General features: G+C 37.6%; 1 protein-coding gene across 4 annotated transcripts; it reads right to left on the bottom strand.

The window, feature by feature from the left end:
• Positions 1 to 41,487: 41,487 nt before the first annotated feature.
• On the bottom strand, positions 41,488 to 117,936 carry DUSP10 (dual specificity phosphatase 10). 4 transcript variants are annotated; one of them, XM_060692478.2, is made up of 4 exons: positions 117,630 to 117,927; positions 114,208 to 115,048; positions 86,991 to 87,362; positions 41,488 to 42,622 (listed from the first exon to the last, which is right to left on the bottom strand). In XM_060692478.2, the coding sequence occupies exons 2-4, from the start codon at positions 115,004 to 115,006 to the stop codon at positions 42,612 to 42,614; spliced, it is 1,182 nt and encodes a 393-aa protein (XP_060548461.2). In that variant the 5' UTR covers positions 115,007 to 115,048; positions 117,630 to 117,927; the 3' UTR covers positions 41,488 to 42,611. The 4 variants fall into 4 exon arrangements, with proteins under 4 accessions (XP_060548461.2, XP_034283758.2, XP_034283757.2 ...); XM_034427867.3 differs by lacking the exon at positions 41,488 to 42,622 and adding an exon at positions 80,707 to 81,978 and having other exon boundaries at positions 117,744 to 117,936; XM_034427866.3 differs by lacking the exon at positions 41,488 to 42,622 and adding an exon at positions 80,707 to 81,978 and having other exon boundaries at positions 117,630 to 117,924.
• Between the last annotated feature and the right edge of the window lie 26,243 nt (positions 117,937 to 144,179).

The raw sequence follows: 144,179 nt of genomic DNA, 5'->3' as shown, positions 1-144,179 counted from the left end.
AGCTACAGCAGTGGTGGGTTGCCCCCGGTTCGGACCGGTTCTATAGAACCAGTAGTAAAACTGGAGGGAGGCTCCGCCCACCAACCCCGATGTCATTAAAATGTCGAGCATGTGCAGAAGAGCACGCACACGTGTGAGCGAAGCAAGTGCGCGTGCATGGCCCCGTTGCAAACCGGTAGTAAAGGTAAGTAGAACCCACCCCTGACCTACAGCATGTGATCCATCCACAAAAAATAAGTTTAATAAGGAAAGAAAAACAAGAACATAAAAATGGCCATGAATATACCAGGTTGACTCTTAATCAAAACTGAAGCTAATTTTACACTGGTGTAGTGATTAGGTTTGCTTTTACTTATATACTGACAGTGCTTATATGCTTCCCCATTAACTTCCTTTGTGGGAAACTCGCTAGGAGCATCAGAAATCACAATCGTGTTGCAGTGGGGATTCTGGAATGGCAACACCTTTGTGAATAAAATTGATCTGAACATCATGGAAACTTCAATTACACAGTAGTAATGGATTATGGATTTTATTTATTTATTATTATTATTTATTAATTCAATTTGTATGCCGCCCCTCTCTGAAGTCTCAGATTTTGGATGCATTCTTTAAACTTTATTTATTTTATTTAGTTAGTTTGTCAAACATGTATAAGATAACAGATATAAGTATAAGCATTTCCTGAATACAGGAAATGGATACAAATAAATGGACACCAACATGCCTTACAGATCTCTTAGGAATGGGGTGAGGTCAACAGTAGACAGTCTAAGGTTAAAGTTATGGGGGTTAGGAGATGTAACCACAGTCAGGTAGTGCATTCCAGGCATTGACCATTCTGTTGCTGAAGTCAATTTTCTGCATCGAGTTTGGAGCGGTTTACCTTAAGTTTGTATCTATTGTGTGCTCATGTATTATTGCGGTTGAAGCTGAAGTAGTTATTGACAGGTAGGACATTGTAGCAGATAATTTTGTGTACTATGCTTAGGTCAGACTAAAGGCGGTGTAGTTCTAACTTGTTTAAGCCCAAAATTTCAAGCTTGATGGCATAAGGTATTCTGTTGTGAGCAGAGGAGTGGAGTAGTCTTCTTGTGAAATACCCCTGGACTTACTCAATTGTGTTAATGTCTGATATAGAGTGTGGATTCCAGACAGATGAGCTGTATTCGAGAACTGGTCTAGCAAAGGTTTTGTATGCCCTAGTTTGCAGTACAATGTTACCGGAGAAGAAGCTTTGCAAGATTAGGTTAACAACACTTAATGCCCTTTTGGCAACGCTATTACAGTGGGCTCTGGTCCTTAGATCATTTGAGATGAGTACTCCAAGGTCCTTGATAGAGTGAGGGTCATCTACAAGGTCATATCTGCCCAGCTTGTATTTTGTGTTCTGATTTTTTTTTTTTTGCCAATGTGTATGACAGAGCATTTGTTGGTTGAGATTTGGAGTTGCCAATTGTTTGACCATTCTGACACATAGTCAAGGTCTCTTTGTAGGGCAGCAGCATTGTCGGAGGTGTTGAATAGTTTTACGTCATCAGTGAAGAGAACGCAGTTGCTTATAATACGATCACAAAGGTCATTTATGTAAAGTATAAAAAGTGTGGGTCCTAAAATGCTGCCTTGGGGGACACCACTGTTAACAGGTGCAGGGTTTGATAGGGCGCTCCCTATTTTGACTACTTGTTGCCTGTTTGACAGGAATGCAGTTATCCACTTATTCAGGGATCTGGAAATGCCATAAGATTTTAGTTTTAACAGTAGTTTGTTGTGTACCACTGAATCAAAGGCTTTACAGAAGTCTATGTAATTTGTGTCTATTGTTTTACCTTGATTGAGTTGCGTAGTCCATATGTTTTTGAAGTGTAGAAGTTGCAGATTACAGGACAAATTTTTCCTGAAACCAAACTGCTTGTTAGAGAGTAGGTTGTTTGTCTCTAAGTGGAGGGTAATGGATTGGTTTATGATTGCTTCCATGACTTTGCAGCTGATGCAACAGAGTGAGATTGGTCTGTAATTTTCAACTAGGCTGGGTTCACCCTTTTTGAAGATAGGGATGACCGTGGCTAGTGACCATAGGTTGGGCAAGGAACTGGTTCTGAAAGATATTTCATAACTTGCTCATTTGAGATTATTTGATTCAAAAATTGTTGCTCTATGATGCACCATTTCATCCAACTGAAGGTTACAAACCTTCAAGAGAGTTTTAGTAATATATGGATTTATATCAATACTGCAGAAAAGCATTTATTTTGGTCTACCACAATATTTATTACCAGTATACAGCACACAATATTTCATTGCTCATGATATAGTGACATTAAGAACATGGGTAGATTAATGGATGGATGAAAGGATGCTGCCTATCAGCAATAACAGAGAAGCTCAAAATTATTGCTTTCTTATTACATTGGGAAAATTGGGCTTCCAAAGTTTGAAAGGATCCAGAACTGACAAATATCACAAGCAAAAGCAACATGGTCTCTTTGTTTCTGTCTTAGCAGCAAACAGGCCACACTAGTAAAATAGGTTCCAGGGAATTCTTCGCTCAAACCTCTAGCAATGTGAAACACCCTTTTGAAAACCTGCACAATCCTATTATATAAATAATATCACTATACAACTAATCAAATGTCCAATTAAAGAAATAACTTATTCTAATACATTTTTTTCTTAGGGTAGAACCTCTTCTTTCCTTTTAACAGAATAACAGGTTATCTTCGAGACCGCCTTCTACCACATAGCTCCCAGCGACCGGTAAGATCCCACAGAGTTGGTCTCCTCCGGGTCCCGTCAGCTAAACAATGCCGGCTGGCGGGCCCACAGGGGAGGGCCTTCTCTGTGGCTGCCCCAGCTCTCTGGAACCAGTTACCTCCTGAGGTCCGGACCACCCCTACCCTATTAGCCTTCCGAAAAGCGGTGAAGACCTGGCTTTTCCGACAGGCCTGGGGCTGTTGATCTCGCTACTGCGATCTTGTGAGATCCGGCCATGAATGGTGTGAATGGGTTTTAATGTTTTAATTTTTAAATGTTTTTATAATGGTTTTCTAAATGCATTGTAAGCCACCCTGAGTCTCCGGAGAAAGGCGGCATATAAATTGAACTAATAAACAAAGTTGGAAGGGTCCTTCGAGTTCTTCTACTCCAACTCCCTGCTCAAGCAGGGACCCTCTACTATTTCAGACAAATGGTTGTCAAATCTTTTCTTTAAAAACTCTAGTATTGGAGCATACACAACTTCTGGAGCCAAGTCGTTCCACTGATTAATTGTCGTGACTTTTCTTCTTTTCGCCATCACCATTTCCAACAGCCAATTTAGATTCTTTATCTTCCTTATTTTACATTTATTATGGTCAGCCACTGTAAAATGAATGTGAAGAAATCTTAGAATCAGGGATTAAAGAGATGGAATGAATTCTGTTGGGTCACCTGGACCATCTACCCAAAGCCTTAATATTAAGTTGGAACTTTAAATATTAAGCTTAAAAATATATGGCAAAACAAAGAATGTAGGCATCTACTTATACATTTTATGTATTCACAATCTGTAATCTTTATCTTTAATCTTATATATGCTTGACAAAATAAATAGATAAAAATAAATAAATAAAATACTTATGTGTCAAATTACTTCTTTAGAAAATTCCTCTTGACAATATGTTGTGCAGTAAAGAAGATGCTCATTAGCAGGACAGCTGTCAAGAATAGCAAATCAACAACTGAATCTTCTAGATGAGGTTTTCCTTCAAAATCCCTCTCCATTCTTTTGGCCCACTGACTGGGCAATGTGAAAGATGCTCGTAGAGGGAAATGATACAAATCTTTACACAAGTGTGTCATTTTACATACCTGAAAAAAACAGTGAGGAATCTTCTGCTTCCCTGTAGCATGAGATATGAAGCAATAAAATGAAGATGCTGTTTGGTGCACACCTTTCCCAAAGACTAAGAAGCACATTGTCATCAGTCTTTTTAATTAATTTGTTTCTCCACCTGGTTGGGTATTCAACACGTTTGGTTTTTTTTTTCCAATTTTTATTTATAAGTATAAACTAAACAGAACAATGAAACGTACAAAACATAAAAACATATAAACATCCATTTCAATACATGTCCAGTTTGTTGCAACTATAATATACATTTCTCTTTGTATTTTGACTCTTCCTTATTTGGTCATTCCCTTTTATCTATCTAATATTGATCTTTGTTAACCTATGTTTGTTCTTTGTTTCCATCAACATGTATTCAACACGTTTTTATTGTCCTTGCCTTCTGCAATCTCAGACTTCCGGCAGTTGCTTTGAAACTGTGTACTGCTTATTATAGTCAAGTAATCTGGCCCTGGAAAGCAAAACATACTTAAGTGAGTTGCCAGGTTCCAAACAGCATGCTACAAGGCACGTTTCATGATTATCTTTAGATTATTTGACCATTTCAATTCTTCATACAGCTTCCCTTCCTTCTCTACTCATGCCCCCACCTCAAACATCTTAATCAGTAGCGTTGATTCCTTTTCTTTCAACAGTGTTCATCATTAATTTATGTTATTATTCACTAGATCTGATAGAAAAATCCAGATTCTGTTGAATAATTTCTAACTACAGGTTCTCCCAGTATTCCTGCCCATGTATGTATTTATCATATTTCTACACCACCCATGTCATTTAAGAGGCTATTACCCTTATGCTCCCGCTGCTCAAATCTCCCCTGGTGGATCCTATGACTATGGGACCATTCCACTTGCAGGCTGACACCAGGGGATACAACCTACTGAAAGAAGAATTTATTCTTCCAATCCAAGGCCCTTTCTTCATGTTAAATTCCCTGGAAATTTGAAACATTTGGGTATTTAGGCCCTCTTTTTGTGCTAGCCACAGCATAATGGTCATTGGGATCTTAGACTTAATTATGATGAACTTCTAGATCCTAAGGTAGAACGACATCCCTGTAGAGCTTTTTCCAAGAATTCAGTGAAGAACAAGAGTCTAAAACAACAGGGAGGGAAAGTATTCCAATCTTCGTCTGCAAGACAGCTCCTATCCTTTGCCTTTTATGCACTTTTATTTGCCACTTTCTTCCCCTTCCTTTTTCCTCAAACAAACTTTCCAGAAGTTTCTGGAAAGAAAGTTATAAATAAAAAGGTCACAATCATTATAGTAAGCATAACTGACAGAATGCTTCTACCATTAAAAAAAACATTATTTATTGAAATACACTATATTTTCCAAGTTTTTCCTGAGAATACTTGGCAAACTACAATTTTTAAAAATCCCTTATGCTGAGAATATCCTCTTGGCAAATTTTTCCAGATTAATGACAGCATAAGGATAGCTGCTGTCTGAAGGTAAGCTCTGCAGAATGGAAAGAGAGTGGGGCAATTTGGAACAGACTAGCCTTAATTACTAACTGAGCTACCATCCAAAAGGATTTTGACCGAGATTAATAAAAGCTTATTTGAAAAATGGCTACCCAGCTGTTGAAGGGTTCTAAATTAGGTCTTGCTTAGGATGTGTTTCACGCTGAGAGTTAATTCTGTTTTTCCATGGCAAGGCCTGTTTTTTGGAACAAAATTCCACTGGAGTGGAAGAGGTCCCCATCTTATTACCGTTTAGGTGGGGATATTTCAATGCAGTCTTTTTAATGCTTAGTTTGTTTTAATGCTGCTAGATTTCATTGCATTTTTATTTTTATATCATCTGTCAGAACCATTAAGATAATTTAGGTGAGCAGTGATTGTCAGTAAAATTACTCAAAGTATATGATATAGCAGATCTAATTAAAGCAGTCTATTAATTACAAAAACTATCCTTATTAAGTTAAAAAACTATCCTCACCATTAAGGAGGATACCATTAATGTCTCACATAAATTTCATATCATTAAGGTCTCACATAAATTGTGAACTTGTGATAGTGTTAGAAATTAAGAAGTCTGTTCCCAAAATAGGCTACAAAAAAAGACAGGAAGGTATTTATGGAGGAATCACGAAATTGTTTATTGCAATATAGTCTTCCCAACTTGGTATCAAAAGACATGTGACTGGTAATTATGCATTCCCAATAGAGTTGGAGGGTGCAAAGATGGCAAAGATAGTCTTCCACAGAGCAGTTTTTAGTGTTGTGTAATTGGCCTTGTTGAGTCAAATCATTTTACAAGAAAACACTGATTTCTAAGAATGCTAAACATGTTTGCTTTCTAAGACTGGACCTAGGTACCTATGAGGGGCAAAGGCATGATTAGAAATAAATACAATGCTAGAGGCCTTGCAACTGGCAAAGTACAGGTATGTAGAGAGCATTTGAACATAGCAGAGGGTGTCAAACTCAACACATCTAGCCCATGGGGTGCTTAGATCTGGCCCACAGGACCATCCTGGAAACAGTGAGGAACCGGCTTGTGGTGCCTCTGCCAGCGAAAATGGAGCTCCATTTTCACTGACAGAGGGTTACAGGAGGCTGTTGCAGCCAGAAACAGATAGGACCCTGTTTTTGCTGGCAGAGCACTCGGGCCATCACAGGCGCCCCTGACACGAGTAATGTTGAGCTGGCCATGCCCACTCTGGCCACACACACCCCAACCCCCCCAAGTCAAACACAACCCTGATGTGGCCCTCAATGCAATTGAGTTTGACACCCCTGTCCTAGGGGGCTTAATAGAAACTATCTATCTGCAAGAATCTATTGCTTAGCACATTGTAAGCCGCCCTGAGTCTCCGGAGAAGGGCGGCATATAAATCAATTTTTTTTTAAAAAAATCTTCCTTTCCATTCCATTAGAAACAGCCTCTGCTGAATCAGCAATCCTTTCATTCATCCAAAAAGTTTGTTTAAAAAAATTCATAAGCCATTGTGGCCTGAGTCAACCCAAATCAGAGCCAGAATGTCTTTGAGTTTGCAGTAGTATTCTTTTTGGTAAATCACATCAAGACCTGCAGTTGATTTACTATGATTTCTTCATTTGCAGCCCACATTTGTTCCAAGATTCAAGACAGCATATTCAGACTATTCCCCCAATTTTATTCTTATAGCAACAACTTTGTAGGTTAAACTGAGAAGGACTGATGGCTCCAAAATTATCCAGTAAGGTTCCATGGAAGACGGTGGATTTGAATCCAATGGATGAAATCTTTCAAGATGGCAATTGTGCTAATTTTTTGTTTCCTATGTCTTAACAGTGCTGTACAACATATTCATAAAGACTCAGAAAAACATTCTCCCCAGGAAGAAACTGTTAAATGGTGATAGGAAACAATTATTTGTTTTTTTTCTTAACGGCATTGTTAAAGCATTGCTGCTTTTTAATAACAGTCTACAGCTATTGGAGACAAAAGTGTTGGATTTTAAAAACTATTATTGTTCCTCATTGTCTGAACTCTGGAATGACTGTGAATGAATCATCCCTGGTTTATTTGTCCATTCATTACCCAGAGGGAAGTAGCAATCTCATATCTCTATATTTTGTACACAATAAGCTGACACGTAATCAAAATAGAGGATGCTTAAACACTTCAAAGGCAACACTTTCCATAAAAGTGACACCGCCCAAAGTACTTCTGAGGTTTTTGGTATGCACAGTATCCAAATATAACCAGAAAATGACAAATATTGGAAAGGATGTAGAGGCAAATAAGAGAAAAATGAAGTTTTCTGCTTGTTTTTTTTTTTTTAAATAAAATTAATTAGGTTGTTTAACTCCTAGGTAGGATGTTCAGAATTCCAAGTTAAAAGGGTTAACCTTGAGAATATTTAAAATAATGTGCTAATGCTAGTAAGAAGCAATATTTAAATTTAACACATTATTAATAATAATTAGAAGGGTTTTTTTCCCTACAGAGCCACTTAGTAATATTATATATCAATTTAGCAAGCTTTTTGTTTATTGGTTTGCTTTTACAAGGAATGCAAAAATTTAAATAAAATCCTGTCAGTGCTGATCTGCTACCAATAAATATTCTCTATAAAGAGAGAGAGATGGGATCTACACTACATAGAACACAAGTTAATTATAAAATTGTATGATTTTTATTTGTTTTTATTTTCTTGTACAATATTGGTTTTATTTATTAGCAAACAAGCTATAGCTCAGTGCTGAGATAAAACTGAATTTTCTAAATATAACATTAAATTTTAATTAGCGATACAATGTACAGTAGAGGGAAAAGAAACCATCTAACACAAAACCTGGCTAAAACATATAGTTTTTTCTCCAGAAATGTCCTGAAGGTGCTTTCCCCCACCATCTAATCAGAGCTGACAAAGCTTCTTGAAGCAAAGTCTTCAAAGAAAAACCAGAAAGTCCAGTGGCCTTTTGAAAAAGCATTTTGGGACAACCATGACCATGAGAATCTCTATAGACATTTTCCAGAAATAGCAGATTTTTAAAAAGGTTTTCCCCTCCCCACTTCCTTTTACCCGGATTTTCTTTTTTCTTGGAAATTTCAAGAAATCACCCTTTTCTCAGTTCTAATCCAAGGCTTCTCCTTCAGAGCCCTTCTCCTGTTCTGCTCTAGTTTTAAAATAGGAGTACATTTTATATCACAAGCAGAGGGAGAATATGGGAGTCTTTCTACAGTAGCCATTTCTCCTTCATGATATTTATTGGGAATTACTGACTTTCTCTTCATATCTAAGCCTGTTGACTTTTTGTTGCATTCACAACTAAAACTCTTGAAACATATACAATATTCTTTTAAAAATAAAGCTTGGAATATTCAAAACAGCCATTTCAAGGTTAGAATGCTTCAAGGTCAGCATATTAGCTTCCATTATTTGTACATGATGCTTAGTTGGGGTCATTTAAAGATGAAAAAATAAGTCTTAAAGTGCACCTGTGAAGAAGATCAGCAGAAGTGAAATGCAAGCTATTTCTCTCTTCCTGGAAATTAAGTATCTAAGATGATGAAATTAATGCAAAGTTTATCTTGAGAGATGGAAGCAGAAGGTTTGGCAGATATTTATTTATTACCCATTTCATGAAAAGAAGACATAATTTAAATACAGTATTTATAAGTATGGTATTATAAATATGTAATTAAATACAGTATTTCAGTAGGACTTAATCTGCTTGCTTGTTAATGGGTTATTATCGATAGGGGTCCATATGGCAGCTATATAAATTTGTTTAATAAAAAAACACTTAACAGTGGAATCAAATATATATAATTTTCTAAGCTTTGTATAATGTATGGTAATTTAAAAAAAGAAGTTGGTTTGCAGTAATCAATACACTGCAGACTGATCTGTAAATGTCCCACAGAACTGACAGGATTTTAATTCTGCAAAATATAATTAGGACAGCAATATTAATGAGGGAATATTTGGCACAGCCTGAGTGTTTAAAGAAAGATGAGGCCTTGGAGTTAAGAAGTGGGAGCCCTTTCTTAGGATTTATATTATGGTCTGCATTTTGGCCAATGAAATGTTCATCTGTTAACGTTACTTCCTGGCGCATGACATCTGCACATAGATTCCTGCAGAGACCTTAAAAAATTAAAACCTCATATCTGGTTCCATCATGGCAGGGTCTGAGATTTATTATGTTAATAATATCCCAGATTTCTCATAAAGGTAACAGAAGAAATACTCATTTTTATAGCTTTGGATAAGCCACTCGCCTGGTTCATGATTTAGCCAAGTAATAAAATTCTTTTTGAAATTTATTTGGAGGAAAAAAAGCAGATTTTGCATGCATTCAGTAGCTGGTTTCCAAGTTTAATCCCTTTCATTATAGTTCCCTAAACGCTAAAGATTTTGCCAATCTGATTGTCATCTATTTAACTTTCAGGGGGTGTTACGGTGGGAAAAACCTTCACATGCCTGTCTTTAAAGATTTTTGTGATTTTTCTGTGTACAGTATCTCATGACATTGCTCATTTTTAGGTTTTAGGAATTTTTTTAAAAATGGGATCACATCAGTCTTATTTCTCACCTCGGGGCAAATAAGCCTCTCTTCATTTCTGAAATAAGGTGGAAATAAAGAAGTACAGGTTTCATCAAAGTTACTATTCAAAGAAATCTATCCTTTGCCAAGGCTATGGACTTTCTTAAAGTCTGGAAATTCATTAGGCTTTTAAATTTAGAAACCTCCCACAAGAAGAGGTGTCTAAGAACATTATTCAGATGAATGGAAAAACAGCCCAGAACACCAGAAAAAGGAAACAGACTAACATCTTCCAACAAAATGGATACTTACACAGCTTTATCAAAAAAATGCCTAACCACTAAAACCATTACAGCACCAACAGCATAAACTACAAAAAGCACAACACTGCCATACACCAGAAACATGTCAGAAATAACCAACACAATATTACAACCACATAGCATCACCATAGTACACAAACCAAATAAACCTTCCAAACCATTGTAATTAAAACCAAAAGATTGAGTAACTTGAGTTTCAAATTCTTTGTGAGGGCTCAGCACAAGTGTGGCCAAGCGGCTGAGACCAAGAAGAAAGAAGTGGGAGTCATCTATAATATAGTGTAAAGATGGTAACAGTCACTAGGTATGATAGACAGGCAGAAGAATAGCAGAATGCATCCATGAATACCAATTAGCAGTCAAAATACACAACGAAAACTCCTTAATGTCATAGCACATGGACAGACTCAACCATAATTTCAACTAAGAAATTGTCAGCATTCTAGACAAGCTAAATTAAAAAATGGGAGGAAATTTCTGAAAGGGGAAAGCCATTAACAGGCACATAGAGATTAACAACACTTACACATTATTAAAAAGAGACAGTAAAAAAACGTTAGAAGGAAATGAAAAGATCAGAACATCCCTTTGCCAGCAGACAACATTCTGATAAACAGGGATTAACACCAGGATTAATACCAGAAAACAATCAAGCAGTAAACAACACCCTAATAAAGGAACTACCAAGGAGAAATTAACACCTCCACCAACAGGGCAAATTACTATATATAACAGACAGCAAACCCCACTTCCTTCTAGCACTGAAGATGTTACCTAGTTGGGTAACCAAACATTTGCAAGTAAACAATTAGACACAGAGCACCAAGGTCTCCATTTAGAAATTTGAATTAAATAAATGCTCTAGTCTGTCAGAAATATCATTCTTACAATCCAGATTTTGAAAATCTTTCTAAGAAGCAGTGGTGAAATCCAATTTTTTTTACTACCGGTTCTGTGGGCATGGCTTGGTGGGCGTGGTGTGGCTTGGTGGGTGTGGCTTGATGGGTGTGGCAGGGGATCGATACTGCAAAATCTCCATTCCCTCCCCACTCCAGGGGAAGGACACTGCAAAATCTCCATTCCCACCCAACTCCAGGAGAAGGATACTGTAAAATCTCCATTCCCACCCCACTCTGGGGTTAGCCAGAGGTGGTATTTGCCGGTTCTCCGAACTGCTCAAAATTTCCGCCACCAGTTCTCCAGAACCTGTCAGAACCTGCTGGATTTCACCCCTGCTAAGAAGTATATATAAAAAAAAACATCCACAGTGCATGTTATTGAAAAAATCCAATGTGGAATTAGCTAACAAATTTAGGGTAGCTGGGGATAATGAGCTAATGGTTAAATATGTTTGGAGAGAATTGAGTTAGGGAAGTTGATTTAGAATTTTCTATTTTAAAGCAAAAATCAAATTTATCTGATGATTATTAAGAACTTTTGCATGCAACTAAGCTATTATTGAGTAATGGACCTGTAAGGATTTGCAGATCTCATTCAATGTCCCTCACTAATCAGCTATCAAACTCTTTTTCACCCACCAATAACTCCTATTCACATATCCATTTGTAAAGAGCAGGTCTTTTAAATATTTTTAAAAATAATTTTTATGGTAAATTTCTGCTGTCTGTTTTAAAATACTGTTTTTCTTTTGGAAAGATGTTCTATGAGTTGTTTTCTCTGCATTGTGCTATTTTTATTTTTTATTTTCTAAAAATCCAGGCTGTAATTAATACTACTACTAAAATCATATTTACCATTAAAGTTGGTTTACCAGTGACTGAAATATCTAAAATTCTTTCAATCTTTTAATGTCTCAATCAGCCTTTAACAAAACTGTTCTCACTAAACCACTTTCTTTCTAAAAATCATATCTATTCGTGAAATAACTGTTTTTATCAGCATTACTTGCCATTTTAAAAGCCTGGTCCATGTATAAAAATAATTGGCAAAAGAGTGAAGAATATCTTCTTTGGATGGGCTCATCTTTCCACCTGATCTTTGGGCATTCAACAGAAATCTAGAAAAAGCAGTAACAGTTGTTTGCTGGGATTTGGACTCTCACAGGCCATGTGGTGAAGGAGTAAAGGAATTTGTGGAAAGAGAGACCCCTTGTGGCAACAGTGAGGGGTGTATTTGCTACCAAAGTGCCATGGGTCACAAACATCTAAGATTAATTCGTCAAGAGACAGACATTCTCTCTAGTAGAAACCCAACTTTTTCTGTAATGCTTTTTAAAAAAACTGCTGCATGTCCTAGTCTACAAAATGTGGTATAATAACACCATGGGTCAAAAATTAACCATAAGCTACCGTGTTTCCCCAAAAATAAGACCCCGTCTTATATTTTTTGAACCCTGAAATAAGCGCTTGGCCTTATTGCCATGCACTCAAAAGCCCGATTGGGCTTATTATCAGGGGATGTCTTATTTGGGGGGAAACAGGGTAGTCATTTTCTTCAATCTGACACCATATATAATAAAGGTAAAGGTTTCCCAGTTGTGTCCAACTCTAGGAGGGCAGTGCTCATCTCCATTTTTTTGTCAAAGGACCCAGCATTGTCCGAAGACACTTCTGTGGTCATATGGCCAGCATGACTATATGCTGAAGCTGATGGAACACTGTTACCTTCCCATCAAAGTGGTACCTATTTGTCTACTTGCATTTGCATGCTTTTGAACTGCTAGGTGGGCAGAAGCTGGAGCAAGTAATGGGAGCTCACCCTGTAGTGCAGTGCTTAAGTCTCAAACCTGAGCTGTCAGTTTTCCAGCTGACAAGCTCAGAGTCTTTAGCCACTGAGCCATTATGCCCTCTATGACAAGACTATTAATCTAAGTCAGTATGCTGAGTACAAATTTAGGGAACCGTAATTTGAACAGATTCAGAGGGTACCATGCTGGGGAAGGCTGCAGTAGATTATAACCCCCAGGATAAGGCCATCTTGTGGGTCTGATTGTAGAATTATTTCTCCAGTGTGGTTTAGTAGGTACCTGGGGAATAACCTAGGTTACGATCACTTTGGGCTAAAATGGGTGAAGAATTATGTACTCTGGTCTTAATATTGTTCTCTAACCAATAAGAAATGACAAAGGAACTGATGGGTTCATCCCAGTAAATCTCTAAGGGCATTCAAGTAAATTACTTAGGGCATTCAATCTGAAGGGCTCCACATCTTTCCATATTAGTTATTATAGTTATCAAAATACACTGATAGAGTATTCAACTAAGAGCTGAGGTGGTGCAGTGGTTAGAGTGCAGTACTGCAGCTACTTCAGCTGACTGCTAGTTCAGCAGATCAGCAGATCAAATCTCACCGGCTCAAGGTTGACTCAGCCTTCCATCCTTCTGAGGTGGATAAAATGAGGACCCAGATTGTTAGGGGGCAATATGCTATTTAGTATACTGTCTTTGGTGTAAGCTGCCCAGAGTCCTCGGAGAGTGGGTGGCATAGAAATATGACTAATAAAATAAATAAATAAAATAAATAAATAATTATCAAAACTCTCATATTTAAATTCCCAATCAACCATAAAGTTCGTTAAACTACTCACCACTTTCATCCTAAATTACCCCACAAAATGGGGGGGGGGGAAGGTGAGGGAGGGAGGGAAAATAATATGTGTTGATATGATTTTGTTTCAAAGATTTGGGGAGACATTCTGTTATGGACAAACCAGCTTAGATCTTACTTGTATCAGAAACTATAGGACTGAATTGGCAATTGTTTCTGAAGGACTATGCAATAGTGTCTCTCCATAAGGTAAAAGCGTAGCAAAAATATCATGATGTGGTGGTGGCAGTTGATTCTGCCTCTGAAATAGTAGTAGTGTCCTACTTTCTCTTGACTTTTTATTCATCTGAGTTTTGGTGCAACTCCATCCAAAGTTACAATAAGAATACATTTGAAAATCAGATTATTCATAGAAGAAAATATGGGAGAAATCTAAAGAAGCTAGCATGGGCATATGCAGAACTTTCTAAAACACTGATGAGGACACAGAACATACCCAGGACTTGAAAGGGGACAGATATAACCAAAGAAGAATATAAACTTTTCTCCAGAAATGGTAGGAACTGGATCAAAAGAAAGCTAAATCCCAGAATAACATAAGGTTTGCAAGAGATATCAAAAGCCGCAAAAAGGGTTATTTGGATGTACCAGTAACAAAAAATAAAGTCAAAGATGGTGTTGGTCCATTGTTAGGGGGGGGGAAATGGAATTGATACTGAGAAGAGATAATGTCTTAATTTATATTATGTGCCTGTCTTTTCTCAGAAGGAACCTAGAGCTGGTCATTATTATTCCACGAGGGAAGGAGAACTGCAGCTTAGGATAGACAAGGAGAGAGCAAGTGAAAACTTAGCTAATTTAAACAAATTTGGATCTCCAGGGCCAAATGAGTTACAACCTACAGAACAGAAGGTACTAGCAGAAATGATAATCACAGAAACCACTCTTGGAAAATGTTGAGAATTGGTAAGAAACCGGAGGACAGCAGATATCCTTAAATTCCCCTCTCCCCCGAGAAAAGAAAGGGAAGGGGGAGAAAGAAAGAGGTGCCTGGAAATCACAACCTTATCAGCTTAACATCTGTACTAGGCAAGGTCTTGAAACAGTGTGAGATTGGCAAGTTACAGTTAACAGCATGGGTTTGTCACAAACAAATCCTAAGATAAGACTAATCTTATCTCCTTCTTTGATACTTACTAGGTTAACATATCTGAGGAATGCCATTAATATAGTGCACATGGGGGGGGGTCAACAAAACCTTTGACAAAATTCCTTATAACTTTCTTTTCAGTAATATGAATTAGATAAATCAACTCTTAGATGGATTCATAGTTGGTTCAGCGACTATACCCAAAGACTGCTCTTTAATGATTCCACTTTGAGTATGGTATCACGGGGGTCTATCCAACTGTTTTATCAGTGATTGGATACCCCTTACAGCTTTGTGTCCTCTGCAACTGTACTAGCATCCCCTCAACTTCCTTGGGGACACTGGTACAGGTGCAGAGGACACAAAGTTGCAAGGGATAGATAATGCTTGAAGGGAAAGAAAGAGACTTTAAAGGATCTAGGCATACCTGGGAAATGCTAAAAAAAAGAATGGAATTTAACAGGGAGAATTATACAATTCTGCATCTGGTACAAAAAAATAAAAGGAAAAAAAATATAGGATGTAGGTAATCTGCTTTAGCAATAATACAGAGAGAAAGTCCCAGTAGTATTATGGTCAGAAGTTAAAAATGAACTAGCAGCGTGATGCAGCTGCTAAAAAGCAGCGCTGTCTTGAGTCACAGGAGCACAGAGTCCAGGATCATGAGAAGTCATTCTAGTATTGCATGATTAAGCCTAATTTGGAATGCTATATACACTCCTGGACATCACAATTAAAAATATAAACTGGAGTGAAGAAACACTAGAAGAGGGCTACCAAGATGGTGAGATTCTGTAACAAGCTAATGTGAAACAGTTAAGGATCCAGCTATGTTTATCCTACAGAAGAGATGAGTAAGGAAAACTATGATAGTAGTCTTCAAAAGATCTGAAGAACTGGTACATAGATTTATTCCCTATCCCAGATTAAAAGTCAGGGAATTAGATTCAGTCTAGTTATTAGAAGAAACTTCCTTACTGAATGGACTGCCAGCCAGTAGAACAGGCTAGCCCACAAAATGGTGACTTTTTCTTTCCTGGAGATCTTCAAGCAGAAGCTGGATGGCCACCTGTTAGAGACTCCCTTGTGGATCTTTTACTGAGTGTGGCACTGGGCTGGTTGACCTCAAATAATTCTCCTAAATCTGATTGTAAGATATTATAATTCTATAAAATGATAGAAGAGGAAGTTTAGTCATAGAACAACAACCACCTGTATCTGTTGAAAAGGTTCATTTCTGTTTTGTGTAAAGTTCTGTTGACTGCAGAATATTTAATGCATAGTCAAGAGCCCTGTATTTAGAAATTGATTTTAGCTTGCCCAGTTTTAAGAACTCTGACACCGAAGGATTTTGCACTGAGATTTTACTGCAAACCAATAAATAAATTGGATTTTTAAGCCAAACAGTGGAAATATAAAGCAACTCACCAGGAATCTTTTTTATATTTGGAGGAATATTACATATTGTTGGCTTGGTGTTGTGATTGAGAAGCATATCCATATTATCATTATTTTTGCACCCAAATAATTTAGACTTTGCATTTTTGTTGGCATGATGTCAACAAAATAAATATCTTATTCAATTTTTATTTTTTTCGGGGGAACTTGGAGTGGGTGTGAATTTCATAATGGCCAAAATCAAAGGAATGCTGACACTGTTAAAAAAAGGTTGATTGATTTGTATAAGTCCTATCATATCTGATCAGCAAAACTCCAAATGATGATAGCAAATGGTGTATACTGCCAGATGTTTGTAGCAGTGGTGAAATCCAATTTTTTTTACTACCGATTCTGTGGGCATGGCTTGGTGAGCATGGCGTGGCTTGGTGGGCATGGCTTGGTGGGCATAGCAGGGGAAGGATACTGCAAAATCTCCATTCTCACCCCACTCCAAGGGAAGGATACTGCAAAATCTCCATTCCCACCCCGCTCTGGGGCCAGCCAGAGGTGTATTTGCCAGTTCTCCGAACGACTCAAAATTTCTGCTACTGGTTCTCCAGAACCTGTCAGAACCTATTGGATTTCACCCCTGGTTTGTAGCCTAGATATGATATGCCTAGTATATTAATATTGGATAAGTACAAAAGCTTTCCAAGCTAGAACCAAGGAAAAGGAAAAGCGAAATTAAGCCTTTTAATTACTCCAGTGAATTACTCCAGTGAAAGAAAAAGAAATCCAGATTTTCTCAATGGCAGTCTTAATTCCCCTCCCTTGTAATAGCAAAAGTATCCCATGGGAAGAGTTTCCTCCAAATGTTTCTAGACTCAGAGGGATTTCCCTGAAGCATGGGAAGAAAGACAGACTGGAGATCACCAGATATTATGCAATGAAAAACAAAAACAAATCTTGATGACTTCATAACTAAATAAATGCAAACAATACATTACAAAATACATCAATATTTTACTGGTGAGATGTTCTCCAAAATCTCTTCTTCTATGAAATAATTTCTGAAATAAATGTTGTTTCACCAAACCCAAGGAGAACTGATGTTTAAAAAGTTTAGGAGAATTGTTGTTCCTATACTATTCCTGTCTACTGGTAACCATTCCTATCCAGCAGTTTCTACATCTAACTTTATTCAGCCAAACCTACATCTGTATGAGAAACATAAATAAAAATGTCCTCATTTAACAGAGACCAGCCTGCTGAGTCCTTCATCTTTCGAATTCCTTTCTCCTTCTTTTGGAAAAATGGCCTTCTTAAGCTTGATCAACTTAATATGGTTTATTTGGGGAGCTAAGACTTATATTGACGTACCTTTTCATCGCCCAAGTCAACCTATCTGCTCTATTTGTTCAGTTCCATCTTTGTGCTTGTGCCACTTTATATTCGAATACTTTTTTTCCGGAAAAATTAATCAGAAAAAGTTAATTGACGCCTTTTCATATCTGAAGGAGAACACAGATCCATAGTACTCCTGGCATGACTATTCAGAGATCACTGTTACTGAGTTATTTCCATTTATTCCCAGTTCAGTAAGTAGCTGCTATACTAGAGTAAAGCAAGATTAGTTGCCTCTTTGATGGATGAGTAGAAATTTACTTTTTGATCCTTTATTGGCTGCATGGAATAGGATTTTTAGTTTTCTTACATTCATTGGAAAAATAAAAGTTTCTGCTTGGAACCAAAAAGACTGGTGAGCAGCATAAGATTAGGGATCAAAGTATTAACTTCCCATTCTTTCTCAACTTTCTCAAGAAAATTGGAAGAGGCTGCTCTTGAATCTGGCTTCAGAGAAACCAAATGCTAACCAACAATGATGGCCTGAACAGATAAAGGAACAAAGCAATATTTTATAGTTGTCATGCTATAAAAATCCCAGTGAATTTATGGTTTACTCACCAGACAAAATTGATATTTTTCAACTAACATGATGGAAATTCTTGTCAATGGTGGTTAATGGATTTGTGTCACTGCTAACTCTTTTGCTTTCTATCTTTTTCCTGGTCCAGGAATAGGCAAAGACACAATAAAATTTCAGCCAATTCCCCCTCCCCCCATCACTTTGGCCTTGGGCCCTGATTTATTTTTTTAAACTGGCAATTATTTCTAAATTGATATTGCAGAATTGTCCATTTGACCCCATTCTTTGCTTTCTGTTTGTCATTGAATTGGCTTTTATAGTCTCATCTTGAAGTGTTTCTTTTCAGCTAAAGCAAGAAATTAGAAGAGCGGTTCAATATGGAAAACCCGCAGCTGCATGTGGTAAATATAAGGTAGCTGTCAGTTATGATATAGAAGAACTCTTGGCACCTAACCTGGGGGGTGGGGGTGGGGAGGATGGAGGAGAAAGAGCAAGATACCTATTTAGCCTTGGTAGGTCAGGCAATGTCCTCTGAATAGGATCTTTAGTTGCTTACTTTAGAACAGGATTTGGCTTATGGAACTCACAGGGGGGTCAAGTAATTAAATAATACAGCAGTTCAATTTGTTTTTAGATTGTTTAGTGATGCATGATGTCTTTTCTCTAAAAGGAGGAGAGTGTTTCTTAAACAAACTGGGTGCTTTTTTTTTATTACCAATGTTTTTGGGAGATTTTTCCATGACTGAAGTATTAGTGATGCATCTTTAGCCTTCTCCCTCAATTAGGAACAGGGGCAGGTTGAATTATATGCTGCTTCCTTTGAATTAAATTGAAACTGTATGTATATACACTCAGCCTCTGTGGTCTCCTATTCAATGAATTCCATTGTAAAGTCCCCAGTATAGCATAAACCTCAATAAAACTCATAAAAATATTGGCTCACAAGACCAGCTGTAATGAATGAGAGCTCTGTCTTTTAATTTTTGCTTAAAAGTCAGGTATTTGGCTTGGAATGCCAACTTCCAATGCAATTTATTAAAAAGACTAGGACCAAGGAAATCTGGTCATGGCATGTTAATTAAAGAAGTTTTTTCCTTCTTTACAGCCAACAGGGGCATTGTAAGGTTGATATATGCATGGTAAATAATTATGAGTCCTTAAATAATGTAGCATATTAAAATGTTTGCTGCTAAGGAATGGAAAGGAATAGCAAGGAAATAACAATACTTCCAGATCTGTCACATAATAGCAGAAGATAGCCTAGAAATGCTCTCCACTGCCTATCCAGAGTGCCAGCTGTGGTGTTTTATGCCTACAAAAACTTAAAATATTCTGGAGCAATCCAGTTTTGACACTTCAGATTGGCCTGAAATGATATTTCCTTAGGACACGTTGCAAAGAACTGGAGAAGTATGGAAAGCCAAGTTATGCATAAAACTGTGTTGAATAAATATTGCAACCATAGTGCTAGTAATATTTGATCACATGTAAAAGCAAATCAACTTTGGACGTAACTTTCAGTTACTTGGTAGGGAATTTACGGTTCAAAAGAAGTGATCACTGCAGTAAGGTAATGTGTTATGTTGAACATGGATTTATGAATGTAAGGAAAACCCTGCTGGATCAAAATAGAGGTCCATTTAGTCCTGTGCCCTGATTCTCACAATGGTTAGTCAGGTGCTTTTAGAAAATAGGACTTGATGACAAGAGACTGGCTGTTGCCATCCTACCATTATATGTTTCTTAATTGGAAGTATTATTTAGCTATTTGGAAAATAGTTGCTGACCTATCTTGGTATTATGCTTTTTACTCTAGAGGAGGCCCACTTGGTTTAGTCTGCCAAATTTTTTAGCCTGCAACGTGGATGTATTGTTTTTCCAATAAGCCTTAAGAATTTTTGGATCTGGAGGTTTCAAACCCGGACTCTCAATTTAGCATAAGGTATTTTTGCCATAGCTACTTTAGAGTTTATTATTGATGTTTCTATACTGTGATTTTAGAACTGTTTTAGATATATCACTCACATTTTAAACATTCTGCTTTAAACTAAATTATTTATCTTGAATCTCCAGCAGATGTTTTATTGGATGATCAGGATTTCTAAGGTAATGGGATCAAAATGTACTTTCATGCATGGTATCCATAACTGATTGTCTTTTTCTAAAAAAGGAGAGATGGGACTGTGGATCCTCCCTATCTGTTTTATTGAAAGATCAATTATTATTTTTTTACTTATTAATCTACTTGCCTACTTCTTTGTTTATGCCCAGCTATGTAGCAGTGCCAACTCCAACTTCGGTTGATCTCAGGAAATTAAGCAGGGCAGGATATGGTTAGTGTTTGGAAATATACTAAGGCTGTAACCTAAACTGGGAAATTAACAAACCCAGAATATCTGGAAATGTCATTGCTAAACCATTTTGATGTTATTGCTAAAAACTCTTACCTGGATGGTCATGAAGTCACTAGGCATGAAGCTCAACTTGAATGAAACTTTATTTCTTATTGTGCCCTTAAGCCTTTTCCACCACAGTCAACCCCTCCCAAAATGAGCCATAATATTGACCTCAGCCAGCTGAAATGGTGATCTAAGTGCTCTGGAGGTGCAGTGAGGGTATTAAAGAGAAAGAAATAGTACTCTCATTTGCAGAAAAGGGGGATCATGCTACATTCAATTCATATGCAACCTGAATATCCCCTAAGGCTGGCTTTTGAGAGGAAGAATTGAGGGCTACAATCAAAAACAAATGGTGGGAAACCCTTATGCCATGAACAGAATATAACCAAGGGTTATATAGATTTTCTCTGTCAGGGGTTTAAGCAGTAATATCCCTCACAGATATCAATGGAGTATTTTTTTAAAAAATCTAAGCATAAAAAAATCTACAATTGGAACAACATACGCTTCCAATCAAATAACTAAGACTAGAACCTAAAAGAAAGTAGCTCTGTATTGCTTGGTTTAAACCATAATGTATTGGATCTACTACACAGTGCCAAGTGGGCATGCTCCAGTTTGATCTTCACCAGTGCAATGAAGGCAAAATGCCCCATTATGCAAAAGGGTGTAGTTGAAAGAAGAAATAATTTTAGTACATGGGCTATGCAAGCACATGAGCAACTTTTGTCAAATTAAATAGCACAGCTGCTGAATCCTTGGAATCAACCTTAGAAGGTTGATTGAAACAATGTGCCCCTTGAAGTGGTAACAACTTCACAACTTAGTGTTCGAAATGGATTACAATTATGTTGTAATTTGTAGTTCTCTGCCATTCCTGAACACAGACTTCAGATTTCAGTTCCATTTGTTTCATTGCCTTCCTTTCTTCTTGCCCTTACATATTTTACCTATCAACATTTTCAATACTTTGTAAAATCTTCAGTCTAAATCACTTCACCAAAATGATAAATTTGAATTTCTCTATTTAGAGAAAACTCCATATAGGATGCCTGGCTTATGTAAGTTGGAAGTGGACAAAATAACAGCATTTTCCAAGGAAGTCTTTAATATCTTTTATTATGAGTTCAGACATGATTATTATTTTATTTAAATGCTCTACAGTATACAAGATGGGAAGATTACTGGATTCTTCATCATATGGACAAAGAACTCAAAGGTTTCTGTGTGTTTGTGTGGTATTTTCTTTAATCAGTATAGAGTGTGATGATGATGCAGTAATAGAACTGAAGAAAAGTGTTAACTGGGTCCTTTCTTATTTGGAAGAGAAGTAGAAAGTTAAGGAAATTTAGAGATAAGGGTGTATCTGCTTTACCCATCACCAATAGGAATCGCTTCCTATTCCCTGAGTGCAGGAGTGGATGATGGTAACCTCCTCCCACGCCCAGCCCATTGCAAAAGTACACCTTTACACCTTTATTTTCCACCTTCAATTCCAAACTGTTGTTTCCAAACATAAGTTGTTATAAGCCCTTCGAAAGAGATGCTCTCTGACATGGGTTTCACCATAAAATGCATTTCTCTTTGGATATATTAGCTGTCAAAGGGTGGATACTTTGGGTAAAAAGTAAAAAGTATTTATGTTGACAAGCTGAGAGCATCAAATTAGTTACAGGCTTGAAGCCTTTTCAGTGTGACAAAACTTCAAAATAGGAGACAGGGAGCAAATTGGGAAAGTTCACATTAGACAATAGCACCAACTGGTTCTCTGGGTTTTGAGCTGACCTTCCAGACTACACAGTAGTATTGTGTGTTTCTTCCTAGGCTGTTTCAAATCCTCAAAACCTAAAATAATCCAGTCTACCAATCTATATCCATCCAAACTGAACATTATATCTTCCTCAGCAAAAAAAAAGTGTATAAGAAGCCTTCGTTTCCTTGCTAATTTATTTGAGACCTGTGTTATTTGTGAAGTGTTCCTGAATAATTTTCTTCCTTCTGGTTATTTTCTAAATTTTGCCTTGTTGCAATATTTTCAGGATCAGACTCAATAATAATAATAAGAGTTAGAGGTTTAAATATATTTCTCTTTAATTATAATAGGCATTCTATATTCACTGAATATTCACAGATAGAAGCAAAGAAAATGGTGAAGGTGGCTCCTTATATATACAAAGGGTGGAGCCAAGAGTGGGAGTGGTGAATTATGAATACATTAAGAGTCAAAGAATAAGTTAACCCCTGATATCCCATATATACATTATTTACACATTAGGGAATAAGGCATTTACATCTGACAAATCCCCCTCTAAATGCCGATTCGCTATACAACACCAATTACATTCAGATTCAGGACAATATAAGACATACAATTTGGAAGTTAAGTATTTGTGCTGTTTAGAAGGTAAAGGCTTCGTCAATATGTCAGCTAATTGTTCAGAGGTATCACAATGCACTGCTTTGATAAATCCATCTTGAGACAATTGTCTCACATGCTTAAATTTTATATCTATATGCCTGGATCTTTGTCCAATGGCATCGGATCTAGATATTTCAATGGCTGCTTTATTGTCTTCATGCATAACAAAAGGCAAAGCAGGTTTTTTCCAAACATCTGAAATTAAATCATTAAACCATACAAGGTTATTTGCAGCTTTGGATAAACAAACATATTCCGCTTCTGTGGTTGAAGTGGCTACCAGTTCTTGTTTACCAGTGTACCAGTAAACTGGACAGTCATTTAACAGAAAAATATAACCAGAAGTACTTTTTCTGCATGATATATCTCCAGCCCAATCCGCATCTGCGTAACATGTAAGTTTTGGTTCTTTATTATCACTAGGTTCTAATACTAGGCAAAAGTCTAATGTACTTTTCAGATATCTTAAAATTCTTTTGACAGCTTCCCAGTGATACATTGTTGGTTTGCTAACGTGCCTTGATAATAAATTGAGTGGTAATGCAATATCTGGCCTAGTCCAATTAGATATATAAAGAAGTGAACCTATGACTGATCTATAAAATGTATTATCCTTGAATTCAGGGGAAGATTCATCAGTATTTCTAAGGAAATCAGTTTGCATAGGAGTGTCACAGGGTTTGGCATTGTTTAAATTGCATTTGTTTAGAAGTTCAATAATCTTATCTTTCTGAGTAAGTTTGAAGCCCCTTCTAGTTTTGTTAATTTGTACACCAAGGTATTTGTTTACTTTACCTAGAGATTTCAACGAGAAATGTTCATTTAGCTTGTTTACAAAGATTTCTCTTCTCTCTTTGTGTTTTCCTATATATAAAATATCATCTACATAAATCAATACAAATTCAATGTAATCATCACTCTTTTTGACAAAGAAACAGTTATCAGCAGTGGTAGCGTTGAAATCCATGGTCTTAAGTACTTTTACCAAGCAATCGTACCATCTTTTGCCAGATTGCTTTAATCCGTATAAACTCTTGTTCAATAGCCAAATTTCATTTTTATTAGTGTATTGACTGTGAGGTGCTCTTACATATATTTCCTTATCTAGTTTTGCGTGTAGATACGCAGTCTGTATGTCATATTGAAATACATCAAGATTGAGTGCGGATGCTACTACTAGAGCTGTTTTAACACTCTCTGTTCTTACTGTGGGGGAGTACGTGTCAGTATAGTCCTCCGGATATTTTTGTGCATAACCTTGTGCAACCAATCTAGCTTTGTACAGGGTATTGCCTCCTTCTAGGTTCTTAATTTTATAAATCCACCTGGTACCAATAATTGTTTTATCTTTAGGTGCAATCGCAGGTGTGAATACATTTAATCCTTGCAAACTTTCCATCTCTTTTTTCATAGCTAGTTCCCATTTTTCCTTTTCTTCACGAGGGAGTTTTAATACTTCCTCATATGTATTAGGTGTTATTTGTTCACCATCCATATGCATTATGTAATCTCTGTATTTATTTGGTATTTGATTTCTGTTGTTCCTAATAGCTCTTTCAGGTTTGCTATGGTAGTCATGCAAATATCTTGCTTCCTTTTTTGTTAATGTGTCTGTCTTTATTTTGTGTTGACTATTTGTCCATGTTTTGGTTTTGTTTTTATTTTTGTTGATATTTTGATTTTCTATTGTCCCTTCCTCACGAGATTTTGTATCTTTGCATTTATTTGGAAATATTTCATTAAGATGTAATTTAGACCAGTTGGCCTGTTCATGGAACACAGCTGTTCTGGAAACTATAAATTTGTTATTATTATCAATGAATCTGTACCCTTTGGTGCCAGTTTCATATCCCATAAATCTTAGTCTTCTGGATACGTTTTCTCCCTTTCTTCTCAACTGTTTAGGTATGTGTACGTCTGCAGTGACCCCAAATATGTGCATGTGTGCTAATTTTGGTTTCCTATTATACATCACCTCATATGGTGTCTTATTCACAATACTGGACCAGGTTCTATTTTGAGTGTAATTTGAATAATGTAAGGTTTCTGACCAAAATTGTTTGCCTAAACCAGCATCCTCTAATGTGCACCTAATCATGGTTTGTAATGTGGAATTCTTTCTCTCTGCAATCCCGTTCTGGAACGCAGAAAATGGACTAGACGTGTAATGTAGCATTCCTCTATCCTTTAACCATTGGGAGAATTCTTTAGACATGAATTCACATCCCCTATCTGTCATAATTTGTTTTATTCTGATATTATGTTGTGTCTCTATGCGTTTGTAAAATTCCTTAAATTTTTGAAAGGTTTCATCCTTGTGTTTTAATGTGTAAACAAAACCATAGCGACTGTAATCGTCTACTATTGTTAGGAAGTAACGTTTTCTATAAGTGATTGATGGAGTTAATGGGCCAACTAAGTCCATGTGTACTAAGTCAAAAATTTTGTTAGTTGATCTGGTGGATTTTTTTGGCCTGGGACTAGTTTTTAGTTTAGTAGATTTACATACTGAGCATTCCAAATAATTTTCACAATTTTTTATTTTGACACCTTCTGCGTGTTCAGTCATTTTTTGTACTACAGGAAAACTTGCATGTCCTAACTTCCTATGTAAGATGTGAGCACACTCGTCATGAATTGGTTTACCTATTTTTGGTTTCTTCTCATTGTGTGTATCTGTGTGATCATGAGATATTTTACATTCATCATTGTCACTGTTACTAATATTTTCATCATCTGCCTCAATACAATCTTCCATATTTGAATCAATGTTATGTAACCATCTTTCTTTTGTTATCAGATAGGGTAGGCCTCCTTTAATCATCACAGTGCCTACATTTGTTCTATTCTTCTCTAAAGTTGCTTTTCCCTTTGAGAAAACTATATTGATGTCAGAATCTCTGCTTAGTTTTATGGCACTTAGTATGTTATGAGGTATTTCTGGTATTAACAATACCCCCTCTATTTTTCCTAGACCAGGCAAGGTCACATTCCCTCTGCCTAATACTTGAACTTTTTCTTGATTAGCTACCTTTATTACAAACTTATCTTCTGTAAATGAAGACAATATATTTTTGTTATTAGTGGTGTGATTAGTTGCCCCAGAATCAATAAGCCAATTATTGTTCTCATTTTGTTGCGTTTTAGTGCTGTCTTGTTTATTTAGTCCATTCAGTGAACCAGATTTTCTCTCTTTTGAATTTTCTCTGCCCCCTCTATTTTCTCTGTAATTTGGTGGGCTTCTATATTTATGTCTATCTGTGGAAGACTGTCTATAATTGTATTTATTCCTATATTCTGACCTATGTCTTTCCTTTGAAATTTTGGGACAATCTCTTCTATTGTGTTCCCTGGACTCACAATTGTGGCATTTAAAAGTTTCATTATATTTTTCTTGGAAAGCTACCTTCCTAAAAGATTTGTGTTCTGTGTGATTGCTATAACGATTTTTTCTTGAATTGTCTTCTGCTATCAATTTGTTAGACAGACTTTCTATTGATAAATATCCTAGATTGATGGTGTCTAAGTGTGACATAAAACTATCCCATGATGAATCAAGTGAATTGATAATAACACTTTTCATTGTTTGATCTGAAATCACCTCCCCCCTCAAATGCAGCTCAGCTCTTATTTTGTTTAAAGATATTAAATGCTCACTTATGGAAACCCCTGGTTTTACTCTGGAAGAAAAGAAGTCCTTAGACATTCTTGTGGTGGTAGCTACACTATCGCTGTGAAACAAATTAAACATGCATTGAATTATTTCTGAAACAGTTAGATTTGGTTTGATGCTATGATACATTGCAGGAGACACGCTAGATATTATTAAGAAAAATGCCTTATGGTGTAAACAATCTATTTTTAAAGTCCAAGGTCTTCTTGGGGGACTAGTGATAAAAAATAGTAAATTTTCTTTCATAAAGACAACCTGGAGCTGTTGATACCATTCTTGCAAATTAATGCCATCAACCCTAAGTTTTGGGAAGTCACTGGGTAAGTTTCCCACATTATTTTGTCCATTACTTACAACCTGAGGTAGTCCGTGGTCTCGCAAGTGTAGGAAATTGCAAAACGGCATGGGGATGCTCGCAACGAGTCTGCGCGGTTCTCTGGCCAGTTCAAGTCTTTCCGGACCGTCTACGTAGTTTCGCACATGCGCGTTGTTCATTTCTTCTTTGGCGTCGTCGTGGAAGGTTCTCTCCATTGTAGCTCGCTCGCTCCGCTCCTCTTCAGACGAGTCGGTCTCTGGCTCGGTCTTAGGAGTTCTGATGGCGGCGACTGTTCTTCTCTTTCTTTTGGGTGCGTTGGCACTTGCTTCGGTCTGCGGTGTAGGGCGGAATTGACATGGCTCTCTGGGCTCGGGCGTCGTCGCTCTCGAAGTCAGGATGGGAGCGTGCATGTCTTGAAGTATCGGCTTGTTCGCTTGCTTCTTCGTTGGCGCTTTGGAAATTTTTAATTTTGGCCCAAATGCAGCAAAAAGCGTCTTCATTGCTGACTTTACTTGGGATTTCGTTAAGTCGTCTTCACTTTCTGATTCTGGCTCTTCCGAAGAGTTTGAATCCTCCTTTTCACTTTCGTTGTCTGATAACGTTTTTCGCGCCAGAAATTTTGAACTGAGCATTTTGATTGGCTCTGCTTCGCTCACTTTGGAGGCTTGTTGAAACCAAGATGGCTGCCATTCAAAATTTCGCGCGGGATCACATTTTTTCTTTTTCATAACGACTTTCTCTGTAGTCATATCACTCACAGTTTTTTGGTCTTTGGGTTTCTCTTTAGCGATGTTTTTCTCTCTCGCTGCTCCGCTGTTCTTCAGCATTTCTTGGAGGTTCGCGATGAGGCTTTCATCATTCTTCTGGCTTTTTAATAACTTCAATATCTCTGACCTGAGTTCGTTATTTTCTATTTCGATTTCCTCCTGGCCATCATTTTCATTTATTAATTCTTCTTCTTCAGTGGTGTATTCTCCGGATTCTCTCGAAATCGCGTTTGTGGATTCGTTGATTATTTCTTGTTCAGTTTCTATTTCTTTGCTGTAGGCCCTGGTGTTGGGCCTATCTTTCTTAGACATTTTTAGGTATTTATTGAGTCAATTAACCATCCTCTGCTACCAGCTTGTTGCAATATTTTCAGGATCAGACTCAATAATAATAATAAGAGTTAGAGGTTTAAATATATTTCTCTTTAATTATAATAGGCATTCTATATTCACTGAATATTCACAGATAGAAGCAAAGAAAATGGTAAAGGTGGCTCCTTATATATACAAAGGGTGGAGCCAAGAGTGGGAGTGGTGAATTATGAATACATTAAGAGTCAAAGAATAAGTTAACCCCTGATATCCCATATATACATTATTTACACATTAGGGAATAAGGCATTTACATCTGACATGCCTGATGGCTTGTTTGGGGAGCATCAAGGTTCATCTTCAAACTGCTTCCTGGTTTGATCTTCAATTCTGGTTTATTTATCATCCCTGGTTGAACTCAGATTGCGGCTCATGGCCTTAAATGTCGAAAGATCCGAGGTTCCATATCTATGACCTGCAAGGATCTGAATTCCTGCTACACAGGAATTGATCTAAGATTTTATCAGTTATTGTCATTCTCATTAATTACTCTGATCATTATGAAGCTTTAACACTTACAAAACCAGAGGTTTCAGTGTGAGACTATTTACTCTAAATGGGAGGTATATCTGCAGTATATGTTTAAGAGTAATTTTTCCTTTACAAAGAATAAGACTTTGTGAGGAAATGGTGTTTGACAGGATTTTCAGCACTCCCATCAGAGTATAATTCTCAGGATTCTTAGGGAAAAACCACAACACTGAATAATTTCACAGTGTGTATATGTATAGGCCATCAGTTTAATGGGACTTACTCAAGAAATTAATTTTGAATTGGCTTTGTGTTGAGAGGTCTGTTACACACAGTTCCAAATAAATGTAAAAGAATTCCACACAAAACCTTTCAATCAGATGGTTTTTATAGGTGCAAATATCAGAGGGATGATTATGGTTATTATTAATTTGCCCTAGCTATCCATTTATAGTTTTATTTTTAAATAGAAAGGATTGGGAAGATTAGGGCATGTACAGTTTTATACTTTTTCTCTATTGAAGCTATCAAAATTAGGCCTATCTTTGTTTCTTTCTGTCATGTTCCTGCTTTTTCATGTGATAGTATAATCAGAAATAAATCATTGTGTTGGTAATAAGCCTTCCTTCCTTCCTTCCTTCCCTCCCTCCCTCCCTCCCTCCCTCCCTCCCTCCCTCCTTCCTTCCTTCCTTCCTTCCTTCCTTCCTTCCTTCCTTCCCCCTTCAGTTTGCTTTTTTTCAGGTTAGCAAATCTTCTTAGTCTCCAAAATAGATTTTTTTCCCCAGAGCAAATAGGATCATCTGAAGAAAAATATACTTTTACTTAAGACTAACATGAATGAGTAAGACAATGGGTAACTTTCTTCTCTCTCTTCCCTTTTTCCTCTCTGTTGATGACCAAGTCAGTTTCTCTATATGGTACACAGAAATAATTATTTTGTTCTTTGCTTTGGACAACTGAATGTCTTGGGTTAGTCATATCATATCATATATCATATCGTAAGTTTATTTGTCAAGCATATATAAGATAACAGGTAAAAGTATAAACATAATTTGAATACATGAAAAGAGTAAGTAAAAAGGAATATTAGGACAGGGACGGTAGGCACGCTGGTGCACTTATGCATGCCCCTTACAGACCTCTTAGGAATGGGGTGTGGTCAACAGTAGACAGTTTAAGGTTAAAGTTTTGGGGATTTGGGGAAGAAACTACAGAGTCAGGTAGTGCATTCCAGGCATTGACCACACTGTTACTGAAGTCATATTTTCTGCAATCGAGTTGGAACGGTTTATGTTGAGTTTGTATCTATTATTTGCTTGTGTATTGTTGTGGTTGAAGCTGAAGTAGTCATTGACAGGAAGGACATTGTGGCAGATAATTTTATGTACTATGCTTAGGTCAGACTGAAGTCGGCGTAGTTCTAAGTTGTCTAAGCCCAAAATTTGGAGTCTGGTGGCATAAGGTATTTTATTGCGGTTAGAGGAATGGAGGACTCTTCTTGTAAAATATCTCTGGACTCGCTCGGTTGTATTTATGTCCGATATGCAGTGCGGGTTCCAGACAGATGAGCTGTATTCAAGAATTGGTCTAGCAAATGTTTTGTGTGCTCTAGTTACAACATTACCAGAGAAAAGCTACGCAAGATTAGGTTAACAACTCTTAATGCCTTTTTGGCAATGTTGTGGGTTCGGGCACTTAGATCTTTAGAAATGAGTACTCCAAAGTCCTTGATAGAGTGAGGGTCATCTACAAGGTCATATCCATCTAATTTGTATTTTATGTTTTGATTTTTTTTGCCAATGTGCAAAACAGAGCATTTGTTGGTTGAGATTTGATGTCCTGTAAACAGACATTTCACAATCTAACATAATGCGTAGTTTGCATCATTATCATAGCTGACTTGGAACTATAGTTTTTTTTTACCTTTTAATAAAGGTAAAAGCCAATAAAGATTAAAACAATTATGATAGTCATTCCAGAAAGTAATATCTTCCCCTTTTTTACCCAAACTAAAAAGATCTGATAATGTTCATTGCATTTTTTGCTACTGTCATAAATTTTTCTGTTTCTCTGCTAAGAAATTATGCAAAAATGACTCTGAGCCCAAGATGCAGGTGATTTAGCCAGTGAGTTGCAGGTGGACCAGCTCTTGTACTTGGTCTCCCAAACCATTTAATTAGGACCCTCCAAAGGTCAACGTTTGGCTAATGAATCCTCTGCACCTGAGGTATCACTTTTGCTAATGAGTGGTAATAAAAAGCAGTTAGTTGACAAATGCAACCCAAACTCTGGCATCATTTCATTGCAACTGCTTAATAAGGCCCCTGTTTGAGATCAAATTCCTGCTTGTTCAGCAAAAGCCTTCAGTTTGCAAGCTCAGGGCTGTATGATGGGAATATCAGGTGGTGTAATATGGAAATCCTCACCTCTTTTTTTTTTTGCAATATTTTGCAATTACTTAATTTGTTTAACTGAGTGAATCTGATCACTCTGCCAACTGTTTCAAAAAATAAACCATGACACCAAGTACTCTGCCCCCTCTCAACCAAAATACTTGGATTACTCAAAACAGTATCATTTTTCCTGGGATGGAGCTATTAACAGTTGCTTTGGGGATTTCAAAGAGCCCTAGATAATGTTACCAGCAGAGATTGCTTTGATATATGTCTCTTGTTTGTCCCATACTATAGTGATGATGAATACGATAGCCAAAGTTCAAAATAAATACCAGTGGTTATAAGAACATGGAAGATAAGTTGATGAAAGCAAGCATACTTTTTTCTCCTCCAAGTAACAAGACAAGCTAAATCCCATACTTGTTCAATAATTACCATAAACCAGCCATTTGTTAAATAAATCAGCCATTTGTCTAGAATGGTATAGGGTCTTCTGCTTGTGCAAAGGGTTGATGTAAAAGATCTCCAAAGTGCCTTGCAACTCTATTATTCTGTTATTCTGTTAATTAGGTGTAATGCTGGACTCTATGTGTTTGGGTTTGGAAACTTGCAGTAGATGTTGAGAAAGAAATCCATAATTGTGATGATATCATATATCAGAGGTCCTCAAATTTGGCAGCTTTAAGACTTGTAGACTTCCACTCCCAGAATTCTCTGTTGAAGTCCACAAGTCTTAAAGCTGCCAAGTTTGAAGACCTCTGTCATATATAGAGTATGTTATCATTTTGATTGCAATATTGTGGTCTACTGTGGATGCCACTATACACAATTTAGGAGGATATATTCCATTGATTTAATCTCCCCAGAGCTGCAAACACAAATTCTCATACAATATGGAATTATCTTATATTTCCTAAACAAAAAGGGCAAGAAAAGTCATTGCACATTGCTAGCATGAGTAAAGAGATCATCTACCATTGGTTTCAAAGAATAATTGGTTTTGTCTAAAGTACAGTAACATGGAAATAATGATACATCCAATTGATGAACCACATCCCCTTTTCTCCTATTTCTCTTCAGGTTATAAAACAATATTTTGCCCCATTACATTTTTTTCAAAAAATTCCAACATGAGCATGAATCATGCGAAAGCTATTATGGAGATTTTACAAACTAAAATCACAATATATATATTTTTGTCCTGGAAGTGACTTTTTTGAAGAGCGTCCAGATTCCTTCCACTTTTTGTTCAACATTTTTGGCTGCTGGAATGTTCCTTAGATATTGCCAGCTTATGGAAAAAGCTGTAGAAGGAATGACCACATTGCAACATATTTTCTCTAAAGGGTTGGATTGTGACCTTAGAGTTCAATAGAGTTTTGAGGGAGAATACAGTCTCCCAGTTTTCTATTCAATTTATCTTAATAATGGAGCTAAAAATGGTGAAGTAAATTGGGTACAAAGAACCATTTCCATAATCACCCCTAGCAGCTATGCAGATTCATTAGAATATCCATTCTTTTGTTGTTCTGCTTCAGTTTCTTTCTTTGCTTTTAGCTACGGTAAGTTATAGAACGTACACCTGGTAAAAATCTATGGTATCTCTTGAACACCTGGCCCTATTATATAAGTTGGCCTGTTTATAAATGCTCTCTAATAATTCCTTTCATAGCAACTTGTTCAGGTTTTAATTCATTGAAAATAATATTTCCTTAGGGTTTAACCATTCTAATATGTACATTGGGGTTCAACTTTGAATAAACGGATAATTAATTTGATGTGATAATTTTTAAAAATTGAAAAATATATTAAACAAAAGCATATAAAAATCTTCAAAAACTGGAAGCACTGGTTTCTATCAATGTATCTTTACTCAGTTCTATTGTAAAAGGCAGACTTGGGTATAACATCAAACTGGTAATGCTTTTGTTTTATATTGCAACTGGTACAGCTGATGTCATCCTTGTAAAAGAGTTATAAGCAAAGGATGAAAATAGGTTTCCATAGAATATTTCATGAAGTTGGATTCTATGCTAAATATTCTACTGAAATTTCTTTCTTTCTGCTTCATTCTTCATTTTGTATTTCATCTTGCATTTGATTGGCTGATTTGTATATTTGATTTATATCCATCTTTTCTGCCCAATCTGTAATGAATGTCTCAGAGACACTTTATTTATAGCTTGATCTACTGATCAACACTTCTCTTTAATTAAACCTTGATTAAGCCTTAGAGTATGGCCTCCAGCCTCATTATCTTTTAGGTCAATGAAAATCTGGCTCTTCCATCAGGCATTGGGTTAAAATGGATGATGAGCTTCTTTTAAGATATTATATATATTCATTGAATGTTTTCTTCTGAGACATAAATAGTTGTTTTTCGCAAATGAAAGGAAATATACATGTCTCAGGATAATGTTTCAAGATCCAATCGGACTTGGTCACTTGGACCAGAGGTTTATTTTTTACAAGCTTTTGGACTCATGGAACTTCTCTCTCTCCAAAATAGTTGGTCTTTTTACTTTGGTTGCTATTGTTTTTAATGTTACACACCATCCAGAGTTTTCTGGAGCTAGGTAGTCCTCTCAGTTTAAACAAACTAAGTTACCAATTGCTGATATTAAGGGCAGAGACGCATAACCTATTCTTCTGGAGCCACAAATATTTCTTTCCAAAATCACTGCTGGAGTATAATTAATAGAATAGAAATGAAAGTTATGATTACAGATGGATTGTATTCACATGACTGGCTTACCCATAATAAATTGAATTGATTTTTTTTTTAGGGGGTACAAGTTGCATTACTTTTTGGACAATAAACTGACCACAAAGGCTGGATTTGCATAACAATATGTGGCTGGAAAATTTATGCTTTGTGTGTCATATGAAAATAGTTAAGAGGTAAACTTTATTATTTCTAATGTATTTAGCTTTATTCGACTTAACACTTTATGAAATTTAAAGTTAGAAGTTAAACCAATCTATACCAATGAAATACCAAGCTTGAAAAGATAAAAAAGATTATGAACTGAGCAAAGCTACTAATGGATCAACAAATAAAAATAAAAATTAAGACATAAAGGTATAACCACCAAATAAGGAAGATTCAAAATAGCTTATATTTAAAAATCAACAAAAACAGTCAGAACATAAAAGGAATAAAATTAAGGAATAAAATTAAGGTGCTGGTTATTACCTATAAAGCCCTATATGGCCTAGGCCTGGGGTACCTGACGGACCATCTGCGGCCAGCGACAGCTCCCCATCGCCCAGTGCGTTCCCACAGGAAGGGCCTCCTTGGAGTGCCATCAGACAGGCAGTGTCGTCTGGCAACTCCTAGGGAACGGGCTTTCTCTGTGGGCGCACCTACCTTATGGAATCAACTCCCCCTAAAGCTCCGGGTGGCCCCTGACCTGCGCTCTTTCCGCCGTGACCTTAAGACATGGTTATTTCGCAGGCCGGATTGGACTGAAGGGGTTTTTAAGGGGAGTTTTAATGGTTTTTAACACTTAATATTGATTTTGTCTGTTTTTGTTGCTGTGAGCCGCCCTGAGTCCTTTCCGGAGAGAGGGCAGCATATAAGCTTAATAAATAAATAAATAAATAAATAAATAAATAAATAAATAATGCTGTGGGGACATATGTAAAATGCATTTTCAGCCAACCTTCATAAGTCACACTCGGTGGGATCACAAAACACCTCAACCGGCTGCCTGTTTGAAAATTTGGCTTTTCAGTCCCTTTCTAAAGCAGAACTGGAGCAGCTTATAGGATCGGGTGGGGGGAGTGTGGGGGTGGGGGGAGAGACCAGTGCTCCTTGCTGGAAACAAAGCAGCATATAAAATGTTTTTCACTGTAAAGCCAAGATGAACTTGTTTTGAGATTTTAGGTTTGGGGGAATAATTTAATGTTAATTGGTATCTCCTTGTGTATTATGAATCTTTGTACCATAAAAAACTGTTTGTTGGCCAAAATATAGTAACAGCTAACCATAACCAGGCTCAAGGTTGACTCAGCCTTCCATCCTTTTGAGGTAGGTAAAATGAGGACCCGGATTGTGGGGGCAATAAGCTGACTTTGTATAAAAAAGAACACCGCTTAGGGGGGTGCTTACTAAGCCCTACTAAGCAGGTATATACAAAAGTATGAAGGCTATTGCTTAATGCATTGTAAGCCGCCCTGAGTCTCCGGAGAAGGGGCAGCATATAAATCGACCCAATAAATAAATAAATAAATAAATAAATAAATAAATAAATAAATAAATAAATAAATAAATAAATAAATAAATAAATAAATAAATAAATAAATAAATAAATAAATAAATAAATAAACAAACAAACAAACAAACAGTAATATCATAGTATGAGAAACTTTCATCTGGCAACAATTATTCTCTTTATAAGAACAATATTATTTTGGGGGAAATCCTTCTGGACATGAAATGTCTAACTTCAGATATAATTTTGTTTCTGTTTCAGAATGTATCTTCTGGATTGAGAGAAATGAATGATCATTTTATTATAAATTATAGCTAAAACCTGTTTTTAGAGTTGGGTATACACTTCAGTCTTTAGGCTGTTGAGAAATATCCTTCAAGAATAAGGCAAATGCAGTTCTACGTATAGATTGAATATTTCTAAATCAGACTAAAAAAAACACTTCTCTCTTCACCTGCATGATCTCTACAGCACCATTGTTCAGTTAGTTGGGCCTTTGTTTTACCTATTAACAGAACACACAATCATTCTCTATTTGCCCTCTCAGGATCGCCACTTAAAAAGCTGCATTATGGCTCCATCTCCTGGCCTCTAAAAACAAGGGAATATATTTTCACATGTTCAGAGCAGGAATTGTACAGGGAAGATCTGGATAAGGTAGGCATGTTTAGGAAAAGCATTTTACCATTAAGAGTTCAATCTAAAAGACCAGGAGAAGGTGAAAATGTTTCTCTGAGAAAGGGATATTTCTTTTTAATACCACCAGTAGAAAAAGAAGAGCATTTTGTTGATAATCTTTGCACCAAAAGGTCCAACATTTTGTTAGGTTTCAAAAATTGTGGTGAATGCAAAATGATCCCTAGCTTAGATATAGATATAGATTAACAAATTTGGAAGTGACCTTGTAGATCATCTAGTCCAATCCCGCGCCCAGCAGACCCTACAACATTTTTGACAGATGGCAGTCCAGGATCTGTGCTATAGCTCATTAAGAGTCCTAACGTGGAGAAAAAGAGGAAATGAAAGTGATGGATATACATGTCCGTACCTTTAGTGCAATTCTTGGCATCCATCAAGGCATCTACAAATGAACATCAATATTGGAAAGCATTTTAGGATACCCCATCAGATAACCACCTACCAACATTTAAAGGAACTCCACTGGGAATTCAATTGGTGTTTTTTTTTTTCCTAGCACCCAGCCGGGGTGGATTTTTTTTATATATTTAATGTTAGATTTGTTGGACATTTGGGTCATTTTTTTCTGTTTTGTAGACAACTTTTTTCGTTACTGTTGGATGTAAGTTTTTCTGTTTTTTTCTGTTTTGCATTTTATTTTTGTTGATAAAATATAGTAAATATTTTTCAAAAAACAAAGGAGCTCCAATGAACAATCAAATTTCAATCGTGGATTTTCTTCAAATCCAAGGATTTGAGTTTGGCTGACAATTCTGGCACTTGGAAGGCTATGGCATTCAACCATACTGATGAGGCAATTGGTGAGAAGGGTGAGAAGAATTTTGCTTCAAATTTTTTTTACATCTTTTCATGAAATGGGCCTCCAATTGTGAATAGCAATAACAATAGCACTTACTTATATACCGCTTCACAGTGCTTTACAGCCCTCTCTAAACTGTTTACAGAGTCAGCATATACCCCCAACAATCTAGGCTGTCATTTTACTGATCTCGGAAGGATGGAAGGCTGAGTCAACCTTGCACCAGTCAGGATCGAAGGAATTGAACTCCTGACAATGTGAGCAGAGTTAACCTGCAATACTGCATTCTAACCACTGTGCCTGCCACTCACAAATAATTATAATTTCATAGGAAACTGTTTATGTCATTCACTTCCCAAAGTATCGTATTTTTCGGAGTATAAGATGCACCTTAGTTTTTGGGGAGGAAAATAAGAAAAAAGTTGATTGGCAGGTTGATCGGCCTCCGGGAATACCCCCAATCAGCTGTTCCCAGAGGTGAATTTTAGCAACAGGTTCCTTGGTTGTGAGCTCTGTGCCTTGCTTTTTTTTTTTTTTTTTTTGCTTTTCTTTCTTCCTCTGAAACTTCTGAAAGTCCGTTTGAGAAAAAACTTTTTTTCCTGTCTCTGAAAGCCTCCGAAACAAAGCTTCAGAAAAAAAGTCTCTGAAGCTCTGTTTTCTTCAGAGCTTTTTTTCTAAAGCTCTGTTTGGAGTCTTCTTTTCTGAAGCTTCGCTTCTGATGCTTTTTTCAGTCTCTGAAACCTCTGTTTGAGAAGCTGGGCAGGGCTATATTTGGAGTATAAGATGCACCCAGATGTTCACCCTCTTTTTGGGGGGGAAAGGTGCGTCTTATACTCCAAAAGATACAGTACATAGTCTTACCTGTGTTGCCCAATGCATGTAGAAATGCATGTAGCAGACAAACAAAAGGATGCTTACTTAGACTCCTCTGTATAAGAAACTCTTCAAATGAATATATTCATATGACCATTAGATGACAGCAAAGAGGCACAGAAGATAGTCATGCAGTGGTCATCCAGATTTGTGCAGCCCAGATGGAACAAGTGTTGCAAGTGCTACTTGGAGACTGTCAGTAAAAATCAGATTTTAGCTGAGAACTAGGTTTATTAGGTTAAAATCTAAATTAGAATTCAATTCTATTCAATGAAAATGTAATTGCGTTTGGACCTTCTTTTCCTACTTTAGAATTAAGGTCACACAGTTATGTAACAATATTATGTAGTATTTATACCTATGTATGGTTTATGCATCATTTGGACTAAATTATACACAATCCTACCACTTTTCATTTTGTAGTATCAATATGAGACAGAGAACAAGACCTTATGCAGCTGATAGCATGGACTTTTGTTCATATGGTCCATAAAATGGTAACCTTAAAAGAAAAACAGGATTGTCATTGTTACTATGAATTTGGACAGCTTTTCCTCTGGAATTTATTACACACGGCACTGTTCCAGTCTGCCCAGCAGGTGGTAATATTTGTCAAAATGTATTCCCGTAGCTGCCAGTCTTGTTCAACAACTGCAAAACCAATGCAATGATCATTGAGTGTTTGTACTCATTTAATTAAAATGACACCCAAATTACTGGTCAAAGGATTGAAGAATGTGAATTGAATTCTGTCAATTAAACCAAAAACTAATTTTTATTACTTTTTTTCCAGTATATTATGAGACATAAACATTAACAGTTCTGCCAACGAGAGCCTCCCACTGGCCAGTACGCTCCCACAGAGAGGGGCTCCTCGGGGTGCCATCGGTCAAACAATGTCGACTGGCTGCCCCCAGGGGGAGAGCTTTCTCTGTGGGAGCACCTGCCCTCTGGAACGAGCTGCCCCCGGAGATAGGGACGATTCCGGATTTAAGTACCTTCCGCCAGGCCCTCAAGACTTTTTTATTTCAACAAGCCGGGCTGGCCTAACTTCTCCAATTGCTTAATTTTAATTTTAATTTTAAATGGGGTATTTTAATTGTTGGGCCAAATTGTTTAATATATTTTAAACTGCTTTTAAATTTCTGTATTCTATGTTTTTTACCTTTGGCTGTTCACCGCCCTGAGTCCTTCGGGAGAAGGGCGGTATATAAATTTAAATATAAACAAACAAACAAACAGACAAACAAACAAATAAATAAATAAATAAATCTTTAGTGTGAAATAGTGCTGCCTTACCTGGCCATATCACCTGTGTGTTTGCTGCCCAGATATAGGAAACCTAGGAAAGATTGCCATGAAATGTACCAACTCAGCCTTCCCCCAAAGCAGAGGTGTCTAAAGGTTTGAGAGTTTAGCATTTTAATAAACTTTTTTTGCTTCCAGACAGACACAATAATGCAAAAATAAGCTTAGAGTGCATTTTAAAAAAAATGTGGGGGTAGATGATGATTTTATTAGAAGAAAGATCAAAACACTGCAAAGAACCATGTTATTGCAATGATCATTGAGTGTCTCCTTCACAGGAGACAGGGACATCGAACAATGGGAAAGCAACATTTTTTGAGGACTACAAGGCAGGAAATCCAAGGGATCTGGTTTGCTGGCTAGTCTGAGGAAATTGGACAGGTCCTCATTAGAAGATCCTTCAGCTCCAGGCCTTCAACATTCTATGGTACCTGTAGAGGCAAAAAATTCTACAACTGATCTTTGCCATTAAATCAATTCAGAAATACCTTTGTTTATATTTAGTTTACCTTAGAAACACCCAGAATTGCCCTTATTTTAGATTTACCTCTTTATACATCCTATGATGAATGTGTTCCTCAGTGTATAAACGTTGTACTGCAATCCAATTCAAAATTATTATTGGAAGAAATCAGTTTATTGATACATGTTTGCCATTTCAGGAACGTTACCTAAATCAGAATGTGAATTTAAGTAACTATAACGTTACTTAACGCTATAACTAAAACATAAAGAAAACTCAATCAAAGCAGTATGGTAGTAAATGAGAAGAGGACTAAAACAAGGCAAGGTTTTAGTCCTCAAGGTGAATAAAAAGAATCACCAGCACCATAAAGAATTCCAATTCATACACTGGATTTTTCAAGTCCTCCTCCAGCCTTCTTCTCTCAAAAACATTCAAACTTTCTGAGCTATTCTAACTTTAGCAATGAACTACTAAAAGCTCCCATTTGAATGTAAAAAAAGGTGCTCAAAATCTTCCATTTCCAGCAAGGAGCAAAGAAAGAAGTGGGAGATGAAAGGCAAAGCTCATGGAATCAAAAAGAAAGAAAGATGAAAGTGACAAAGTATGGTGAATAAACCTATTTCTGTAACACAGAATTAGACCAGAGGTGGACCCTGGAATTTTTGCTCCATCTATACCTGTTTTAACTTTGCAATTTACTATCCTCTTCCATTGGAATGCAGGTCACATTGAGATGCATTTTTCTCCAAAACAAACCAGATAGGTTATGGTTTCACTACCTGCTGTGCAGCTTGATGGCTTTCCTTCGCTTCTTTTATCCTCTCACTAGATGCACTATTACCTGACTTCAGCAAAAGCAATTTGTACAAGAGGCAAATGTTAGAGGCATCCTCCATTTCAATCCAAAATGGCCACCAGTCTTGTTTCCTGAGCAAAATTATTTCTTTTTTTTCTTTTTTTAAATTTGATTTATATGCCGCCCTTCTCCGGAGACTCAGGGCGGCTTACAATGCGTTAAGCATTAGCCTTCATACTTTTGTATATTTATACAAAGTCAGCTTATTGCCCCCACAAACTGGGTCCTCAATTTACCTACCTTAGAAAGGATGGAGGGCTGAGTCAACCTTGAGCCTGTAAGATTCGAACTTACAGTAATTGCAGACAGCTGGTGTTACTCACAATGCTATCAGTCTGCTGAGCCACCAGGCCCTTATACCCCTTATATTTCTTATACCTGGAAGGGTTGGATTAATAACTCTAACAACAACAACAAAATCTCTACATAGTATTGATTCCCATCCCTCTTTTTATCCTTTCCGAAACTCAGTCTACATTTACTGAAAGTGTCTTGGTGGCTCAGTAGAAAATACAACGAATTTTATATTTGAATGTAGATTTCTCTGTGCAACATTTATTATCTATTCCTCAGATAGAGATTACTTTGAATAGCAGCATGGAAGAATTAGCAGATTTTCAAAGAAAAAGACTAACTTTGTCCTCCTCTGTTCACTAGGACTATTTGCTAGGACTGTTTCATTGTTATAGCATTCTTTTGTCTCCAGCATCTACATCTATAGGCATGATGTACATTAAGCAGCCTTTTGAAATTATTTATAAAAGAAGAACAGTCCCACAACTTCCTGGTCCACTGACTTCTGACATCATGGTTGATTTATTTAAACCTGTATATTTGCTAAATTGGGAGTGGATTAATTGCAGACCTGCAATTTCTATTATGTTTTGTTTGGAACTTGTTTCATTGACCTCCTAACTGAGGTTCTTGGCAGAGATATAGATTTAATTTGTCCAGAGCCCAAGAACTGCTTTTGAATACAGAATATACAAAATTCCCAATCTTTCTATAAAAGAAATACCTAGTTACTTACCGTACTCCCTGAAGACAATTTTAAAATGGACAGAAACTGCTTCTTTTAGGCTTTTACCACAATTTGCTTGATTTCATCTTATTTAAATCTCCATTATTAGTGAGTGAAAATATTGGGTTCCATTTTTGCTAAACCATAGTATAATTTCCTTATTTGGGTGAAGCATGAATCCATCTATTGAACATTGTAAAGTGGGGGTTTTTTTTTGTGAGAATGATTAAATGCATATAATTAAGCAAAAAATGAAGAAACGATATCACAAATTTGTTGACAGGATTCATATACCATGTATGGCTTTATTTCTTTTAGTATCACAATTGATAAATTGTGTATATTACATATATTGTATATACAACACTATGCGCTCATGCACACACACACATTGAATATTGTTTGACAGTAAATTAGTGCAATGTCTTTCTTTTCCATTTCTGGCCCCTCCTCTTCCTCTTCCTTCTCTTCCAGGTACTTAAACAGAATGTATATGGGATCTTCCTTCATTTTATCTCCAGAAGGAGGAGGTAGGTTAGGCTGAGAAAACATTGCCCAAAGGCACCCAGTGTACTTTCTCCAGGTCTAGTCCCTCACCTTTACTGCTACTCTCCAATGGGTTGAGTGGTTGCCCTGCCAAGTGGCTGGGTGTGGGTGGCCATGTTCTGTACTAACTGAAGCTTCGAGGCAATCTTCAAAGACAATAGCAAATAGAGCACATTGGCATGATCGAATGTACAGTGCCAAGGACATTGATAATTTTTGCCCAGTCCTCTTTGCAGACTTGTCAACTCAGGACAAAGATTTCCCTAGCTATGGTTCCATATGCTGGTAAAGCAGAAGTGTGAATCCAAGAATACTCTCAATGCCCAGACCTACTTCTTCAAAATGAGTGTGACCGAATCTTGCACCATTATAGGAATCAAAATAAACCACATGTTTTCTGGACAGAATCATTATGTCTTACTGGAATTCAGTTTCAATTTATTTTGTACTAATTAATCTCCCACAGCTTCCAAATACCAAGTGAGGAAGTACATGGCCATCTTCTACTGAGCCTGGGAGGAAATATATATGATTGAAATTGTTCATTGCCATCATCCATACTTCAGTGTACTTTTGGTTGCAAAAGGTTTGATGTATCAGAAATCTTAGTTCATCCCAGCCCATGATATTTGAATAGAACTTGTCAGATTTATGATATTGCAATGTACTATATTAATTAATGATGATAGAAAAGAGGAAAATGGTTTGTTTATAATATTAAGTAAATTCTGTGTAATACTGAAGGCAGAAGTAAAACACCAGGTACACTTTGGATGTTTTTGAATGCATCTGTACATTTGCCATCTGTCTTACATTAGTCAATAAACTAACTCATGTGATCTTCTGGTCTTTAAAGCACATCTGCAATAGAGAAAGAAGGAATAATTTATTTGTTTTCAACCAGAGCAAGAAAAATATACTGAAAAAAAGAGAGTACAGTATATATTAGAGAAAACCATACAAAAATAGTAATGTCTGAACACATATATTTTCTGATATAAGGCCTAATTGCAGAATATATGTACAGTATAAATCAGTGATCTCCATCCTTTGGGCCTTGGCAGCCTGGCTGTGGAGGGGAGAGGGTAAGTGGGCTGCACGAGCGGTGGGCAGGCACACACTCATTTGCAGCCCTTGCACAAGTGGTAGAATGGCACCCACATGTGCAGCTCGACTTGTACAAGTGCCAACCGGCCCACCACTCATGCAAGTTGAGCTGTGCGTGCACTTTGGCCTGCTGCTTCTTGTGGCCCAATTCCAAATAGGTCACATGCTAGTTGTGGGCCGCGGCCCAGGGGTTGGGAACCCTTGTATTAGGCAAACTGCAAACAAAAATATTAGCTCATTGGAGAAATATATTACAAACTAGCTGGATACCCGTGCTCCGCTACGAAACTATGTGATCAGGCTTGATAAATCGACACTTACAGCTTGAAAATTAATGAGTAGTTACAATCAGCCTCTCCTCTCCCCTTCTGTCCCTCAGGCTTGCCCCACAGAGGCCTCTCCTCTCCTATTCCCTTCTCTCCCTCAGGCTGGCCCCACAGAGGCCTCTTCTCTCCTATCCCCTTCTCTCCCTCAGGCTGGCCCCACAGAGGCCTCTTCTCTCCTATCCCCTTCTCTCCCTCAGGCTGGCCCCAGAGAGGCCTCTCCTATCTTATCCCTTCTCTCCCTTTCAAGTGGGGAGTAGAATGTCTAAACTCCCAGCCTGCAGGCCAGATGAGTCATGCGCTAGCCACACCCAAGCCCAAGTGGCAGTTGGAACAGAATTCTTTTCAGGTGGGGAGGGGGAGTAGAACGTCTAACTCCTTAGCATCAGAGTGTGCTAATAATAATATAAGAAATACTAATGATCTGATGGTCATTTCGAAAAAGCCTTTCATAGCGAGCACCTGAAGTTTGTAGGCTTTATGGTTCTGGAGATTTCGTGATGATGTGTGAGTGGTATTTTGCATTTAGATATATAGATTAAAATGCACATTATTTTAAAATACTGAAATTGAATTTTTTTTTCTAATGGAAGAAATATTCAGTAGAAATAGAAACCTGTTTAAATCAGCATTCTGCAATACTGTGTTCTCCAGGTGTCTTCAACTATAAATTCTAAAAATTCTAGCTAGCATGGGTTTTGTAATCCAATAAAACTGGAATACATCCAATTAAAAGAAGCATATCTAAATACTGACATTGCTTGAAGTCACATGGAAGAGTTGGAGGTAAAGATGAATGATAGTTAGCTTGTGCCTATTTTTTATTTCACGCTGTCAAAGAGGAACCAGTCCACACTTCACTCTTACGTTTATGGAAATACACTTCAAACTGAACTCATCCTAGTTTCAATATCTCATTAATTAAGTGCAGCTGGATTTTTGCTCCCCCCCCAAGTATGCTCCTTGTCCAAAAGAAATTACAGTGCTTAAGGATGCTCTCCAGAGAGTACTTCAAGCACTGCAGCTGTATCTTTATTTATTTAGTCAATTTATACAGCTATCCATCTCAGCAAATGACTTCCTGCTTTCTCTATCAAAATGCAGTTGCTAATTACCATGTAGCATCACAAATTCCAATGCAAAACCATACTTTTTTTAAAAGGAAAAGAAATCATCTTTGCAGTCTTGCTACTTCCCTATTCCCCCCATTTCATGCTTTCAAGTTGCTCTGTTTGTACAATTGATTCTGGTGTCTGAATATGGGGAGCTGAATTATTTACTAGCTGACTCAGAGCTTGATGATTAAATTGGTTCTTGGTTTGGCACTTTAGGGAGGGAGAAAGAGCAGGAAATCAAATAGATACAGAACTTTATTGTCCCCTGCCAGTGGTTGCATTACCACAGGGATGGCGAAGATACAGTTAAGTAATAGAGAAATGTGGAATTAAGGTTACAGTAGCGGAGCAGATTTTGCAAGGCATTTCCATAACAAATTCATGAAATGGCAGTGTAAATATGTTTGTAGTTGGCTGAATTCAGCATCTTGAATGATTAATGTCTTATAAATATTTGTTATATTTGTTTATACTTTTAAAAAACAACATATCTCACCCTTCATACTAATATCAAACAGTGATGGTTGCAAATACTCAATCCAACAATCTCAGGGAAAAAACCATAATGATTTAAGAATGGAAATAGAATTATCTATTTTGCAAACCCTAAGCGAACAGAATGAAAGAGGTCAAATAAGAAGAGGCTTTTTAATACCATAGTACATTTTCCTTATGTTTTTAAACCCCTAGAAAAGCAACCTTCATGGAATCCCAAAACAAAACCACACGTTCACAAACATGGGATAAATCAATATATATATGGAGGAGGTGATTCTATTCTGTATTTTGTCCAATAAATATTTACTTGTATGAAATAGTTGCCAGAACATGATATGCTCAAGATGGAAATAAAATGTTACGTATTAACTTTTCTTAACAGGAATACATGAGCTTAAAGGGAGAAGCAAGTAGGTACCCTGGGTGACATGAAAGATTGCATTAATCTTTAAAATAATGCAATCCCTGATGATTGCATTATTTTTGGCAATAGGGCATCCCCTGGGCAATGGTGTTGTCACTGGTAAATCCTTTCAATCCATTAGTTTTATAGATGCTCCCAACAAGAATATAGAAACCAGGTATTCCCATCAATTTCACATAGCAATTTGCAATGGAACAAGTTTCTGCCTCATTTGTAATTTCTCAATCAACAGATTAGTCCTTCTTTTCTAAAACTTTCCTCTTACAAATTTTTTTTTTGCTTTGTTGATAGCTGAATTATGAATGTAATTCAGATACCATCACACTTCCAATGACATTACTGGGTGCACAACAGATCCCTTCAAGCCTATCCTTGAAGCAGTCATACTCAGAAGCACTTCAGCATTGATGTAAGTTATTGTGGAACAGTTACAGTTTTCTAAAAACCTTGGAATGTTTGATTTCACCATTTCTACATTTTAATCTAATTTACAGTTTTCATACTAATGATGTGGATCAGAGTCATTTGAAAATAATTATCCTCTGAAACACAATAATCCTGAATAATCAAACTGAATAATCAAAACTGAATAATCAGTTCTCAATTTCATGATGTAATTCGTAGTGCTCAAAAGACACATTTGAGGAGGATGTGCTTACAAAAAGAAAGATGTACAGCATATATTTTATGGGAAATGCACTCAAGTTGATGTAGAAATGGGAGAGACCAGAAATAGACTGCTTCCATCCATCTCTAGTCCTTGAGGCTTTGGGTACAGACAGAAAAGGAGGGGCCTCTAGCAGTTAATAGTACATGATAGCATGGACAATTATCGAAGATACCTACTGTATACATATAGGCATGCAGTATCTTACAGGAAATGGGAATTCCTCTAAGGAGATTTCCCGGTACTTCTCATTATCTACTGAAAATCTTGTTTCTCTTCTATAATGGCTGTTCAAATATGAAAAGCACATGATGATCACGAGGTTTCAATTTAGTTTGTATTGAAAGTTTGTATCATGCTCCAGTGTCTTGATCTCTATACCATCTCCACTCACATGTAAAATAGGCAAATCTTAGAAATGACTCAGTGTGCAGAATAAAAGACATTTGCCTGAATCATTGCTTTGTTCTTCTGATCTGTTTCCTCCCATCAACCATTTGCCTATCAGCTTTCTTCATAAATTTCTCTCTAGATGTCTTTGATGTTTTTACTGAAATTCAGCAATATCTGAACACCATCTGGATTTAACCTTCCATTATATAACATGTAGACATGACTCAATTTGGTCTAAGCCTTGGCCTCTCTGAAGCCTTGGAAAATGTAAACAAAATTAGCCATGAAGCTTGGAATGTCTCTTCCTCAGCACATCTGCCTTCCCCAGGCCTTCCAGATGTATTGGACTCTCACTCCAACCATTCCCAACCAGCATAATAATTAGCAAACTGCAGCAAGGATGGATGTCTATGCTCTCATGGGTTGGTCTATACAAAATAATATCATTTTCTTGCCATTGCTGATATATATGATGAAACAAAACATGTGTGAGGATAAACAAAATGCTCAACATATGGTTCAACAGTGAGCAAGGAATAAGGCAAGGATGACTGATCCTCTAGGTTGTTTATTAATGGATAAATGAATAAGCAATGCTATGATGAGTTCTATTGGTTAGAGATGTAAATGGGCATGTGGTTTTGTATACAGATTATATGTTGTTGGTTAATCCTGTTTTTTGATACAAGCTCTATCAAAGACCTTCTCTTCCCTTCTGCAAGTTTCTCTGCTTCCCTAATAGTAGCCATTTCTTTTCTTATAAACCAGAAAGGAGAAGTACAAAAAAGGAGAGAGGATTTTTTTTTCTGTCTCCTTTTTTTTTTTTTTTGGTACGCTTAACTTTTTGGTACCATTTAGCACTCTGTAGTTCTATGGTCAGACGATATGAAGAACAGTTGCAGGAATTGGATATGTCTACTTTAATGAAGAGAAAGACTAGGGCTGACATGATAACAGTGTTCCAATATCTGGAATAAGAGCCATGGTGGTGCAGTGGTTAGAGTGCAGTATTGCAGGCTAACTTTGCATTCCCACTGCCAGGAGTTTGATTCTGACTGGCTCAAAATTGACTCAGCCTTCCATCCTTCCGAGGTTGGGAAAATGAAGACCCAGATTGTTGGGAACAATATGCTGACTCTGTAAACCACTTAGAGAGTGCTCTAAAGCACTATGAAGTGGTATATAAGTCTAAGTGCTATTGCTATCTGAGAGACTGCAACAAAGAGGAGCGGGGGTCAACCTATTCTCCAAAGCATTTGAAGGAAGGACAAGAAATAATAGATGGAAACTAATCAAGGAGAGAACCGACTTAGAACTAAGGAAAAATTGTTCTCACTGACAGTGAGAACAATTAATCAGTGGAACGGTTTGTCTTCAGAAGTTGTGGGTGCTCCATCAGCAGTTTCCAGGCAAAGACCCTTCCCACTGAATCCACTAAAACTCAATATGCAGGTTATTAGAAATGGACCTGCAAAGAATACTGAGCATGCAGCTATATTACTTTCATGTGAACATAGCTGTGACTGGGGAGTCTTTTAAGATCTTGCATTTGTCTGTTAGCAATAAAACACATGCACAGCCCTTCTCTGTTCCTTCTCTGTACCATCTGCCTCACACCATGGAGTACTTTTCCTATCAGCAGAACTGAAGACAATTTTTTTTCAGGCCCACTGTCTCTGTCTCTGTATCTTTCCAAACCCTAAACAGCTCAATTGCTGGAGGAATTAATTCATCTCAGATATGAGATTAGTTCAGATTTATCTGACAATAAAGCTGAAGTTTTCAGTCCTTTTCTCTCACTTTGTTGTTTTTCAGTCAAATGATGTTAAGTTTGCCAAGGAACAGGAGGGGGATTAGAATATACAGAGACCAAAAGAATTGAGCCTGATTTATTCTATATACCAATGGATATTTTTTATTGAGGGGTGGGAATACCTGTGAGTACATCCAAACATCTGTTTGCCTTAGCAAAGCCTTGGAATGAACAACAAAAGATTGCTTCAGTGGAGTACTGATGGCTCATTCATATAACCACTGCTGCCTTTTAATACCACTGAATATGCTGGCAGCTGTTGCATATAATGAGTAAAAAAGACTATCATTCTAATAAAGGGCCTGAATCATTCTAGTTAATAATATATCAAGTGGTAATAAAAAGTCAAATAATAATTTGGTGGATCCAGAATCCAGCCAAATCAACAATCCTAGATAAAAAGTTTCATAAAAATCAAATGAAATGGTTTTAAAATGAAACTCAGTTTACATATTCAATATTTAGTGATCAATTTTGCAAGTTATTTTTTGGGGGGGGAAACCCCTCTGTTTTTCAGCTAGCTGATACTGAATCAGGAAGTTTTTAATTACCTGATTTGATAAAGTGGCTTCCTTCTATTTCTGTTTCTTTATAATATCCAAATGGCAATCAATAGACAGGTCATACATCACTCACCTGTCCATTATCAAACAAAAACGACAACATACTGTGATCCCTTCACTTACTTAAGTCTTCAGTTACTCATTTGTCCAGAGCTTTTCACTGCTGATCAGTAACATAAGCACCCCAGACTTTCACTGTAGATTGGAATCAATAAAGCCAGACTAAAAATAATACATTAATGTGATCTGTGAACTATTAAGCATTTTCCTTTCACTACGTTTTAGGATATAGCAGAGATTATCTGAATAATTTTATTTCTTTAAGAAATGTTCTATAGAAAGGCCAAACTTGGTAAGATTCCACAAATAAGTATTCTTCTTTAAAAACATAGTTCGCTTGTATGTGCAGGACAGTTGAGAGTATAGAAGACAATATTCCAGTTTTCAGCCTTACAAGGATCGCGATGAATTGGAGCTGTTTACATTTGGCCTTTCAGCAGCCAATCTAGCCATCCACAGCGATGAAATTTTTAAGATTCTTTTGTCGGCCAATTTCAAAGCATTTTCTGAAATGTATTTAAAGTTATCACAGATGGGGATTACCTTGGATTGGACAGATATAGAAATAATCAATATCAAATAACTAATGGGATCCTAAAAAAACTCCTCAGGTAATATGTCAATTTAATATTTATTATTCTATTTGAAGAAAACACACAGATATAAAATCCTTCCTTCTGAGATGCTCTGCTCATGGTGGCTAATGACATTAAAAATTACAATCCTATTTAAATATCAGTATGAAAGCACTATCAATGGAGATTAATTCAGCAGTGTGTGTGTGTGTGTGTGTGTGAAGAATCAATAAGATCAATAAGAATCAATAAGATTTTATAGGCCTCCAAAAGTCACTGAAAGTGAATGGATGGCCATATAAATTTTAAAATAAATAAATAAATATGATGAAATGGGACTGCCCCAGTGGATTAGAGACTTGCAATCATGGCAAGAGGAATATTTCATACTTATTTCCTTTTTGTATATGAGCAGAATGCTGGGCACTACTGGACTTTGCTATGATTAACTCAGAAACTCTGTGCAATGTTGGAAAAAATGTATGACTTGGTAAGGTTAGTTTGGACCTGGCTGATCTGAAATCTGAAACAAATGCAATTAGGTTGGATTGATTTATATACTGTTGAAATTATGTCTAAATTATAAATGTCTTCCCTACAGCAGTACCATGGTACTCATCGTTAATTGGTTCTACCCTGTTTCCTCCAAAATAAGACATCCCCTGATAATAAGCCCAATCGGGCTTTTGAGCACATGACAATAAGGCCAAGCGCTTATTTCAGGGTTAAAAAAATATATAAGATAGGGTCTTATTTTTGGGGAAACACAGTACAAATGATGAGTAACAAACAAGCCATGTGACTTACCACATGATCCTTTGTTTCGTCTGGGAAGGACTTCCTATCTGCTCTCCACCACCGTCTTTCTTTTTTCTATTTCAGAGACCTTCCCAACATGGACAATGTCCACCCTCTGTGGCCATCCCCTGCTTCTTTTTGCAGTGACCTTCCCAGCATGGTCAACTTCCTGCCCATCCACTGAGTCCTTCCCTCACTTCCTATTGTAAGTGAATCAAGTACCAAAGAAACAGCAAGTACCAGGACAACATTTTCATATCAAAATGCGTTGAGTACCAAATTCAATGAGTTTTGAAGCAGTCAAGTACCAAGGTACCGCTGTACTTCTGAAATGTCAACTAATGATCTCAAACCTACTCTGGTTTTACACTCATGAAAGACAAAACTCTGTCATTAAGTTCCATCCTTGAGGAAAGGTCAGAGGTATCTCTGAGTGTCATTATAGTTTGGCAATGCCAATGCCCTTGAAGCACAGTGTTAACAAAGAAATTAAAGAAAGACCACTCACTCTCTAGAGGATGATTACCATAATGAATATACAGTAATGAGTGCATTGGAAGCTCATTTGATATGGTGACAATTAGAGGCATGCTATATTCTATCCAAAGTAGGATAGGGGCTTCAGGTATGGCTTCTTGAGAATGCAACTAACAGTATATTTAGAATGTCCACACTATATCCAAAATCCCTCTCCTACATTGGATCCAAAGTTCTGTACATTTCTAATTTAGTAACATAGTACCATTAACTTAATCTGAATTAGCAGTGGTGAGGATAGCATTATTTTTGTCTCATTCTTTCCAATATTTAAGTCAAAGTACAGGAAAACAGAAGCATTCGCAGAAGATGGATTGTGTGCATCAAAGCAGGCAAGATGGTGATTGCTGCATCCCTTCTCTTTGCATGTGTCTGCAACATCATTGAATAAGGATGGAGCTCTTGCCCTCTTTGCTAAGAGTATGTACCAAGGTACTTTCTGCCTTTCTAGCTGGGGAAAACAGCAGCTTAGCAGCTCTCCCCTCCAACCACTCACATGCAAACAAAGACACACAAAAACTGACAGACAGACACACACACACAATGTAGTCCTCAACTTACAACAGTTCATTAGCGACCGCTCGAAATTACAATGACACTGAAAAAAGTGACATGACCATTTTTCACACTTGTGACTGTTGTAGCAGCCCCATGGTCATGTGACCAAAATTCAGATGCTTTGGCAAATGACTCATGTTTGTGATGGCAGCAATGTCTCAGGGTCATGTGATCAATTTTTGCGACCTTCTGATTAGCAAAGTCAATAGGGAAGCTGGATTCACTTAACAACCATGTTACTAATTTAACAACTGCAGTGATTCACTTAACAAATGTAGCAAGAAAGGTCATAAAATGGGGAAAAACTCAACAAATGTCTCACTTAGCAACAGAAATTTTGGACTCAGTTGTGGCCATACATTGAGGACTAATTGTATAAAGCTATCAGGAAATAAACAGAACTTGAGCTAAGGATGGGCGGAGGCTTTGTAAAAAAAAAACAATTTTCACAGCTTGGAAAGAATGCTTCCAGAGGTCTTGGCATTTCATCTACTGGTGATATGAATAGCTGGGAATCATTTTGAGAATGATTTTAAAGTTTGGAGAATAAAAACTATGGCCAAGTTGCTCTTTTACATTTTTTTCCAGTTATCTATTCCTGCTATAAGATAGTTCAGCCGTGCTTTGTTTTATATAGCAAAATTGTTATCTCGTTTTTGCATAAGTTTTATTGGGCAATCTGCTCACTGGCATAAATTCAGTTGTCTGAGTTGACCTGAAAATGGGTCACTTGTTCTGAGTTGTCATTGTGAATCAGGGCAAAAATTACTGAGATTTCCATCCAGAAGATAAAAAGTACATTTGGAACAGATGGTTATTTTATTTGTTTCTTAGACTAGGGCTCCAAAAGAGAGAGAGAAAGAGAGAGAGAATGTAGGTCATCCATCATCAACATACTGTACTATGAGTGACTTCAAATTGTGTAATCACCAGCAGGCTGTATTCCTGCATCTTAAAAAGAATTGTCACTTTAATTACTGTCATTCCTAGTCATATGGAATTAGGAACACAAGAAAAAGCAACCAGGGTTACTCTTGTTTTCATTCTATCATCAACAAGGCCTTGTTTTCTACTGATTCTTGAGATAATAGGTTCTTAAAGACAGGTCAATGTCAAACCTCACCAAATCAAGATCTTAATAAAAGTCTGAAAAAATGCTTTGCTTGGAACTCTAGAAAATTGCAATCATTTGGGTGAGATATTTAATGTTCAGATTAGTCCGTTTTGTAATAAATCTGAATAGGACATTTTTAACAGATTGTTAGTTCACATTAAATTAAAGCATTCAGCAGCACTTAAGCAGAGGCATTCATACTCGTGAGTTTAGTTTAAGGTCACATGCCAGTTTTCCCATGAAAATCCTATCACTGTCACCATAATTACTGTTTCTTTCTAAAGATGCCATATGTAACGGACAGTATTTTGGAGGGCAAAGGCTCCCTGTAAAAATACAACATTATATATGAGGAATTAAAAATAATAATTATCATTTTAATGTCTCTGTTCAAACTTATTGTAAAATTAGATTTAGAATGCCTTATGTAATGTTGATAATATTGTTTTAAAACAAGAAAGATATACTGTACTTTAAGGGATAGAAAAGAACACCAAACATAGCCACCAAAATAAAGTTCACTATAACCAAAATGTATATTTGGAACTTTTTAACTTAGAAACCAGGCAAGTAAATGGCCAGAGGGAAATACCTCATTTTCTCTTGAAAGGCTAGAACTGGGGAGCATCCAATAAACATGAAAAGGGAAAAATCAGGACAGAAAAAAAGTACTACTTCACAAATCACAAAATATGGAATTTTGAACCAAAAGATATTATGATGGTCACAAACGTGTACAGCTTCAGAAGAGAATTAAATAGATTTATGGTGAAGACTATCAAGAGCTATGAAATTGGAATGGAATGGAATTATACTGTCCCAGGTTTAGAGAAATACATATCTCAGTACTAGTTGCTAAGAACCCAATTATTTAGTCAATGTCTATCTTGTTGGGAACTTATACCTGGTTGGAAACAGAATATTAGATAAGACTAGATTAGGAATGACTTTTTTGATTTTATATTTTGCTGGAGAAAAAAACCTCTCCAAATCACCTTTGAACATGGATTTCACTAAATTTTAGCATCTGATGCACTGTATCAGTTATTATATTTAAGAGAATTGTGTAACCAAGCTGGAAAAATATTATAAAATAGAGAATAATAATTTTATTTGTTTATTATGAGATAAGAGTGTATCACACTCTAGATCCTAACAAAATCAATGGAAACCAGGTCAACAAGCTTTGAAAGAATGAATAAGGAAAAGACAGACCGCCATTAATGTTGATAATAAAATTCATTGTCCCTCTCCATTTGTATGTTGTCCAGACTCCAGACTACACTGGGAATACTGCAACAAGTTCTAGGTATGACATTTAAAGAAAGCCACTGACATATTGAACATGTCCAGAATAAAAAAAAGTTATAAAGGATCTGAAAGAAAAACATATGAGGTTAGGTTCACTAGATATGTTGAGCCAGAACAAAAAAAGACTGCAGGGATATATGACTGTTTTCATACATCTAAAGAGCAGAAGATGTTCTAAATTATTCCAGAACAAAAGACAAAGGACAATGTAACAATTATAATGATGCAGATTTCAGCTCATCATCAGGAAAACTTTAAGAGCTATTTAATAATGGAACAGACTGCCTCAGGAAGAGGTGGACTTCTTCACCGGAGGTGTTCAAACAGAAACTGGATGGCCATCTATCAAACCAGTCGTTCCTTGCACTGGGCAGGAATGATTCTTGCATTTAGAATAGATAGAATAGAATTCTTTATTGGCCAAGTGTGATTGGACACACAAGGAATTTGTCTTGGTGCATATGCTCTCAGTGTACATAAAATAAAAGATTCTTGCACTTGGACTAGATGATCTCCAAATTCCCTCCCAATCTTACTACAGTGGATTTGTTTGTATGCATATATCAGTCAGATGAAGCATTGTGCCTATCAACAAGGTTTCTGGGTGTGAGATTTCCCTCTATGATCTAGCATCTTAGTCTCTGTGGGTTCCATTGACAAACTATTCAGGAGGAAGGGTGAAGCTAAATTTATCGCAGCCTCTGAAAGTATATTCCTTGACAAGAAACAGCTACTTGCATGCACTTCTTCAGATTGAGTCAGGGGTGTATGACTTCAGACCATCTCATCTGGCTGATTGGGTTACAGAAAGATAAAAGCAAATGGAAGAAAATGAGTTGAAAGGCAAAAATGGGACAAGATAGAAGGACAGATAAAAGCAACGGAACACAGAGGATGACTTAATAGAAAACAAGAAAAAAGGTCCCTGATGGTACTATCTTGCACTGTGCTTTGATATATACGCATATCAAATAAACATCCTAATTTTGAAGTAAAAATTGGCTAAAGTTTGTGCTAAAAATGACATCCTTTGCACTGTCCATTTTGGAAAAAGGTGACAACTCCCCACATGCCATATGCCTTATAAATGACCTTTGTGTTGCAGCTCAGTCTTTTTCCCTAGGGATTGTAGGCTTAATTTATTAGCATCTGCATGCATACAATCTCTATTTTTGTATTTGCTTTGGAAAGGGGAACAGCAATTCCAGAATGAGACATGCTGGAACATAACCAGAAAAAAAATATATCAATCTTTTTCACATCTCATTTCAACTGGAAGCCAGTCCTGTTGCATTCCTCTGAGCTGAAATCCTTTTCAATACTGATATGTGGCTCGGAGGCCCAATGCAGTCTTTTTAATTCCTGTTATCCAGGAAGAAGATTCTGGAAGATTTTTAAGTCAGCAGAATAGGATACAGTTCTAGCATCAGATGGAGACTGCATAATTTGGCCACTAGACACCCAAGGGAAAATGCCAGCGTTGGCCAAAGTGCCAGGAGGCATGGCTATGGTCATTTGTCATCTATTAGCATCTTGAGGTGCTTAACCAGTGAATGTAAGATCTTATTTGTGTGACTAAGTTGTAGGAGGGTAAGTTGCTTGTGTACTGTTGTCTCAACTGTACAGGTTTATCCCTACCAGGATTGCTTGACCTGATTGCTGGCTGATGGCATAATTTCCCTGGTTAATACCGAGGGACTTCTATGGGCCTTTCCTTGTTCCTGCTGCAAGGAGTTCTTTCCCTTGCAACCTGCACCTGGAAACAGCTCAGGATTTCATGGCCACTATGAGAACCATGATTCTGGCCCAATTTACTGAGAGTCCAATGACCAACTGAAAGGTCACATGTTAGATGTGATATTTGTCTTGGTCAGACGTAACAGAATCTAAAAGGAGTGGGGGGGGGCACTGAACTTTGGCATTCTTTTTCTTGCTGCCTACAACCAGCTAGAGAAATAGATTGGATTGAGAGTGAGCGACTGGCCCAAAGTCACACAATGAACTCCATGGCTCAGGATGGCCTAGTACCTGAATCTCTCTACTCCTAGTCCAACACCTTAAACACTACACTTCACTGACTCTTCACATACCTTCAAAATATATTTCTGAGGATTCCTCAGTCATCCAAAGCATATACACGTACTCCTTGATTTATAACAGTTCATTTAGTGACTGTTTAATATACAACAGCACTCAGAAAAGTGACTTATGACCATTTTTCACATTTATGACTATTGCAGCATGCCCACGGTCATGTGATCAAAATTCGGGCACTTGGCAACTGACCCATATTTATGACAGTTGCAGACATTGCAGTTGCAATGATTCACTTAAGAACTATGGCAAGAAAAGTAGTAAAATTGGGCAAAATTCACTTAACAGATATTTATCTTAGCTAAACAGAAATTATGGTTGTAAATCAAGGACTACCAGTACAGTGGTTCACAAAGGCCCATAGTATGAAAGAGGTGAGAAGTGAGAATGTAACATTGAATGCTTTCTGTTTTCCAAGTACCAGTATCAGTAATTGTTATTGTTTTTTACACACAGTCTACAAGATGGTTTTTACTGGGTTTATTACATTTGACCATTGGATCTTTCCTAAAGATCTAAGATAGTTAAAGATGTTATCATAATCAGTGCACTATTCCAAATAATGTATTTTTTGGTAATTGGGATTTTTGTCCATTCCTATTGAGATTTTGTCCATTCCTATTATACCCAATGATTTTCCAGATCTTGTGGTATGACATCAAGTGCACCAATCGCTATTGTCACCTCTACTACTTTCTTCTTCAACAGTCATTCAATCTCTATTTCAAAGACTTCAAGGAGTTTTCCTAGTTCTTTCTGAATGGTCCTTCCAGCTCCAGCTCCTTCCGTGTCAGTTATACACCTTCTACTTACTTCTTTGAAACTATAGTAGAATGGTGTCTGGCTTACTATGGAGTAAACATTTATCAGCTTGTATTTGGAAGCCCTAAGAATCTCAACTTCTGTGTTCTGAATCCCTTGTAATATTTTGTTTGTGGAGATTCTCAATCATCCAAAGGTGCTTTTCCAAAAAGGCAACTGGACTTTCTTGGCTTTTTCTTTGAAAACGTTTCACTTTCAGAACTGAAGAATCTTCTTGGATGAGAAGCGAAACACTTTCAAAGAAAAAAACCAAGAAAGTCCAGTTCCCTTTTGAAAAAGCACCTTGGGGGGTTTTAATATTGTGATTCCACCAATTCTTTGGTTGCAGGTGAGTTGTGGAATGGAATTACAGAGGCACATTTTTTGTCTTCTCAAAACACTTTTGTCTCCAAGTAGCAGAAAAGCGGAAATAGTGATCAATAGTATAGACTATTTTTTTTAACGAAAAGCTTATGTCCTCATAACAATTCCTGATCTGCTTCTTGCTCTTCGTAGTTTTTTTCCTTACTAGCAAGAAAACAAAATTCGAAGCATTCTATCAAGAATATAATATTGTAAATCTTGGGAGTAGTGGCTGTTTCTAAAGAAGCAAATATACTGTTCTCTGGGAACTGTGCTTGTGTTTGCTGTAGGGCAATGTCTTTGACAGTGAAAAATAATGCTCTTCTTATAGGCTTGTTGCTATTTCTCAGGCTTTTCATTTCTCTGGAAATGACATGGAATTGATACTTTCAAGCCAGCCCTCAAAAAAGAAGGAATATGCTTCATGTTTGTAGTTACAAAAGACATCTTTTGAAGTGGGCAGCGAGCTATGGCAAAGCAAATTGATGCCTGGCTCCTGGGACAAAGTCATGGAAAAATGTCTGCTGCTTGCTGGCAGATCCCAGAGAAAAAACATCTGTTAAGGCTTCGAGTGATTGATAAGTACTATTCTGTTGATGGGTTCCTAACTTCATGGGTATGTGCCCAGGCATTTCTTGATTCTGTCAGCTTGAAGGAAGAGAAGAGCAGAAATCAAGGGGAGCAAGTGTTAATGCAGGAAAATAAAAGCAATTACATTCAAATATGATGAGATGGAGGCCTTTCTATGAGCACCTTTTCCCCTTATTTATTACTTATTACCTTCTTTTCTTATTTCTTTTGCCACAAGCACAAACTCCTTTAAATACAGTCCATATATGACATGAAGAGAGAATAAGGTTATAGTTCTTTACCATGTTTTGAAAAATTAAAATAATAAATTACCTTTTCAGAGTTGTTAGGAAGCACCTGGCCAAGCAGAAGGAAGGTTCAAGAGTGGAATTAGCCTGGACAACTGCAAAAGGGCTAGAATAGATTCCCGCTTCCCCCCCCCAAACAACAAGATGGGTCTGGAGGCTTATCTAATTGTTCCCAGGAGTAGGTTGCCAGGTCAGGGAGATTTCTGTATTATAGGCCGAACATAATGAAGCAGTTAACTCGAACTCTGTGTGTGGGTCTGGTTATTTGCACTTGAGAGAAAAGACATAAAAGCTACTAAATCTTTTTCTTCCTAGTGTTTTCCTGCAAGTGCAGGCTCCGATTTGTTTCCCAAATCAATCAGAGGTTGATACATTTGGTTGCGATAACAATTGACTAACTGGCTTAGTCGCGCAACTCTGATGTTGTGGGCTGAAAGAGAATGACTGTCCCAAAGTCATCCAGCTGGCTTTCATGCCTAAAGTGGGACTAGAACTCATGGGCTTCTAGTTTTGAGCCTGGTTCCTTAACCACTAAACCAAATTGGCTCCACATAAAGGTTTCTATAAGTATATGTAACGTTATGAGTTCCATTTAGGAGAAAGTTATACTGTAAGTATTTAAGAAAGATATATACACAAAAGTAATACGTATGCAGGCAGTTATATCTGGAAGATTATAATTTAAACTCCCATAAATTATGACATGGTTAATGCCTATTCCTGAAACCAAAGAAAAGTGATGTTGTATTCCATAGGCAGGAAGAGACATATTGTATAAAATGCAGATTGTTAGAAATGAGGGACATTGCTTTTCTATGAAATCATGTGAGCTGAAATTGTTGTCCAGAGCCTGCATGTGGAAGCAATTTTATTTGTTAAAAAAGAAAGGATAAAGATATGCCTCTGGATACACATTTATTTCACACGAGGGGTATAAAGATTTATCATGTGTGACTGGGCAGATGTTTTGCATTTTTAAATTAAAAGTGAATTGTCAGTCTCTCAAACAGAATTTGGCAACTGTTTCATGTGAATCTACTCCAAGTCCTTGCAAGATTTCATGAGAAAATGATATAGTCCTGTGAGACCTGAAGTGAGATATCTGTGCACTTGTGCAAGATCACTGAAATGTCAGTAATTTGGGGGTGTAGTCAGATTTTGGACATTCAGAAGTATTCTAAAAGTTAAGACCTGTGGTGGTGCAGTGGTTAAAATGCAGTATTGCAGGCTAATTCTGCTGACTACCAGCAGTTTGAGTTTCCCCTGTTAAGGTTGACTCAGCCTTTCATACTTCCAAGGTTGGAAAAATGAGGACACAGATTGTTGGGGGCCATACACTGACTCTGTAAACTGTTTAGAGAGGGCTTTAAAGCACTGTGAAGCATTATATAAGTCTAAGTGCTAGTGCTAGTGCTATTAATGTTTTGAGTTTGCCAATGGCATTTTTAAAAGTGTCAGACAGCCTAGTGACCAAGGGTTACAAATTTATGCCTTCAAATTTGTCTCTTTCATCATGAGGGAACGCACACACAATTAAACCAATGGGAAATACATGTAAAACCTCTCAAAGAAGAATGAGCTGATATCCCACTAGCTCTGAGGAGCCTCCTATCCCAGAACCTGAGTTTCTGGCACAGGTATTCTCTTGTCCTACACAGAAGATATGATAACTGCTCTGGGTCCATTGAGATTTAGATGTGCAAATCTGAACATCTGCAATTCTGTGGAGAATTCAGGTAGCCGAGGAGCTTTTAAAATGATGGCCAGCCCTTTTTTTCCCCCAGGACCCTGACATAAAGTGGCTAAGGACCAGTGGTGGGTTGCCCCCGGTTCAGACTGGTTCGCAAGAACCGGTAGTAAAACCGGTGAGAGGCCCTGCCCATTGCCCCAGATGTCGTCACTGGTGATCTGCGCATGCGCAGAAGCAAGGCGCGTACGCTAGCAAAGCTAGTGTGGGCGTGCAATCCCATTGTGAACCAGTAGTAAAGGTAAGTAGAACCCACCCCTGCTAAGGACCCTATATAACCCTGATATAAAATGGCTAAGGAGTTGATGAATACTTCAAGCCTGGCACTGGCACTGGGTAGTTTCTATGTGTTCAAAGTGTATCCCCCCCATTAGAAATATGATTCATATTATTTATCTTTTCCTGATTAACATATTTATGTTTTTCAGAATCTCTTCCAGAAATACTAAAGAATAAAAAGACAATATATTTTTATGCTGGCTTTTTTTTTTTTTTTTGGCAGCAGGGTTTAACATTAAAGGTTAAATCTCCAGTCCCAATTTGACTGTCTTTTTCTTACCATGCTCATGTAGTCTGTAACAGATAAATAGACCAAAAAACAAAAACAAAACCACAACCCTTTTCCAGCTCTACTTTGATCAACAATTTGTTAGTTATTGGTGAGTGTAGAACATAGATGACTGCTTTGGTCTGGAAGGAAATTTTGCTTCTGACAGATTTGAAGATCTGTGTGATAGAGACCAAGGTTTTAATCAATGAAATGTTTTCAAGCTCCAAATGTTCTGACTCATTTGAAATGGCCAATATTCAAAATATGAACCAAAACCATTGTGGTTGGAACAAAGACTGACCTTAGAGCCATACTGACTATTCAAACTGACATCAAATATCTATCATAGATATAGTATGAAAACCAAATACTGGGAAAGCATACGGCACTTTGTAGAAAAGCCATGATAATCTATAGTGGCCCAAAATCAGAAGTCAAGTAGACTCCTTTTCAGACTAACAAATGTTATTAAAAGAAACGAGATTTTGTGCGCTACAGTCACATGGGCCACAGAAGGCATTACATAATCATTTTTTTTCTGTTGGGACTTATCAGACACAGGTATTATTTAATGGTATTCAAATCTTTCTATTGGAAATTAAATGCATGGAACTCTGCATTTTAGATGTCTATATACAGTACATTAATTTTAGGAGGTATTCAGGCCCTGGAACTTATTGGCTAGCTGCAACTAACTTTATCAGATGCACAGATAATTAAGTGCTGTGGGATTTAAAGAGGGATGAGGTACAGCAAGATGCAGACAACTAAGAGACAGATAGCAAATATGCAATCAATTATCAATGTGTTAAAAAAAACTTTCATATGTTGGGAGCTTCTGAGATTGTCTGAAAATGTTTGGTATATATGAGTTCAACAATTTCTTCCTCAATTATGGTAGCTAAGTTTTCCCCCCAAAATGGCTACTTTGAGAACTGTAATGGACTGGAGATTGCAATGCACTATTACATTGTCTTTGTTTTGAGTCCCAGTGTTAAATTTGTGTACATTAATTCTTTTGCGCAGTAACTTTGACCTATTTGTCCCATGTAGAATCCAGAAGGGCATTGCTGGGAGACATACTTGGAACTCTTGAAGGATAAGTAGGAGGTCAGTGAAATAAATACCCAAGATAAGTGAAACTGTCCAAATATCTATCTACAGTGCACACAGAAAAGGAAGGCTGGCTATAATTTTGTTTCCCATCATCTTTTGTCTGCTTGTTGTGTGTCTAGATATGTGTTTTCCTAGAAGCTGCTTCATTGAGAGGTGAAGAGCTGATTGCATGATACCCTGGACAAAAATTCCCCTGAGTTAAAATAAGGTTGTTTTGTAGGGTTTTAGAAAACTATGCAGTCTAGTTTAGATATGACAGTTATTTGCTTAAGGGTTTATTAAGGCAGTGTTTCTGTGGGCGGGTAGGCAAGGAAAAATAGGGATTAAAATATACTGTTTCCTGTATTCTAGACTTCAACTTAATTTTAGTATATTTATCCCTGTTGGGTAAATATAGCTTGAGCAAAATTCTTTGTACTTATTATTATCATCAATGGCTATTTAGTTGCAACTTGATATTAGTTGATTGACTAAGTTTCTCAGTGAAGTCCTTTCAGAATGTCAGGGAGTCTTACAGTAATGTTGGAGGGTACAATCAAAGTTCAATTTTTCTTTCTTTCTTCTGGAAGATCTAAATTGATTTGTCAAAATTTGTTTCTGTGATATTGCAGTTCTCAAAGCTCTGAACAGCTACTTTGCTGTAAAAAATGTAGCTTTTCTGGCACACAGCACTGTACTCAAGCATATGCAAATAAATAAAGATACAATTTATTTAATTTTAAGATTTATAAGGCAACCACCTCAAATAATGTGACTCTTGGCAATGTCCAATATAAAAAACAAACAATAAAATAAAATAAAATAAACCCCTCACCATATCACAGGATGCAATACAATATGGTAAGTAAAAATCTAAAATGGTGACCAAGAACATACAGAACAGGCAACAATGGATTCTTACTCCATTGGCCCTTTATGCTGGGAGAACAATCAGGTCTTAACAGCTTTCCTAAGGGTGAGCTGAGTTGAGGCCTGTTATATCTCTGGGGGAGATCTATTGGAGAGGACTTATGATAGTAACTTAAGTCACATAACATACTGCTCTAAGATGAGTTAGTCAATGTAATAATTAATTCAGCATCTTGTGGAGCTCAGCCATTGTCTGTGAGGTATCAGGGCAATGTATGAAGCCATTTTATGATATAGTTGGACATAGCAATTGTTTCTTGTTAGCTCATTTATGAGTTATTGTGTTATGTCAATTCAGCAGTGGGATATCTGTATAGAAATGCAGTCACAGAATCAAATTTCCACAATAGGAATAGACCAGGGGTGAAATCCAGCAGGTTCTGACAGGTTCTAGAGTGGAAATTTTGAGTAGTTCGGAGAACCGGCAAATACCACCTCTGGCTGGCCCCAGAGTGGGGTGGGAATGGAGATTTTGCAATATCCTTCCCCCAGGAGTGGGGAGGGAATGGGGATTTTGCAGTATTCTTCTCCTGGAGTGGGGTGGGAATGGAGATTTTGCAGTATCCTTCCCCTGCCACGCCCACCAAGCCACACCATGCCCACCAAGCCATGCCCACAAAACCAGTAGTAAAAAAAATTGGATTTCACCACTGGAATAGACATAATCAAAGCTCTCAGTGTTGTATACTGGCCAGAATCATGTTTTTTGTGAGATGGGCAGCCATATAAATATTATAAATAATTAAATAAACATATCCAGTCCCAGGCTTTGCTAAAATAGAGCTGGGAGTTCCTGGAAGCCACATTCAACAAGCAAAAAGCTGCACTGAAAAGCTGGAGGCGGCTAGAGAAAAGCAAGAATGACAAAATAGCAAGTGAGGGGAAAAGGGATGGTGGAGAACATAAGAATGGAGTTTAATAAATATATGATTAAATTAAAAGAAGCAGATAGCCATATGTCTCCAAAAGATCTGGGGAAAGGGAAGGAAAATAATAGGCAGAACAGCATATGCTTCTGTCACCATTGCCCAATTCATATTCTTCTACTGTTATTATAATTCAAATCAAAGGTCAGTTGTTCCAGATCAGGTATATATGCTTTACACGGGAGGAGAGAGAGAGGGAGGGAGGGAGGAAAGGGGGGAGAGAGAGTGACTTTGTGTGTGAGTGTATTTTGTCAACATTCGGGACACTTGAAAAGAAGAAATAAGTATACTTCAAAAGATGAAAGGATCAGTTCCAAAACAACATTTTACATGATAATATTCATTTTTTAGTCTTAAATGCATAACATTCCATTCGTCAATTTTATTTCCATCCCTCCCCCCAATGCTAACCATTATCCCTAAACAGGGATATTATCTCTAAACAGTGGTGGGTTCTTCCCCCCCCCGCCCTCCCACGTTATTCTTACCTTTTATTTGGTCCCACCCCCAATCTATTGCTGCCTCCTGAGTCCCAGCTGATGACTAGAGGGAAAAAAACTGTTTAAACTCTTGCCACGGGGCTTCAAAGGGCCGTCCTACAGCTGATCAGTGTTAAAAGCAAACAAATGAGTCGGGTCGTAAGTGCGAGGACCTTCCAGAAATGACTCTGACCAGCTAGCCACGCCCACCTAGTCACATGACCTCCAAGCCACACCCACAAAATAAGCCACGCCCACAGAACCAGTAGTAAAAAAATTTAGAACGCACCCCTGTCTCTAAACAGTTTGCTGCTATAGCATTTTGGTGGCAAATAGTAAAGATATCCCCCCCCCACTGCCCAACATTAAGGCAATCAGAAATAGCATCTGCTGAGAGAAGTGACTTTCTCTCTCTCCCTCTCCCCACCCCCCGTCTGCCTGTCTCTCTTTCTCTCTCTCTCTCTCTCACACACACACACACATATACAAGATTTTTCAAAGGCTCTCAAAAGCAGCTTTTGGAGCAGATTTTGAATATTTGAAAGGGTCTGCAGTGAGGAAATGAGTCATGCACTGTTTCATTTGTTCTTAATAATCTCTGGGACATGAAAATATTCTGTTACCCAAAGCAGTCATCATATTATTAGATATTAGTAGTTGAGTTAGAACTGAAAAAGCAAAGCAGAATCCCCTAACTCAGTTTACTACTATCATATCAGTACTGCAATATGGTTATACATACATATAACTTCACTACTCCATGAGCTGCACTATCTGCCAGAGTAATTCAGCCTTTAAAGCCCTGCATGACTCAGAATTGGGTTACCTGAAAGGCTCTCTTTTTTCAAGAATTTCTACCTGTCCAATCTGATCCAACAGATTGGGCAGGCTGCATATCCCATCACCCAAAGAGTCTCAACATGTGAGAACTAGAGAACTTTTTCTGATGTAGCCCCTGCCTTATGGAATGTATTTCCCCTTGGAGATTAGAATGGCCCCAACCCTGTTGATTTTTCACAAAACTTGGCTATGTACCCAGGCCTGGGGCTCGGAATGTGTGAAGAATCCAGCTACTTGGCTTTACAATTATTTGATTTATCATCAAGGCTGCTGTTGGTACTTACTTATTTTGTGGATGCTTTTATTGTTTTAATTTTAAAAAAATTGTTTTAATTGTTTTATAATTTTAGAGTCATTGGGTTGAATTGGCTGGCTATAGAAATTGAAGAAATAAATATGAACAAAAACTTTGCAATTTTGTACTAGATGTAAATTCAAAGGAGAAGGTGGTGAGTTAAAAACTACCATACCATGTGCTCCATTTAGCTGGTGCAATAACAACTGATTTCAGGATGATTGGTCTGTTCCATCATAAACTGAGTGGTCTTTCCCAGCCTACTACTCTCCAAATGTGTAGGGAGAACTGTGAGAGTTTGTTGCAAAAATCTAATCCAGAAAGCACACACAGGCAGACTGATGCAGCAGGAGTCATTAAGTTCTTTATATACATATAACACATGAAGATAAATTTACAATACCAACAGCTGATTCTTCCAATGTAGCAGTTACAAGCAAAACACAAGCAGAATGCAGCAGACAGACAAGTTTGAAGCTTCAGAGCTCACAGCTTAAAGCCTAAGACTAGGCTACGTCCAGATTTCTTGCTTAAATTTCTGTTTCTAAACAGCTCTTATTGGTTGACCTTGTTACCATGTCTTCCCAGTCATGAATATTCTGACAAGAACTGCTGGTCCCAAATTCAGGTGGGAATCCACTTGAAGAAGCTGCACTGGACCAATAGAGTGATCACCTCTTTAGCAAAAGCCAACAAGTTATGATCAGCTAATCACCCTTTTTGATAACTCTATCTCAGTGTTTTACATGCAACCAAATTAAACTTATCTGAAAGCCTTGAAGAACAAGACATATAAATGGTTCAGAACATTGAATAGTCTCTTTTCACTGTTGTGACTTACATTTTACTAGGATTCTAGTAAACTCTTCTATAAGCACTATATAACTTTATATTATCATATAACATGTCATATAAAATTAGAATGCAGGGCATATTTTTAAATATGCAGGAGAACAATAAAAAGGGCATATGGAAATGGATGTTAAATATCAGATCTGGAGCAATCAAGTACTCACTGTTGCTCAAGAAAATCTTTTCGTTTAATAAAGACTCGGCTAGAATGTAGACTATTATTCCCCCCATCCATAAGACACCAATGGTGGTTCATATCAGTGGTGGGCAATCAAATGTGCACAAAAATCAGCTTCTACAAGAGTCCCTGGAACAGAGCCCTTATGCAACCCAGTCTGTACTTCACAATGAAGCTGCCATCAGCATTTCAGTAGCTCGCTCTTTCGAGAAGCTGATCACTGATGCCAACAGCTCCTGACAATTTGTCTCATCAAGATTCTTAAATTATAAACAATGAAAAATAATAATAGCAACAGTAGTGGGAAAAAAATATCCCTGCCCCCATGATGGCTACCTTTCCATCAGTAGGCAATTGTTAGCATAAACAAAAGGTGTTTGTTGATCATTTGACAAAGCAAATACCTCCAAGGTTAGGTAGGTTATGCAATGTATTTCTGAAGATAGCTGTATTTTGTTATCAACTCAGATGGCTGACATCGCACCTGTTGTTTCCAAAAAGCCATAGAGGAAATCCTATAATATTCTCGGCTATTGTATTACAAACCTTGAGTTATGTAAAACCTCCATAAAGCCCCAATGACAGATTGTTGAGTTAAAAATAGACTCAAAACCACATAACCTGACTAACTTATAAGTTGCAAATGGAAGACATTTATGAAGTGTATGACAGTGATTGGTGTGACTGATAGTGGATGTCTGGCTGACCTTGCTACACAGCTGCAGCTTGCTTTCAAGGAGTCAGCAAGAAAAACAAACAAATTAGTAGGGATCTAAAAGCAGAAATATTATTTTACTAAGCTTATGTTCTCATGGGTGCTCCTGAACTGATGCTTCAGTATCCAACTGAAGATACTGAGAAGAAACACTAAAGATAAATCTTTGCTTTGTTGACTAGGGATTATTACAGACATTTAAGTCAAATGAAACCAGATCCCATGATCCCTAAATCTGTTGTGTAAGCCAGTAGAAAACCATGACCTTGTTTTTTTGTTTGGAACCTCATGCAAAATAAATTAGTTCACCTGAAGAGTACATTCTGCCAAAATTTTCTACTATTGTATAGAAAGTTCTAGCAATGACTAAAAAAGCTTCCTGTGTAGGCACTCAGCATTGGTTACACTCTATATTCCCATGTTCCTTGTGGGACTTCTATAGTCCTTCTGCAATTGTACTGAACTTCTGGATCAACTGTGCTATAGCTAAATGTTGTGAGAACAGTTCTGCTGCATTCATTCCTGAGCTACACAGCACATAATTTCCTACCAAGAAGATTTCTCATCTTGTTCTTCCTTCTAAATCCTCTGCTCATCACTCTTCTTGTTGAACTCAAAGTGGCATGATTCATTGGGCTTCCATTAACTGCTGAAGGAGCTATGTCATATTGGGAGTGTGGGGTGTAAAGGGGATCCCTGTATAAGTGCCCTCAGATGCATTTGTACCACATGGTCCTTTTCAATGAGCCTTTCTATGGCAATGGAATGATGGAGCATCATATTCTCACTGACTGCAGCAGAGGTGTTGAAATAAGCTTAACTCTCACAAAATATTTATTGCTGCTTGTAATTGTAACCAGCAATTCTGCTAGCTCCTTGTCTTCCATGCTGCCCCCAGTCATTTCTTAAATCAACTTTAGAAATCCTAATTCCAATTGCAGTGGGTTGGTAATGGGGCCATAGTGATGCTTAATCTGATCTAGGGTCCCAGAAAACCAGATTGGTTTTTCCTCTCTTCCTTGCCTTTCCCTTCCCTACAAAGAAAGCAAGCTATATTGGCTGGTTCCCATGTGGACCGGTCTACAATGCCTACCTTTTCCCTTTTAGGTTTATTCCCTCGTCTCTAGACTCTGTATCTTTCCTTTGCTTTCCTGGATGTTTGCTCAGTGTCTGCTCTGCCAAGTTGTGCCAAGCAGAAAGCGCAGAGCTTTCTTCACATAGGTACAGCTGGCAGAATACTTTTAAATTATCCTGGTTTATTTTGCTCTGGATATTACTTTGTTATTGTTATCCTGTGCTTTTTTTAAACTAGTGGCTAGTTTTATTTGGTTGTATTACATGCTATTTTTGTCCTTGCTGTTACTTCTGTATTTTATGTTTTTAATTCACTTGTACATTGCTGATAGAGCTTCGGCACTCTCAAAATAGAAATAAATGTTTACTTAATTAAAAAAAAAAACAAGCAAACTATGCCTAAGGCAGACCTTGATCCAGTATTGAAATTAAGCTAAAAATGAAACCCATCAAGTTTGTTTGTATGTATACCACTTCTCCACATTATTACATACCCATCTTAATGTTCATAATTCTGAATCTTTTTTTTATCTTTACACTAGTTGATGCTTTAGTTTTCCTTTTCTGCATATAGATACAAGGATAAAAATGAAATGAAATTATGTTATTAAGTTCATCTCTCCTTGGACGGCCTCTGCCCTTAAGCTTTGATAATGAAGGGTGTTATTTTATTTGTTTGTTTGTTTGTTTGTTTGTTTGTATCCTGCCTTTATTATTTTTACAAATAACTCAAGGCAGCAAACATATCCAATTTATCTTCACCTCCTATTTTCCCTACAACAACCCTGTGAGGCAGTGGTGGGTTTCAAATTTTTTTACTACAGATCCTGTGGGTGTGACTTGGTGGGCGTGGCATGGCTTGGTGGGCGTGGCAGGGGAAGGATACTGTAAAATCTCCATACCCATCCCAAGGGAAGGATACGGTAAAATCTCCATTCCCTACCCAATCCAGGGGAAGCTTATTGCAAAATCTCCATTTCCTCCCAATCAGCTGGGACTTGGGAGGCAGTGAATAGACGGGGGTGGGGCCAGTCAGAGGTGGTATTACTGGTTCTCCAAACTACTCGAAATTTCTGCTACCGGTTCTCCAGAACTGGTTAGAATCTGCTGAAACCCACCTCTGCTGTTAGGTGAGTTGCGCTAAGAAAGAGTGGCTGGCCCAGGGTCACCCAGGTTTTTGTTTTTTTTAATTTGATTTATATGCTGCCCTTCTCTGGAGACCCAGGGCAGCTTACAATGTGTTAAGCAATAGCCTTCGTACTTTTGTATATTTATACAAAGTCAGCTTATTGCCCCCACAAACTGGGTCCTCAATTTACCTACCTTAGAAAGGATGGAAGGCTGAGTCAACCTTGAGCCTGTAAGATTCGAACTTACAGTAATTGCAGACAGCTGGTGTTAATCACAATGCTATCACTCTGCTGAGCTACCAGGCCCCTTGGCTTTCATGGCAAAGGCGGGACTAGAACTCATGGTCTCCTGCTTGCTAGCCTAGTGTCTAGGCTGAACCAAACTGATTCTAATAAAGGATAAATATAGGATGATAATTTTGCCAACTATTTTGTATATAATAGAAAATATGTATTTTCATCCAGTGATATAAAAACCCACACAATTGGATTGTGAGAATTGTTGATACATTCTGGTAAGATGAGAAGTTAAACTCTGAATGTTTATGGCAGTGATTAAAAATAGACTAGGAAAAATAACAGAGCATCTGACATCATAATAGGGTTGTCTACTTCAAACAAAGCACAGTCACCACTTAGCTAAAAGTTATGATTTATTAGAGATGTATCCCAGGCTGTTTTAGCTGTACACAAGATTATAGGACTATATGTAAGATTACCGTGTTTTCCCAAAAATAAGACCCTGTCTTATATTTTTTGAACCCCAAAATAAGTGCTTGGCCTTATTTTTGGGGAGATTTCATTATTTCTGGGCGCATGGAGCAAGACGGGGCTCCTCTTGCCGTCTTACCTGATTTCCAGCTCTGTCTCCCTAACCCTAACCAGAGGAAATGGTGGGGATTGGCTGCGCATGCAGTTAAATATTTTCAGAAAGGGCTTATTTTCGGGGGGGCTTATTTTAGTGCATGTGCTCAAAAGCCCAATTGGGCTTATTATCAGGGGATGTCTTATTTTCAGGGAAACAGGGTATATATACTGTTCACAGTAATGAGGCAGACAAAAAAACTTATTTTGCAGTAAAATTTTGCAATAAAAATGAGATTGTTTTAAGTTCAAAACCAAAAGTGACTCCTTCATTTACCATCTTATTAATATTCCAGTGCAGATCAAACAAATAGTCATTCTACAGAAACGAGTATATATTTGCAATCTATAAGAGCTGTAATACCTGTCTGAAGCCAGGGAATCTGATAATAAGAGCAATCTGATCTTCCAATTCTCCCAGATCCCAACTATCATTCTTGGTCACAAAAACACCTTCTTCTGATTATGAGTCACAGCAGTGGTGGGTTGCTCCCGGTTCGCACCAGTTCGCAAGAACCGGTAGAAAAACTTTTTAGTAGTTTGGAGAACTGGTAATAACATTGGCTGGCCACGCCCCCGAACCGGTCCCTGGCCCGGTTGCCACTTGCTTACCCCGCCCACTTCATCAGAGGCTTTTTTTTTTTTTTACTTTTAAAAGCATTTTTTCTTCTTCGGCTGAAAAAATGCTTTTAAAAGTTAAAAAAAAGCCTCTGATGATTGCGCGGTTCAGCTGGATCTTCAGAGGCTTCTGAAAGCATTTTTTCTGCAACCTCTTCAGCTGAAGAGGTTGTAGGAAAAAAAATCCCTTTAAAAGCCTCTGGCGATCCCAGCAGATTTGCCTGATCGTCAGAAGCTTCTAAAAGCATTTTTTTCTGCAATCTCTTCAACCGAAGAGATTGTTGGGGAAAAAATCCCTTTAAAAGCCTTTGGCGATCCCAGCTGACTTGCCTGATTGTCAGAGGCTTCTAAAAGCATTTTTTTCTGCAACCTCTTAAGGTTGTAGAAAAAATGCTTTTAAAAGTTAAAAAAAAAGTTGGCCACGCCCACCCAGTCACATTATCCCCCAAGCCATGCCCACAAAATAAGCCACGCCCACAGCACCGGTAGTAAAATTTTTTAGAACCCAGCCTTGAGCCACAGCCATACTTTATTATGTCAAATCACTTGTACAAGGTGCCATTGTCCAGTCTGCCTGTAGAACAACTGGTTTTGTGTAAAATCTGTCTTCAATTTCTTAAAAGTTAATTCCTCAGTATGTAATTTTCAAGCTACTTTTCAATGTCTTTCCATTTCTGGATGTATCTTATTTCTGCAAAGCGATATAGGGTGTTATCATTTTGCCTCATTGTATAACCCTCAGTTGTAGAATGAAAAGCATGACACGTATACAAACTTCTCAACAACTTCTTCATGAAGAATGCAAAAGGCCACAACTCAGCCATATCTCCCTAGCATACAACTATCCAAAGCTTGATTTCTTTTCTCTCAAATTGAAGAACAATTGCTATAAAATTGCAATATTCAGCGCAGCAACTACGATTCTAGCAGAAGTCTCCTTTTTGTACTTTGGCAGGTTAGTGGTGGTGCTGATGAGTCTGTAGAAAAGCTTTGGTTGCGTATCTGCTTTGTGTTGTGTGGTGTTTTGGGGTGTTTCACAAAAAACAGTTTTAAGGCTTGTGAGAAGGACACTTCTCAACTGTTTGCTTAAAATCAGGCAGCCACAACTGATTTCTTTCTGATGAGCTGGGCCTTCTTTGCCTTAATCACAGAATGATGAACACAAGTATTTGGCCAATAATCCACTGCTTGTGGAAAGCTTGTAACATATCAATGGCCTTATGGAAAGAGATCCCTTAGTCTAATGCAGTGTTACTGACAAAAGCACATTTAATACCCTGAATGCAGTTTTCTAAGAAATCATTAGATCAGTGGTGGGATTCAGCCGATTCTGTCCAGTTCGGGCGAATCGGTAGTGGCAACTGCAGGAGGCTCTGCCCACCCCCCCGGACATAATGTGTGAGCAAAGAGCATGTGCGGAAGGCCATGCGCATGCACGCGCTCAAATTTGCGAACTGGTAGGGAAGGTAAGTGAATCCCACCTCTGCATTAGACTCAAGTGTACCATATGATTTAACTTAGCACTCCAAACAACACAGAGACCCTAGACTCAAACCCGAGGGAGGACTGTGAACACTTATCTGAGGAACCAGGAGTCCAGCGATCCAGAAACCAAAGAAGAAGAGGCCGGGGCGGAGTCTTCCATGCCCATGGGAGTGTTCCAGGAGGTTCCTTCCAAGGACTCAGGAGCGGCAGCAGGTGCAGGTCCAGTCGTGCCCTGAAGCGCCCCTGACTACGTTGCCTAATTACAAATGTGATTGGTTGTGCTCTAACAGGAGGGGAGGGGTGTTACATAGGGATGTATGGAGCACCCATTTGCATGCCCGCCGCTAATTGGCTAATCTAGCGGTGGGAAAAATAAACTGCTGTCAGTGGCTGGCAAGACTGCCAGCAGCCTGCCTCCCTCTTGCCCCTGATAGCGGCTGGAAATAAAGTGCTGAACAGACTGTGGCATCCGCCTCTTCTATTCGTGCCCCCTAGCTAACAGGTTGTCTCACTGCTTTGCTTTGACCTGAGTGCAAGGCTTCTTCCTCTTCCCTCTCAGATCTATGTGCACTTTGCCTTTCTACTCCATCTGTCTCTAGTTTGGATGAACGCTCCAACCATGTAGCTGTTTAGCTGCCTTGCTTCACGGAGTCGTAAAAAAAGCCCACCTGATCATAGCAGCTTCTTGATTTCAGGATGAAAAGCAGTTATCATATCAAGAACTAAACACAAAACCCTGAGCAGGTCACCTTATGCTAAGCATTATTCTGGCAGTTTCCCCTTCTTTTAGACAACAGGAAATCTGTCCATCCTTTCCCCAGAACCATGAAAAAGCAGAGTCTGCTGGAGCTGGCTGGCAGATAAATTTAAAATAATAATTAAAATAAGTTATATTGCTTGGATCTGCAATATACTATGCCAATACACTATGACATCATAGTTTCTTGACAAGAACTGTATGAAGGCATATATCAGCTAAAGAACTGGCATCTGTGACTTCACATTGTTGTGAAAAGAGAACAATAATGATACGAATGTTTGAACATTGGAAAATAATTTATCTATACTCAAATATAATTGAATGATTAGCAGACCAAAGGAGATTCATTACCAAAAATAAAATATTCAGGGATGCAGAACTGGAAGAGATTAGAAAAAGATGTGAAAATGTGAGAATGAAAAACAATAGTAGAACAGTAGGGGGAAAAAAATCGGATAACAACAACTGAAAAAATAAAGAAGTTAATATGAACTATAGAAATGATAACTTAGAAGAAGTAATAACAACAGAACAAGTAAAGGCCAGCATTGAAACAGCCAAGGAACAGATTCCCCAACAAGAAGATTTAAAAGAAAAAAATTATGCAGAATTATCAGTAGAAAAAGCATTGAAAGCAATGCCCACAAGACCTGGCATCTACTGTATAATGAAAAATGTAAACAGAAAGTGCTTGGGCACCATTCTATCCTTAAGAGGAAAATGGGAGGGTGGGGAAACAAATACTGCAGGTGAAATGGTGTTGAAAGGGGGGAAATGCTTTCTGAGGCCATGGTTCAAATTATCTGGGTACTGTGTTGCTGGTAGGAGATCTCCTCAAGATGGGCAAAAATGTATTTATCCAAAGCATGATAATCTTCATCAAGAGGGCTCAATGAATGATGAATGGAGAGGTAAGGACTTCAGATAAAGACCTATGCACTCTGCAAGGAAGAAGAGTGTTACTTTAATGAGGCCTATTAAAACAACTTTTAAAAATCAAAACATTGTCTCATACAGTTCATGGCTTTCATTTTCCATATACTGGTTGCACATTGAAGAACGGATTCTCACAATAATTTCACAATAGAAGCAATGTATGTAAAAAGGTGGTGCACTAGGAATGATGAGTTCAAGCTGAAGGTTGAGAGCATTTTGTCAGGATGGATAAACTTCAATGTGCCCAGAAGAAAACAGTCAGGAAGATAAGAAGCCTGGTAATTATTTTATGAGGAAAGGATGGGCATGCATTGGTTTAGAGAAAAGAAGATGGTAGAGAGATATGATCGTTGTTTTCAAGGCCCGTCATGTAGCAGACAGGGCAGAATTGTTCAAAGGTGTTCTTGAAGACAGGACAAGAAAGAATTTAAATGAAAAGAAAGTGGATTTCAGTTGGAAATCTAATGGTAAAAGCTGTTGAACAAAAGAACAGCCTTATTCTAGTGAGATGGTGAACTCTCCAATGATGGGTTTCACATTGCTACCAGTTCGCTCGTGCACATGCGCTGGCTTCACTCACACATGTGCCACTTCTGCACATGCGCAGAGTGTATTTGATGACGTCCAGGCGGGTGGGCGGAGCCTCCTGCCACTGCTGCTACTGGTTTGCCCGAACCGGGGTGAACCGGTAGCAACCCACCACTGGAACCCTCCTTAAATATTTCTATCCCCCCCCCCAAAATAAATCAGCAATTATTGGGGGTAGAAGACTTTGCTCTTTCTTAAACTGCTGAAATTTGAGCTGCGAATTCAGTCTTCTGTGCCTGATTGCTTTGGAGTCTGAGACTAAATAAACTAATCAACACCCTCCTGGTGCTCCTGGCATTCTGGATCTCTAAAAAAACTCAGCAAACTTCAGATTCTATGTTCTATTCTATGTTCCGAACATCAGGTTCTTATGTTTTCATGGCCATCTCCAAATACTTGGAATGTTGCAGTAAGTGATTCTTCTCATAATTCAACTGTGCAGTCTATTATTTATTTATTCCCTAAAAAGGAAGGGTTCTTAAATATTTGATGTTGCCAGCTTCAGAATCTCTGCTGTCTCTAATCGGCTGTCCTTGATTATTACAAGCTCCATGGTGGGCTGTGAATTACAGTTCTCCCATTCTAGCTACAAGGGAGTTTATGTATCTATCCTGGCTAGAGTTCTCCACTGGAATCAATGCAATGTTTGAGATTAATTTTTATTAGGACATGATTATAGCCCCTGATTGTAAGATGAAGTTCTCAGGTGCAATCTTTGATGTTCCCATTTTAAAAGTGCATGAGAAAAATTTCTGCTTGACGTTACTTGGTCATTTAAACAAACGGCAACATATAAGACAGGCTTCCTTTTTAATTCCAGGTCAGGTCAAAAAAGAATTTTAATTTCAAGCGATTTCTGATTGTCATATGGGATATCCCACAGGACCAATCGCTTCTTTCAAATCTTCTCTTCACCCCTGAAATTTATGTATTCAAGAATAAACAATATGGTATTTTATCGTCCTAGCAGGCAAAAACAGCCTGTACTTTCACTGCTCCATAGGTGGACACGCTATCCTGCTGATGAGACAGTTAAAATAAAGGTGTCACCAAAACACTGAATGCACTGGAAATGCACTCAGGTTGAGCTGACCTACATCTCAGTTGGAATCAGTAGCTTTCCCTGCTTTGATCACCCTTGTTTCAACTTCAAAGAACAGCAGCAATGTTGTCAAAAAGCCAGATTAGAGGCAAGATTTTGGATCTGATTGCCATAAAATCTTTTAGCATATACAGTATACATCCAGGGCATTTTATGTCTGTTTTGTGATATATACAGTTAGTGCACAAAACTGTAGGCAATCCTATGTTTGGTTCCTAACTTTTCCAGTTAGAGCAGCCTCTCCTAACCTATCCCTCTCCAGGACAGAATTTTAAAAATCCCATGTTGACTGGGAATTAGGAGAGTTATAATCCAATGTATGTGGATAGCACCAGGCTGAAGGAGGCTGGGCAAAGGTTGAGGTAGCTGGAGTGAGCACCAGGAGGAGAAGGACAGACACCGCACTCAGGATTCTTGGAAAGATATTAGTATGTTTTGGTTAACTTCTTTGAACTTGATTTGGAAAAAAAACCCTATAGGGTAAATTAGAACCAATGTTCTACTTAAAAGCAGAATATTTTTTAAACCAATAAGCGTGAAGTTTAAAAAGTGAACTTGTTGAACATAAAATCTGATTATATGATTTAACATTTGATGTTTTGGTTTATTGGATTACCTCCAGTATTGTCCACAAAACAATAAAGTTAATAGCCGAAGTTAAAAGAAAAAGGTGGGGTGGAGTTATTTTCACCCCATTCTGTTCTCTGCTGCAACATTCCAGTATTTTGCAAGACCAGAAGGACTCTTGAGTGGAAAGTAATTTTAAGCATGTGGGGAGAAAATCACCTGCCATTCCCTTGTTGTGATAGATAGCATCTAGTAGAGAGAGAGTCTGACCCTAATTCAGCTTATTTGATAACAGGATTTCAAACTAAGAAAATGCTTGCAGTTTTATAAAAGAGAATAAAAGCAGAAGTGAAGCTAGAGTGCAGAGAAAAATGAAACAATATAAATACATAGCTATATCCAAACTTTTCCTAAGCCATAGTGCAGGTTATTTGGTTATGATTTAGTGTAATATGCAAATCCAATCATCCAGAAGGGGGCGGGAATATCTGTAAGGGATCAAAATAATCAAGATGGTGGGCCTGGCTGTGCAATTGAAGCCCCCCCCCCTTTTTTTTTACATGCATCACATATAATTGCATGTTTAAAAAGGGTCAGGACTTCAGTCTTGCAGAGGTGATTGCTATCTTTTTTTTTGCTCCCCTACTCCTGCAGATGCCCCTAGCAGGGAGTCACTCTTGGCCTTGGATGGATGTGTCAGGGGCTACACTCAAAAAACAGAGATATGAAAATAATAGCATTAATTTTATATTTCAGATGCAGGCGTCATATCTCGATATGTTTAATCAGTTTACCTCCCATGTAGGACAACTCACTGCAGCCAACTTATTTTAAATAATGAAACAGAATTGTTGAATTGTCCCACAGCAAGTTGTCTCACAGTGAGTTGGCCATGGTAAGTTGGCTGCGGCAATTTGGCTATGGTGAGCCGGCTGTGCCAAGTTGGTCATGGGGAGATGTCCCATTCTGCCATGTATTTAGCGTTTTGCTTTTATAATTGGGTGGTGACTTTTGTGGGAACCTCAGTCAAAGCTTCTAGGGATCTAGTGATGTCTTGGGGCATTCCCAGCTGTGTGCCATAAGTGAACAGAGCCTCTGGTTCTTTTTCTACATTTCACTTAATCCTGAACTGCATAAAATGAATAGTTTCTCATTAGATAACGTTATCCCAGTAACTGTAGCAATATATTTCGGAAAAATTAACACAAATCCAATGCTATTATGTAAAATTGCAGACCCTGGGATGGTTACATCCCCATATATTTAAATAGAAGCTCAGAAATTCTGACTTTTTCTTCCTATTCAGCATATATATATAGCAAGAGATTGTCATAAGTTCAAACAGTATAGTTGCCCAATATGTGTTCTAACAACTTCTTTAATACCTTTAATACCCGTAAACGTCAATGCCAAAATGCCAAGAAATCTCAGCAGGGCATATACAGCACAGCCTCTTGCATATAAAGCCAGCTCAGGCCCTTTGGGTCTGCAATGGAAACTTACCTTTTCCAAATACGATGAACACATAAGCTCAAGGACTGAATGCAGGATTGCTGAGATCAGGGCTATTCTGGGGTAGACAAGTTATGTCCTGCTGATAGGAAAGGATTAATGAGCTGGTCGGCTCATTCGTTGCAATTAGAAACAACACTCAAACTATTCTGGGGCTATTTTGATGGCAAGAAGCTCAACAACAGCTTATCAGAACCCAGCTACTTGTAAGGCTTCATGTAAAATGAGGGTTGATGTAAAAATATAGGATGATAAAACCAGGGACAAGCACTAAAGTGGTGGGTCTTCTTTTGGAAGGCAAATGGACTATGTATTAACTGGCACACAGGCATTTTCAAAGAGGACAGGTTTCAGGAACAGACCCAGCAGGATTTGGGGCTGAGGGGAGCTTGCATTATTAGTCTAAGCTCAGATTGCAGCTGTTATTTTGACTGCTATGGGGAACAAGAAGATCTAATCTTGCTGCACCAAGAACTTTAAAAAATGGGGATGGGGGATGCCAAGGAAAGGGGTGCACCTTTTGTACACATTTTATTAGCAGAAATTTATGATTGGAGGTGCTTGTTCTTCATGTTTGCGTATTTTTGTCAAGGAAGAGCTTTATCAAAATAACCAGTATTGTCCAGTAGCCTTTTTCCAATTCATGGTCCTCAATCAGATGCTTCAAGAAAAGAGCGATCAGGTTAGGGAACGCTAGATTCTGGATGTAATGGTTTTGCAGAAAACAATGATGCAAGTCCAGGTGTTATTGTTTAACTCTTACCACTGAGACTTAAGAAGAGTGAATGCAAATATGGCAAAAGAAAGACAATGAAATTGATGAAAGACTTGTAAGTTCTACCAGTAAAGATTGACACGATCTCCAAATATTCTGAGAATTTATTTTTATTTCCTATTTCTAAACCACTCATCTCCTTCATCTTATCACCCCAAAGGTTTCATAAAATCGTTTGTTGATGATGCCATCAACTTTCATGAGTTAGAAAAATCTTGTCAGATGATTTCAGCCATTTTAATACATATAAAATGGAAGCCACGGCATCTGAATGAAGGAGCACCAGTTACAAATGCTTGAGATGATGCTTTAGAGATATTTTTCTTATGACAATTTTCTAGGTATACTGACTCCCCTACTTTTCTTTAAATTATTCCTATCAATAAATTTCCTGGAATTGACTGTAAGGAGTAATAAAGTTAGGTAATAACTCATTTCAAAACCTCAATAATTTCGGGTAGATGTTGAACAGCATGTAAAGTAAGAGGAAGCTCCAGAGATGCCATAGGTTAAACAACAGTTCCCTAACACCACCTTCAGAACATGGCCTGACAAGAGGTACTGGAACCAATGTTTCTTCTAGAGTTTTGTTATTGGGCATCCAGAAGTATATCATAGTCAGTAGTATCAAAAAGCTATCAACAGATTTAGGAATTGGCTGGTCCATATTCTCACAATCAAATTTCTAGCCTCCCTTCATCACAGGCTAGTGCCATATCTAAAGGTTTTATCATGCAAGACAGTGAGACTGTAAATGCTTCATTTTTCCTCCAATAATTTCCAATATGAAAATATTGGAAATTAGGAACAAACACCTATCAAGTCACAGGTTTCCTACTTCTGACATTGGGAAAATAAATAAATTTAAAAGTTATATCTTCCAGTATTTATAAGCTCATCTTTGGCTAAAATTTCTCCATAAACCAAGTAGTCCTTGTTAGTCAAGGAGAATTCCTATAATTTAATTAGTGTATGCAAATTCACTTACATTTATATTTTCATAAAGCAACTATCGTCATACAAATCAGGACCTGATCATTCTTGTCTTTTATTATAGAGGACATTGACATTCCCCTTTGAAAGGAGGAGGAAATTGAGACAAAAGAACTACCATTGTTCAGAAAAAGGCAAAATATATAATAAATTCTTGTAGAAAATTATTTTAATAAAATGCATCAAAAAGTGAGAAAATATATATGTTTAATAACTCTGTTTGGCAAAAGTAACAGTTACATACATACATACGTCTTCCACCACACCTCTTTTATTTCAATATATACATATATATATTGTCTTTTTAAAAAAATCCAAATTAAAAAAGCCCTCATCACAACTATGATGCTTCTATGAAACAATTTTACAAACAGCAGACATTTCCTATTCCTTCCAAACTAATCTTATCAAAAGGCACAACTTACCATCAAGTTTTCTGTGCACTCAGTTGAAATGAATGAAAGAGGTACAAAAAGACTCATTTGAATGGCACTTGCACAACACTTTATTCTACTTTTATTCTGCCAAAGCTTTCCATCAACCAGAAGCAGGATGGGAGCCCTCATACATGTCTGTTTAAGAAACACTAGCATTGCTAATAAAGTCAGTGGTAAAACAGAATTTATAATGTCCGATTTCACAACTGACATGACCAAGAAAAAAAATAAACATTATTCCAAAGTGAAAGGGACTAGAAGCCAAAAGGATTTCCCCAAGAAGATTCAAATAGTTACTATTCTGAATATGGGTATTCAATTTGTAGATAATGAAGTAATAGGCAAAGATTTAGATGATTTCCTGAGAATGAATCATAACTCCATGAGACATACCTCCATTTTATTTCTGCCTTTACAGTTCCCCATTTAGGAATCACATAAATATAACTGAAAGTTGGCTCTTTTTGATATTTAAATAGATCTTATGATGCAAAATGAAATTAAATTACTTAAGGATATGTCTGCACAACTTCATATGCTGCCATTTCCCTACTTAACTGGATGCCAAATTAAGAAAAATGACATGAAGTTTCTGCAAATTTCCAACTTTTTATCTGGTTTGTGATTCTCCCACCTCTTGTGTAGCCCCGTAGGAATCAGTGCACCCATTCTATTAGTGTGAGAGTTATTTACTTATGTGAATTAAAAACTGGCAAGAAAAAGACCCTTAGAAACAAGGGCATCTACAAGTATGCAGTTTCTGAAATGACAATACTTTTCTCCATTAATACTTTCCTTTTCTCCGCTTTGCATTTTCACTTTAGAAAAATAAAGTGAAACTCCCTGAGAAATACTTAAGTTGAAAACTTGCAAAATACCTTTTCAATGGAAAAATGAAGAGAGAAGAAATGAGAGAACAAAGTGCACTTCAGGAGCCTGATCCCATCTTCAGACTGATGAGAGCCCTTGATAAAAAAAAAACTCCATCTGAAGGTCCTATAGATGCCATTGGCTTTTGATATTTATTCTGTATGTACCGGGCCACACATGCACTATTGTGAATTATTGTGTCAATGGCAAACTGGTCCAACACCACTTCTGTGTGTTGATGCTGCAGGCACACTGACCAGTTGTCAGATGTCATCTTGATCTAGCCAAGAATGTACAGGCCTTCCCTCCTGGCTTCATTTCTTCTTTTTTGTGAATACATCTGAGGGTATCTCAGATCAGTCCAGAAATATGGAATTGAGAAAGTGTTGAAAAGAGAAAGCAGTATGGAGGCTACTATTTTAGTTCAATATACCACGTATAAACTAGGACTAGATTGTTGTGTCTGATCAAAGCTGCTATAAGTGAGATAGGAGCCACCTGATACATCATGGATAAGTTATCTGGGCAAAATACATGCAGTCCCATGCTCTTCCATACCTGTTACAAGTTGAAAGCTAAACTAGCTAAGTGATTTTATGAAGGAAATAATAAAAAGGACACACACACGCTCACAATTCTAAAACACTTCATTTTATAATCAATATTTTTCTTTACATAAACAGAAACACGCCAGTATTTTGTGCGAAAAAATATTTTAAATAAACTTTGCTTATTCTTAATCTTTGTACATTCTGATATACATATGTAACAAGGTTTATGGCACCATTACTAGAACCAGAAAAGGGGGAGGGGGGAATAATTGCTTTTGTTGTATTCCTGCTTCTATATCAAGCCAGTAATCTTTGCACTATTTCTTAAAAAAATAGTATTATTACTGTGTAGCCTGCAATAATTGGTTTGAACACTCAAAATAAAAATACTTTCCATCTCCAAAAACTATTATTGCACAAGAAGCCAATAAAGGCATATGGCATAAAATGGTCAAGTCCCTTGGTGTTTAATGTCCTACCCCTCCTACCCACAACCCAAATAGAAAAATAGTACCAGAAGATGAAACGCAAGAGGAAATAAAAATGTGTTCTCTAGCCAGAAGGGTGAGATGTGATTTGCAAATAATTTAAGCTGCTCTGATCATCTTTGCACCAGCAAGCATTTTCATTAGGTTTTCTTTAGTAAAGTCTTTGCAAACTCAAGGCCTGTGGATCTAGTCTTTTTGCTATTATTTTGGCTGGTTGTGTCATTATTTTTTTAAAAAATAATATAGCTGTTCTCAGTCTATGAACCTGCACAGACTACTTAGTCATAATCTCTACAAGTAGCTGAACCACCCACCCCCTCAAAAAACAAAAACCCTAAATAATATCCAGGGAGGGTTTTTTTTTCTCCTAAACATCCATTTTTAAAAGCTGGTTTCTTTTTAAGCCTTTCTCCTTCCTCCATTCCTTTGAGAATTGATTTGCAATGGCATTCTGCGCAAAATCTGTGACGACTTTCAAAAAAGAAGTTGTTGTTTTTTAAAAAAAGCTTTCCCTAGTAAAGCTGAAAAGAAAAGAATCACCCACGCTTCCCAGTTTGCAGAAAGTTTAGGAAAAAAAAACCCTGTCCTGTGGTTCTTTGATGTCACACAACAGTCTCAACCCCAATCAGCTTTGGCGTTAGAATTCGTGGTGTGACTCCATTGTTCAGATCTTCTTCAAACTCCAATAACTGCCCCATGAAATTAAGATTGGGAGAAATGATTGGTCGCTTGCCTTTGACAAACTTATAGGCATCTGTCATAGTCATCCTTGTGTGCTTCATAAGGTATGCAATGACAATGGTGGCGGAACGAGACACCCCAGCCTGGCAGTGGATAAGAAGACCCTTCCCGCATTGATGAGCTTCCTCTGAAAAGATCAGAAACAAAGGGAGATATTGACTTTAATAGAGAAAAGGTCATTGAAAGAGATCAAGACATAACTTCATGATGCAATTCACAGCTTAACATTTCACTGGCCCAATTTCACATTGGGAAGGCAGACGAGAGGGAAGAGGTAGGAGAATTAGGCATTGTTCAGCTTCACTCTGCCCTTTCCATACCTGATTTGTTTTTGCTAATGTACAAATCAATACAGGGTCAAAATGGAAGCCCCCAACCTCATGGCTTTGCTCGTGTTCAGAGAGTCTAATCAACACAGAAATTGCATTTATATGAATCAGCACTGCTGCTTATGAAGTATCGAAACAGTCCAAAGTTCATAAGCCTTTGAGAAATGTGCTTTGTGCTTTGCTTCTCTTTGTTCCCAGTAAGCAATTCTAAAGCTTTTTTTGGAAAAATAGCCTAGAAGAATCCATTGCTTCTCTTTTCTCCAGCACTCCTTGTTTCAGAACATTTCTGTTATTACAACCTCCCATGAAAGTTCATTAGAGTCTTGCTGATAAGTGAATGGGAGGCATATTTTAGGTGTTTTATATATACTGAAAAGTCATGGATTGTTTTGGCTATTTTTCTCAGGGCCTGATAGCCCTATGTATTGTATCTTGACAGAATTCAACCAACTTTTAAGAAAGGAATCGGGAACCTTCAGGTTGGACATTTCTTGCAGAAACACATTTCTCAGGATATTTTATCACTGGCTGTGTTGCTTCATGATGCCAGAAACACTAGTGCAGCATTTGAAAAGCTAAAAGTTCTCCACCTTTCTTTTATTATTTGCAGGATCTTCATATGAATCTCATGCCTAAAACTACCCTACATACTTGAATATGCACAGGCCAGCAATGCAAAGCATTGGTAAAATGGTCACTGTCTGAAATGCTCAATCATGAAATTGCCAGACTTATGTCCAACGTAGTACAGAAAATTTATTTAAGCTTTGAAAGAGTAAAGAGGCCAAGGGCAAAATCTGAAACCATGGGTTATTTCTTTCTAATTTGTCACTGTAATTATTTTTTAATTCTAATGTTGGTGTCAGAAGCAAACTTGAAATGAAAAAGTATGTCTAGAAGAGATTATGTAAAACTTAGATAAACACTGAAGGTCCCTACCCTCAAACAGCATATCATATTTTGATTACTGAAATAAGAATCTCTACTTGCTACTATTTCAGTGGTTTCATGTAAGTTAATATAAAAGAAGTTATTCAGTAACAGTAACAGAGTTGGAAGGGACCTTGAAGGTCCTCTAGTCCAACTCCCTGCTCACGCAGGAGACCTGTATAGGGATTCGAACCGCCAAACTGCCAACCTTTCTGATCGACAAGCTCAGTATCTTAGCCACTGAGCCACCTAGTCAGGGTGTCAAGTTATACTGTACACTATTTGGGAAAAAAAGTGTTTTTGAGATTGAATATATTCTCATATCTTCTCAGGAAGTCATCATCTGGAAAGAAATATCTGCACTTTCTTTTGGCAGTATTCAAAACTTAATTTGAAATGGGAAAAATTCTGCAACATTTTATTCGATCTCATAGAGTGCATTTCTAAGAGAAAAGCAACAGCAATATTTACAACTGGGATCTTTTCTTGGCAAGATTTGTCCCTCCACATATCTTGTAAAAGACACATAAATTCAATATGGCAATTCCTTGCACTATTCAAAACTATCCTAAAGAAATTTACCAACAAAACAAGGAAAGAAAAAAAACCAGACCAGGATTGTCTCCAGCTTTGGTTAATTCAGAAAATAGCACTCATAGGCTTTAGGAAATGTCATTGTTCTGCAAGTAATAATTAATGTGATTAATAAATTATATCAGCTCATCTTATCAGATCTGGTAGAAGAGGCATGCTGAAAGTCCTTTTTAGGGAACTACACTTGGTCCCAGAAGGCAGACTTTCTCTGCCATAGCATTCCCCTCCCCCACCATCACAAAGTGATATCATCTCCATCCTTAATGTCTATGGAGATTCTCAGTCATCCAGGTCATGGTTGCCCCAAAGGTGCTTTTTCAAGAGGCAACTGGACATTCTGGTTTTTCTTTGAAAATGTTTCACTTCTTATCCAAGAAGCTTCTTCAGCTGAAGAAGCTTCTTGAATGAGAAGTGAAACGTCTTCAAAGAAAAACCAGAAAGTCCAGTTGCCTCTTGAAAAAGCACCTTTGAGATATCTCCATCCTTACTTATTTTCTGGAAATCCCTCAATATTTAGCTATGCCATCAGGCTTGATAGTCCCAGGAGACTGGTAAGATCTGGAGGTAGCTTCATTATGGCTGTTAACATCTATTCTGTTGTGTGCCTTATGATTCTTTTTTTAAAAAAAAATTTAAACAATGTCTGCTTTTTATTCATTGATTTATCATTAAATCTGTTTGCTGTCCATTTCACCTTGAGGTGACTCCTTTTACAATGTTATATACAAAAACATGTATTTAATAAAAATGAAACACTATAAAAACAACTAGGGAGGTGGGATCTGTTATTTATCAACCACGTTTTATGTTTATTCTTTAATATCCTTATTGTATGCCACCCAGAGTTATTTTGTTTTGTGAGATGGGTGGGCACACACACACACACACACACACACACACACACACACACACACACAAATGCCAGGCAACTTTTGTGGTTACAAAGCTAAACCCTGGTATGCCCTTGCAAGTTGAACAGTGCAATAAACAATACAGAGTTTGCTAGTCAGAGAAAAAAAGAAGGGCAATTCTATTTTATGGCTCTCAAAGTCTTTATCTGCCAGTTAAACAATAAATAATCTCTTGGCATGTTTAGTTTCCTAGAGCTAGAAATTTGCTGCTCGTTTCCTTTTCCTCTGTAACAAACAGTTACAGTACATTTAAGTTGCTATGTCGTAATGGTCCAGTGCAAATGGGGCAAGGCTTGGATGGTTAGATAAGGCCAAAGTTCTTATTTTGCTATATGGGCTCTGGAAAAATGGATTTGGCCTGGAAGCGCAACAAATCTTCAGCTGATGCAAGTCTCATCCTGTTGCCAGCACAAAGGGAATAGACTAGTTTTATTTAGCAAAAGGACTATTAAGCTGTTAAACAAAAACTGTACAACCTAGACCCACAAAGAGCCTTTTGAGAGAAAACTAGAAAAAATGACATATTTACAGAAAGATCAAATCTGTCTTTCTATCTATATTTAGTATTCCCATCAATTCCATTTTTATGCCCCAAATCGAACCTCACAAGGAAGCAGTGAGGCAAGCTGAAGGCTTTAATCAATTTTTCCCAATCTTGTGTCTGTGGCTGTCTGAGTGTATAGGGCCTCAACTGACATAGTCTTCTGCTAGCATGGCCAATGTTCATGCTAGCTGAAGGATGAGGAAGTTGATGACTAACACATCTGGCACCAGTTGGGAAACACTGTCTCAACTTACCTAGGGGGAAAAAATGTATGTTTCTATTTCCACGGATAAAATAGCTGCAAGCATTTTGGCTCAATATTATTAGAAATTCTGAAAGCACATCATTGTACCTTTTAACATTCTGTCCAAACCCAAAAGCCAAAATGCATCATGCCAGATAGAATAAAAAGAAAAGTGTTACCTTGAACAACACACATATATATAATCCTTGGCCTGTTAGGAAGCTTTGCTGCAACTCTCCCTTCATAATCGTTCCTAGTCATATTTAACTCTGTCCTATTTTTTCATCAACCTCTTCCCGCAAGCCTACTCTGTAGGATCATATCTTCTGAGAGTTGTGTGCAGATCAAATAGCATAAAGCTTTATGTTTTGCAAAATTATCCTTCTTTCTTGAACTGTATTCTGGGGGAATGTCACCAGAAGACATCCATAATAAAGGACAAGCTGTTCTCATAGCATTGTTGGGTAAACCGGCTAACCTCAAAAAGCAGCCCTGTGTGATCAAAGGAAGACCAAAGAAGCACCCATCCATCCCAGCATCTAAATTCCCATAATCCTGAAGTCTTGTTCACACTTGCTTTTTAGCAGCTGGTATTCTTGTGACATGCTGCTTTTCATCTTGGAAGTAATAAAACCCTATTGCATTTAACCACTGAGACTGTTATTCTCCATGAATGTGTATCAACACCGCTGGGAATTTGTGGCCATAATCAGTGAACCAGATTTGACAGTTTAACCAAGCACTACTCTTTTAATATTGTGACTACAATTTCCCAGCTTTTATAATATTGAATTTATGAAGGCAAAGTCCATCTGAGGTGTTCTTTTCCCAGATCTCTAATCACCTGCACTGGATTGCTGTTTCTGAGATAACCTGTTAATTGATAACCTCTCAATATCCCTATGAGTAAGAGGTGGTATTCAGCAGGTTCTGACCAGTTTGAGTAGTTTGGAAAACCAGTAAATACCACCTCTGACTGGCCCTGCCCTCATCTATTCTCTGCCTCCCAAGTCCCAGCTGATCGGGAGGAAATGGGGATTTTGCAGTAACCTTCCCCTGGAGTGGGGTGGGAATAGAGATTTTATAGTATCCTTCCCCTGCCACACCCACCAAGCCATGCCATGCCCACCAAGCCATGCCCACAGAACAGGTAGTAAAAAAAATTTGAATCCCACCACTGCTATGAGTCTCTCATAAACGGATATGTTGTTCCTTTGAGAGTGTGAGAATACAGAGAAAGTATATTAACAAACATCTGCAGCATGGTATTAAAATGGTATTAAAATGGTATTAATAAAGATTCCCTATCAAGCCTATGTTTTACCCCCCAAAAAGTATCTCTACCCTAATGAATAGAAACCTGCAGGAAAAAGTGTGAATACTACAACACGTGATCAATTATTTTAGAAATGGAGCCAGGGATAAATAAAGAGCTTCCGCTGTTAAAATGCCCAACCAAAGTAACTTCAATCATCCAACCGTCTGGACCAAAATAAATCTGTTTTATATATTCCAACCCAGAGCTAAAGTCACAAGAGCAGCACTTATTTAGAGCAATCTAGTCAAAGTGGAAACAAGAATAGTTACCAATGAATTCAAAAGCCTCTTCGAAATACTGTCTGAGGTTCTGCTTGTTGCTATCCGTGGCAGGGAGACGTTTGTAGCTGAACAAGCCTTTCTCATAATGGTAGAGAGGGAGGTGAGTGGTGACGTTGATTACGTAGCCGATGTTCAACCTCTGGATCTTCTCCAAGTCCTGAGCATCATGTTCATTGCCAAGAAAGAGGAAGGGCAAGATGGGGGTGAGCTCGGCATTCTCAATGTCTGGAGTGGTAGCAATGGACTGAGGTAGTGTACAGGTTACTGCGGCACCTCCACCTCCGCTTTCAGGACACTCCTGAAGTTGGAGGGAATTATCACAGAGGTTTTCGTGGTTCTGCTTAAAACTGCTGAGTCCACCTACAACAAGAGAGAAGAGTTGGGTTTTTAATGAGAGAAAATGGAAAGGGGGGGAGGGTGAGAGCTCAGTGCTGACAGTCTTAATCCACCAAGCAAAGGCAGAGGTCCTTCCTGTTTCTGAAGCTGTAATTTTCATTTTCTGCCATGTGCTGGAAACTCAAATGAAAGCTGCTTGACAAAGCAAATTATCTTGGATCACAAAGTCCAGGAATATATTTGCTTACTACTTCTTTCACTGGTTTGTTAGTGGTCTCAAAAAACAGACAAGATGCCTCTACGTTGCAGTAGATACTTGTACTCACTTTACATATTTTAAGATCCCCCTGGGTTTATATGGACCTTTCTGCAGCTTAATAACTTTTCGCACAATCTCATAGTTCACAGGAGTTGAATCCAATACCAAAGTTGAAATCAAAATTGAAATGATACCTAACTCTGGTTTGTGTGTTGCAAGAAATGGAAAAAATACACACATTTGATACCTTTTGCTTTCTTTTTCTTTCAAAAGAATAGTGTTTGTAGCTTTCAGTTTTATGGTGTTTATTATGGGTTTGGTTTTTTTTACATTTTATATCTGTGGCTTTTTTTATAGTGTTGTTTTGTTTCATTATTGTATGCTGCCCAATGTCGCTTTTGACTTTGATAAATAAACTTCTGAATCACACCATTTGGATTTCACAATCTAATTTTCCTCCTAATAAAAGTCTGCTTCACAAAGAAGAGATTACTCAAAAAGGGAATTGTTAGAAGACAGGGTACACACAATATTTTTTTTCCCTAATGCCTGAGTAGGCATTCAGGATTGCCTTCAGGTCTCTCTCTGTTGGGACACCGATTCAGTAAAGTAAAAATGTGAAAACTTTCCTCCCTTCAATCCAAATGACTTTAGCTGAGACTCCCCACCTGCCTAGTTGCCATGGCATTGACACAAAGACATAGAATGACATCAGCTTGGCATGACATCAGCTCTTTGAGTGCAAACAATGTAAGAAGCACCACTTTGTTTAAGGGCTTTTGGTACAACTGTGTGTTTCAGAGCCCATGATGTAATGCTAACAGGTGGTTGGACCAGCTTTTGCTTCAGGAGGAGGAGGAAAATACAGTTATGGCCCTTCTGAATGTGTAGGAGATTATAGGTGAGGCAGCTATAACAACAGCGGAACTTTGTCTTTAATTAAAGAGAAATGCTGCCTTTGGCAAACTGGGCAAGTGGACTTTGGAAAATTACAATATATATTGCACAAAGCAAAATCAGCTTAACAGAAAATCTTATTCCTTATACGCATATTGAAAATCAAGACATGGTAACTTAAAGGTTCCCAAATCATTCAGGATAGTCCCACTATTTCATCTATGGTTGCTCTTCTATGCCAAAATAACTTTAAAAAGTTTAGACATTCCTCAACTAAGTTCTCAAAGAAAAATACTAAATATGCTAGTCATTACAAAAAACAAGTAGCTTATATTTAAAAGATGAGCATTTAAGTACAAGAGTATAGGTGAGAAGTCAAAAGTTTGATTTTCCTAATAATTTAGTAGTTTGCTCAATTCATTTGAAGACCTCTTCCCCGCACCCCCTGTAGGGTTTTGCTATTTTGTTAGCCAACAGAGAAACATTATGATCAAAATCTACAGTAATTCGACAGAGCAATCTCAGAAAGATCAGATTCTTTTGCTCTGAATTCTGTGTAAGCCCTTAAAGGCTTCTTCCTTTCAGTCTGGAGAGAACAATGGGAGAAATCTTAAAACATTTCAAAAGAGAGGTCAGCAGCACCAAATTGCAGCTTTGGCTTTAGCCAGAGGAAATGTTTTTCCTTCTCCGTATCATGAATATCCTTCTTTTTTTTAACTATGTGCTCTAGTTCTTAGGTAGCAGTATGAATTTTCCCATAAAAAATCTGTGTTCCTAATGGTGGCTTGGTGAGAAAATGCAATCAGAGCACACTTTTTCTACTTGCATAATCAAATGGAAAGCTACACCTGCTCCCAGGTCCACTGAGGTGTTTTTTGTTGTTATTGTTGGGCCTGGAGTAAAAAGTAGGGTCTCTCTCCAAAATGAGGAGCATGCCAACTGTAAGAAAAGCTTCCACTCTACTTAAGAAAATATGGCTGAAAAATCTGAGGCTTTCTCTAGATACTGCTGTTTTCATCATTGGCCAAGTTTTTGGGAGATGCTGTGTGTTGTGGTTCAGCAACATTTGAGAGTCTGCAGGTTCTCCCTATAAAAGATTTCAGGCATAACTAATGTAAATGCAAAGCTCTGGTGAGTCTTGTAGCTATCCACAAGATTATAGTCTCATCTCAAGCCACATTTTGGACATGGTTAAAGCAAACTCTTACCGTAGTATAACTATCTCTGATACAATAACCTGGGAGATGGGAGATGGATTATAACTGCTAGGAAGACCAGGTATCCATATTTCATATTTGAATTTCTGACAAGAGGAGGGGGAGGAAGGGAAGGTATTATGAAGATGGTCAGAGAAATGGACAGCACTCTGAGGCAGTAACGGAATTAAGGGAATAAGGCTGGGAAGGAAGAATGGGTGAGTGATGTGCAGTAGCTAAGGGGGAGAGGAAAATGTTGGGAAGATTGATAGATCAGGCAGGCAGGTGGATATAAGTTGGTAGCAAATATAATTCTTTCCCCTCACCCTGGCTCTGCCCCAATCCATAGTTCCTGACTGACAAAACACTAGAAGGAAAAGGAGTCCTTCAACAATCCTTAAGGCTGGTGCTAAGAATGATGGCCCTATCTTTGAAGGGCTGGTAGTCTGTTTCAGAATTAACACACTCTCCTTCTACTTTAAAATACTTTAAAATGAGATTTTTAATTCCCAGTTTGATCTCCAGGATCCTAGTTATTTTATGCTTTTCCACTTGATCACAACTTCTTTTTTTCTTAGGGGAATGGAAAGTTAATTATATGTTAACTTTCACATCCATCACACCTGTATTTCTAATGGTTGTGGAGCACAGGAGGTGAACAGAAAGAGAACATAATGAAACTCCCAGAACCAGTGTGTTTTGGTTTTAAAAGTTGTTAAGTAAGTATATTTATGTAGGAGTTGGATTGAGAATGGAAGTATCACTGTTCTCAGACACACATCGATATCCACTGCACCATGCAGATGCCCAGAGAAAGGCTGGGGCTTTGGGAGACCTTAGCCCCAGCTTTTCATACTATCAGAAGATTTGCAAAGTATCTCTGTGGTCTAATCCAACCCTCCTCCTGTTCACCACAGTATCTACTGAAGCATCTCTGATACCTTTTGCATCCCCCTACTTACAAGCATTTCCTGCCAATATACAGGAAATGTTTCCTGTTTAAAATGGTTTACGATTTAAAAATATCCCTACACATCTAGAATTGAGGCATTCCTTACTCAATATATAAAATAGGACCGGGTTAAAAAATAACTATCATAAAAATTATCAATAAAGCTGTGCATATGTGTGTACATATGGTATGTGTGTGTTTAGACAGCAGAATAATCATAGCAGGCAATAATTTTAGAAAAGTGTTGTGCAAGAAAACCTTCTCAGGTGACGAGTCCATGAGAACTAAAAAACACATGTTCTTTTGTATAATTATGGAGGTCAGAGTTTTGTCAGGGACCAGCATATCCATTCATTACTGATTTTATTCATACAATAACTGCTGGTAAGAAAAATATGGCATCAAATATTGGGGGGAAGATCTTATCCAAGAGGTTCATTTCAGGATACATCAAAAACACAGCAAAGTACTTGGTTCTCTGGCTGTTTTAAATAAAAGGCCATTTCAGGCATCAAATATATAGTCAAAACTTATTTGGCAAATTGCAATCGTTGTGCCATTTTCAGGTTTATTTCTTTGCCCTGTTTAGTATTGCTGTCTAATACCTATACTCGGTAGTGGAATTCTGTTCAAAGAGCATACATTACTTGGGCTTATATATATATTCCCATTTACAAAAGGCTAAAAATGCGAAGACCTAACTGGCAAGTTCACTTTGAGCCATGCTTCTACTGGGCGGGAAAGAGAATTCAATATCTATGGAATGTCTATGGAAAGCAAGATGGTAATTACAGCCAGCCAACAGTTAGTAAGTGAGGTGGAATTTCTTAGTGAAATTCAAGATGCTAGTTGTCACCTGTAAAGCCCTACCTGGTCTTTCTCTTAATTGGAGAAAGGCAGCTCACAAATAACCATGGGACCACCTTTCTCCAATTATCTCTACTCCTCCCATAAGATGAAGCATCTTATCTTGTAAGATCCTGGAGCCACCCTTTCTCTACCATCAATTCCATTCTCTAGAATATTGTTGCCGGAAGGTTCACCTGGCCACAACCTTAATGCCAGTTGAAAACTTGCCTTTTGAAATTAGAGGCTGTGTAATTTGTGATGCTGATACCAGAAGATAGTTGTGATGCTGATACCAGAAGATAGAAGGGGCGTTTTTCTCCCCATTGCATTCTATTTGTCTATGTGCTTTTATATTGTATTTTTATATTCTTTTTAACTATGCATACTACCTCCAGTTTTCAGATTTGATGGCTTATAAATCAAACAAAATAAATCTCAGAGGAACAGAGAAAATTGGAAAGAGTTGTCAGCTTTCTGCTGTTCCTCAATGATTTTTCACAATAAATACTCATATTTAATCAGCAATAAATAACATTACTCTCCTGAAGTGATAACAGAAATTGCTGCCAGTACAGGAAACATTAAAGTGCAAACCACCTATTTGTGCACATGCAAGTGCCCTGCTGTAAATACTCCTAATTCTAAAGGAAGAAAGTGATAAAAGCAGGAAAATCTCAGGCCATTATTCTGTGGGAGAACAGATGGCCATAATCCCCAGAACAAAATCCTGCATTAGCATCTCAAAAATTCCAGAAGTGCAACAGAGAGGGGAATCTCTAGTTAAAAACTATATGCATTTTTTTTGGCTGATGTTTAGATAGGGTTTCACTTTTTTTAAGCATAGAGAGTCTCTATAATTCAGTTATGTAAATTTATATATTATACACACCACGTAGTCTGGGGTGTGTGTGAAATTAATTTCAGTTTATTTGACCAATCAGTGTCAAGCAACATGTCAGTAAGATCTTCGGGTGAAAAAGGTGTGCAAGACAATAGTGTATTTCATGGTTTCCTGGTGTGGTACCCTTCAAACGCATTCAATCATGTGCTATCAAGACCATTGACATGGCCACTAAGCAGGGACAATACTTATTACAGTCTAAATCATTTGAACAGCAGTATGTGAATAAGACTGGCCTAGAAAATTTTAGAACTTCTAGTTCAGGGGTCCCCAACCCCCAGTCCATGGATCGACACTGGTCCACGGCCTGCCAGCAACTGGACCATGCAAACAAGCAAAGCCCTATCTAAGGGATGTAGGCAGCACATGGAACCATGTCCTCTCCGGTCCACAGAAAAACCTCTTTCCACCAAACTGGTCCCTGGTTCCCAAAAGTTTGGGAGCCGCTGATCTAAATAGTCTATAAATAACCCATACACAAATACAGACAGAGTCAAACAATAGATCCATTTGGGCTAGAGTAAAACAATTTGATTAGCAATAGTCAGATTCTAAAATTATTGCTTTTATTTTAATTGAAAGACAAGAGTGGGAAAACTGTAGAGATTTCAGTACCTGCTCTTTATTATAACTTTCAGATATATACCCATTTAAAACATTTACTCAAGCACGTCAGCAACAATCATGAAGTCCTATAGGCTGGCCAATGTTTTATAAATCATCTTGCAAAAGCAGCTAGATCCCACCCAGGAAGGGAAGTCTTTTAAATAATGAAATCTGATTAATTTAGAAGACTTGGGCTTGAAGTTGACAGCCACATTGATAGAAGAAAATTGGAAGGTCCAATAGATATAATGAAAACACGATTTTCACACAATCTTTGGCAATGTGTTATTAGCCAGAGAGTGAAACAGAATTATTTCAATATCAGATACCTGTATTTTATAACAAGCAAGCCAGTTCACAGGCACAGATGCTTCAATATAGCAATTAAAGAAATCAACAGAAATCCCCATTTTCTTTCCAATTGCAGGTGATGTTACATAACAAAATAGTACCCACTGTATAAGCAGTTAAATTATTTTTAATTGCTTGTATAAAGCAATTAAACAATTGCTTGTTTAAAGCAATTTAAAAAACAAGCACTTGTCTATTTGGACATTCCAGAAAGCTCCTGTAGATGAACTTTGTCTTTTTAGGCCAGACCATTGCTAAAAATCATGGGATCTGCCCTATGTGACATTTTACAGTTGCACTGATTCATTTAACTCAAAGGGTTTAATCAACCACTCAGGAATAAATTTGGTCTTTCTACCACTTCAGCTATACAGTCTCAGAATATAAGCAAAGAGATGGCCCACTTTAGTAAACAATTTCAGGATTTGGATAAGATATCAGCTTGTTGTATATTAAGCATTCTCCAATATCACCTCTGATATCTATAGGTCATCTTTGGGACCACATACATTCCTGACATCATCCACATACATTCAGCATCCTCTGAAGCTAACGTGGAAGATAACAAAAAGTTATTTTTAAAAAATAATGGAGATTCGAAATTCTGATGTGCCTGAAGGACTTTTAGATTGAAGAGTTCTCAACTACCTTCCTGCAATTGAAACAGACAAAAAACTTACATAATTGGTGTTGGTAGCCTTATAAAGTCAGATTTCCTCCAGCAATTGCTATTGAACATGATAGTTTATTCACAAAAGCTTTCACTTAGATTATCTTCAGAAGAAGCTCTCAGTCAGTGCAACATAGAAGACAGTAGACGGTTTCCTGAGACAGAAAACTGGTGAAAATTGGGTTTAACTGCCCAGTTACTAAAATACTGATTCAAAGTCACAATTCTTAGAGAATTTGTATTAGACATTCTTCTACGGAAGAAGACAATTTTGGAGAACTCTTATGGGTATAATGTGGCAGCCAAAATATACATACAGTGTAGGTACATAAATGGTATGTCTTTTATTGTACATTTCTAAAACCTCATGATTCCCCTTGTTTCAATTAAATCAAATCTCATCAGGGATTTAATTGAGTCATCTTTTAATTTAATTAAGTCATCAGGGAGAAAACTCTTCCCCTATGTACTTACTTTGTAGCAATGCTCTTGTCACAACTAAGACGAAGTCTCACCCCTGAGATTGTTAGGAAATTTTTCTTTTCCTTATTAGAAAAATGCATAGCAATTGACCACCCACATTTCTTAATCACAATGTGCTAAAGAATGCCTGCCTGCCCACCCACCCACCCATCCATCCATCTTATAGAGCTGCCCATCTCATAAGCACATGACTCTGGGTGATGTACAATAAGTGGCATACAACAAAGCTAAAACAATAAATATCTAAAATCATTATCATTAACATATATTAAAAACATTTTAAAACTATAAAAAGAACTAGATCAGAGGATGTTACTAGTAATGGAGTCACCTCACTTGTTCAACCACCCTCTGCGGTCCCCAGGCTTCCTGTCATAACCATGTCTTGAGGAAACTTTATAAGCTTAGAAGTGATGGGGCCATTCTTAACTTGTGGGAGGGGGAAGAGGAGATTCTATAGTGTGGGGGGCCACAGCAGTTTCAGCAGTCCTTAAAGGATGTTTATGCCTAGCACTAGTCTATGCTATCTTAACTTAAATCTGTTAGGGTCCACATTCCAGAAGCAAACTGGATGGGAATGCATACATATTCTCTTTGGGAAAAATAGGAGCTTGTGTTATTGGTCTCTGTCTTAATCTCTCCATTGTTGCAGTTGCCCAGAATTAAATGGCACAAGGTGACAGATCTTATTGAAAGCTCTCAGCTGTGGATCTGAAGCCAACCCATCCCAAAACTATGGGGAGATGTAAAGAAATCGAACATGGTTGTAGTGTATTTTGATGATAAAAATGGTGAATTGAAGATGGCTCTATGTCCAGAAACCAATCCTCAAGTATAGAAATCAGCAATCAGTCATTCCCACCCTCACTGGTGTCTGACTGACTAGGCAAGACATATCTGCATGCAATAGAAGAACCTATGAAATTGGTTGTGGCTCCTGAATCAATCAGGGCTTCCGATTTATTATATAGATCTACTCTGAGAGTGAACAGCAATAGGCAATATAAAACACTGTATGTCTGAAGTCCCTTAATTTGCTGGATGACCCTTGCTCCTGACACTCACAAAGAACTGTGTCATTTTCTAGCAAAGTAGGCTTCATGTGAATAGAATACTTAGTTGGAAAATAATCCTGCCAGCCACAGCTATGATACTTCACAGTCAATTCAAGATAGGAAAATTTATTCTAGAAAGCTAGTACAAATGCCCCCAAACCAGCAGTGAAAGCCACCCCCTGGTTCTATCCAGTTCGCTGAACTGGTAGCACTGGCAGTGGGAGGCTCCAGCCACCCGCCAAGATGTCATTACATCCCGATTTTTTACTATTTGCTCATGCGCAAAAGAGGCACGTGTGCTCCCATGTGCTCCCATTCCCGAACCGGTAGCAAAGGTAAGTGGATTTCACTGCTGCTCCAAACTCCATAATATAAGCAAAGACCTTGCATATATTTGCATTATTTTTCTACAGTAATCAGTGAGGTCCATTGGTTTCTAATTGCATTTGAAAAATCTGATCAGAAGAGGGAAACGGAGTACACAGCAAAAGAGATAATAGTGGCAATTTTGCCTTTTTTCCATGCATAGTACGCCATTGTCCTTCAGTTCTTCCAACTATAGTTATACACTGAAATAATCCTCCTTAAGAAATTGAGCAACCTATGAAACAGTTTCTCCCACAGATCACCAGATAGGACTTCCTTTAATTAATCAGCCTAAGCCATTCCATTCCAGTCCATATCCCAAATCAAAATAATATTTAATTATTAAACAAGTTTATATAGCAGGCATGATTATATGCCTATACTCAGTAATTACCTTATGGTAAACTGTTAATTTCATGGCTAGCTATCACTCTTCCAGAAATGTTGTCGAAGGCAGCTCTCGGTATCATCATAAAATTAGGATACTCTCCTGGCCAGGATTGTTATTTTCCAGAAGTAAAACTGCTCATTTACCTGCTCCTCTTATTTAAAATCCAAGTACAAATTCTTTGTGAGAATACTTAGAGAGGAATTCTACCTGTCTTAAGCAAATGTATAATTTATAACTAAGTGATGAACATCTTAAATTGCTCTGGTATTCAATGCAATGCAACATAACAAGGTAGCACAAAATTGTGCAGCAACTGGTAGTTGCTGGACTTTTTCCCGTCTGCGGTGTGATCCAATTGTTTGGATCGACTGGTTAATCTACAAATCTACATGAGTCACTCTAGCAGATCCATTTGGTTCTTATACAAAAGAAGGCATTAACAACAGCATGGCAAGAGAACTAAACCATAGTCCAGGTCTAGAAACCTGAAGCAAGCACTCAGGGGTGAAATGCTCCCGGTTCAGACCAGTTCAGCTGAACCGGTAGCAATGGTGGGCAGTGGTTCGGAGAACCGGTAGCGATGGCGACGCGAGGCTCCACCCACCCGCCCGATCATCGTTACTTCCTGGTTTTAACAGGAAGTAACCTGTTTTTTATCCTCTGCGCATGCGCAGAAGGGTTTGTGCATGCGCAGAGGGTCTGCTCGCTCAGGTGATGTGCACAGAGTGCATGCACTTCCAAACCAGTTGCAAAGGTAAGTAGATTTCACCCCTGCAAGCACCCTTACAGTAAACAGTTGCTGAAATTGTGGGTCAGGCTTTAACCCACAGGCAGGACTGAATCAAGAATTACAACATGGAGAAAATAGGAAGCCAGAACCAAAAAAAGTGTTACTTCTGTGATGGAAGAACAAGCCCTGTATATAGAAACAATAATCATGCCCTCTTGTTTTTTGTTTTTCTTCCTGCTCCATCTCATGCACTATTTAGCCCTTCTCTTTTGAGTGGGCCGACCTGTTTCCATCTGACTATCAGATTTGTAATCAAATCATTTTCACTGACTGTATAGGAACTTTCACAAACCAATTCCTTCCATTTACCTACTCCCAAAAGAAGCTTCCAGGATGACTCATACTACTTTACAATAACTAAATCCTGAGCATTCCATAAATATGCAAGATCATTCTCCTGTCACCATCCTTTCATCTCCCATATACTCCTTACCTGTAGAAGCCAATTTATAAACAAGCTACATGCTAAATTAGTTCATGAGCAATCTAAATTGAATTGCAGCCCTCTCTGATTCTTGAAGTAGCTAATGGCTGACCCATGAGCAACAGGAAGCTGATAAAATTGGAAATAAAATAGAAGTAAATTCAGGACAAGAAAATGATCCAAACTATTGTATTCAGTGTCTCAACCTCCCTGAATGCCACCTAAGCTGGTAAGGTTGCAAGTCTGATCCTTCTACTTTCTATACATCCTGGGAGAAGGGAAAAAAGTTTCCATTGTCAGAGTCAGAAAGCAATGGATTTTGAATATAACTAAAATCAAAAGCATCTACATTCTCATGCAGACCTTAGTCAAAACATGACGACATATGCCTCTTAAAATTGAGCTGGGGTGAGCAGTATTTGGGTACTGTCCAGAAACAAAACAAATTTAAAGCTGAGGAACTGAGAAAAATGGACAAAACCCAAATTAATAAATTCCTAATAATCAGGGAACGTTCTACAGACAGTCCTTCTTTAGTGACTGTCTTATTTAGCAACTGCTTGCAGTTGCAAACGATGTGGAAAAAGTAACTATGTGACCAATCCTCACATTTATTATCTTTGCAGTTCTGTAAGGCAAGAGAAAGCTGAAGTAAGATAATAAAATCAGGATATTTCGCTTAGCAACCACTTTGTTTAATTGCTGGTTCTAATTGTGGTCACTAAATGAGGACTACCTATATATTGTCTGTCTGTATATATGTGCAAATGTAAGAAAGATATATACACACATATACAAGCATACGGGAATGTATTCCCACATAGTAATACTAAGTTGTATATACAAATAGTCCTCAATTTACAACTGTTATTTCAGCAACCATTTGAAATTATGATGGTGTTGAATGAAGGATCTTTTCTTTAAATCCATCTCATAATGCATTTCCCTTTATTTTTTACTAATTGGTAAAAATTGCAGAATGCTAGGTGGAGGCAGATCTTAACTTATGAACTAAATCACATCACTTGTGAATAAAAGGTGGAGATACTGAATAGATTTAGCATATTAGATCTGGTAGACAATGTGCCTGAAGAACTATGGACAGATGTTTGTAACATTGTACAAGAAGCAGCAATTAAAACCATCACTTTTTAAATATCAATAACCAAATGCATCATTCTAGGTGATGGGGGAAAAGAAATAGAAATACTCAACTGTAATGAAGACAGTCAACTGTATTAGCTAAAAACTCTAGCACCAAATTAAACACAATACAAAATAGAATGAAGAAAGTTCTGAGCTATTAATCTTTATGACACTGCAAAGTAATTTTATGATTGCAATCTTGATATTACTCAGAATTTGAAATGTGACCTTGAAGGCAGCATCACCATATAATCATAGACCTTAAATCAGGATTTTCTTAGACTGTTTGATAATCCAGCCCTACTAAACATGGCCTCGTCCACTACTTTCAGCCAACCACCTAATGTAATTTGAGAAACTTTTATCTAAAGTAGTGTTTTTCAAACTGTTTGAAGAAATTGCAAAATCACTCCATAGAATTAATTCAGTGAAGTATTTTGCAGAGAAAGCTTCCAATCCTCTTGTGTAAAAGATTTTAGAGATCTCCATTCCGGACATTATTCACCTCCTTTCTGTTTTCAACTTTTGTGCATCAGTTGGCTATATATGAGCTGGCAGTTATATTGGACGGTTCACATTAGCCACAACAATTTTAGGATTGGATTACCTCCTGCCCACATACAAAGGACACTGTATTTGAAGTCAGCACTTACAAATTTTATGCTCATACTTAAGCAATTAATCTGTAACAGGTCATGCCCTTGAGTTTTCAAAGTATTAGCAGTGGGAATATGGAGAGAGGGAGAGAGTAGCTGCCCAGGCGGAAAAAAACCAAAATATTTTGATAGATCATACCTGTGCAAATACTGCAAACAGAAATAATATTAAATTGTAAAGCTGGAGGCTAGAGGCATCTCTCGTGCTATTTATTTTTTGAAAGAAAAAGAATAATATTCTAATTCAAATAACAGTTGCCTCAATCCACTCGCTCACTCAGGACCAAAATCCAACCAAATGGAATTTAATCATGACCAGTGAAAAAAATATATACAATTTTTAAAAACGTGACTTTTTTTTCCAAAAAGCAGCTTGGGACTTCCTCCCATTTCTTCAAGTTATGTAATATTAAATTGAACTTTGCTTAACTCTTTAAACTACCTTTACCCTTACCCAATTTGACAGCCTCCAGAATTCACAATCTACACAATTGACAGTTATACTATAACCTGTCAATGCCTCCAGGTTCCTTTACATACTGAAACTACTTACAGGAATGGCCTCCAACCTTTTGGGCACCAGGGACCGATTCTGTGGAGAGATGTTTTTCTGCAGATCAGAGGGGTGTGTGATTTCATGTGCTGCCTGCACCCCTCAGATGGGGCGTTGCTTATTTGCATGGCCCGGTTTCTGGCATGCTGCAACCCCGTGCCAAACCACAGACCAGGGGTTGGAGATCCCTGACTTACAGTCTTCAAAATTCTTCTCAACTCTCCCCTCCCTTTTTTTTCCCAGAAAGCTTTGCTTAGCATAGATGTACTTGAATCAATAGTAACAAAAGCACCCAAACATTTTTAGGTCTTGACCTAAAGGGACTTGAGAATCAAAACACTGACAAATCCCAGATTGCCTTCTCCAATCTATATAGTCTGGTATCTTATTTCTTCAGTGGCCAACAATTTAGTAGACAGCAAGATATGAAAGCAATACTCCAGCAGTCCTGGATTCTTTCCTGTTTTAACTTCAGCTGGATCTCAGCCTATTATTCTTTCCAATCTGCTTAGATCTTATTCTTACAAATCAAGTCTCCTTTGACTCAAGCTCGGTTCCTGGTTTTTTGGCAACCACACCGACATTATTTGCCAATACCATTTTCTGTTTCTTTTTTTTCAAATGCTCTGCATCCAGCACATGCTATAGTGGTCTCCCACTAATATAAACTTGCTTAGCTTTTGGAGATCAGTCAAAGCCAGCTAGATGCTACCACTGAGTTGAGCATTCAGAGAGAAGATAAAATCAAATATACGAGTATCAAACTATGTAAGCTTACTTTGTAAGCTACTGTGATGAGGCAAGTAAATGCTTAGAATCAGCAGCCCTCTGCCTTTACTCTTCCCCACACCCACTAATTTCTGAAACCCAATGGTGGGTTGCCCCCGGTTTGCACCGGTTCTACAGAACCGGTAATAAAACCTGTGGAATGCTCTGCCCACCGACCCCGACGTCATCAAAATGCTTCTGTGCATGTGCGTGCGCGGCCCCGTTGCAAACTGGTAGTAAAGGTAAGTAGAGCCCATCCCTGCTGAAGCCCCCCTCCCCACCTAATTTCCCAAAATGATGCTCCTCCATTTGGGCTAGGAAAGAGATAGCAGAAAACATTGGAATATTTGCATCATTTGAATCCTTCTTTCAGAGACTTTCAACACCATGGATGAGTTTCTTTCTATAACTGGAGCATCCAAGAGTTTAACTGATCCAAATTTCATACTGTTTTGCTTCTCAGTTTTTAACATTCAGTAAGAATGTTCTTTTCTAATTCTTGGAGAAAGGGAGAAAATGACTGCAATAAAATCAATTAGGTCAGAATTCCTGCAATACAAAACTCACATGGTTTTTATAATACAGAAAAGTTTCAACCGTTTTTATAAAGAGTGAAGGAGAATTCACTCACAAGGCAATTCATTAATTTATGCACACGTTTTATTTTAGCTCCAGCTAAAGGCACTCTATCATTTTGCCCAGATTTAGTCAGCAGGAACATACATAGAAAGCAACTTGTGTGAAATATTAATACAGCCATTTGGAGCTTTTATCGCTGATTCGTTCCTTCTTCCAGCCAGCAGTGTATTGGTATCTAATTCAACACTGTTTGCCCTTCATTGCAGCCTTGGTTCAGGAACAAAATCAGCAGCTGGTGCTTGTCATGTGGGGGATTATGCAAGCATTAAGACAACACAAAGGGCAACATTCAGAAATTTGGAAAAGGGGCAGAACAAGAAGCCCCTTGGATGAATTTAGCAATCTGGAACTTTTAACACAGTGAATGCTCACTTTTAATGAAATGTAAATACGGCTCCTTTGCTAAAGTTGACAACTTCACTCCCTTTGGGCTTTTTAGCAATATTTACGCCTGTTCAAAAAATTACAATGTACAGTGATGTTAGAACTGAGGTGCGATTTCTCAAATTAATTTTCCATGATGGGTGGATGATGTCCCCACCCCCAATGCAATGGAAAATGTACAAGCAGAAATACCTGAACAAAGCTACAGCTGTTCTGAAATCAAATGGAATCAGTTCAAGGAACATGATATAATGTAAGAATCAATATATTATCTTTTAATTCCATCCAACAGTCAGCTGTGCAAACATATTCAATTTCTGTTTGCATAGATAAAAAACAAGACCTTTCAAATCAGCATTCTTAAGGTGAAAATATATCACCTACCACAACAGGAGCACCAAGCTAGCTGATCAAACCTGCCCTAATCCTGTATTTTCCCATAATAAGCACAAAATAAAAGCAAGAATTCAGTTTAGATAGTGAACCAATGAGGCGCATGATAATGCTAAATAATAACTCTGCCACTTCAGACAAAACAAATTATGTTTACCCAAGAAAGAAAAACCCACAGTATTTCCCTCTCAACAAGTTACTGCCCTTTGTATCACTAGTCAGTATACATGTTAAGCTATAAAGCTACAGTAAGAGCTTAAAGAAAATAGCATGAATGCATGTTTTAATAACACTTTCCAAACTGTAGCCCATATAAAATGAAAAATAATTAAATATTAATTGCAATAAGATGAATGTAGGATAGAAAATCCTGGTAGGATATGTCATCGGCACACAATAAATTGCCATCTGAGTTCTGGCAATAAACATTCTTTAAATGCTTGCATGAAAATAAAGGTACCCTGATCCCTTAAGTAAAAAAGCAACTATCAACAGATAACTGATAACACTTCACATGAGGGTAAATGTTCAACCTGTATTATCCTATTCAATAAGGGGTATGGAATGTCTCACATTAGATGATCTTTCCTGAGGGTTACAATACAATTCAGAGCATGCTTTTACCAAAACAGTATATCTTTCAGAAGTGCTGGGAGTGTAATTTTAAAAAATTCCTTGTGATTAGCTGAGAATTATGGCCATTCCAGTCCCATAAGGCCATAACATAGGAGAAAATTTGCCTGGGATATATTTTAAGATTCAGTAACTGAACATGGCTATTACCAACAAGGTTTTCCAAATAGTTGGTTATACTGTATAGAAAATAGAAGTGAGTAGTTCCTGTATTCACTATGGCTTTCCAGTCATTCTCATTGTAATTAATTCCTTTGCCTTAAATCAACACTTCATCTAATTACTCATCAACTTTCTGGGTAAAATCCTTCTGTTTTTAAGAAATGCGCTAAAAAAACTTGTGTTTTTTTAAAAAAAATTACTGTCCCTTTCCATACCGTAAGTATATATACAGGCTGCCTAATTCTCCTGCTAGAATCATTTGTCTCTTGTGGCATTCACCACATAATTGCTTTTAATTTTATTCTTCCCTCTTCCTGTGCTCTCCTGTTCAAATACTCCTATATTGTTTCAGCATATTTCAGCATTACATTGGCAAAATTACAGTGGCTAAGAGGCTGACCTTGTCGATCGAAAGGTCAGAAGTTCAGTGGTTTGAATCCCTAGTGCCGCGTAATGGGGTGAGCTCCCGTTACTTGTCCAAGCTTCTGCCAACCTAGCAGTTCGAAAAAATGCAAGTAGAAAAATAGGGACCACCTTTGGTGGGAAGATAACAGCATTCTATGCGCCTTTGGCATTTAGTCATGCCGGCCACATAACCACGGAGACGTCTTTGGACAGTGCTGGCTCTTTGGCCTTGAAACAGAAATGAGCACTGCCCCCTAGAGTCGGGAACGACTAGCACATATGTGCGAGGGGAACCTTTACCTTTTAACAATACTGAACAAACTCTCTCAAATTCCAATTAAGAGGGGAGGTCGAGTTAGCATCACCCATGATGAAGATCTAGCATTTAATCATCACTAACAAAAAATTTGGCAAGACTTGCACTGGAGAAAGGTGGAAGTACACAGCACACACCAATCACTTGCCACACTTAAGAAACTAGCAAATATGTTCATGTGTCATGCAGAAACATGATTCCATAGTCTTTTCCTACCAGTTCTCATTCAATAGGATGAAACAGAATTCATTCTGGAATGTTTCTTTCCAAGAAGAGAAATCTTAGTGGCAGAGTATAGTATTCTTCTTGCACATTCTTAATTACAACGTAGCTGCTGTATTCAATTGTTAATCAATGATCTATTAATCTACAGGTGCCTGAATTACCACATTACAATGAAATCAAAGGGAAATTTTTCAAGGGGTTTCTTTAAACTGGAATGACTCAGCAGCCAGGAAGATTGTGGGGTGATGGGAATTGCATAACACCAACATTCAACTCAGAAGTACCAACCAGAGAAAAAAGAAAGAAAATCTTAAGTAGTCTAGAATATAGTAGAAAAACAGAACCATCTTTTATAAAGCAAGAAAATTGTGAAGAAATTGCAAAACAGGTTTCAACACAGCATTATTCTCTTATGACTGAGTTCCAGTGAAATAGTGCTTGGTTTTTAAACTAGTATGATCTTGAAAGCTTGTGTGTTCTCCATCTCAGTCAACTACCTGATGTTTGGTAAGATCAGAAGTAGTCACTTCAGAATTGACAAATCTCAGAAAATTGTTGAGAAAGCAAGTTCTGCTAGAATAAATATGCTGTCATGTTACAAATAGCACACATAAGCAGTTCTCTATACAGAACTGTAGGAAGAAAACATGATATTCTAACTAAGAAAACCACTAAACAAATTTTCCTTTGGTTTCAAAAAGTCCCATGATGTACCATTGGTTCCTAAAAATGAAAGGGGAGGAGCTCTCAAACTACACCACACTACCAAACAAAATAACAACTACATGAAATCAAACCAAAATTACAGCTACTGGTAGTTAGTTGGAATATTCTCAATTATCATATTTCTTCTGTTGCTATGTAGGCTTGTGTTACTTACAAGTAACACAAATCTAAAACAGAGAGATATATACTGATGTTAAACACTTCTTTGTTAACTGTTAATGGATGTGTTGTAGTATGTAGACAACACATTTGAATTATCAGTACCAATGATTGTAACCACTATTATATTTATTCACTGGGTTTAGATTACATCTGCCCTCCAGGGCCATATCCTTAAGTATTATTTTCTCTAAATTTATTAGAATAACATTCCATAAAGTAGACTAGACTAGACTAGACTGATAGTGGCCACAACACTATCGAATCCATCTGTCCACTAATAAGGACACATCCATTGTCAGTGGCACTCTTAGGACTTCCTATAAAAGGTAAAGTACCATCTGGGGAAGAAACAATCTATTATTACCTTTTATAGGATGTCCTAAATGTCATGTTCCATATAAAGGCCTCAACACTGACTCCTTGGTTTGTGTGTTGAAGCCTTTGTTTGGGACATGCATTCTTCTTTGCCAGGGCTTGAAACCAATTCTTCTGCAAATAAAACTAGAGCACAAAATGGGTCACATATCTTGATGTGTAGGTATTCTTCAATATAACATTGAGTTAATTTAAGTGTCCATGACTAAGTTTTTAAAGGGTTAAATTTAGGCCCGGATTAATTCTTCCCTTTTTATATTCCCAGAACACACTGTCCCTTGTTGATCCAAACAAACATGTAGAAACAGAGCCAGTAACTAACCCATTGAGCTTTCATGGCTGGATCTGGAAATTAAGTTCCTAGTCAAAGGTTCCTACTACTACATCATACCATTGGTTCATTTGCACATATCAACTTAAAGCGATCAATTTAGTACAATATAAGAACATCTGTAATTATTGGTTAGCCACTATCAATCCAATGTGTTGAACCCCCAATCCATAATTCATAGCCAACATAGCATACGGAAAGCATTAGTCTGTATTCCAATCATCCGTCTAGGCCATTTGTCAATGCTACAGGTAAATTAATAATCAAGACAGATTACTTCTGCTTTATTTTATCTGTTTATTTATTTATTTATTTATTTATTTATTTATTTATTTATTTATTTATTATATTTCTATACCACCTTTCTCCCATAGGACTCAAGATGGTGTACAGTCAAGAAAAATATAGATACACAAACATCATAAAATTGCTAATTAAAATTATTATTATAACATAGTTTGACCCAATTAAATAGAACCTATGAAGGGACTATGAGTTATTCAGCAGAGTTGCATAGCAATAGAACAATACTACAGTTACCAAGATACAAATCGTGAAAAAAATGGTCACAGAACCTACAATTTTGGAAGATCCAACACATCTGGAGCTCCTCAGGTTGGGACAGTCAGTTTATGTCACCCAGCATTCTGTCTGTATAGTACCATAGGTTTATATGCTACAAAAACACTGTGCTAAGATAAATAGGAGAGACAGAATATGAACATCTAAAATTCATATAGTAAAGATAGGACTGCTGCTCAGATAATTAAATAAGAGTTTTTATCTGTACATTCCAGTAGGTAAACTTTTAATATTATTAATAACATTCTGGCCTTCTATACAGATCCAGCATTTCTTTATACTTAAACAAAAAAAAATTCCACAAAATGCACCAGACGTCTAGAAGAGTGAAAATATACTTGATCGAGGTCACCAGGCAGAGCTGTAAATTAAGCCTGTAACTTAATCAGGAGAAGTGGGGGGGAGACAGGGGAGAGGCCAGTAGAGTCTCTCTGATCAGTTTCTCCTCTGTGTGACACTGAACCACTGAAATGGCAACAGCACAGTCTGCATGACAGGCAGCACCAAACATGGAGAACATGGTCCTAGGCAAGGAGGGAGGGAGCGGAGACAAACTTGGACGGGGCAGTTAGCAACCAATGTTTACAAACATAAACCAGGAAGATCAGATGGGCCAGCCATAAATTATGACTGGATTGCAGTCAAGAAAGAGCCTCACTCAACATAAAAAGCAGAACAGCTCCATAGCCCAACTTCAGTTTTAGTTCAATATCTAAAAACAAAAATGGCATCACACACAGGGCATTAAGAGCTACTGAAGCATGATGGAAAAAATTCCATCTGACAAGTGAAATTGAATAACAAACACCTCTCCAACCACACTGCAAGCACAGAGGCTGAAGCAGAGCCTTGTGATAATATGCATCTGTGGTCCAAATCCTACTTCCAAACAAGGCCTTCTCTTGCTACTTTTTTCAAATTACGATGTTTTTTTTAAAGGACATCATACAGCGAAAATAGGGACATTCTTTTTTCCTGCTTGTATTTTTTCTGCCATCATTAAATTTCAAAAAGGATTCAACCAGCAATTGGGAAAAGAATGGGGAGAAATAATCTCTCTTTTCTAAAGCATCTTTAGATTTATGTTTTTGCTAATTTTAGATACCCAGCTTCAGAATACAAACATAGCAGTGTTTTTTGCTGGGATATGATGTGACAATGTTTTTTACCTCAAATCAGAGGTTAGGAAGCTTCAGTGTTTTAGCTTGTCTATGGGTTCTTACTTCTAAAGATTAGGACTCCTGGTTCTCTGTCAGACTTCATACACAAACATACAGTCATCAAGAAATCACAGTGAACTCAACTTCAGTCTTCTAAAACTCAGGACTGAATATATGGAGCATTATGTGTTTAAAAGTATTATAATTTCCTTTTACTATTCATGGCTTTCAAAATTATTCAAGAATAAGAAACCATGCCCTGAAATGGAATAACCAGAAGCTAAGAAAGATTGGGATTGTAACCTAGATAGGACACCACCAGGGAATACTAGAACAATGGGATCGACTGAAAAGTTGAATAACTTCCCAGAAGGCAACAATAAATCATTTGTTTACTATTGCCAATAAAATTGTAAATACAGATCCATGAAAGCACCAAGAGTTGAGCCTGAATCATAGGTTTTTACAAATTACCAAAACTGGGACTATCATAATTATTTTTCAATTAAAATAGCAGATCAGCAGTAAGGTTTTTATGCTCCATATAAAAATAATTTAAAGTTTACTATATTTAATGAGGTTTTTAATAATTATGACTCACAATTATGAATCCCTATGCTCCATTTGCTGATTAGGGAGTAATTACTGTTTTTCGTGTTCCTTTTTTTCTATATTCCATTTCCATATTCTGTTTTCTACATTCCTTTTTTTCTAAGTGGAAATTATTTAAAAAGTATGTAAATGCAAGAACCAATGTTAACATTCCTTAATCTTTGATCCCTGAAGCAGATCCCCCAAATTAACTCTTGAATAAGACCAAGTGACTTTCTCTTGATTACAATCTCTCTCTACAGATCAGGCTTCCCCATCTTAATGTTTTCTGACTGCTTTTGATTCCAGTCTCCAAAATCCTTAGTGAGTATGTTTGAGAACTATAGGATATCTGGAAGGTATCAGGTTGAGGGGAAGGGACTATGGACATGATGCCCTCAGATACATAGCATCAAAGTATTAGTCTTTTCCCTTTCTCACCATTCCAGGAGCACCTAGATGTAGAAGGACTTTTTTTTTCTGAACAAGTTTTATTAAATTTTTCTTTTACATACATATTTTATGAAACTATACATAGTTTCTCTAACTTTTGAGTCTATTACTCACATAATTTGCCCCAAGCTTTTACCTAAACTTTTCCCATTTCCTTCTTTTCCCTTTGACTGATTCTTTTTTGGAAAATATTCCCCCCATCCATTCTTTTTTTACCACTGTAAATCCCAGTGTAATCATCTAACTTTTTACCTTCAATTTCTTTACCTTCAATATTATTTTCTTGCTTCTCATTTATATTCTTTTTCCTGTTTAGTGTATTCTGACAAAGTTTCTAAACTTTTATTGCCCTTTATTGATTCACACATGTTTTTAAGCATCTCAATTAATGCTTAAATTTAAAAATTATTGATATTTTAACTTGTTTAATTAAGATTTAAATCCATATGGCCTTTTTAAAAAATTTCCAGATGATATCCAATACAAATGTTTGTCCAATCCACTCCAATGTAAAGCTTTATTGTTTTCCACCTCCTTTAGAAGTCAAGACCAAGCAGTTTAAGTAGAAACAAATACTCCTTAAAATTTCTCACAACTCTCGTAGTGATCAAGGTCACTGATGTTATTTCCCAAGTCGGTCATTGTAGTGCTTTCTTTCCACCAGCAGATGTCTCTCTCCAATCCACAATTCTCAGGACAACAAAGTATCCAACTTGCAAAAGTATTTAAAATCCACATAGAAAATACTTTCTCTCAAATTTCTTTTCTTTTTATTGTTTTTAATTTCTCCAAATTCAGTTTTAAATCCAGTTATAAAATTTCCTTTCCTGGGCTTTAATATTTTAACCTTCTCTTTGTTCTTCCTTCAAATTTCCAAACTGTCAAAATTATTTCAAATCCTCTTTAAAAACTACTTTCTCTCATGTTTCTTTTTCTTGTATTAGTTTTAATTTCTCCAAATCCAATTTTAAATCCAACTATAAGGTTTTCTTTTCTGGGCTTTAGTACTTTCACTTCCTCTTTGTTCTTCTCCCTCCATTAAAATTCCCAAGTGCCAATTAGCCTTTCCTCGCCGGGACACTTTAAAGTTTTTTTTTTAATCCTTTTTTACCTGTGAATTGGCCAATCACTCACCCAGTGCCAATACTCCGTTCAAACACCATTCCTGCACAAAGTCTTATTCCGGTTGCCCCAGCTTCAAAGTAGGCATTTTTAATGGCCACCGCCCCCACCGCTGGATCGAAGAGCTGCCTCCAACCTTTCAAGGAACTTGCCTGTTCCTCTTGGTCATCTGAGGCACCTCTCCTTCTTCACCGTCCCTATAGGACGGTTCCGGTCTGAAGACCCCTTGACAGCAGTTTGTCTGGCTGGATTTTCGCAAAGCTCATTGGAGCCCACTATTTTCCAGCCAGTCTCACCGCAACGCTACCAGTTTCCTCAGGTAGTAGAAGGACTTTGAAGTCCTTTGCTCATACAGAGATAGCTACCATGTAGTGGTTGTGACCATCTTGACTATTCTGCAACACCCCATAACCTTTTCCCAATCGATGCTCTAAAGCTTGTATTAAAAATTACCAATTTAAGAGAATATATAATCCTTGCCGTAGCCATTTTAAGATGAATTAATGTTTGAAGACATGTCAAAGACTTGCTAGCTTCCTTCCAAGGGAGACAAGGGAGTCCATCCCAGTTTGAATATATAAGTCACAGTAAAAGCCATTTTTAAAATTGTATTTTCCACAAAGCCTTTTATAATTAGTGAATACCCCCCATTTCATAAATCAGGCTAGCATATAATTCCTGTACACAAGGAAGAGCTGAAAACAGAGAGAGATCTACTTTTAGATCTCTGCAGGTTTATAACAGAAAATTGAATTTGATGTTTACTAACATCAATTTTCCTCATTAAAAATTTCTGAAGCTTAGCAGGAATGATTTGGGGGTTGTTGTTGTTGTTTTTTGCCTAAAAAATAATTTGGGCTCACTTCCTAAACTGGGAAAAAAAAATCCTAGGCACAGATATTATTGTAAAGGTCCTAAGCACACTTAGAAATAGAGTAATCTTTGGCATCAAAACACATATAAAACATAGTATATTTAGGTGTTTTATTTCCATTTCATCTACAAAATGATGTTCATTGACACCAGTGGAAATCTTAGAATGCAATTGTTTGTAATAGTACACAAAATTGTCTGCTACAACGTCCTACCTATCAATGACTACTTCAGCTTCAACCGCAATAATATACGGGCAAACAATAGATACAAACTCAAAGTAAACCGCTCCAAACTTGATTGCAGAAAATAGGACTTAAGCAACAGAGTGGTCAATGCCTGGAACTGTATGAATTTTTATAAAGGGATGCTCTATTTACAAAGGCACAAGCATAATCTTCTACTGGCCAAGGTGCAAAGGGCTTAGTCAACAAGGTGTTTTCCTAAAGGCCTCTTCATGGAACCAGTTCTGAAGGGGCAAAAAATGAAAGGAAAACTATTCACTTCCTTAGAAATAGAAGAATGAAATGCATATGACCAATATGCTGCCCTTATTGGTAGAGTCACACAATTAAAAATGGTGAAAGAATAAATATTCCTGCATGAATTATACTGCTGTGTAGTTTTCCATACACCGGTAGTAAACTCATGAGAAATCCGCAAGATCTATTAGCAGAATTGGATTTTATTTGTGGTAACTAAAAAAGTTGTCTCCCATTGGAATACAACTGTTTTGGTAAATAAGATCCCCAAAACAATATTTCTTAGAAGATGTCTGCCTTATCAGAACCCTGGCAAACAGCACTGAAAATCTTGAGGTTAGAGGCAGAGAAACTGAACCTAGTTATGGTAGGTTCAGTTGCTATCATTAGAAAACAAAATAACAGTATAACCCAAAACATCTATTTATAAATCATTTTCCATCCATTCAGTGGGACTTATTAGTAGGTGAGATATGCAACTGCAACTGAAGAAGTCTAGTTTACTCAAATTCTGAAAAAGATAATTCATCGCCATCAAACCTTTCTCTAACTTTCCAGGAGGATAAATCAAATTACCCTCTATCAACACAGATTCTCAAGGAAATAAAATTCCCATAGAATTTGCAATCTCAATTCCCCGGTGTTATGACACACATATTAAAAACACTCTTTCTGATTTAAAAAATATATATCTTGTCTTTCAGTCAAAAAGACAGTTTACTATGAAGTTTAATTGCAAAGTTCTCACAACTGCACATCTAAACATCGTTTTTAGCCAGCCAGCTTTTTCTCTTTTTTGAGTTTCTTGTTTTGTTCTCTTGAAAAATATTCTAAAATGAGTAGAACTTTTGACTAAAAACCTTGTGTACTTAGAGCATGCCATTCCTCATTAGTGAATTATGAAACTTTAGTTAACAATTACTTCTCTTTTTTACATTAACAAACAACATAGTTTGTTCTCTTTCTTTCTTTTGGCCTTTGGAAGATGCATCATACTGCAAAAAGCAACTTCTACTTTAATCTCCTGCTTCAAAGCTACTTAATTTATTTGAAAGTTTACTGCTATTCATTTCATTAAATATGCTGAATTTTACAATTCTGATAGTCATTTGTTTGGAGATTGTAAATCCCATTAATTTTAGAGTGACTTCACTATAACTGATGAAGTCTGAAGGCAACCTGTGAAAGAACTTGCCTCATTAAAACTCTATTTTTTCAAGTGAATACATTTAAAATAAATCATGACAATATTCTAATAAACAACAGTTTGATTTCAAAGTTGCACAGCTGCCTTAGACTTATCTAATCCAAATCAGCCTATAAGGGGTAATTCACCATTTCCTACCATTGTTTTCTATGTGCTTTGAAGATTCTACTTCAGTGTTGGCGAACCTTTTCGGCACCGAGTGCTGAAACGGGAGTGCGCATATGCATGACAGAAACCGGAAGAGCAGCTGTCCAGTGCATATGTGCACACCGGGCTGCTGCTCTTCCTGTTTCTGGTGCATGCATGCGCACTGGCCACCTGGTCTTGCGGTTTCTGGCGTGCACACACGTGCGAAGACCAGCTGGCCAGTGTACATGCACGCACCAGAAACTGGAAGATCATCTTCCCAGCATGCGCATGTGCACCGGGCAGCTGCTCTTCTGGTTTCCGGTGCTCCCACGCACATGAAGACCAGCTGGCCAGTGCACCAGAACCCAGAAGAGCAATGGGCACTTCCGGCACACATGCCATCACGGTTCTATGTGCACCCCTGCCCATATAATCACTTAGAATGGAAGCCCAAGCGGCAGACTTTTGAAATCCTTATTACTCCTAAGTCCAGGTTCTTCAAATCAGATTTCAAAACATGAATGATGTGCACATTTTGCAAAGATTTTCTTAAGAACATCTCTCATCTATCATGTTGCGAGTTATAAATATTGTGAATAAATTACTGAAGCAATCAGATACAATACCACACAATTTTAATAATACTGTTTGGGATGGATTTATATCAGTGGTGGGATCCTCCCAGTTTAATAACCGGTTGGTGATCATGCGCAGTTTGAAGAAATCTTCACTTCCGTGTTTCTTCACAGGAGAAACACAATTGAGACGTGCCAATCTGCTGTGCCGCGTGAATCAGCTGAGAAGATAAAGGTAGGAAAGTGGTGGGCGGGTAGGCCCAGCTGATCGTTGGGACGAACCAGTTCGCTCCCAGCTGATCGTCAGAGCTACCAATTCACCCAAACCAGTCTGAATCAGTAGAATTCCACCCCTGATTTATATTTTGTAGTTTTATTTTTGTCTAGCATCTACTCTGATTGCTTATGACAAAAAGGACATAATGATGATAAAGTACAATACTCCAATATTTTACATTGGAGGTCTTCGCATTTGTATTATGCTACTATAAGATATGTTATTAAAACAAGCAATAGAACAAATATTTTTTAATTATGCTTTTAGTTAATAAGCATGGAAGTAACTAATCAGCAGATATTTTCTATTACATAACTGAGTCAATAACAAGCCTGAATATGTATGTATATGTATGTGTACAAACACACACATAGTGTACACTGCACACAGACTCAAATAAGTGCAACATTTCTCTATTTATTAAAATAGCTCTTTTTTCAGGCTTCTGCCAAAATCTGAGAAAAAAGTGCTAGTATTTTAAAAAACCAGTTGATTAATGCAACTCTTAAAGTAGCAGTATTTTTGTTGTTTTTCAGGTTTCACAGAAGTCTGAAAAAAGTTGAGCTACTTTAATGAATAGCAGAGATGAACTGCAGTTATTTCAGGTCTGAAGCAGGGGCAGGTTTCAAAACATGTCGCTACCAGTTCGCTCGTGGGTGCGCATGCGCAGAAGCATCCAGCCAGGTGGGCAGAACCTCCCGCCGCTACCGGTTCGCCTGATTCGGGGCGAACCGGCAGCAACCCACCACTGGTCTGAAGTATTTATTTCAAATCATTTTGAGGCATGTATACATCACTAAACTGTAAGGGAGCTTATAGTATATTTCTTTATATCTATTTTGAATGCCAGGCCATTAAACCCCCAGTTTAATAAAGTATGTTAGAGTGTTAAAAAATAAACTGTTTTAGACCACCAACCATGCTATGAGTCCTTCAGAAGCCAGGAGGAAAAATTACCCCAAAAGGAAGTATGAGTGGTCTGAACTTCCTCCTTTGTCCCTGCCATGTGCATCAGTTCCTCTTCCCAGCAACAGGGAGCTCCAGAAATGATGAAACAGTTGTACTTTGAGATCTTTAGATGGAATCCTGCTCAGGGTCCTTTCTATTAACACTACCACAGAAAACTATTATTAAATAATAGTTTTGTATGGTTTGTATTTTCCCCTCCCATGAAACACAGAAACTCTAGAAGATTTCTGGATTGGTGTGATCTCTTTTAAACATCACTCTTATTTAAAAGAAAGTAAGGAACAGTACGTGGGTGTAGGAATGGGTAACCCAGTCATATTTAACTTGGCTCAGATCTTGAATTGAATCCAGAGGAGAAAAAAAGCAGATTAGCAGTTATACATACCTTTGAGAACCAGTGGTTCCTTGCCTTCCCTCTTGAGAGAGTCCAGCACTATGTGCAATGGCTGCGAAGGCATTACTCTGCTTGGCTCATTAGTATTTTCATCATAAACAACTATTTCTTTGGAAAAGATTCTTTTAAAGGAGTCTTTGCCTTCTCTGCAAGAGATCAAGTCCAAGACAGTAATCTTGCCCTGCTGAAGCCTTCTCCTACTAATCTTATCGGAGCAATTGATGTGAACAGCCCCTTGGATGTGGCTTTTGTTGTACTCCATGAAAGGCCGGCAGTCAATGATGACTGGGCCTTGGTGGCTTTTGTTGCATTTGGTCATCTTTTTTGCCAAGTCATTGGGATGGATGATTTTGATGCTTGCCAGTTGCTTTGTTGGACCTGAGACTGGACTCCCCACACCACCGGTTGGACTCAAAGGACTAGAGTTCTCATTGTTGTTGACCATTTGGTTTGCTGAGCAAGTCGTCAAGGTTCCTATGCTGGCAGAAATGCTGCTGGTGCTGGCTTGGGTTTGGGCCTGATTGTCCTTGTCGTATGTTGCCACAGTGCAACAACTGGCACTGCTGCATCCACAACTCAAGGAGCGGGCAGAGCCGTTGGATGAGGGCATATACGTCAGATTAGCAGCCTTGATGGACACAACAGCCGTGTTTAGGAGACTCACAGGGTTTTCACTGGCAGAGGAAGCAGATTCAATGTAGCTGGAATCTAAGCAAAGATTGAGATCCTGAGGTCTTACAGGCCTGGAGAGTGCCACTACAACCCTGTCGTCTAGTGGAGAAGGAGGCATGAGGAGGCTGAGAATGGGAAGTCAAAGGAACTCAAGCTCTCTCTGTTAAAAACAAAAGAAAAGGAGAAAAGGTGAGTTATTTGTGATGGACAAACTTTCATTTTTAGACGTGTGGGAGTCTACCTTAACACTGATCATTCCAAAAGCTGTTTGGAATTGGTAAAAGCAAAAACAACAACAACTATTAGCAGTTGCAATCAATTAGCAAAGAAAGATTAGAAAACTAAAGATGCATTACCGTTTAGCTAATTTAGAAGCAACAGTGTAAATGAATCAGAAAATCCTTCAGCCCAACCTCTATGGAACTGCAGAAGTGACAGAGTGTAATTCCTCGCAAATTAGGACTTTATATTATGTTCATGTAGGCACAAGGGTGGCATTTGCTACAGAATATCCCCTTTATCTCACAGTTAAACCTTAAGGGTAATATGAATGCATATGTCCAAGAGTAAATAGTAAATACCAGACACCAACGGAGTTACTAAATACATTTTTTGCTTGAAAAGAACCCAGCCACGATAGCTTCTTGCTCTCTCTTTCATTAGAAAAAAGTGAAAAATCAAACTTTTTGGTTTTGAATTTATCATGTTTTAACTGGATAATCTACACAACCATGTTAAAAAGCAAAAAATAAGAGGTTTGGCAAATAAATTAACCTGACACGTCTTACTTTAGTAGACAACCTACCACAGTATCTGTGGAGCAGGTAGCAGACAACTCCTACACGGAAGCATTGCTATCCCTGCTCTAAAAGGAAATAAAGGTTACACAAAAGATCCCAGACTTTCTTCTACATAATCCATAAATGAAAGAGTCAAAAGCTATTAACATGAAGATCACATCTCAAGAAAGCAGGAAAAAATAAATCTGAGCAAGGAAGAACATGTTGCAACTTTTCTTTAAGACATTTTCAAAATTGCCAAGGAAGAACAGAGGATGCATCGATCCATTGTCTAGCAATGAAAACAATCGTTGAAATGAAAGAGGATTTTTAAATAAATAAATAAATAAATGGGAAAGTGTCATGTATCTCTTATGAGTGGAACTGCTATTTTGGAACTGTTCTTTAATCAGATACTAATGCAATCATTTAATGACAGCTCTGGAACATCCAAGCCTCAAGGTACCCAAACTCTTCTGGTTACTGCTGAACACATGATTACATAGCTTGAAAATATTTCTCTTAATAGCAAAAAAACCTAAATCTTCATATTACCTTGAAAGTTCATATCTTATATTAGCTCTAGAGCACTGCTGAGTGACCAATTACATTGGCACCTGGCTCAGTCTAATTGAAAGGGGTCAAAAATGTCACCAATTATTTTTTTCTTTAAAAAAGGTTACCGCATGACCTTCAGAGTCTCTGAAACTTGAAAACTTAATCATACTTATGGGTAACCAATTCCCATTTAAATCATAAGAATTGGAGTGCAGAGTAAGCTTGGCCAGGATCAAACAAAAAGGGCAATTGTCCTCATCTCCTCCAAAGGACTGTACCTCAAAAATCATTTTTAACCTTATTTAAGGAGGCATGTTTTTTTTTTTTAAAGGAACAAATAATTCTTCCGTATTCGTCTTCTAAAATCATAGCATCCTTTTCACCAGCAAGCACGGCTGTCCTTCCGTTAGTACGGCCCTCATCCTAAACCAACAGTCAGGATAAGTAACGTTCTTCTCTCTACAGAGGGGAGGGAGTATTTGCAGGATGAATTTAAATCGCTGCCGCAAAAAAAGGACAAAATAATCTGTCATCTGGGCGGAAAGAAGCAGCCCAAGAACGCTACGCAGAGGCGAGAAATCTGAAATATACAGAAGCAGCTTTTTAACCCCTCTTTTCCGCCTCCCCTCCTTTGTTGAAGCACAGATCTCGGTGCGCGCAAATGTGCACCTCAGGCACTTCAAGAAATAAGAAGGCAGGAAAGGCGCGGGGAGGGGGGGGGCGAGAGAGACAAACAAAAAGACAAACAGTACTTTGTTAAAAAAAAAAAAAAAAAACACCCCAGGAGCATGCTGTGACTTTTATAACCGAGTCAGGTGTGGAATGTGGGAGGGTTTTTTTAAAACGTCTGAAGAACATATCGGGAGGCCAAAGATAATCCTTTCTCCCGATGCAAAGCTATTCGGGAAGATCTGCGTTCTCTGCAGCAGAGGCAGTTTGTAGTTCCAGCCAAACCACGAAGTCAGTGTTGCGATTGAAGAAAATCGCAGCCAACAACAACAACAACAACAACAACTCCTCGGGCTCATCTATAGTTCCACAGGTCCCAGGAAAGAGAAGACGGGCCCTCCGGGGATATAGACCAGGGATGCTGTGAAGCTGGATGCCTCTTATGCACCCCGATCTCCCCCCCCTCCCCGATACTGCAGCAATCCCAAACGAGAACAGCTCGCTTTCATCCGACTCATTCGGTGGACATCCGCTAGAAAGAGAGAAACGCACAAACGACGACAGGAGATAGGCGGGGGTTAGGACGAGAGGCAGCGCTCTCATTTTTATCGACCCAAACTCTCTTTCTCTTTAAAGGGGGGGAAAAAAACTCTTTTCGAAGCTTCTCAGTTGTCTACATAAATACGCAGGCACGGCTCCTCTCCTCTCCCCTAGGAAAGAAAGTCACCTACTTACTTCATAAATGAATGGCTATTCTCCAGCACCTGGCGCGCGGCTGTGGCGATCGATTTATATACATCAAGCCCCCATTCACTTAGCTTCATTGATCTCCAGCTGCAACATACTTACTTTCTCTTTTGCTACCCAGTAAATGTAAGGTTCGAAAAGGGGCCGAGGCGGTAGAAGAGATAGACGGGGCCTTCAGCCAATAGGCGTTCTCTCCTGGAGGCTTGTTTTCCGCCTCTAGCGGGGATGCCAATGATTGGGAGCGAATGAGTAAGTGGGCGGAGCCGGTGACTGCCCTCTCATCTCTTAAGGGATGGTTTGGTCGCAGTCGCTTCGGGCTTTCTGTGTTATAACCTGCGGAGCGAGTGATGTCATTGAAGGCCAATCAAAAGCTCTAGTGGGCCAGCCTCAGCCGGAGAGGAGCAGTAGCAGCTGCTCCCTATTTACATGTAAACTTTACCAGGAGGATGTGGTTAACCCTTTCCTGCGCAGAATTGTCAATCGCGCCCTTTAAACTACTTTTCCTTAAAGTGGCTTGGCTGGCTGATTCTCCCCCCTCCTCCTTTTCTTTTACGGTTCTTTTACACTTACAGGAGGTTCACCACTACTTTCTCGCGTCCACTACTCTCCCTTTAAGATCTACCTCCCTCCCACTCTTTCAGTGAATGAATGAATCCGTGAATGAATCTCTCAACCACTCAATTCTTCTTATCCAACACGGGCTTAACCACACCGGAGCCCCTCGCTGAATGACTATTAGCTTTTCATTTGGAACAGCCCTGCAGAAACAACAATCATTTTGTCCAGCTTTTATTTGTATCTACCACTGCTTGAAGGACAAGAAGCAAGAGGAAGACCAGGGTCCCCTTTGAGTCTTTTAATTAAGCTTAGTGATCACCACAGAAGAGGATGCAGTGAGGTTTAAGGCAGTGCAACAGAAGAAAAGGAGCCAGTCAAAGAACAAACAACTACACCATAGTTCATAAAATCTAAATAAAGAACTGAAAATAACAATGCACCTTGCAGTTTTGAGAAATGGGCAAATAATGCTTCCTGTTCTCAGATTTCACCAGGCCTATGATGACTACTGGAATTAAACTGGTGCTCTTTATGGCTATGATTTGTTTAATTTTGAGACAGCAAAGAAATGAGGCTGGTAGATTTCAATACTCCCATCATATTTGGGCTCTATTAACTAGCCCTGAACTGGGGAACCATTCAAAGTTAGCCCCCGGTAGATGATCACCTTGTGAATGTCATATAAAAAATATAAGGCAGCCATGCCTAGCCTCACTTCTTCCAACTGTGTTGGGACAACTAGTGATATTCCCCAAAAGCATGGTCCCCAGACTATCAGATCAGGTATCTGAGGAATACTAATCATTATGAAACATTAATTCAGGATAATGGATCAAGTCAGATATAGCACCCCAACTATATTTGCACCCCATCTTGGAAGGTTATATTTCAAATCTGGTAATATATTTTTCTTATCTGTCTATCTGTCAAATTTATGATCTCCCATCTCAGAAGAAGTGACCCTAAATGTCATATAGTAAAAAATATAAAAATAATAAACATGTCAAAAACAGACAAATTTAAAAACTTTAAAAATCACAAAACACACAAGAGATTAGATCAGCAAGGGAGCTACTTTAAGATTTCACCATTCCTCTAAGCTACCCCTCCCTCGCTAGGTGACATAACCAGGTCTTGAGGGACTTCTGAAAAATAAATAGGAATGGAGACAACCTCACTTTGAGGGAGCGAATGTTCCATAAGGAGAGTGCCACAGCAGAGAAGGTCCACCTCCTCTGATTTGTCAGCTATACTTCCTGACTGATGGAACCCATAACATTGTATGAATGTTTGTTGCATATAGCCCTAGGTGACCTTGATACCCATTTTACTTGCACGTTCATCTCTTCTGTCGGGGGTCTAGTCATTATGTGTGATCATCTCAGGATGAAATATTTAAATGTACCCCAGAGGTGCCTCAATAATGGCCCCAACAGCAGAGCAAAATTAATTCTCTGAGGTTCATTTGGCTACCATCCTGCAGGCATTTTAGAGACTGTTAGAATAATCCTGTTTTCACAGATTTTGGGTACTAGTGAGGGTGTTAGACTGTTGTTTAAACCGTTGCTATGGTTAGATTTTATTTTGGTTATAGATTTTGTTATCAGTTTATGGATTTTATAGTGGGTAAAGGGCTTTATGATATATATATATATATATATATATATATATATATATATATATATATGGAACATTGTGACTATATTTGAGCAATATAAAAGGAGAATTACCACTTTCAAATATAGTTTGTACTTATATTGCTGAATATAAATGTACATATATTTTATATAAAAATAAATTAATAATTAATAATTATAAATAAAATATAATAAATTTGTAATAAATATAAATAACACAAATAAAAGCAAATATTATATACTATGTACCATGATTTAAAACATTCAACAGCATTCCAGCTAGAATAGCAAAATATGTTACATTACAGGACTGGATTTCATGTACTTATTTAAAAAAGGAAAAATACATATAATTAGATGTTCAGATATGGGGAAAATAACAGCATAACTTAATACTGTAAATCTATAAGACCAATAGTAATGTGGAATTTCAAATAACCACTAAAAGAATCAGACTATTATTCTGCATGATATAAAATTGGATCTGTTAGGATTTAAATTTTTCAATGGAGTTCTCATTTTGTATGCTATGCTCAAAAAGGTACATTTTTTAAAAAAAGTCAGCCATTTGATTACCTTTTCCAGAACCAGATTGTGTAGGATGAATAATTAAATATTATATGTAATCTATGTTCCAGAATTACTGTCAATATTTTTGTATCAATACTTTACAAACATATTGGTCAGCAGTTGTAGGATCTTTATCTTTACTGTCAATCACCATTATATAAGCTTCATTGATGGAGGATAGGAAATTTTATACAAAAAGGACCTCCAATAACACTGAGGAAAAGACATAATACATATCTTTTAATATTCTGTGGAATAACTATCCAGTCCAGGAACCTTTTTCTTTTTTTCATGTTGTAATTATGTCTGTATTTTTTAATATCCTTAGGAAGAATTATATTAATTTCTTCCTCAGTTGCTTTGATTCATCTCTATACAACCAAAAATAAAAATAATTTTTGGAAGAGGCTGGATTTATATTGCTTCCAAAAAGAGCTACATGCATTTGCCAAACAATTATGAGGGAAAAAATAATTCTATTTTAACTATCTGAGATTATTTCTCCCAAATGATATGATTTAGAAACAAATGTTATAATACAAATGGGGGACCTACAACCTTCCAATTTTTATGTACTGTAATGTCCATCTTCCCTTTTTAATAGGGCAAAGAGTCAGGATGGAATTTTAAATTGACAATAACTGGAGGATGACACATTTATAGGTTTTATATTCAAGTAACATTTTCCAAATTAATTTTATGATTACAAGTAGTCCTTGACTTATGACCACATCTGAGCCCAAAATTTCTGTTTCTAAGTAAAACATTTGTTAAGTGAATTTTTGCCCCATTTTACGATCTTTCTTGCAACCATGGTTAAATAAATCACTGCAGTTGTTAAGTGAATAACATAGTTGTTAAGAGAATCTGGCTTCCCCATTGACTTTGCTTGTCAGAAAGTCACAAAAGGGTATCACATGAACCCAAGACACTACAACTATCATAAGTATGAGTCAGTTGCTAAGTGTCCAAATTTGACTATGGGGCAACGGTTATAAGGGTGAAAAACGGTCTTAAGTCACTTTTTTCAATGCTGTTGTAACTTTGAAGGGTCACTAAATGAACTGTTGTGATTCAAGACTCCTTGAGCATCATTATTCCTATTCTGACCGCTTATGTGTTTGTAAAAAGTCCAAAAGGAGATCTTGATACAATACTCTGGCCTATTGCTTCTTCCTTTAATCATTTACCCAAAGTGTCTAACCTGATATTTGCATATAGGTCAGGGATGAATAACTTTTTTAGGCTGAGGACTACAGATGAATATACACAGGAACTATATTTCAAATAATACAGTTGAGAAAGAGCAAGAAATAGGTGGAGCCCAATAGGCAAAAACTAACTTTGACTTCATTACATTGACATTTAATACAGATTACTTTATAATAAATAGTTAATATCCTCATGTTCTACTTCAATAATATTTTTTCTCTCCATATTCATTTTATTCCATTCAATCTTAGAATTTGGTGGCCAGTTTTATAAGTCTCTACTCCATAGCTAAGATTTTCAGGAGTTAAAGTGAGGTTGATGCTTGTGATACTGACCTTGGAGAAAATCACTGACAATTTTATTCCACTTATTTGCCTAATTTCCCTTTTAAATGCAGTCTTTAAGCTATGACCATAATTGATGTCTGCCAACCATGAATTAATTCTGTGCTGTTCAGAGGAATCTTTTCTTTAGTTGATCTTTAATCTTCTCCCAATTTAATTGGATGACCCTGAACTCAAGTACAATGAAAGAAGACATTTTTATCACCAGTCTATTTTCTCTACAGCATGAATCCTTTTATAAATCTCTATGCTTTCTGTCTTTAACTGTCTTTATTTTTTTCCTAATCAAAAATTCCTCGGCGCATTAGCCTTTCTTTGCAGCAAATATGCTTTGGTGAGTCTCTGACTATTTGATTGCAATAATTCAGCATGTGAAATGATGAACTGCAAAGTGGTGCAACGTGAAGAGGAAAAAAAAAGAAAAGACAGAGATGTACCTTCCAGAGGGTTCTTCACCTTCAATCCTTTAGGAATTATATCAGGCTGCTTTTATCCTGCTTTTATTATTTTTTTATAAATTACTCAAAGTGGCAAACATGCCCAATATTCCTTCCTCCTCTCATTCTCCCCACAACAACAACCCTGTGAGATGAGTACAGCTGAAAGAGAGACTTGCCCAAGGTCTTCCAGACAGCTTTCTGCGTAAGGCAAGGCTAAAATTCATACTCTTCAGGTTTTTAGCATAGTGATTTAATCACCAGAACAAACTGACTCTGTTTTCTTCATTTCAGAGCCATGAAAATGATGGCTATTTTTAACAGTGTCAGTTCCTTGGTAGGTTTTATGGTTTTCTACTGCTTCCAGATGAACCTGGTGTCTCTCATTGTAGACATTGTAAGAGGACAGCCATGGATTTACTTCAGCCAATTATAGGCAGGAACAAGACCCATGAGTCTCTGCTAGAGGCAGAAGAACATCCTAATATGTCCTGACAGTCTGATTCATGCAATACATTCCTCATGCCATGCACCAATCTGTCATTTTTCTTGATGATGCTGAGGAGCACTCAATAACAATCCTGCCTAGCACATTTCATGAATAGTTCCAGCAAAATGATGAAAACATAAATTTTGCAAATAAATAAATACTTGGAAAGAAGATATTTGATACAGGAAGGAATGAATGCTTACAACAGACAGGTAGAACTTGATAGGATAAATAGTTCATTCTTTCTATAGCATATTCCCAGTGACATATCTCTCGTTGCTCCTCAAGCTCAAAGGCATCTTTCCTAATCATGCTAGGACAGAAAACATGGGATTGGGAACAGAGCATCCTTTAGACTCATTAAAACAATCTCATCATTTTCTAAAATTATATGGCTGCTGCAGAGAGGCTTATGTTGAATCCATCAGACCTTGGAAACACAGGGGGCTGCTTTAATGAGTCACACACAAGATGATGCAGTTAAGATCCCAAGCCTTTCAAAACATCTCTTCCAGACTTAATCTGAAGTTCAGTCTGAAATCCATATTGTCCACGAGTGGTGCTCACCATGAATCATGCAGCAGATTCTTATTGGGCATTCTGAGACTGACAACAAAGAGATAATGACAAAAAGTAAAGAACTCCCCATGCTGGAGTCAGTCACACAGGCATCCAGTTGTGTGATTGGTTACTGCCAGGAAGGGGAGAGGTTGATCAAATAATTGTCTGAGTACAAGAGAAACCATCAGCTCACAGATGCCCAGAAACATATGTTTCTCCAACTGTAGCTGGGCACACATATTAGTAGAATAGATAGAGCCAACATTTTGTCTTCAGCTAATCCAATAGCAATCGCTTAGACTGGACCCTACAATGTTGATATACAAACATTAATTCTAATAAAACAGGCCACTAATAACTGAATAGAAGGAGGAGCCCATATTTTATATTTGCAAGGAAAAAACCCCAGAAGAAAACAGGTGTAGGACTTCGCTATAGTGTTGAGGATTCCCTTGCAGAAAGAAGAATATAAATAGTTTACATGCTTAGTCATTTTAAATAAACAAGTGTTGTACAGCTCAACATTTCAAGTCAGTTTATAAAGAACAAATATAACACAAAACTTACCAAAAAAAAAAACCCTTCTGAGAAAGCTGGGAGATTTGGAGAGCAATTCAAAATTGGCACCAAAAACCAGGGGAAAAAAAGATGTTTGTGTATGTGCATGATATTTTGGACTTGCATGTATTTCAGGAAACCATGACTGAAAAGCCTGACAAAAATTATATTCAATTATCTTAAGTGAAAATGCTAACAAATGTGTGTTCTGCATAGATTTCTCTTTATAAATTTCATAGCATCAGCCTTAGTTTTCAGAACTAATCCACCCTGTTCAATTCTCTTTCTTCCTGTCATATAAATGCACCAGCATCTTTATTAGTTAAAATATTGTCAGTATTTCTATGGCAAAGGATTGTTGGGATAGGGGGATCATGAACACAGTTTATGGGAGTGGGTGGCTATAATAAATTTAAGTAAATATTAGCTAAAATAGTAATGGAAGAAACAGAGAATGGGATGGGATATTTCTTTCCATAATCATTTTGCTGCTACTTTTTAAAACCGCACTATGTGGAAGAAGTAGTTACGACCTTATCTCACCCTCAGTTAGCCTAAATAATGATAGAGGAATGAAAAGAAAGGATGGAACAATCATTTTTATTTTAATGCTTATTTTTAAAAAAAAGTATGCTGCAAGAAAGTGACAATGACTACATCTCATTCAACCAACTAGTATTTTGTGGATCTGGAATTTGAATCTAAGACCAAGTTCATATAAATGGATTGTTTCTAATTCCACTGGAGATTTCTTTAGGGACTGCAATATATGTAGAAGGCGGATAAAAGCAGCCAATCATTGCAGTTCCAGGATGAGTTTTATTGTCTTTACTACTGTGTGATCACTGCACTCTAGAGAAGTCTGTATAGGATTTCTTAGTCAGACAGACAAACAGACAGACAGACAGACAGACAGACATCTGAACTTGGCAACTTGGTGTCCTTTGACATGCTAGCTGGAACATATGGAAACTATAATCTAAACATATGAAGGGCACCAGATTGTCTATCCTTCCACTTCATTTTCACCCTAAGTTTTCACCCTAAGTAATGGGAAGTCCAATAGCATCTGGAAGAGTCAGTTTTAGGAAAAGAGGGCCAAGTGGCATATTGTATTTCTGTCTCCAGTGGTTGCAAGTTAAACATCCAGAACTCAAGAGTTGTGATTGTACTGGACCCTGAACTAGCTAAACCCATTTTATTCTGCTGTGCTGTGCTTACTTACCCTTTAACTTCAGTGTGTTGTTCAAAATCAGTTTAGTTAACTTATATCAACTATATGCAAGTTGATGTGAAACAACCGAAGTGTTTTATATGGAGATTACCATGTTACAGTACTGGGCAACCAAGGGATAAATATTTCCAGTACAAAGTAGCCTTGTTTACACATTGGCCTGGCTCAATCACAACACCAAATTCTGATTTTGCGTTATAAGCTTAAGCCAGTGTTTCTCAACCTTGGAAGCTTGAAGATGGGTGGACTTCAACTCCCAGAATCCCCCAGCCAGCACTGCTGGCTGGGGGATTCTGGGAGTTGAAGTCCACCCATCTTCAAGCTACCAAGGTTGAGAAACACTGGCTTAAGACTTTGACTTGTATGTGCCCTTTCTCTTCTTTAATGTGGCCATAAGGAGATTTAAAAATTGTTTCTATTTCCAGGTAACTAGTCTGTTTCCCCAAAAGCTTACAATCTTACACAGCTTCACAAAGTGCAAGCATGTTTTGCTGTTATCTTTTCTTAGCATATACCTTCTGATACTAATCATGATAATGGTATGACTAGCCATTAATAACTGTTTTTCACTAGAAACTTGGCCTTAAAATACCGCTGCAGACTTAAATACCGGTATCTGCTAAGATTGTCCTCACAGGGAAGTTAGGCAAAGCCATCTGCTATGAATTGTATAAACCATAAAGATTGCCCAAAATTGTCTGGATGTTCACCACATCGGTCATTCATGTCACATAAAGTGTCACTGTGTTTTTGTATTTACCAGATGAGCTCTTATTTTTGAACTTTCAGACTTACCGTAGCTTACCAAGTTCTTATCTCTAAGCTAACTGCGCATATCCACATTCCTTCACTTTCTTCTAACCTTTTTTTGTTCTCCGGCCAAGAGGTGGCCGGGAAAGCTTTGCCAAGATGTAATTAATTAGCTAATAAGATGTTTTATTTTCTTTATAACAAATAAATGAGTTTTTCTTAGAAAATATATTTTCGGGTTTATTTTCTTAAAGTATACTTCAAGGAAATGGTCACGATCCATTCTCTAATCAAGGTGCAATTACCCAAAAGCAGAATGGGATTAATTGCCACCCTGACATAAAGCAACAAAGACTTAACAAGTTTTTTTCCATCCCCACTCTCCCCACCCCACTCCAAATCAGGTTGCATCAGTTTGCTGTTAATAACAGCAGTTCCATTTCAAGATAGTCTGTTTTACTTAGAAAAAGGAATGTCAGTATTCCTAACACGACTTCCTCTTTGGCCATCTCCCTTCTTAAAACTGAATATGTACACTACTGTGATTCATACATGCAAAAAGAAGAAAGTAAGGAAGATGAAATTAAATGGAAACTGTTTATGAGACTCATCAGAAAGTTTTATTCTAAGACTGTTATTTTGACTTCTTTCCTGACATGACAAAATTCGTTCTTTCATTTCTTCTTTAAATTATTTTTTGATCTACCGAGGATTAAATTTGCACGTGATTTTGCTTGCCGAAGCTCATGTTTTTAATCCACAGTAATTATCTAATCCTTGCAGATTTAGCAAGGAATTCCTTTAGTAAACATATAGGAGGCAGTAGGGAAATGGAAGCAAAGGGAAATATGTGAGAAGGGTTAGAAATTCAGAGTCAGAAGATAGATTAGGAGAGTACTTAAGCCTTAGCCCAAAGATTATTTTACTAAGCAAAGCTGCCAGATGCTTAAATGATTAATTCAAGCGACCTTTGGTTAGCACAATCAGTTCATTTACCTAAAAGGGTAAATATTCTTTTGTATAAGCAATTCCAAAAAACAGTTCCTAGAAATGGATCCACTGGAAAAGTTGATTTTTAAAAAATATGGATTTGCTTTTATGAAGATCATACATAGGCAAGGTTAGATCATTCAAACGAGATGGCATCTTTACAACTCTGTCCACTGGGGATCAAAAAAAAAATCAAGATGGTAGCCATGGCCATGTGGCCAAAGCCCTGCTCTTTTTTCACATCCATGCCATATTACAGTGCAATAACAGGGAACACGGGTTTGATTGTGTACTTGCAACTACCATGTTGATCTGGACAACCCTCTATACTTCCGTTAAGGCTCTGCAGTGCTTCAGAGCTGCTAGGATGGCATCTGGCTGTGATTACACTAACCAAACCATTCTTTTCCCAGCATCAGACATCTGCACAGTTGTGGGAAGAGCGGTGGCTGCTTTAAGGTTTCAGACAGATGCTCCATTGGCAGAAGGAACTTTTTGCTTTAAATATGAGGTGCTACACAGTCATCTTCTTTACATTGTGGGCTTAGTGCAGGGGTCGGCAGTCTTAAACACTCAAAAATTTGGACCCGTTTCCCACAGAAAAGAAAACACCAGGAGCCACAAAATTCTTCCCATGCCTGACTATTTCCTGAGCGGCCACAAAACTAGCATATGTATTTGAGTTAAACGTTCTGTTTTCTTCTGAAACTTTTCTTTTCTTGGATTTATCCATGGTTGGCCTACCAGTGGTCGAAAAGCGCAATAAATTGCAGGTCGGTGGGTGTCACACATTGGCAGTTGTGACACATATTTTGAGCGACGGAGCCACAGCAGAGAGATGAAAGAGCCACATGCAGCTCCAGAGCCGCAGGTTGCTGACCTCTGGCTTAGTGTAAGTATCTTGTTTACAAAATCATAGCGACCTGGAAGTTTTCCTTGTAATATGTTCTATGTAGGAAAAAAAATAACATGATCCACATGCTACTAATGTGAGAATGCTGGGGGGAGGAGGGAGGGAGACGGGGGACATCACTGATTCACTGTCCTTGCCCAAACTGTTAGAAACCCTCTGAGTCCAACTCCAAATGTAATAAATTGCTTGCAGCTACTCTATTTCTATATTCAGTTTCTTACTTTTGATTCTATGCATTTGTCTGATTAAATGCACTAAAGAATAAAATGTGTGCTGTAGCTATGATTGAGAGCTATAAACCAGTTAAGCCACCTCTTTCTTTGAAAGACCCGCTAAATTCACAGAAGCCTAGATAAAATATAAGAGCCAAGACATAGAGGGAAACAACAGTTTTCCAAATGAAGAATCAGAGCACCCTCTATAAAGTCACAGCATTTCAAACAAACAAAAATAGCACTCCCAAAAGATCAGCGATGTCTTTAATGTACTGTAGCTGAGTCAGAATCAAGTCAGCTCAACAACCATGGACAGTCTGAGATCACACAAGTGTAACTGATACTTGAGTGAAGCGAGGACCCCATGTGGCAGTACCCTGATCTGATGACTTCCTGCTAGACACTTAGATATACAGTACATAAACTTTAAGATGGATCTCTCCTCTCTGAGACATAATTACACAACTGCAATCTGACCACTGCTATTTGTTTGCAGTTAAATCCTATTGATGCTTATTCTGAAATGAGACAATCTTCTATGAATTGTAGCACTTGGAACACTATTGATTTCTTAAAAGAAATTTCCTATTTTATTATATGAAAATAGTATTACCTTTAGAGAAAGGCTAGACAATATAGCAAAAACACCATCTCCTGACAAATAATGGAATAAGATTTTTGCAGTTTCCTTTTGTTCCATATTTATAGGGAAAGCTACTACTTGAGAAGAGGGTCTAACCTACTCTCTGGGGTAGATTGTAGAGGGCTCTATGGTGATAGTAACTTTTTTTAAGTAAGAGGAGCTTCCACTTCTGGGATCTCTAGATCAAAGTCATAAAATTTAATGGGATATTAATCATTCAATAATGCTAGAATAAAACTTTTGGCTGCTTATTTCACTCCCTCCAATTTTCTGTTTAAATAGAATCCTTGAAATTATGTACTGCTGTATTAAGCTGAATTGCTTGTACTGCTTGAAAATATTGCAATACGTTCTGCATTATGCTTTGTTAAACAAAGAACTTCACATTATGGCCTTAATATAAAATCCTTGTCTGATATAAACCTAGGACTATCATACCTAAGATACAAAACTCCAGATGGTAACAAGCAGGTAGGAGATGATAGATAGATAGATAGATAGATAGATAGATAGATAGATAGATAGATAGATAGATGGATGGATGGATGGATGGATGGATGGATGGATGGATGGATGGATGGATAGATAGATAGATAGATAGATACACACACACCGTGTTTCCCTGAAAATAAGCCCTCCCCCAGATAATAAGCCCTCCCCCAGATAATAAGCCCTCCCCTGGATAATAAGCCCTCCCCCAAAAATAAACCCTTCCTCAAAAATAAACCCTTCCCCAAAAATAAGCCCTCCCCTGGAAATAAGCCCTCCCCAAAAATATTTAACTGGATGCGCAGCCGGTTCCCGCCATTTCCTCTGGTTAGGGTTAGGGAGAAAGAGTTGGAAATCAGGTAAGATGGCAAGAGGAGCCCCGTCTTGCTCCATGCACCCCAAAATAATAAAACGTCCTCGAAAATAAGGCCAAGCGCTTATTTCAGATTTAGGGGAAACATGGTGTGGGTGTGTGGGTGTATATGCCATATTGAGCTACAAAAGAGAGATACGTATATCTTCTATTGTTTATTAATTCATACTGTTTATATTTTGATTATTGCCTTGCTGCCTATAAAATAATTTGTGTGCATGGGACAGTTCATTAGTAATCCTTATTTGAAATTTCTTATCTATGTTGTTTTGTAATCTCTTCAGTACATTTATAGATAGAATAATGCTTTCATATTTTTATCACTAGTGGTACATTGATATTGATCAGATTTTACAGATTTCTACTTCCTTAGGATACGCACTTCCTTAGGACTGAGTCAGATTGAACTCAGTTTTGAAAAAATATATCCAGTCACCTTTCTAGCTGAATCCTGTTCATCAGCAATTCCCACTAAGTTCAAGGGGTTCATTCTTAGATCATCGTACACAGATGGCTTCTCCAACCTGGTTCCTTCCAGATGTGTAAGGTTTACAATGCTTAAACATCCAGCTTAACTAGTAGCAGAAGATACACATCATCATAGCTAAGCAATCTTTAAACATGTGATGCTCAAACTTCCTGATAGTGCCCTAATTAGATGAAACTCATATATAGAGTCCCTCCCACCCTCTCCTGTAAAGCATGCTGACTGGTGCATTCTGGGAGTTGATGTTCACATGTCTTAAAGTTGCTAAAGCTGAGGAACACTAAAACATGGAAATCTAGAAGACACCATATTGTCACAAGTCACCCAGTGCCTTTTTCAGACAACATGACTAAAGCACTACTCCCCAGGGTAAATAAGTAATCCCCATCCTACTGTGCACTCTAAAGAATGACTCAGTCAAATGTAGAGTAGTCATGTTTGACATTCTCCCAGCTGCCTCTTTAACATCCTGGCTTCTGTTGATTTGCTGCTGCTCTTTCATAAAAGAAAACAGAAAACCCTGGTGGCCCATTTGAGATTGACCTCACTTCAAATGGAGCCAGGGGACAAACCTGAGGACATAACCCTCTTTGTGAAAAATAGGACAAGAGAGAGATGGAATGCCTAGAGCAACCCAGTTGTCACTAGGCTTCTCTAGCAATTCATTTCTGTTTAAAAAACAAGCATAGAAGGATAACACTCAGTTAATCTTTTCCATCTTTTTGGCATGAAACACTGACCAGGGTAGTTAAGTCTCTGCATGGCCATTAGGAAGTTTCAGGCTAAAACTAAGCTCTTGCATTACAATGCTGACAGAACACTGCAACATATATACCCTTGCCCCAATTAACGGTGGTGTATGAATTAATTTTAGAGCATTGAGATACAGAGAATCCAAGATTTTTACACCTTCTCTTTATAGTCACATTTCAGAGGTTTCCTCCACCATTGGAGTGCAGAAGAAATGAGAAAATTTCTGAATTCTGAAAGCTTCCAACTTGAATACAACCATGTGCATGAGTAACAGAACAGAAACTTGAGAAGGAGCAGGCCTTGGGATGGAAGGCTAATCTGGGCCTTGTGATCATGTTTTATTAATGTCATAATATCCAGAACCATGTAGGAGCACCTGGTTTTGCCTGTTTGTGCCTAAGTGGATCAGATTCATACCCTTTGATACTGCCTTCTCCATCAGAGCAAAATGGTAAGCAACACTTAATAAAGGTGCTGATGTAGTATCTTTGTCATTGCGCTGAAGTAAAACAATCCCTTGCTTGTAACAGGAGACCTTTACACACCCAACTCAGGCATAATGTTAGTGAGTAGATGCCATTATCCCTCATGCACCCGTCAACATGTTTCCTCATTTCGCTGGTGATAAAACACTCCCGTCTCACCTTTGTTTACTTCTCCTCATGGAGTCACCAGTCTAGAACTCGGCTCAGATGACCATGCTTTTCTCATACTCCATTATTTGTAGGACAGTTAGGTATCATATTCATAAGTGTTTTTTTGCCATAACTAGTCTCTGTCACTTGATTTCACAAAAATAATTGAAAAGATAAATTTTACTTTTTCAAATGTTGCTGTTCCATTGCTGTCTGCTTCTGTCAAATCAAAAGTACCAACTGTCAGACGATTGAAATGTTTCATGGTGGAGTAACAACCTGTGGAAGTGAGAGAAACCCTCAATATCTTGAGATTGTGAGATGCAAGCAGTTATGACAGTAGAGAGACAGACTCTGGAATTCTTCAGCTTCTTATGTTGTGTATAGGAGATGTTCCTGTCATCTCCCAGCTGGTCCTACTGTTAGGCAGAGAATGTCAACTATTATAACTGTTAAAACAAGATGCGGTAAGTTCAAGTCCCACCTTAGCTATGAAAGCCAGCTGGGTAACGTTGGGTATAAGGTCCTGTGATTGTATTATTTCTTTATCCTAACCACTTTCTTTGTCCCTTTACCTTGTTTTCTCTTGCAAATATTTGGAGTTGAATATATTTTTCATATCTACCACAGTTCACCTGTATCATCCAAAATGATATGCAAGATTATCCATAGTTTCTTTCTTAATCTCAATTTGTATGCATTTATTCATCATATATTATTTCTTCATTATATAAAAAATCATTTTTTATCCTTTTGCTGCCACTATTTTCTCTAGATGCATTTTTTACTTCTTTAGTTTTGCTCCTTTTTCCTTTCTTCATAAATCCTACCCCTGATCTTGCCCAAACAGAATTCATATACTATCAGATCTGATAAATGAAAGCAACTGTGACTGAAAGAAAATGAAGGCAACCTGAGCAGTTAAGGATACAGTTCTTCTGGAAGTCCCATAAAGTCAACAAAAATGAGAAATGGTCAATATCTTATCAAAAAAACTCTCACCTCTACTCCCTCAAATAAATTACTGGTAGTAATGTGTATAATCTATATATAGTCTTTAGGCAATATCTTACCAAATAAAGAGTTGTAATTTGAAATGAAAATGAAGAAGTGCAAGGCTTTTCTTAGGTTGCATGATATTATTATACTATTATTGTAATCATTATTGTTTATATTTACAGTAGCCAAATGGAACTGACTTTCTGAATGTTTATTTGCATTACATGATGTCTTAGCTGGATGTAAACCTAGGCAAGATATGAATCAGTCAGTTCCACTTCAGTAAACAGGAGGTTTCAATTAAGGTATTCACTCGAGTAAGGACAGATCAGCAGCTGTGTTACATGCGAACAATGCTCAAAATATTGAAGCAAGTGCGATTTCTCTGTTAGTTTCCATAGTTAACTGTAACTTAAAAAGGAGTGAGATAGCAGACTGCAATTTAATACTTTCTGAGAAGATCAGATTGGATGGAACTATAATACTACTCTTGAAGGGGAACATTCTACTTCAGATAATTCCTCTTCTCTACAAAATATTCCATGGTTATTGGAGAGGGTTAAAAGAGGATTGATCAGCAGTATGGCCAGAGCAGATTAGAAAATGCTTTGAATCAATAGAATCCAACACTCTGATGGGCCAAAGGCACACTCTAAAATCTGTGCTAATTTATATTGATCCTAGAGTTGGCTTGGGTATTCCCCCCCCCCCCCGCCGCCGCCTTTCTATTTTCAATGGGAGGAAAGATTTAAAGCACAGGGAGACAGACTGGTGTCCTCCAGATGCTTTGGCCCATGACTTTCTTAAATCACAGTATAGAGTCCAAAGCCAGGAATATGGGAAATGTAAACCAAAGCATCTGGTAGAGCCCTAGGCTTAGCTGATTTTATTCAGTACTTGTGGCAGAGTCAGTATTTAAACCCTGAACACCTACTGTATATGCTGTAAGTTAAACAATGCAAATTTATATGAAATTTGTATATGCTGTATATGCTGTAAGTTAAACAATGCAAATTTATATGAAATGGAGGCATTCAGCCATTGGTGGGCTGCAAATTGAATTGTTTTACCCAAATCTAACAGTTTTTCAATAGACTAACTAAAAGCACCTAAGTAGTATACAAGGGAGGCTTGATGGGAAAAGTTATTTCTATGTTGCTCCCAGGAACTTTGATTAGCAGGCTACCTCTGAATATGGGGGCAGAAGGGTGTTTCCCTATCATTCCTGATAGATCACTTCACATGATTTCTTTTTTTAGTCCTCTTCTTGCAGCAATCACAAAAGATGGGCCAGTATAAAGTAGCAGTTAGAGGGTTGGATTAAGATATGGGAGGTAAGTGTTCAGATCCTACCTCAGCACTGAAGCTCCCTGGGCATATTTGCTTCTTTTCCCTCTGTTGTAGCTGAACTACTTCATGGAATTGTTTGAAACGATAGAAGGAAAATGGAAAGAACTGCTCACTTGGTTTCTCACCTTGGAGAAAGAATAGTGAATCACTATAAAAAAGGAATTACCTCATAACAGTGAATTCTGTCAATTAAGTATGCATTATGTGGACATATACTGCAGTACGTCTGTCATCAGTTATAAGAATGAAAGAAAAAATGTTTTTTTAATACTTGGATTTAACTGTGATGAATCTCTGCATTCAGTCTGGAATATCTCACTGTAGAAGAGATTTTTTTCCCATCTTTCTAATTTACTTAGTCTAACATGCACTTTAAAACTTTTTGACAAATCTACAGCTTGTCCAGCTTTCTGGGGTAAAAAGCACTGTCCAACTACATATTTTGATTTAACTTGGTCCTTTAGTCTTAGATCATTACTATGTAATTTTTAAAAATCTGAAATAAATATTGGGAAGTAAGGAAGTTGGGTTTCTTTTTGTTCTCTTATTTGAAGCATGAAGGTATTTTTATTACTTTTGATCAACCAATACATACAATAAAAGCCACAAGTTGAGTATCATTCTTAAGATGTTGGTTTATTAACAGCCACAGAAACCAGGTTGCCAAAGAACAGGTGGCTGGACACCATCAAAGGTGACACCAGCCAGAGCATAGAACAACTCAAAGAAGTTGTTGCAATATTTTCAGGATCAGACTCAATAAAGATAATAGAAGTTAAAGCTTTAAATATATTTCTTTTTAATTATGATAGGCATTCTATATTCACTGAATATTCAAGGTAGAAGCGACGAGAATGGTGAGGGTGGCTCCTTATATATACAAGGGGTGGAGCTAGGAATGGGAGTGGTAAGTTATGAATACATTAAAGTCCAAAGAATAAGTTAACCTCTGATGTTCCATATATACATTATTTACACATTGGAGAATAAGGCATTTACATCTGACAAATCCCCCTCTAAATGCCGGTTCGTTACACAACACCAATTACATTCTGATTCAGGACAATATAATACATATAATTTAGAAGTTAAATATTTGTGTTGTTTAGAAGGTAAGGGTTTTGTTAATATGTCAGCTAATTGTTCAGAAGTATCGCAATGTATTGCTTTAATGAATCCGTCTTGAGACAGTTGTCTCACATGCTTAAACTTTATATCAATATGCCTGGACCTTTGTCCAATTGCATCGGATCTGGATATTTCAATGGCCGCTTTATTGTCTTCATGCATAATAAATGGTAAGGTGGGTTTCTTCCAAACATCAGTGATCAGATCATTGAACCATACAAGGTTATTTGCAGCTTTGGACAAACAAACATATTCCGCTTCTGTAGTAGAAGTGGCTACTAGTTCTTGTTTACCAGTATACCAGTAAACTGGACAATCATTCAATAGAAAAACATAACCAGAAGTACTCTTTCTGCATGATGTATCACCAGCCCAATCTGCATCAGCATAACAAGTAATTTTTGGTTCTCTGTCATTATTGGGTTCCAACATTAAACAAAAATCTAATGTACCCTTCAGATATCTTAGAATTCTTTTGACAGCTTCCCAATGATACAAGGTTGGTTTACTAACATATCTTGACAATAGATTGAGAGGTAATGCAATATCTGGCCTAGTCCAATTAGATATATAAAGGAGTGAACCTATAACTGATCTGTAAAATGTGTTGTCTTTAAACTCAGGGGAAGATTCATCAGTGTTTCTAAGAAAATCAGTTTGCATAGGGGTGTCACAGGTTTTAGCATTATTTAAGTTACATTTGTTTAGGAGTTCGATGATTTTATCTTTCTGTGTAAGTTTGAATCCCCTTTTAGTTTTGTTAATTTGCACACCAAGGTATTTATTCACTTTACCCAGAGATTTCAGTGAGAAGTGTTCATTTAACTTATTTACAAAGATTTCCCTGCTCTCTTTATGCTTTCCAATGTATAAAATATCGTCCACGTAAATTAATACAAATTCAATATGATCATTACTCTTTTTTACAAAGAAACAGTTATCAGCAGTGGTGGCGTTGAAATCCATGGTCTTAAGTACTTTTACCAAGCAATCGTACCATCTTTTGCCGGATTGCTTTAATCCGTACAGACTCTTATTTAATAACCAAATTTCGTTCTTATTAGTGTATTGACTGTGTGGTGCTCTTACATATATTTCCTTATCTAATTTTGCATGTAAGTATGCGGTCTGTATGTCATATTGGAATACGTCCAGATTGAGTGCAGATGCTACTACAAGGGCTGTTTTGACACTCTCTGTTCTCACTGTGGGTGAATATGTATCAGTATAGTCTTCTGGATATTTTTGTGCATAGCCTTGTGCAACTAGTCTAGCCTTGTATAAGGTATTGCCTCCTTCTAAGTTCTTAATTTTATAAATCCACCTGGTACCTATAATTGTTTTATCCTTAGGTGCGATCGCAGGTGTGAATACATTTAATCCTTGTAAACTTTCCATCTCTTTTTCCATAGCTAGTTCCCATTTTTCTCTTTCTTCATGTGGAAGTTTCAATACTTCTTCATATGTATTAGGTGTTATTTGTTCTCCATTCATATGCATTATGTAATCTTTGTATTTATTTGGTATTTGGTTTCTATTGTTTCTAATAGTTCTTTCAGGCTTGCTATGGTTATCATGCAAATATCTAGCTTCCTTTTTTGTTAATGTGTCTGTCTTTATTTTATGCTGACTATTAGTCCAAGTTTTGGTTTTGTTCTTACTTTTGTTAATATTTTGATTTTCTGTTGTTCCTTCCTCGCAAGATATCGTATCTTTACATTTATTAGGAAATATTTCATTAAGGTGCAATTTTGACCAATTGGCCTGTTCATGGAACACAGCTGTTCTGGATACTATAAATTTGTTATTACTATCAATAAATCTGTACCCTTTGGTTCCAGTTTCGTATCCCATGAATCTTAATCTCCTGGATACGTTTTCTCCCTTTCTCCTCAATTGTATAGGTATGTGTACGTCTGCAGTGACTCCAAATATGTGCATGTGTGATAATTTGGGTTTTCTATTGTACATCACCTCATATGGTGTCTTATTCACAATACTGGACCAGGTTCTATTTTGAGTGTAATTCGAATAATGTAATGCCTCTGACCAAAATTGTTTGCCTAAACCAGCATCCTCTAATGTGCACCTAATCATGGTTTGTAGTGTGGAATTTTTCCTCTCTGCAACTCCATTTTGAAATGCAGAAAAAGGATTGGACGTGAAATGTAACATTCCTCTATCCTTTAACCATTGGGAGAATTCTTTAGACATGAACTCACATCCCCTATCTGTCATAATTTGCTTTATTCTGATATTATGTTGTGTTTCTATACGTTTGTAGAATTCCTTAAATTTCTGAAATGTTTCATCCTTGTGCTTTAATGTGTAAACAAAACCATATCGGCTGTAGTCATCCACTATTGTTAGGAAGTAACGTTTTCTATAGGTAATTGAGGGACTTAATGGACCAACTAAGTCCATATGTACCAAATCAAAAATATTGTTAGTTGATCTGTTAGATTTTTTTGGTCTGGGACTGGTTTTTAGTTTGGTGGACTTACATACTGAGCATTCCAAATAATTTTCACAATTTTTTATTTTGACACCTTCTGCGTGTTCAGTCATTTTTTGTACTACAGGAAAGCTTGCATGTCCTAACTTCCTGTGTAAGATGTGAGCACACTCATCATGAATTGGTTTACCTATTTTTGGTTTCTTTTCCTTGTATGTGTTTTTGTGATCATGAGTTATTCTACACTCATCATTGTCACTGTTACTGACATTTTCATCATCTGCTTCAATATAATCTTCCATATTTGAATCAATGTTATGTAAACATCTTTCTTTAGTTATCAGATAGGGTAGACCTCCTTTTATCATTATAGTACCTACATTTGTTTTGTTCTTTTCTATAGTTGCTTTCCCCTTTGAGAAAACTATATTGATATCAGATTCTCTGCTTAATTTTATGGCACTTAGTATGTTGTGAGGTATTTCTGGGATTAATAATACCCCCTCTATTTTCCCTAGACCAGGCAAGGTCACATTTCCTTTGCCTAGTACTTGAACCTTTTCTTGATTAGCTACCTTTATCACAAACTTATCTTCTATAAATGAAGATAATATACTTTTGTTGTTGGTGGTGTGATTTGTTGCACCAGAATCAATAAGCCAATTGTTATTCTCATCCTGCTGTGTTCTGGTGCTGTCTTGTTTATTTAGCCCATTCAGTGACCCAGATTTCCTCTCTTTTGAATTTTCTCTACCCCCTCTACCTTCTTTGTAATTTGGTGGGCTTCTATATTTGTGTCTATCTGTGGAAGATTGTCTGTAATTATATTTGCTCCTATATTCTGGTCTATGTCTCTCTCTTGAGACTTTGGGGCAGTCTCTTCTACTATGTTCCCTGGATCCACAATTGTAGCATCTAAAGGCCTCATTATGTTTATCTTGAAAGACTACTTTCCTAAAAGGTTTGTGATCTGTTTGGTTACTGGATCGGTTTTTTCTTGAATTGTCTTCTGCTATCAATTTGTTAGATAGACTTTCTATGGATAAATATCCCAAATTAATGGTATCTAAGTGTGACATAAAGCTATCCCATGATGGATCAAGTGAATTGATAATAACACTTTTCATTGTTTGATCTGAAATCACTTCCCCCCTCAATTGTAGCTCAGCTCTTATTTTGTTTAGATTTATCAAATGCTCACTTATAGAAACCCCTGGTTTTACTCTAGAGGAAAAGAAATCCTTAGACATTCTTGTGGTTGTAGCTACGCTATCGCTGTGAAATAGATTAAACATGCATTGAATTATTTCTGATACAGTTAGGTTTGGTTTGATGCTATGATACATTGCAGGAGACACGCTAGATATTATTATGAAAAATGCTCTATGATGTAAACAATCTATTTTTAAAGTCCAAGGTCTTCTTGGAGGGCTAGTTATAAAGAATAGTAAATTTTCTTTCATGAAAATAACCTGAAGCTGTTGATACCACTCTTGTAAATTAATGCCATCAATTCTAAGTTTTGGGAAGTCACTGGGTAAGTTACCTACATTATTCTGTCCATTACTTACAACCTGGGGCAGTCCGTGATCTCTCAAGTGCAGGAAATTACAGAACGGCATTGGAATGCTTGCAATGAGTCTGCGCGGTTCTCTGGCCAGTTCAAGTCCTTCTGGGTCGTCTACGTAGTTTCGCACATGCGCGTTGTTCATTTCTTCTTTGGTGGCGTCGTGGAAGGTTCTCTCCCTTTCAGCTCTCTCGATCCGCTCCTCCTCAGATGAGTCGGTCTCTGGCTCGGTTTTTGGGGTTCTGGTGGTGGTGACGGTTCTTTTCTTCTTTTTGTGTGCGTTGGTATTCGATTTTGTCTGTGGTGTAGGGCGAAATCGGCATGGCTCTCTGGGCTCGGGCGTCGTCGCTTTCGAAGTCAGGATGGGAGCGTGCAGGTCTTGAGTCGCCGGTTTGATTTCTTGCTTCTTCGTAGATGTCTTGGTAATTTTCAGTCTTGGCCCAAAAGCAGCAAAAAACGTTTTCATTGCTGATTTTACTTGAGATTTTGTTAAATCGTCTTCACTTTCTGATTTTGGATCATCTGAAGAGTTTGAGACTTCTTTCTCACTTTCTTCGTCTGATAGTGTTTTTCGCGCCAGAAATTTTGAACTGAGCGTTTTGATTGGCTCTGCTCCATTCTCTTTTGAAGTTCGTTGAAACCAAGATGGCTGCCATTCAAAATTTCGCGCGGGATCACATCTTTTCTTTTTAACAACTATTTTCTCAGTAGTCATCTCACTTACGATTTTTTGATCTTTGGGTTTTTCTTTAATGACGTTTTTCTCTCTCGCTGCTCCGCTGTTCTTCAGCATCTCCTGGAGGTCCGCGATGAGACTTTCATCATTCTTTTGGCTTTTTAGTATCTTTAATATCTCTGACCTGAGTTCGTTATTTTCTATTTCGATTTCTTTCTGGTCATTATTTTCACTCATTAGTTCTTCTTCTTCAGTGGTGTATTCTTCGGATTCTCTCGAAATCGCATTGGTGGATTCGTTGATCATCTCTTGATCAGTTTCTATTTCTTTGCTGTAGGCCCTGGTGTTGGGCCTATCTTTCTTGGACATTTTTAATTACTTATTGAGTCAATTAACCATCCTCTGCTACCAGCTTGTTGCAATATTTTCAGGATCAGACTCAATAAAGATAATAGAAGTTAAAGCTTTAAATATATTTCTTTTTAATTATGATAGGCATTCTATATTCACTGAATATTCAAGGTAGAAGCGACGAGAATGGTGAGGGTGGCTCCTTATATATACAAGGGGTGGAGCTAGGAATGGGAGTGGTAAGTTATGAATACATTAAAGTCCAAAGAATAAGTTAACCTCTGATGTTCCATATATACATTATTTACACATTGGAGAATAAGGCATTTACATCTGACAGAAGTAGTGCAAGATTGGAAGACATGGAGCAACCTGGCCCATAGACTTTGCTTCCAGACACGACTGAATGGGTAACATTACAATCTTACGAACATTACATGAACAATAACTGAATTTCCTTTCAATAACATATTAAACATATAAACAACCCCTGCAAGGTTCACATCTCAACTTGAGAGCTAGTTTGGTCCAGTGGTGGTATTCAGCCAGTTCTATCCGGTTCGTGCGAACTGGTAGCAGTGGCTGTGGGAGGCTCCACCCACCTGGACATCATCACACCCCGTTTTTGATCCTCTGTGCATGCGCGGAAGGCGCATGCACTCACATTTGCAAACCGGTAGCAAAGGTAAGTGAATACCACCCCTGATTTGGTCTAAAGGTTAAGGTACCAGGCTAGAAACAGAGTAGACCCATTTGTTTCCTGTAAGTGGAGCAGACAGAAAACTTGAAAATGTCACAGAAGGATCCTCTGATTGCTCTCACTTGCAGGAGTAATTAAAAACCAAAAGGTTGTTTTAGAGATGAAGGGAAGAGGTTTGTGACAATTTCAGGGTTTGATCCCCACTGCTAAAGGAAAGTACTTGTATTACCAACCCCAGGGAATGAGGAGAGGTAGACAGTTCCACCATTATTAAATAATATTAATTCAAGTTACAAACTAAGATAAGTGTGAGAAAATAAAAGGAAGAAGTATTAGGTATGTACGTTCAGCAGGGGTGAAATGCTCCCGGTTCGGACCGGATTGCCCGACCCAGTAGCAATGGCGGTGGGTGGTTTGGAGAACCAGTAGCAAAAATCCCTGCCCCCCCCATCCCCAGCTGAGCCACGCAATCATCAGAGGCTTTTTATTTTATTTTTAAAAGCATTTTTGCTACAACCTCTTCGGTGGAAAAAATGCTTTTAAAAGTAAAAAAAAAGCCTTTGATGATCATGCGGCTCATCTGGGATCATCAGAGGCTTTTAAAAGCATTGTTTTTCTACAACCTCTTTGGCCAAAGAGGTTGTAGAAAAAATGATTTTAAAAGTTTTTTTTAAAAAAAGTTGGCCACGCCCACCCAGTCACATTACCCCTCCCCACCAAGCCATGCCCACAGAACCGGTAGTAACAAATTTTACATTTCATCTCTGATGTTCAGAGCCTTGAGTTATTTATAAAACTAATAAAGGCAGGATATAAATAAATACAATAAATAAGTGACATAAAATAAAATCTCAAAAGTAGTGGCTGAATACATTATTGCTTTATATCACGATAAAGGATATAGAATAGAAGAAAAGGTATCATAGTTTCCAAGGCCCCAGAATCTTAATAAATAATGACTTTAGGATGTTGATATTTGAAAATCTCTCCTCTAGGAAGGACAAGAAATAATTTAAAATGGGCTTCTGTAAAGGAATTTGTCCTTTATTAATCTTTGATTACAGGTAGTCCTCGGCTTACAACCATTCATTTTGTGTCAATTCGAAGTTACAACAGCACTGAAAAAAATGACTTATGACTGGTTTTCACACTCACAACCATTGCGGCATCCTCCGTGGTCACATGATCAAAATTCAGGTGCTTGGCAACTGGCATGTATTTATGACAGTTGTAGTGCCCACCATTTACTTGTAGTAATCACCATTTGCCACTTTTCCAGCTGGCTTCTGAGAAGCAAAGTCAATGGCGGAAACCAGATTTGCTTAATAAATGCATAATTCACTTAACAACTGCAGAGATTCACTTGACAACTGTGACAAAAAAGGTCATAAAATGGGGCAAAATTCACTTAACAACTGCTTTGCTTATCAATGGAAATGTTGGGCTCAATTCTAACATTGTATTATTGTAATACTGCCTGTAGTACATTTCTTGGTCCAAAGGAATCACACACTTGATCGTATTTTTTGTTAATCAAGTCCATGTGTGATTTAACTCTCTTCTATTTGCCGTGCCTGTCAAAGCAGAAATCAACATAAAACAACTTCCCTTTATCCTCTCAGATAGCAGCACATGATTCTTGTGTATCTATTTCCTTTTTTAATATCTTCTGTAAATGAGAACAACCGCAATTTGTGAAACAATTTTTTTTTGCGCGGGGGGGAGGGGAGGGAGCCTCAGCAAAATGACTGGTTTCCTCAGGCTGGAGACGTGATGCGTAAAATACATTTCAGGATTGCAAAATAAATGCAGTAATTTTCCTGATAATGACTCAGTAAGCCAGGCATCTGATGAGGGGTGCAGGCACTCAAGCAAAGAAATCTGGCTGTTTTGTATGGATCACAAATGGTCACTCCTAATGGCACACTATCAAGCAAAACAATGATGTGAAACTATAAAAGCCATTTTCTTTACAATGTGATCTAGAACAGTAGGGGGGGGAAATGCTAAATTTAAAAGAAAAAAAATTAAAACCTTCTTTTTGATTAGTATCTACCTCTGCTATTTTGTCTTCTTTCCTTTGCTGAAAATTGCCTTTTAAGGTTTTTATTATACAGTTCTTGTGTTTTGAAATATGTATGACTATATTCTACTTGGCCATGAAACCAGTGTTTTAAAATGACTTCTTTATTTATGAGCTTTAAAGAAAAATACCTTATTTGAAATGGGCTCCTAGCTCTCTCTTACAAGAATGCTCAGTGGCATATCAGCTGTCTATTTCAGACTACTATTACAGGCAGTCCTCGACTTATGACCACAGTTGGGAGTGGTATTTCTGTTACTAAGTGGGGCAGTTGTTAAGGGAGCCACACTATTTTATGACCTTTTTTTTTTTTGCAATGGTTGTTAAGTGAATCACATAATTGTTCAGCAAATTTAGCTTACCTCCGTTGACTTTGCTTACTGAAAGCCAGCTAGGAAAGTTGCAAATGGAGATCATGTTACCCCAGAATACTCCAACCGTCATAAATACATGCCAGTTGCCAAGCAACCAAATTTTGATCACTTGACCATGGGGACACTGTGACAGTTCTAAGTGTGAGGACCAGGCTTAAGTTACTTTTTTCAGTATAACTTCAAACGGTTGTTTAACGTTGTAAATTGAGGAAGTTAAACTAAGTTGACCCATAGTTCAAATAGGAAAGCAAGTTGTTTTTGTTTTGTTTTTTTAATTTGATTTATATGCCGCCCTTCTCCGGAGACTCAGGGCGGCTTACAATGCGTTAAGCAATAGCCTTCATTCTTTTGTATATTTTATACAAAGTCAGCTTATTGCCCCCACAAACTGGGTCCTCATTTCACCTACCTTAGAAAGGATGGAAGGCTGAGTCAACCTTGAGCCTTGGAGAGATATGAACCAGCAGAAATTGCATGCAGCTGTGTTAATGACAGGGTGCACTAAACCACTGTACTATCAAGGCTCTGTTGTTGCTGTTTTTCATTTGTTTATACAGGTTGAACGTTGAGGATACAGATTAGATGTTTTGTTTGATTGTCTTAAAGGTGCATCATGCTGTGTGCTAGATGCCTTCCCCTTCCAGTGCATATTTACTTGGAAGTAAGTACTTCTGGAGTTGGTAGAACATTCTGAAGTAACTGTGGCCAAAACCACATCCTTTTGTATATATGTACATGGGATACTTCCTTTATGAGATTCTCTTAGGTGATGATTTGCTTACTGTTTGTGTAACTTGCTGCTGTTATAACTTCCTTAAGCAATATATTGCCTTCCTATGGTGTACTAAGGATTTTTGAATGTGACTTAATTTGTTCAGTGATTCAAACTGAATTACTTAAACTGTGGCACCTATTACAATAATTCTAGAAATGTGCTAAGATTCAGAGGAGGCTCCCTGGATCACATTTGGGGCCTGCCAGAATATTGTACCTGCCCTACCTAACA

Source organism: Pantherophis guttatus, chromosome 1, assembly GCF_059756535.1.
Source record: "Pantherophis guttatus breed Tessera chromosome 1, ASM5975653v1, whole genome shotgun sequence".
In the NCBI taxonomy this organism is placed as follows: domain Eukaryota; kingdom Metazoa; phylum Chordata; class Lepidosauria; order Squamata; family Colubridae; genus Pantherophis; species Pantherophis guttatus.
This window is presented reverse-complemented; position numbering and strand designations above follow the sequence as displayed.

What these genes read in the sequence shown, in the direction of transcription:
- DUSP10 (XM_034427867.3), bottom strand. Translation starts at nt 115,006, where the DNA reads ATGCCTCCTTCTCCACTAGACGACAGGGTTGTAGTGGCACTCTCCAGG. An exon ending in GGAACCACTGGTTCTCAAAG is followed by an intron (nt 87,363 to 114,207) that starts GTATGTATAACT and finishes CTCTTGTTGTAG; the next exon opens with GTGGACTCAGCAGTTTTAAG. An exon ending in AGAGGCTTTTGAATTCATTG is followed by an intron (nt 81,979 to 86,990) that starts GTAACTATTCTT and finishes TGATCTTTTCAG; the next exon opens with AGGAAGCTCATCAATGCGGG.